This window comes from Carassius auratus, chromosome 6, assembly GCF_003368295.1.
Source record: "Carassius auratus strain Wakin chromosome 6, ASM336829v1, whole genome shotgun sequence".
Classification (NCBI taxonomy): domain Eukaryota; kingdom Metazoa; phylum Chordata; class Actinopteri; order Cypriniformes; family Cyprinidae; genus Carassius; species Carassius auratus.
In genome coordinates, this window is record NC_039248.1 from 4,565,828 (window position 1) to 4,710,006 (window position 144,179).

Genomic DNA, 144,179 nt, shown 5'->3' on the forward strand with positions numbered 1-144,179 from the left:
TTTAACATTCTCTAAATTACGTATGATAATACGTAAACTAAATAACGGCGATTAGCCAATCAGAGCTCGGTACTGTAACAAGCGGAAGCAAGTTTTCATCATTTTTCGCGCAAAATGGTTCAAGTTCAACTTTTGAAGTTCTTTAAAAAGAAGACAACAGAAAAAGGTATGATTTTTACATGATTATAATTTTAAGACATTCCCCGACATTATGCTATTGTGCTGCGTGTGTGACGGATTGAGTCGAGTCCAAAAGCATTCACTGCGAGATGAAGACTGTTAAAATAGACTTCCATTTTGATTCAAGCGTTAAAAGAAAAATATACCCATGTATGAGATTTTATGTTCCCTGAACAAGCAATGTACTTTTCTGGATATCTTCTATTATTTCTTCGCGAGCGCAAATGTGCTGATTTTATACAACACTGCAAAGTAACACAGCGCTTGGTTTCTCCAATGAATCACATTTTGAACGAATCGAGTCATTCAGCTGTTTCGTTTCTAATTAAATCAGCCATTTTGAACGAATCTTTTACTTTAATGATTCAATAAATCATTTATTAAAACATGGACTTGTTTCCACCTACTGGCGGTTTAATTGTGATCATTATAATTATCCATAACATTCCTAAACCAGACAAGGTCTCCAGCACAAAAACACATTTAGCAAAATATTGACCAAAAACCATCCATTTCAGCCGCCAGAAGGGAAAAAAGGGTTATAACAGTTCATTTAATAATTTTTTCATCAAATAAAAACCTTTAGGGAACACATATTGAAATCATTATGTAAAATTAGTTATAGTGATCACTATTGCTATAATATACCCCCCAGTATAGTTCCATTTGCATACCTGTGAAAACCTTTTCCCCTTTTCTCTTACCATTCATGATTGCTTACTATAATAAATAATGTACTATGTCAGCTACTTTAAGCTGTTAAGTTTTGGCAAGTTCAGTGTCTCAGTCATACTAAATCATACTTGGAGACAAAAAACAAAACAAAGACAATGGCAACAGATTAATTACACCTTTTATTGAAAAGGTTGAGCTAAAGGAACATTTTTATTTCATGGAATGTGGGTTTATAAAAGAACATTTTCAGATTTTTTAAGTCAGGCATGAGTTGTCTTGGTTGTACAAGGGTCAGCAAGCCCTCAGTTTAATACTCTTCTCCTTCTTCATCCTCTTCTCCGACGCTGTCTGTTCCCACTTCTTCATAATCCTTCTCCAGAGCAGCCATGTCTTCTCTGGCCTCTGAGAACTCACCCTCCTCCATTCCTTCACCCACATACCAATGAACGAAAGCTCTCTTGGCGTACATCAGATCGAACTTGTGATCCAGACGAGCCCAGGCTTCAGCGATGGCTGTGGTGTTGCTCAGCATACATACAGCTCGCTGCACCTTAGCCAGGTCTCCTCCAGGAACCACGGTTGGTGGCTGGTAGTTGATGCCAACCTTGAATCCAGTGGGACACCAGTCCACAAACTGGATGCTACGCTTGGTCTTGATGGTGGCGATGGCAGAGTTGACGTCTTTGGGAACCACATCTCCACGGTACAGCAGACAGCAGGCCATGTACTTGCCATGACGAGGGTCACATTTCACCATCTGATTGGCTGGCTCGAAGCAAGCGTTGGTGATGTCAGCAACGGAGAGCTGCTCATGATAGGCCTTCTCTGCGGAGATCACTGGGGCATAGGTGGCCAGAGGGAAGTGGATACGAGGATACGGCACCAAGTTGGTTTGGAACTCGGTCAGATCTACATTCAGGGCACCATCGAAGCGCAGGGATGCTGTGATGGAGGAAACGATCTGCCCAATCAACCTGTTGAGGTTTGTGTAGGTTGGGCGCTCGATGTCGAGGTTTCTACGGCAGATATCATAGATGGCCTCATTGTCCACCATGAAGGCACAGTCGGAGTGCTCGAGGGTGGTGTGGGTGGTAAGGATGGAGTTATAGGGCTCCACCACAGCAGTGGACACTTGAGGAGCTGGATATACAGCAAACTCAAGTTTTGACTTCTTTCCGTAGTCGACAGAGAGCCGTTCCATTAGGAGAGAGGTGAACCCAGAGCCGGTGCCACCACCAAAACTGTGGAAGATCAGGAAGCCCTGGAGTCCAGTGCACTGATCAGCCTGCAAACAAAATACTGAATGTTAAGATGGGAAATATATAAATTATAATAACTATCACAATTATAACTAAATTCACTGATATTTTATAACCTAGTGACTAGTATGTTTTGGGGTGAACTTATATGTTCTGTGAACTTCCTAACTAATATCTACAATTTATAGAGAAGACAGTGGCAATAAGAGCATCTTACCAGTTTGCGAGTCCTGTCCAGCACCAGGTCAATGATCTCCTTGCCAATGGTGTAGTGCCCACGGGCGTAGTTGTTGGCAGCATCTTCCTTACCAGTGATCAACTGCTCAGGGTGGAACAGCTGGCGGTAGGTACCTGTGCGCACCTCATCTGAAAAAAGTAGGAACTTCTTTTAACTGCAAGCTAACCAAAACACCTAGAGTTGCTCCAAAGCTCAAAATTTTACAGCTGGGAGGGAACAAAATTTATTTATAAGAAATAATTACCAATGACAGTGGGCTCCAGATCGACAAAGACTGCTCTTGGGACATGTTTTCCAGCACCAGTCTCACTGAAGAAGGTGTTGAAGGAGTCATCACCTCCTCCAATGGTTTTGTCACTGGGCATCTGACCATCTGGCTGGATCCCATGTTCCAGGCAATACAACTCCCAGCATGCATTGCCCATCTGGGCTCCGGCTTGGCCGACGTGCATTGAAATACATTCACGCTGTAGAAAGAGAGGGAGGGGGGATTATTTGCGATCATGTCAGTTATATGTCTTTAAATGTATCAAACAAGTGGCCTTGTTATAGAATAAAGTCACTGCACATATGTTAACCCCATGGTAAAAAGAGGCCACAGCAGATTTATAGATGCACACACTATGTCCATAAAGGAAATGGTGCAGAATGTTTATTACTTTCATTTGGAGAACTGTTGAATGGTGCCTTTGTTTGAATGCATTGATGTGACAGTATACATTGTTTTCACTGTAGCATTACAAATTCCTAACATGAACAACAAGGCATGTTATAAGTATGGACTTTTCATTAACTGACAATGTGTCTTATGTTAGAAACAAGCTCAGTGGCGAGTAACAGGGAGTACTGAACAAGATGGCCCGTTTCCGAAGATCAATTGGTCATCATGTGGATCAATATGTCCATTACCAGCTCCCTACTAGCCACACTGCAGCTGTTCCAGTCATTTTTATCTGCATGAACGCATGCAGGCTTAAATGCTGACCAGGCCCAAAGGATAGGGCGGGTGTAAAATACAGCCATTTTGTTCTCTTTTTTGTTCTCTTACTCTCACAGTACTGCTCTTTTAATGCCATGTACTCATTTTGTCATATGAAACACATAACGATAATTATTTAGTCAGCAGTGTTTCTACAGTTAAATTTAAGACTTTTTAATACCACCTCTCAAACACAAAATATCCCCACAAAAGTACTGCAATGCTGAGATTTTTGGTGGTGAATATAGTTTATACTGAAGCAATATTTTTAATCAGTGTTCTATCAGCTTTTACATCCTTAAATCTGCCAGATTTGATTTACCTTTACAAAGGGTTATTTTTAATATTTTTAAATTTATGCATCATCTTTCATGACAAATCATTACAATTGTTAAATAAATTCAATATAATCTATAGGGCTGTTTCTACTCAGATTAAATGTGCTAAATTACAACTGCAATAAATAATTTTATAAGACTGATGTTTTAAATACATACGTTTTAACATACTAAACCACGAGTAGGTCACGGTAAATCACTAAATGAGTGAGTCATTTGGTTCATTCATTTCAACCGATTCATTCAAAACGCTGAATCATTCAGTAACAAAACACGGCCTAGTGATCCCTTGAGAATGTGCGATACTTCTGCTGTGATCTTTTTTTTGTTAGTGAAACAGAATAAAATAGTGTAACAAAAACAATATTTATCCGGTCGGGCAAGTAAAATAAAATGTTTTAATTAATGTTAGCTAGAATGCTGGTCAGCTGTAGCTCGACCTATATTATTATTAAGAACATTTATAAACAAAGAAGGTAACGTTCCTGTATTCTGCTACTGCGATTCTGTCTGATGATGCAGTAACTACCGTTACCGCGGGGGAAGAAAAAAATCCTTGGCCTGTCCAATGATTATAAACGGTCATTATGTCCGTCAGACTGGAGATATTTTTATCGGTAATGTGGTCAGAAATATTTAATACTCGTCAAATCTGAGTTTAAAGACATTTTAAGGCTTTTTAAAAAAACAGCGATGTAGCCAAAGGGCAGGGCTGGGCCCCTCCCCCACCCATCGTGTGACGTTAACACCCAGTTTTCTGTATTATTCAGTCACAAGAAACGAGTGGAAGAAAAAGGCGCGATATCTGATCGCGCGCCTTAACTGGAGACTTTAATCCGAGTCTTTGAAATTCTGACGTGTCTGCCCCTCCACCCTCTCGCGCATCGAACAAAAAAACAAAGCTACTCCATGTATAACGCTTACACCGTTTCTGAAAATGTAATATATGTATCTTATGAGGACGTTTATAAATTTCTACATTAAATTGTTTGGGCTTTTGCTGCTTTCTCTTTGTTCTGCGTGTCTTTATAAAGTGCGCCAGACTGGCCACAGCCCTTGCCGTTGAGCGCGCGCGCATTGGTCTCGCGACCGCCCAATGCCCTAAATACTGTTAAACATCACTAAACACCAAGATTAAACGAATTAACATATCTTCCGTAGTGTATTTAAGACATAAGGTGCTTTACATGTTATAGAAAACTCACTTAAGTCATTTCGTACTAAACACGTACATCTCAGGATGAAAAATAACGGTTTCCTGACAGAAAATAATGGTCTGTGCTAATTACTGAAAATAGACGTGAAGTTAAGACTCACCATTTTGTAAGATTTTCCTTCAGACCGACGTTAAGGCTCGGAGAATGAAGGCAGAATTGCTGCGGAAGGGGCCAGGCTACTTTATATAACGGCTCGCGACCGGATGGAGGAGAGGCGGGGCTCTGGCTGCTCTCTGGCGGGAGCGGCAGTTAGCGGTCACGAGAAAGAGGAGGAGGGTACATCTGGGTGGAGCTTGATGTGTGAAGTGACCAATCAGAGAAGGATTGAGAGTGGATGCATGGAAAGTGCCCAGCAGAGCCGAGTAGGCCTACAAGGGACGTTTTTATTTTATTTTATTTAAACTGTAAAAAATATAAATGAACAACAGAAAACAAAAATACACATTTACACCATATGCGAATATTGGATACTAATAAGTGAGGCCGTTTTTAAGATACATATTTAATAATATCCACTATAAACCCTAATCACCACACCAGACAAAGAAAGATGTTAGGTTCCGTTTCAGTAAGACTTACAAGGGATTTAATGCAATTCTGTGAACAGTTTACCTAAAGAAATAGCTGATATATGAGAATCATATTGTCCCAAATTCATCTGAGGGACACAAAATGTTGATATTTTTTTTTGTTGTTGTTGTATATATGTTGTATACTATATTATGACATGTAATGTAGTATTTTTTTTACTATATTTGGCAAAATTCTTTTTAATATAATGTGAATGTAAACTAAATGTCAAACCTAAAAAAAAAATATACACCACAATGTAATTGTATCATAAATGAGTTTTTTTTTTAACTCAGAGGAGTGCTCATGGTTGGGCAATAGGCTAAGCTCAGATGAAAAACAGTGTTAAAACTGTAATGTTAAATAATAAGAATAATAGTGAGTTTGAAAGAACATAGAAACTATAAAGTTTCGAAATAATATTTTATTACTTTTAATGTGATTTTTTCGAGGTATAAATGGGGTTTTTACACACACACCCACACACAAATATAAACAACTGCATTTTAAATTTTAGGATAGGGTCCCTCACACGAGATCACTGAAGCTTGAAATCCCCTGGTCTCTATGGTTACATTCTTTTCTTTTCTTTTAGCTTAGTTTTTTGTTATATCAGCAAGCTCAAAGCTATTGTTAAAAACATTTAATGTTTCATTAACTTACACAAAACCTATTGCTTTCACATAATAGACTAATATAAAATGTATTTCCAGATGTTGCTTTCATAAAATAGCAGGCTTTATTTTTGAAAGACGCCTAAAGGACAAATCATTTCTGAAACTGAATTTCTTCATAGTTACTAAAATGTTATTGGCTATAGAAGACCAGAACATATTTAATCAAGTATGAAAACATGTTGCAACCTCACGTTTATCGGTAATAAACTTTGCACTTTGATAGATATATGTTTCTGCTCTGCAGAAAACCTCATCAGATGTTCTCTGGAAGACAGTATTGTATAGTTTATGCTCACATTAAACACAGTGACTGCAATAATGCTTTCTCACTCTTTCCCCACACAAGATTTTGTGGCTTAGATAAGTCTAAATGTTTAGAGAAGGATTCAGCAGAGAATGTCTGGAATGCCCGGTGTTGTTTTTAAGTGGAGGGCTGTACATTTGTGCCCCCATAGATTGAAGAAAGAAGCTATGAAAGGGTAAAGTTCCAGTTATACTATTAATGAATGTGAATGTCCTGAATGTGAGATACCATAAAAAGTCATTTGGTTTTAGAGGAAAAGTGTCCTTCTGCATCAGACAGAGTGGGGGAAGATTTGTTTTAAAAGGTTAAATAAAAAGAGCTGTATGTATAATGAGCTGTTAAGTGCTCGATTTGCATCCAAACAGACGATCTTCAATGTAAATTAGACCATTGTTTGTGGAATTTACCTGGTCTGGACTATTTGCAATCTCACCTCACACTGGAGAAAAAACCTTCTTAAAAAGGATAAAGTGCTACAAATATTTCAAATATATTAAAATAAAAAAAATAAACCCTAGCCAGAAAGTCCAAGTCCCTTTTTAACAATTTCCTTTTTTTTTATCCGACCAGAAAGTCATGGCAATTATGTTTTTACATAAACTCGTCAAAATAAGTTGAGCAATTTCAACTTTTTGGACATTATATGAAATCCAAATTTCAATTAGCTATAACATGATTTTAAACTTCAAGTCTCTCCAAGGGAATCTCTGGCATGATTGACTCATGATCTAAAGGCAAGCAAATTGTGAGTGCAAAACTTTTGTTGATTGCTTCCATGGCACCCTTTCATTGTGTTCTCCATTTGCATCCTCTTAGTCTTCAGGCAGTAGAATTACAAAGACATTACACAAGCTGTCTTCAGGTGGCACAGAACCGCCCAGTCTTTTATTCATACCCCAGAGCACTTAAACCAAGAAAACGAAAGCTGTTAGCACTGTTGTTAGCATGGTAACATTTAAACCTTTTAGTCACTATAGTAACTGTTGTTAGCAACCTGTTATCTTATTTGCTGATGAACTGTGTTTTATGACAGCCAACTCAGTGAAATAGACAAACAACTAAAAAGTCAATATGAAGTCTTTAAAAGATATCACATTAAACTTTATGGACTGTCATATGCACTTGGAGGTTGGCCTTATGAGTCATGTGGATGATTTGCTCATATTCATAAACTGAACACAGACAAACAAAAACAGAGTGACAACTTCCAATATCAACAATAACAAAATCTGTAAAATATGAAGGGGAAAAAAGCACATAAACTACATATCAAATACGGCTTTCAAATGACAATAGGAAACATAAACAATATTTTGTTACAGTGAAAATACTGCTTTGAAAGCTATCTGTGATGTTTCTTGACAAGATTGTGTAGGGATTGCTTTAATACTCCTCTCCTTCTTCCTCTCCCTCTTCTCCGACGCTGTCTGTTCCCACTTCTTCATAATCCTTCTCCAGAGCAGCCATGTCTTCTCTGGCCTCTGAGAACTCACCCTCCTCCATTCCTTCACCCACATACCAATGAACGAAAGCTCTCTTGGCGTACATCAGGTCGAACTTGTGATCCAGACGAGCCCAGGCTTCAGCGATGGCTGTGGTGTTGCTCAGCATACATACAGCTCGCTGCACCTTAGCCAGGTCTCCTCCAGGAACCACGGTTGGTGGCTGGTAGTTGATGCCAACCTTGAATCCAGTGGGACACCAGTCCACAAACTGGATGGTACGCTTGGTTTTGATGGTGGCGATGGCAGAGTTGACGTCTTTGGGAACAACATCTCCACGGTACAGCAGACAGCAAGCCATGTACTTGCCATGACGAGGGTCGCATTTCACCATCTGATTGGCTGGCTCGAAGCAAGCGTTAGTGATTTCTGCAACGGAGAGCTGCTCATGATAGGCCTTCTCTGCGGAGATCACTGGGGCATAGGTGGCCAGAGGGAAGTGGATACGAGGATACGGCACCAAGTTGGTTTGGAACTCGGTCAGATCTACATTCAGGGCTCCATCGAAGCGCAGGGATGCTGTGATGGAGGAAACGATCTGCCCAATCAACCTGTTGAGGTTTGTGTAGGTTGGGCGCTCGATGTCGAGGTTTCTACGGCAGATATCATAGATGGCCTCATTGTCCACCATGAAGGCACAGTCGGAGTGCTCGAGGGTGGTGTGGGTGGTAAGGATGGAGTTATAGGGCTCCACCACAGCAGTGGACACTTGAGGAGCTGGATAAATGGCAAATTCCAGTTTTGACTTCTTCCCGTAGTCAACAGAGAGCCGTTCCATTAGGAGAGAGGTGAACCCAGAGCCGGTGCCACCACCAAAACTGTGGAAGATCAGGAAGCCCTGGAGCCCAGTGCACTGATCAGCCTGCAGGATTACATGAGTTATTTCTGCAATCACTGGCCAGGATTGTCAAAATTTTGACCCCAAGATTTTCTTACCAGTTTGCGAGTCCTGTCCAGCACCAGGTCAATGATCTCTTTGCCAATGGTGTAGTGCCCACGGGCGTAGTTGTTGGCAGCATCTTCTTTACCAGTGATCAATTGTTCAGGGTGAAACAGCTGGCGGTAGGTACCTGTGCGCACCTCATCTAGAAAATCAAATTGCAGTCAGATTACTCTTGATTCGATGGGCGCTAAATTGAGGGAAAAAATAAAGACACTTCTTCACTGTAGAACTGAATTATACAAAGATGTTTAGTTTCTTTACCAATGACAGTGGGCTCCAGGTCAACAAAGACTGCTCTTGGGACATGTTTTCCAGCACCAGTCTCACTGAAGAAGGTGTTGAAGGAGTCATCACCCCCACCAATCGTTTTATCACTTGGCATCTGACCATCTGGCTGGATTCCATGCTCCAGGCAATACAATTCCCAGCATGCATTGCCCATTTGCACACCTGCCTGGCCGACATGGACTGAGATGCACTCACGCTAAATGACGTAAGTGAGAAGTATGTTTTAACCTACTAAAGCAAAAGTCTCTTGGAAAAAGGAGCTTTCTATTTAAAAAATTTTTATAACACAAACCCAAAACCAAAAACCAAGACAATCAAAACTGAGACAAATTAATTGTTGACAAAAGCAGACATAAAGACTAAGACCATTCATTAAAAGTCAAGTACATTTGTTCAGTATTTTAAATAATGCATCATACAAATAAATCATTTAAAACACCCTACCATTGTAGAACTTTCCTCTGGCCGACGTCAAGAGTCCGGTTGAGAAGTGTTGTGTATGTTCCCTGGGACAATATCATCACTATATAAAGAGCAAGCTGATGCCACGGTAACATGGTTTGTTGTTAGCAACTTAAAGGGTTAAGCCCAATTATGTGAATGTCAATCATTAATGACCATGGTGCACTGAACAAACAGGCCTAGTCACATCCCAGTGCTTCTTGTTTCCTGCAAAAGACACTCTAACAGGCCAACACTCGTCAACACACCCACAGCCATTAATATTTCAACCTGCACTGGTGGATTACATCTTTGGTGAGGTTTATATCACCGGTGTAAGGTGTTCTAACAGCATTAAACCTTTGACACTGTGATCAAACCCTTAACTCTAAAGGCCCTTTGAATGAAAACTGTAATGATAACTATATTAGCATCCACGCCAACAGGCAATAAGATTATGTTTATTCTAAATGCTTAAAAGTTAAATAGGTCTTTGTTGGCTTGCTGTCAATAAACAACAACAAAAAAAAATCACTCTGAGCGATAATTCCAGCAATACTGAATGTCTGTCTTGGAGCCATTTTAAAGAATTGTGGTTCATTTTTTAAACACGGCATGTAAATGGCCTTCACTGCTTTTGATATGGCATGTTTTTTTTTACTGTTATCTTCTTCATGTGTTTTAGCATTATGTGCATGTATCCAGTTACACTCAAAAGTCTAACAGCCAAATCTACTTCTCTAAAAGCTCTTTCTCTTTGTTTCTGTCTCTACATAAGTGGTGCAAACTGTCCCCAAGCACTTGTCATATCTGTACACTAATTAAGTCTAAGCTATTGTTAACCGTCTGGGTGACCATGGAGCCCAGGAACAAACATATCTGTTCCCAGACTGTTCCCATGACAATAAATGCACATGAAACATGCAATCAAGTCAGACTGTGGAGGCTGGAGCCTTTGTTTAATTGTTACTAGCAGTTATAACCTGTGTTATGTATTCTGAAGTTCATAGACTTGCATATCCCATAACAAAGGATTGATGATGTGAAATGAACAAAAGGACGCTTTATAAGTTCAGTATCATTTTAATTTTAATATGCTTTTTGAAGGCTTCTTGACAGGGTGTTTCTTACAGAGAACTGCATGTTAAGACAGAGTATCCTAAGCTACCAAAATGAACTTTCTGTTGAAATATAGATTTCATGTGCAACATCTGAGTTTTAAATTTCAGAACCTTGACCATTCAGATGGAGTCACTTTCAACATTCACACAGTTTTCATTCAGGTGAATAGAGACTAGACCTCTTGCAGCTGTTTGCTCAAAGGCCTGATAAATATTTCTTTATTCAAAACGATTCAAATATAGAGCTTACCAGGCAAGAATATTATAGCTCTGATGTAAACAGGTCAGAGAGAGAGATTTACATACACACCGACAATGCCAGAGTTGACAATACATAAGAGTTCACAAAATAGCAATTAAATTACTCTACTTGGGAGATTCTACACTGTTTTGGCAAAAGCAGATTCCCTGTATATTTGATAACAGATTAAGCATTGAAACGGCCCGATTTTGTAGCATTTCAACCAGGTGCTAAATGTGCTGAATACTGAATATTAGTCACTGTCATTTCTCAATGATGCAGTGCCATTATTTATCCTGATATAATTAACAAAGAAACAGAGATTAACATAGAAAACTGAATTTTAAAAATATTAAAAAGAGACGTTAGCGTACATATTACTACATATAACCAGATGCGGGTGCAGCTGAGCACAATTTTGCCTTTAAAATACAAAATTCACTGGTGGAGTGATACTGTTCTCTCTCAGTAAAGTATGTGAATAAATCTCGCTCAGTTCATTCAGTGTTTCCACCCTATCAGTGCATCACAAGCTATCAAATAATCTATATTTTTGACATGATTTCCTATTTTAAATATTAGTAAGATCATGAAAACGAGATATGTTCGATCTTCTCCAGTTATTTAAGAATTAAGCTTTTGTGCACCCGTCTAAAAGGAACTATAAAACATTCATGCAACCATGACAATTGTTTAAAGATTTGAAAATACATTGAAAAATGTGTTTCAAGCAAACTGTTGCTCATACAGTACAACTTAGTGGTTTGTCCCATTGCATAATTTTCAGAATCTTTGGTGGCAGATACCCGAAGACCTTTATAACAGAACAAAGAAAAACATAAATATTGTGTAGTTTATTGAGATGAACCCCTCACATGCGGTGCAGTGCTAGAAACCCTATCTAGGAAACAACATTGTGTCGAAGGGGCTCTACATGTACAGGAGACTCTAGAGATAATAAAACCAGTTAAAGATTCATTTGTCCCTGATTTTTAAGTCAACATTAAATGTAGTTTGCACTTAGCACTTTTTTTTCCTGAAATATGTTATATTTCTGAATAAAACAGTATATATTGTATACTGGACTTCAGGACTTGATTGGTTTGAGAGATACTGACAGTGATTTGTGACGTCAGCAGACTATGCAGGAAGACAAACTTTTTGCCCACCAGATATTTTACCTTTAGTACAAAAAGTGTATTCTATTTATACTTTGTGTGAAGAGCATCTGTCACTCTTTGCACTTGTATGCAATATGCTATTTGTTTCTATTCATACTTGTGGAAACAGCATCTAACACATTTATTTTACAAGCACTGAAGAATTGTGCATAATAATTCCATGTTGACAACAGAGTAAAAGACTTCACTCAAATACGTTGTTTTATGTGTGTCATATCAGATTAGGGCAAAAAAACTGATGCTTTATATCTTCCCAAAATGGCCCATTGACAAAAAACAATCAAATCGGCCCCAGTCTGAATTGTGTTCATGGCCATGTTCACACTGTAAAGCTTCAGGTGTGACAACCCAACAAAATACTGGACTGAATCCCCTAAATTGTAAATTGATGCGTGTACTTGACAAAGTGCAACGACTGACACCACGGTAATCTTAAAGTTTTAGAGTCTTGCGTGTTTGGTATCCACTATTTTTTATTAAAGTAATACTACAGCAACCAAATACTCATTGCATTCAACAATTGTAACAAAATCACTGTTGACAGAGGCGTTGTTTATTTTTCAAAGTCTGCTTCACAAAGAATGATCTTGCAGTGTTGCCATGTCCACTTATTAGCAGCATATTTGGGATATTGTGGCCTAGTGGTTAGAGTTTGACTCCTAACCCTAGGATTGTGGGTTTGAATCTCAGGCTGGCAACACCATGACTTAGGTGCCCTTGAGCAAGGCACTGAACCCCCAACTGCTCCTTGGGCACTGCAGTATTAAATATCTGCCCATTGCTCCGGGTGTGTGTTCACGGTGAGTGTGTGTTCACTGCTGTGTGTGTGCACTTTGGATGGGTTAACTGCAGAGCATGAATTCTGAGTATGGGTCACCATACTCGGCTGAATGTCACATCACTATTTGGGCTTCACAGAAAAACCCGCTCAATGCTACTCAAAACTAGCCCATTCGCTTTTCACGGGGGCACCACTGCTTATGGTTTCGCTCATAAAGCGATCCAGTTTATGCAGGTGCAGGTTGTAATATTTGGTTTTATTTTCAAAATAAATCATTTGGATTTTTTTTTCTTGTTTGCTGTTTTTTCTAGCAAGACCTGGCAACATATGCAAATCAAGGCTCTTGGCGTATCTCCTTCCCTGTGACTTTCTTGCACTGTGCATAAAGCAGACAACATATCTAGTTTAAATACATCATTAACATCTAGTTGTTCTCTTCAGTTGTATACAAACTGCGAAGAAGTTTTGTACATGTGGTTGTCACTCCTGAAAATAACTGAACTGTGTGGACAGATCAGGATTAGGCATTAAAGGATGAACTGACAAGTGAGTTTGACTGCAGTGTGTACATGGCCCATACTACTCCATGAAGTTGTGTAAAACATGCTGCTGCAAATATCATCTAATACCTTTTAATGTTTATTCTTACCCCAAATGACCACAGTATATTGAATAGAGCTTCTTCTTTTTACTTTTTGCTTGAGAAGCCCTTGTTTTTTGAAGATGTTTTATAAAAAATGTTATCACAGTAAAGTGGTGAGGACACAAAGTATAAGAGTAGTTGATTCTGAGAGGGCTGTTCCGCTCACAGTTTCTGGGTGAAGTTTTCAGGGAAGACTCCTTTAGCTAGGAGGTTTTTATTCTGAAGCCAGTGTGACTCTTTTACGCCCATTACCCAGCCTTCATCCTGCGCACACAAACAAAAAGACGATGAGTCATTGTCCCATTGTATGTGAGTGTGTATGCAAATCTAAACACGGGAGCCATGACTGACCTGTTCATCTGGGTTGGCAAAGGGAAGCACAAGCACAATGTCACCAGCCTTCAGATCAAGTTCATCGCTGTCTGTTGCTCCGTAGTCATGCATCACTTTCACCTACCAAAAATCATGTTAGTGAATTCTCTCTCTTTGTCTCTCTCTATGTATATATCTCTCTAAAAGCTCTGTGTTTGTTTGTTTGTGTGTGTGTGTGTGTGTGTGTGTGTGTATCTATATTTTCTAATCATCAAATAATGAAAAAAATATTACATTTATATTTGGTCATTTGGCAGACACTTTTATCCAAATATTGTTAATTGTATAATAAATGAAAAAAGAAAACAAATAGACAGAATAAAAAAGTATAGAGAAGCTAGTGTTAATTTTTCTTTTAAAGAAAACAAGCCGTTTGTATTATATTCATATATTATAATATCAATAAGATATATTATATTAAGCAGAACTTGCTTTTTATTTTTTACCAGTAATAAGAAACGTTTCTTGAGCACCAAATCAGCATATAAGAATGATTTCTGAAGATCATGTGACACTGAAGACTGGAATAATATGCTGAAAATTCAGCTTTGCCAAATTAGGAATAAAATTATTAACATTAAAATAGAGAAATCATTATTATAAATTGTATGTGTGTGTCTGTGTGTTAGTGCTGTCAAATCGATTAATCGCAATTAATCGCATCCAAAATAAAAGTTTGTGTTTAAATCATAAGTCATAAGTAATATAAGGGTATATTTGTAGCATTAGCCAACAATACATTGTTGTGGGTCAAAATTATAGATTTTTTTAATGCCAAAAATCATTAGGATATTAAGTAAAGATCATGTTCCATGAGGAAATGTTTTAAATTTCCTACCGTAAATATATTAAAACTTCAAAGTTCATTTGGACAATTTTATTTTAAAGGCGACTTTCTCAATATTCAGATTTTTTTTCACCCTCAGATTCCAGATTTTCAAATATTTGTATCTCGGCCAAATATTGTTCTATCCTAATAAACCATTAATGAATGGAAAGATTATTTACTCAGCTTTCAGATGTTCTATAAATCTAATTTTTAAAAACTTACACTTAAAACTGGTCCAAGGTCAAATATGTGTAGTCTGTGTATATTTGTTATATGAATATATAAATGCAATACAATATATGCAATATTTATATAAGATTTATATTATACATAAATAGTAATATATACTACATATATTTCTTAAATATACACGTGTGTATTTATATATATACACAGTACACACACAGATCTTCTGCAAACACAAACTTTTATTTTTGTATGTGATTAATTACAAATTAATCAATCTGACATATATAAAGGTTGCATTTATTTGGTCAAAATACAGTAAAATACAGTGATAATATAATATAATATAATATAATATAATATAATATAATATAATATAATATAATATAATATAATATAATATAATAAATACCACCATTGTAAAGATTTGGGATCTTGGGTTTTCAGTGCATCTCACCTTATAGAGAACAGATGGAGGAAGCTCTGCATCTGATGAGCCATTTGTCACTGTTGGCGCTTCATTCTAAACACAAAGAATAAAGAGAAACACCTTAATTACACCTGATCAACTCAACAGAATAAAACAAACCTTCTATATATAGAAATGAATACCAAAACGGACATTTAGCCTGACCACAGTGGAAACCTGACACACCCACAGAACAACAGGATCTACTTCTGAGCCATCCTAACGCCATCACATTACTCCACAATACAACCTAAATGATTCTTGTTCCTCTTACACTTTGAAGCTCCTCCCACTGAGGCAGCTCTGACTCCGCCTCCCAAGCCTGAGCCGCACCACTGCCCCAGTTAGAATCTGCACTACCTGGGACCCTTCCTCGCCCCAGTGCTCCACACCATGGTCCTCCCAGCCTGACTGCGCAGACACACTGTCCTGCTCATCCCAGCGGGCAGCTTCATACAGCTGTACAGCAGAAGCGACCTCATCACCCACTGAGGAGCCTCATACGGCTGCTGGCTGTACGTGTGTGTGGCAGCTTCTTCATTCGAGTCCCACTGCTGGGAGGGGTCTACAGCAGGGGTCTGATCAGGATGGGTCGCCAGGATTGTTTGTTGGATTTTGGGAGGTAAAATAGATGGCAAAAGGCGCAAATAATTCACAAAAAAAAATGAATAAATGAAGGAAAAGGTGAAGAAGAGATGTGAATTACAGTTCATTCTAAACCCCCAAAATGGTTATTTTAGTATTATTTGTAGTTTTTTTTTTATTAATATTTTGAATTAACCTTTATTGTAAGACTTTCAATTTTAGTTAAATTTAAAAAATATTTGTTGTCTTTATTCATTTTTATTTATTTAATTTATTACTAATTAGGTTTCATTTATTTTTATTTCAGTTTTAGTTTTAACTTAATTTTCAGTTTTACCTTGACCTTGACCAAAAAGCGAGTGAAATCTTTTATTATATAATTCACCAGCTAGCAAGATTGACAAACACAAACCTAAATAGAGGTGCACGTAAACCCCTGAGCTAAGCAAACTGTGCATAGTATTTTTTCTTGTCTACATTAAGATATAACTTTGTTCTTGTGTGTTTTCAGCTCACAAATCAACTGACCTGACTTAACATACTGTGACTATTAAAACTACTGGATGTGGGTTAACTTCTGCTGAATGTCTGTTTGTTTGTTTGTGTGTGCTTTTCTTTCTAATTTGTCATTTCAAAGACTGTAGAAGAATTTCATCCAAAAGCCCCATCAAGTGTATTTCGGGCTCTTTGAGTGCAACCCTCTGCCATGATCAATCAGACCACAAGAGGTCAAGAGAGACCTGATCCATCACAGCACAAGGTCTTCTTACCTCCCATGAAGCCTTCTTCCATGAGGCAGCACAAATATAATAATACAATAATAAGAATGCAAAGTACGTCTATCACCATGACATTAGGAAGAGAGCTCTCATAAACCCCAGTGACCGGAGCTTATAATATCAGTTTTATTACAGCAAGCATGAGAGGAAAGCATTCGTTAAAGGTGAAGTGGAAACTGGAACACCATGTACAGGAGTAAGGAGGAAATTAATATACAGTAATATTCACAATGAATAAGCGCAGAAGAGATGTAATGATGTAATTCAGTGGAGTGAATATAATCATGGTAAAATGTGTCATACAGAGCTGGGAGTATAATACAATTAGTAGCTGAGAGCAAAGTAAAATTTGCCTAAATATTTTTATACACTACCATTCAAATGTCTGGGGTTTGAACGTTTTTGTTCTTTTGTGCTCACCAAGTCTGCCTTTTTTATTTATATAAAGAAATACAGTATAACCTTAACATTTTGAATACTATTATTATTTTAAACAACTATTTTCTGTGAATATATTTTAAATGTAATTTATTCCTGTGATGCAAAGCTGAATTTTCAGCATCATTACTTCAGTGTCACGTGATCCTTCAGAAATCATTCTAATATGCTGATTTGCTGCTCAAGAAACATTTCTCATTTTTATCTATGTTGTCCTGCATAATATTTTTTTTGGAAACTGTGACATTTTTCAGGAATCTATGAACAAAGATTTCAAAAGCATCATTGCTCAATAAAATAATTGATTTTGTTTAAATAAATCATACTGACCCCAAACTTTTGAATAGTAGTGTATGTTTTATTCATTTATGTTTTGTATTATTTATTTTTGTCTGTCCCTGGAATTTTTGTTTTTTGGAACTAGTAGGAATCAAGTTCACATGCATAACATGCGAGCAGCTAATGTGTTGCATGCTGAACCAAAGTGGCATTTCATTTCCCCAAAACTTAAAGGGGAAACATGCAGAGATTTCAGTCCACTTCAAAATTCAAGAGGCCGAGCTGTTGCAAGCATCTTAGATGACAGCATGTGCTGAATTCAGAACTGCATACTAGCGTACTACTCTTACTACTTTTACTAAATATTTCCATAGCAGAAATAGTAAGAGCAATGGTTGCATGACTGTGAACCGTGACCTTTACCCTTTGCCATCCTGACCCTTCCTGTCCTCTGACCCACAGCCGGTGAGCTGGAGCAGTGCTGAATGCTTGCCAAGCATCTAGATCTAAATCCAGCACACTGCACACTGCTGGACCATTACACTGCTGTGCACAGCACAAAACACCAGCTTTACTTCAGCAGTGAAGGTATTCAGTGGAATCACTGGTTTACAGCAACAGAAGATGGTAATGCAGACAAACTCAAAAACCAGTGATACTTCAGTTAATGATAAGGTGACAAGTCACTTTTAGGGTGAAAATGGAGGTTGTATGTGCAAATTAAGGATGGAGAGGATTTATAAATGACACGAAGATGAAGCCAGGAAGAGAGTGCTTATATAAGCAGGGGAGGGAGTCATTTGACCTCTGACCTGTGGCTGGGTGGAACTGTTAATGTCAGGCACCACTGCATCTTCAAGCGGGTTAATGGTGTTGTCCTGATTCACCTCCTGAGATGAAGCCGGCCTGGGCGGCTGTGACACCGGCGGTCCTTCTCTGGACTGCCACACCAACACACACATGCAGATACACACAAGCAGAAGGAAAATACATAACACACTGAGGGTTAAAACACCCAATCAGAAGTACTTATTGTTAGCTTGTATGTGTGTAACATGCTTTGAGTTTGCTTAAACTCGATTGTAAGGCAGTTATTGTTGTTATTGTTAACTACAACTAAAATTTAAACCCCATTGCAATGTATGATGTATAAATGTATAAAAAAGGGCTTGGTTTTATTTCTGCTTCTTTAGTTTCATACAGTAGTAAGACATTATAAACAAACAAACAAACACATAAGTATAACATAGAGCACATAATATCATCAGCTCTCTCACAGTACCTTTGCTGGTGATTTAGGGGGGTCTGACGCTGACTCTGAGAGGTTGTGATTGGCTGCTTCTTCACTGCATGAAAAACATAAATAAATACTCCAATTGGCATTACACGTTCATGAGTGTCTTAACTGAAATAGATCACTAGGTGGAAGCAGAGATCAGTGTTACTACTGCAGGCAGATCGGTGCTCTGGTTGAAATCAATACCATGCACAATTAATGCATTTCACAGACATTCCAGACATGCAGTCCTGTTTTTTGTGTGAGCATGTACACACAGCCCCATGCAAGCAGTACTTTTCAATAACAAACAAGTGTTAGTGCTTTTTTAATAATTCAGCCGTGATTTGCACCAAAAATTCTATTTTTTGTTTTATTTTACAAATGGAGGAAAAACATACGCTTCAAGAAAAAAACTAATGTTTCTCTGACATTTCTTCAGAAGAAGGCCTGAGAGCCAAAACATTGGTTTTTCTTCCATGTAAAAAATAAATCAGCTGGATTTCTCAAATCATTAAAAAGATTTACACACCAAAACAAGACATTATATGAGACGAGAGAGCATGGTGTAAATAATCTTGTTGAAGCGGATCTTTAATGCAATTAATGTTGCATAAACACACATAAAAAAGAGGAGCTGTTACCTCTTCCCAGTGTTTGCTGTCGGGACACTTTTTCTGTGGATTATTTTGGGGAGCGTTGGTTTAATTTACAAGGAAAACAAGAAGTCGCACATCTGTGTGCTAAACTACAGGAAAGCAGAAGTGTCTATACAGACAGGAAATTTCCCAAGATAAAAGCACTCACTTGGCTAGACGCTGCTCTTCCAGTTTGGTCATAATATCACTCAGATTGTGGTTCAGCTGTGTGTGAAAGAACGCAACATACCCTGGTAACCAACAACAATAATCGCATTTATTCCTTGTTAATAAGTCTCTTATCATTGGCTCACTTTGCCCATGTCTCTGTGAAATTTTTCCTCCAGGCCGGCAACGCTCTGGAATGTGTTAACATAGATGCCAACACGACTGCAGAGAGAAAGAGAAAACGACAAATTAACATCTGTTATGTACTTGTCAAGATGTGAATGTATCATTATGCACGTCTCATGATTCAAATAAAGCAGCTGTTTTTTCTGTGGAACACAAAATAAGAATATTTGTACTACTTTTCATTATGATCTCTCAAGCTAAACAAAGGACAAATAAAAATGTAAAAGTATCATAAAAACAGGACTCATGTTATATTGCATGTCTTAAGCCAATAGAGGTCAACAGTTTGGGTCAATAAGACCCTATTTATTGAAAAAAAGTACACTTTTAATTAGCAAGAATGCATTAAATAAAAATGTGACAGTAAAGACATCATTAAAAAATAAATGACAAAACAGTTAATTCAAAATGTAAAAATATTTCACAATATAGTTTTTTTTTACTCTTTTTAATCAATTAAAGGTAGCTTAGTGTGAGGAACAGAAATTTAGGACAAAAAATTAAGTTTGTAGCTTGTCAGATGTGATCACTTCAAATTGTTATTACATAGAAAAGAGATGTGTGCAAATATTACAAAATTATCCCTTTGTGTTCCACAGAAAAAAATAAATCAGAACAGCAGCACACAAAGTTTAGAAAAATGTGATAGTTATTCATTTTTAGGTGAACTATTCCTATAAGATGAATAAGAAAGATAAACAGAGATCATGTCGGGGTGAATAGCTGGTTATTACCTGTCCCACAGGGTGGGAAGTTCCTCCTGGAGATCATAATTGATCTCCTCAAATACCTTCTGAGCTCTGCCTAACTCTTCCTCAGCCTAAACACACACACACACACCAACACACATGGTCATTAGACTAAACCCACTGTAATTTATGAAAATACATATACAAAGACTGTGCATGAATAGACTGTGGACAAATGATCTGATTCCTTTCTACTGGAACCTGCAGAAAGAATTTAAAACAAACATCAAACATTTACTCACCGCATGTCATTTCAAACTGTATTACTTTACTTTGTACTGTATAACAAAAACACTTGTGTACTACAATATAACCAAAGTCCTTTAATTAATGACACTGTTGTCTTCTGTAAAGTTGCTTATCGTAGGTCTAGGTGAATTGTAGGTGAGAAAAATACATTTTTTTAGAGAACTATACTACTGTTTAGGGTCATAATTGTATTCAGCTAAGATTCATTAAATCAATTTGAAGTGAAAAGTGAAGACTGCAAAATAAATGCTGTTTTTTTAAACTTTCTATTCATCAATGAAGGAACATGAGGAAGCCACGCTGTGAGTGGGTGTGGTCAGTGAGTGGGTGGGTGGGGTTATGCAGATTAAGGGAGGGTTTACAGGCTGAGTGACAGATGAGTCACCTGGCTTCTCGAGAGGTTAGTTTGAGCAATTTGGTGTGCTGTGATTATTCCCTGAGCCCAGCCGGGAGCAGCCTTCTCCACCAGAGCCAGAGGCTAGACGTGCAGCAAGAGACGGTGACAAACACACTCGAGTGCTGGAGTTAGCTCACACAAATCTCATCAAGCAAGATAACAACTCATGCAAATGCACTAATGTACATACACTAACTCAAGCATATAAACTGAATGCAATACATCAATTACGTATTGTTATAGGGATAAGTTGGTTAGTTAACAAGAAAAAAAAGCCAGACAGTACAGCATACATTAATAAGCTGGAACGAGCATCCGGTACCTTGGCAATTTTGGCCTCATCCTTTTTCTTGCTTTTCTGTATAGATGCAAAATGATGTCTGGCACTGTCAAAATCTACCAGCTTCCTCTCGCGCTTAGCGATGCGAGCCTGCAACGGGAGAAAGAGTCACAAGTCCATCTAACACAGCAGTAACTAACTATGGTAAATAGTCAATGGCTTTAAAATAGTTCCCAGTGTGTTGTTATAAGGTTGTGAGTGTTGCTAGAGGGTTCTTGCTATGTAATGCATCTTCATGCCGGTATCTACATACAGCCAGAACCATACTTCAGTGTAAAGCCCTATTTGAGCAATAATAAATACATTTGCATGGAACATCGTTGATACACCATGATGCTACAATTAGAGTTGGGTACCGAAAACCGGTGCCAATATGGCACCAGTACCTATGCAACCGGTATGTACTAGAACCGAATCAGAACGCAAATGTCGGTGCCTCAATTCGGTCCCGCTTAATGCCTGAGCGAATGACTGAAATATTTGTCCTGGTTCTCTGAAATGGACGTTAGAAGAATGGGCGTCCCTAGGCCATTTTTTGTTTATCGATAGATTAGGGTTAGGATTATAATATCGGTGTTATTTTTATGAATACATTTTACAATACTTCGGTAAACAAACCTGCCTGGTTTAAAACATCTAGAGCTAATATTTAACTAATGATGAAAGCGCAATTTGCAGAGAGGTATTTCAGTTGTGCACGGTAGACTGTCTGACTTAAAGGAACAGTTCACCCAAAAAATTAATTTGTGTCATCGTTTACACACCCACAAGTTGTCCCAAATCTGTAATAATTTCTTTCTTCTGTTGAACATAAAAGAAAATACTTTAAACAATGTGGGTAACCAAACAGTTTCTGGTCCCCAAAGACTCTGATAGTATTTTTTTTAACCTTACTACGGAAGTTACAACCATCAGCTGTTTAGTTGAGACACATTCAAAGTATCTTTCTTTGTGTTCAGCAGAAGAAAAAACTGTATGCAGGTTTAGAACAACCAAATTAGAATTTATTTTGTGTGAACCACACCTTTGAAGTGACAAACACATCCGTTCTTCTAAAGGTAAAGGAGATACAGAGATACAGTAGAATGTGTAACTCCGGAAATGAGAGCATCCGAGGAGCATGTGAATGCTATGTTTATTTGGGTTGGGGGGGGGCTCTTTTTTTTTTTTTTTTTGAGTATCGATTCAGGCACCATTTCGGCACTGGTACCATTTTAAATGTATGGATTTGGCACCGGTATCATAAAAAAGCCCAATCAATACCCAACCCTAGCTACAACTGAGCTGTTTATGTGGTCAGTCATATTATTGTCAACTATAAACATGTCTCTTATTGATTTGATTGCTTGTATTTAATTTAATGACAGGACAATAATTTATGATTTTGTTATTTAAATATTTTTGATGAAGTGTTTTAAAAATAGGATAATCGATGCATTATAGATTAAATGGCTTTCTGTCTTGCATTTTACCTTTCAAATTATAAATTATTTAAAAAAATGTGGAAATTAGCAAAAATAAGTTAACGCAAACTCTTATTTACCAATCAGCCAATAGCTGTTTTTAAACTCATTATCAACCAAAAAAAGAAAAATAATAATCTTATTGGTGCATCCCTAATAATGACCCATTTGAAAAAGTATACATGATTTTGTTATCTTTTTTTTAACAGCTCCTATTTTATTTAGTGGAACTGTGATGAAATAAAATCCTTGAAGACATTTTCCAGCATTTCAGTAATAAAAGTGTCCATATTTAAAATGCATGCACATTACCACAAAGCACAACCATTACTGTACGGTGCTTGGCAGCGATCAAAAGACATTTACAAAACCACTTTTCGTCTGATCCCTTCTTGCAAACACAGAGATGTGGATTCACACTGCAATTAAATTACCACACAACCTTGGTGTTTGTCAAAAAAACAGTAGGTAATTGAGCTGGGAATTTTTACATGGGGGAAAAAACAGACATACTGAAATTGGACAGCAATAAAATCACTGAATAGTTCCTGTAAATGTTAAAATGCTTGCATGCACCACTTATTAAAGAAGAAACAAACCCTTATGTCTGGAAACTGAGCCAAATATGTGTCCATGGAAAGGAGGGCACTGTCCACAAGCTTCTGTTGGAAATCTTGCCACAGGAGGTCAGTGTCCTATAAAACAAATATAATCAGACATGTACAGCAAGACACATACTCTCACGCTCTCTCACACACACACACACACACACTGACAAACCACTGAGAACAAAAGTCTAAATATACACATGTACAGAACGATTCTAAAACAGAGTTCACTGCAGTAGCACTACTCTAGCATCATCAGCAGCAGCTCTAGAGTACACCGTCATGTTTACCTCCAGTTATTATCCATTTCTTTCTCTATCATCTCCTTTACTCACAGAGGGATGGGTGAGTGGAAGAAACCAAAGAAATGTAGAAAACACAATCAATTTGCAGATTTTTTATTTTACTAACCTTCAGGTCATCCAAGAAGTAGATGAGTTTGTTTCTTTATTGATACAGATTTGGAGAAATTTAGTATTACATCATTTTTGCAACAATGGATGGTCTGCAGTGAATGGGTGCCATCAGAATGAGAGTCCATACAGCTGATAAAATAAAAATAAACATAATAATCCACACTTTTGTTTAGTTTTTATCAGCTGTTTGAACTACATCTTAGACAGCCTGACTGAGGGTGACTAAATTTTTTTATATTTTCATTTGTGGGATTCAGAATGAAACTATACACTTCAGTTTGGGGTTGGTTAGAGTTGTAAAAATGTTTTTGACATCTCTTATGTTCACCAAGGAAAACTATAATATTGTGAAATATTATTAGAATCTAAAATAACTGTGTGACGAGAGGGGCGGGGCCGAGGGCCGTGGGAATGGTGTCACCAGTGTAGAACGAGAGACGACCAGGCCTGATTTTATTTGGTGTTTTGTTTCTGTTTGTGCACGACATTCATTCTCATGGGGCTGTCACGCTCTTTTGTGTTCATTTTATTATTAAAGTTTTAGTTGAAATAGTTATTTATTTTTATAGTAATAGTAATAATTTTATATTTTAATATGTTTTAAAATGTAATTCAATCCTGTGATGGTAAAGCTGAATTTTCAGCATCATTCCTTCAGTCTTCGTTGGCACATGTTCCTTCAGAAATCATTCTAATATGCTGATTTGTTGCTCAATAATTCTTTTATTTGGATCAGTTTTACTGCATGATATATTTGTGGAAACTGTGATAATTATTTTCTCTCACATAAAAAAAAAAAAACTGCCCCTAAACTTTTGACCGGTAGAGTATAGGCCCATTCAAATGCTGGCAGATTTTGGTATGTTAGCACATCTGGGATAAGTATGAGACTTGATTAAATTGAATCTAGTCTCCTGTGATCATTAACATTTTCCTCAGGCTCTTCTGAAACTCTACAAGGGACACATTTAAGGTTACTGTGGCCCTTTTGAATAGTATGTGAGAAACAAGAGGCTTAAGAAGAAACAACTGGCATATTAAAGAGATTTTCCTTTCCGGTGAGATTTTTCACACTGAACACACTAATGTCACACAATCCAGACAGAGTGTTTTGCTCTGCCAGTGTCATCCTTACACACCTCTGCGATGGAGTCCACCTCCTCTTTGCCAAACCACTCGGGGTCGTACATTTCTGCCAGACAGTCCTGTAGACGCTTTGAACACTCGTGCATGGCTGTGGAAACCAAAAAAACAACAAAAAAAAACAGGTCAGCTAAGAGCCAGTCACATTGAAACAGACGACTGCTCAATCACTCAACCGAACACACATCTTTCAGAGAAGTGAGAACTGCTGTGGGCACTGGGGAGGAAGCTGAGGCCACGGGGTTGTGCATTAGGGCAGCACACAAGAGTCTGCTGTAAAAGGCTGTCTGCTTACTTTACATTTCTTTAATCTACTACCACTACCAATGGTTAAAGTGGTAGTTCATCCGTAAATGAAAATGCTTCCTTTAAGATTTGGAATATATTGTACAGACTGCTTTTTTTGGAGCTTGGTAGATCAAGTGTGCCAACATTATGACTTTCTTTCTTCTACGGAACATAAAAAATATATTTTGAATAATGTCTGCGTTTTTGTTCACACAGTGAAAGTCAATGGTTACCAAAATATATTCTTTTGGGTTCCACAGTAGACTGAAAGTCACACAGGTTTGGAACAACATGAGGGTGAGCAAATGTTAATTAAACCCTCTGTGATCTCTTTTATCGTAATATATACACAGACACACAATTAAGAGTCTTACTTTTCACTGCTGCCATATATGCCTTCAAGTCTTTCTGCAATTTGGTGCCATCAGCCTGCAGATATAGATCAGAGAAAAGAAACCACCACTAGATATTTAAGAACTACGATGAGGGTTTGAGGTCAAATGTCAAGGCATGGTGTATATTAAGGAGGGGGTCAGAGAGGGTGAAGGTTTAAGGCTCTTACCAGCTGCTTGTTGAATTTGGCCACTTCCTCCTCAAATGCTGTGTCTTTTGTTTCATCCGCCTTTCCCAACTTCTGCAACACCTTTCGGAGAGCAACACAACACAGGCGACATCATACAAACACATGGTACACAACTTCTGCTTTACTGGTTTGTAGGCCAGCCTTTGTGTTTGTGGGGACCAAGGCGGGAATTTATAAATATCATAATCTGACAACACCAAATGTAGCAAGTGATTTTTCTAAGTGAGTGAAAGTGCTAAAACAAATCACATTCTACGTCATTTGAATTCATGTAAAGAAACAACAAATGAAGAACTATGCATTAAGGTGAGTAGAAAGTTTAATGTATTTTGTGAAAAGACTGGTTTAGTTGCATCATGCCCCTCAAATCAGCACATTAATATTGAATTTATCACATAAAGATTACCCAAGACGTGTCACCTGTTTAGTTTTGAAAAATGCTGCAGGAAGCCCCGCCTTCTGAACGAAAGGCCTACAGTCAATGTGTCCTAAACAGATTATCTGTGCTATGTGTATATACATTTCTGTCAAACTAATGAAACTGTTTATTGTGATTAATTAACAGTAATAATAAACAATCAAATTATTATTTATTATTATTATTATTATTATACATTGGTGTCAGGTTTAACCTAACCTAATCATATAATTGTGATGAAATCATCGGCATGACATTAGTGTTTTAATAACTTCTTCAGCTGCTTTTTTTAGGACATAGACTTTTTGATTCACAATTTGTTAATGCATTTTCATCTTAAACAAATTAAAAGTGCAGTCTTAAGACCATAGATGTTTATGTGGGTCTTAAAAAGGTGGCAAGAAAAAGGGTCTTAGATCCCCGGCCTCCACAAACGGTGCTTTCAGTATCAGTTCCATGTTTTTCTTCCCCATGAAGAACGCTGACATGCTGTAACTGTTCATAAGAAATGAAACTTATTCATGGAGGCTTACAATGAGTTCCCCGAGAGTGTCATTGACTGCACTTCACTTTCTTGCCATGCACACATACAAACACTTGCCAAAAGTTCAAAGCACAATGTCCTTTCATTGCATAGGAATTTCCATTATACAAGACATAACTATTTCCTAGCATATTTAATTACGCACATTTCCTTTCGTTCAGATTGCCCTACTTCCTGTCCAACATGTCTGAGGTAGTGCTTGAATCCGGTTCTATTTATTCAGAGGTCATTTCCTTTTCCTTCTGCTCCCCCATATCAACTCCTGGCAGCACATAAAACATGCCATGCCATCTGTGATCCAAAGAGATTGGTCTCCGTCAGCCTGACATGAACAACAGAATAGCACATCCTATGACGTCTGCTTCATAATGTCAAAAGATCCAAGATGAAAGGATGCAATTTCTCACATTTTTCTTTTTTGAAATGCTTTCTAAAAAGTTTAATATGCAAAGACAATTATAAGTACGCCATCTGAATGCTAATATACTTAAGAGTTAAAGGCAGTGTCAGCTGTGCTCTTCTTGAAGAATGTGTATTACTGCACAGGGAGTGTTAGAAAGCTGATCCTGAATGCATTGCAGCAGGACCCCTCCCTCGAGCCCCCTGACATCTTAAAATACAGCGGCCTGGATCTGTGTCATGATGACCTGTGCTCCCTGTGCAGTAGAGCAGATCTGGGATGAAGGCATTCTCTCTGACTCAGAGGTCTTCCAGGAACACTGGATATGACTGTACTCACTGAGCTAGTGGTCGAACGGCATGGATCTTTCAATAGCTGACGAGATCTCTAGAGAGCAAGTGCTTGGTGAATGGTATGATAAAATAATACAGAATTTATAAGATAGAAGATGATATGTCACTCACTGCATACTTAAAATTATCTTGAAATTTTCTGAAATAGAGCAATATCCATTTATATGACTGTCAGTAAATTGTGTTAATACGGAGTCTTGTTTAGGAGTCAAGCAGACATGGTATAATAACTTAATCAGGCTGATTAGTGTATCAGTTTTTTGGTCTGTATCTTCTTGTCTTGTAAGCTAATGGCAATATGCTACAATTGGAAAACTATTGGAAAACTGCAACTTCATCCAAACACAGCATTGATAGGAAGATCGCATGATTAATTTCATGCATCTAAATTAACTAATTTATTCTTTTGAGAGAAGGAAACAATTTTTTTTCAAATATCCAAATTACTTGAGCACGTCCACATGCATTTTTCATCATACTGCACTTCAGGAAATTATTATAATGCAGCCAGAGATAAATTATGAGAAACATAAATGATTAGTTCACCTCCAGGGTCCGGAGTTTTTTTATTCATTTGTCACGTAATAGACGCACAATGAAAATCGTTGATTAATGACCCATCACAAGCACGAAGGGTTATAAAAGCACCACAAATTATATGTTCTTAAGGAAGTTCTTTTCCAAGAGCACTTAATAAATTTATAACCATAAACAAAGGCATTTCCTATGAAAATTACAAAAACATCCTGACTTTCTCACCTTTTGTTCAGTTATACTTCTGCTCTGGCTTCTGTACTGTTCTGATTTACAATAGAAACTAAGTATTGGAGAACAGCTAATTTATCATCCTGTATGTTTCCTCTATTGGAAGCTGGCTTGCATAATGTGTCCGTGTCCAAAAAATTCCTTAAATTACAGTCTGTTCGTATGGCTTTAGACTAATATAGTAAGTCATATGAACTGATTTTTTTGTCTGTATATGAGCAGCAGGAACATTTTCCAAGTTGTCTCCTTTTGTGTTTCACAGATAAAAAGTCATCCGGGTTTTGAATGACATGATTTTTCATTTACAGGAAAACTATTTATGAGTCAGCATGTTTAATTAATACAGCTCTGATCACACCAGTGCCAAACATTTGTCCGGCAGCTGAGAGATTCCTAAGTGTGTGTGAGCAAAACATTCAAGCAACCGAGAGAAAAGTTTATACTAACTGATGCAGTTATCCATATTAATACACCCTCAAGATCTGACACCATACAAATGCACATTCATTTTCTCTTTCCTCTACAACAGCATACACTTTTATTGATTTATATAAAGAATATTTAGCTTCAAAATGCCCCGAAAGGTTTTGTCAGCCTGAGCTATATTTCTGGGACAAATCTGTCTAAAGTAAACACACATCCACACTTCTGCTGTAAATGGAGCCTTAACTAATATCTTAAAGGAGCTTATAATGAGAGAAATTTAGCAGTAGCCTGTATGTGCTTGTGCAAATTTATGACCGCATTCTCTCAAGTATAAACCAAATGTCATTGCATCTGTATTTTATAAAGGCCCTTGGTCTTTAATTCTGGTCGATGGGTGCTGGTGTTCAGTTACAGCCCCCAAAATACCCCAGACCACAGCCGTTGGCATTCACACACACCACAAGGGGTTTCTGGGGATTAGCTCACAGCTACAGCCTGACTGCTATTCATAGCCCAATGCACACACTGCTCTGTTGCTCTATGAGGACAGACAGGTGTGTGGGTGGAGTGCGGAAGAGGGGTGTGGCTCATCCTTGAGCTTTTGATTGACAGGTCACCTGCCCAATCAGAGCAGAGGTCAGTGGAAGGCTGAGGAAACTTCCTTTGGGTTTCTAATCTAAAAAAAACGGGGTGGACGTAACTTTGCACCCATCTCTTGTCTTCCAGCGCTTGGACACTTCTGGAATGTTTCTACACAAAAAATACAAATAAAAAAGGATGGGTGACCTGCCATAAAACGACAGACAGGTGGATGTGGGAGAAGCGAAGAGTGAGAAAAGACAGAGGAGATGTTGGCCATTTGCCACTAGAGGATCATGGTTAAGTCTCCTCTACCTGGACGAATTTCAGGGGGGAAGAAGAGACTGCGATCTTACCTCAAAGCAATCATGCTGATGGCCAGCGTATCACTTAGAAGGAGTGTACACACACACACACACGATTACACACACACAGATTCTTTTAGAGTGAGTTTTTACGCTCTGAAGAGGCAGAGACAGCTGTTGTACACTAAATGCAACTAAAAAAAGATCTGACAAATAATATTTAGGCCCACTGAAAAGCCTACAGACAAAAGCAATCTGTCCAATAAAAGTATTAAATGGATAGTTCATGCAAAGATTCAAATTCTGTCATAATTAAAGCAACATAAACAGTAGTCAGTACTCAAACCTAAGTCTTCTGAAGATAGATACTAGCTAACTCTTCATGCTGAACAGAGCAGAATTTAAGTTGTAATTCCCTGTAAATGTAAATCTTACTCACACTATTACATTCCTGAAAAAAAAATCTATCAGGTTTTACACAAAAATATCAATGAGCATAATTTCATACTTTATTGATTGTTACAGATAGTGTTTTTTAAATGCAGCACTTGATGATGATGTTGAGAATGATGAGAAACCTCCGAATTACACACATGAGTCTAGCATGCAGGATAGAATAGCCCCTGGCCTACAGGAAGACGAACACAAAAGCAGACAATGGTCCTAAATAACCTCTTAACTCTCTTTGTTAACATTTAAATGATTACAAAGTTATGTGATTGGTTTATAGGGACAGGAAATGATAAAACTTATCTTTCCTAGAAATCTCCTATCCAAGATGTCTAAGCTTCTTATGAAATAATAAAAGTACAAAACTATATTTAGCATGAAACAAGCTAAAACAAAAATGATCAGTATTCTAAAAGACTAAAATGTACTGATTTCTGATGTTCCTGTACTGATTCTAGTGCTAGTTCAGATTGTTAACTCATTGAAATGGTGTGCAAGTGTCAGAACCCTAAAATAAACCTAGACATTGGGCTGAATTTATCAAGTATTTCTTATAGCCCTGTACTACTCAAATCAAAAGCATGTCACTTTTGCTCTGTGCAAGGCTCTGGTGTCCAGCTGTGCGGTCTGGGAGGTCGTGTAGCGTGGAAATGACACTTCCTGTGTACCTCCTGCTTTCAGCTGGGGGTTGTTTGTGTTGATGCACCAATCATACCCTGAGATCTAAACTGTGCCACAACATCGCCATTTCCAAACTGCTCCATATGTTCCTGAGAGCCAGTGATTCACTTTGTTGTTTGTGAATATCTCTGATTCCATTCTGTTTAAGTCCTAGTGTATCTTAAAGAGAACATTCTGAGCTTTTCTGTGTTACAAAATGTTACAGGAGAGAGCGAGACTAGTTGGGGCATGAGGATGGTGTTGTAAGGGTTGAGTAATTATGAAGCGACAGAAATGTATGTTTTCTCTAGCAGTGGGTTTTAAAAATCCAAACTCCTTAAACAAGTGAACACCGCAAAAAAAAAAAAACAAGAAAAACAAAACAAAACATCACATTCAGACAAGTGCCAACTATATAATGAGGGTAGATTATACATTTTTTTGTAATAAATCAGCGAGGGGCAAGTTGTCACAATTTTAATTTTGTCTGTTTCATTAGTTTTTTTCAGAATAATTTTACTGTTTACATATAGTGGAGCCTATGTGAAGAGAAAGCTTTATTTATTTATTACTTTAAATTTCATATTTTAAAAAGGTGTTGATCTCAGATCAGTGTTAATAGCAGCTCCCTAATGTGACAACTTACCCCATTTGACAACATGCCCATAAACTTTACATTTTTAACTTTAAATTGAACTTGAGTATTTTTGATTTATTTTTACTTGAGAAATGACAGTGGAAATTCTATTTATGTATTTTTTTTTTTATTTTTTTTTTGTACTCAAGTCTTTAAGGTATGTGCCTGACTTTCAAAATAAATTAAACTTTACCTGGCAAATATTTAGTGGAGTACAAAATTATGACAAATAGCCCCCAATCTCCACTACTATATAATATAATATAACATAAAATAACCAATGGTTGATTCATTTGAAAGAAAAACTCAAATGTCAAAAGAGCTTGGGTCACAAACAGCTGCTCTTTAAAGCACTTCATCTCAAATGACCCCATGAGTTTCAAACATAACTTTAACAGGAACTGCTCCTGGAATGAGAAACAAATCCATCTTTTCTACGCAAGAGAGGATGATGACATACACGTTTAATATGAAGTGTTAGTTTTACAGTCTCTTCCTACAGTAAACACAAGAGTCCGATTATTTGACACTTAGAAAAACAGCTATTTAGCAGGCCGCAGTTGAATGTACAAACTAAATAACAACAACAAACTATAAAACTGTTACAAATACACAGAGAGTAGAGGAAAGCACGCGTACCTTCTCTTGTGCTCGAGTTATCCTCTTCTGTACATTACTGGCCAGTTTCCCGGCGTTGACTCCTTTCCCTACCTCTGCCATGTTTGAGCTTCAAGTTTCCAAAGTGAATAAATAAATAAAGGAACCGTTATGAATGAAGTAAAGCGCTGTGAGACTGGCAGGAGACACCGAAGAGCAGTAACGTGTGGGGAAATACCGTCGGATCAACAGGAGGTCGGTGGGTGAACCCTCTTAAAGAGACAGTGCGCGACTTCAGAGTCCTAAATGTGGACACGGAGAGTTATTATTGGACTAAACTCCTTCCAAACTACGCCATCAAAAATTTTAACTTAAAACTCTCAAAGAATATATGGTCAAAAGGGTTCCGTTATTTGCCTCTGGTGACAAGCGATTGGAAAACGATAGAGAGAGAGAAAGAAAGACAGAGATGGATTACATTTTCACTCCTTGTTATAGACGCTCTCTTAAAGGCACAGGTAAACACGATCAAGTTATTATAAGCATTTTTTTTTTCTTTGAAAAAGTTGAGAGAAAAATAGTGGGGGGAAAAGTAACATAAGTAAATATATAAATAAAAATATGATTAAACAAAATAGATAATAATATACAGAATAAAAAAATACGTTTTTTTTTTCAAATAAAGACATGAATAAAAATGGATTTAAATAATATGTCTAACAGTGCAAAACTACATGCAGAAGTAAAAAAATGTTTTTTTTTTTTTCACTTTATAAATTAGCTCTTTATACATGAAAATATACAGTTACTTTTTTTTATTTTAGGATGGTGAGCCCCTGCAACAGCATTATTATTTTGGGGGGTCTGTGGCATCTGAATTCAAAACCCCTGCATTACAAAACAAATAAGCTAGTTACATTTACCATTGTTCTGCAAATTTCCTCAGGTGAAATTCAGTAATTTCAATAAGATCCAATGCAACCAGGATTTTTCCGTTCCAGAAGTTAGTCACTGCAGTGACATGCTAAATGGCATTTACATTTATTTATTTAGCAGATGCTTTTAACCCATTAAGTGGTCAATTATTATATAACATAAGAGGTCTATTGTGAAAAGTCAATAATATTAAAGCTGTCACAATATAATTCTATAAAGCTATGACTATAGTCATAATTCTTAACCTAATGCTTTAGTCTCTTGAGAATCTGAAAGATGAGTCTAGCCTAAATGCCATGTTCATTAGTAAGAGGAGAGTTTATCTATTCAGTGGGGTCATATATCACATGTTTGGTGGGATTCCTGTTACATTAAACCCATCTGACCCTCTTGCACACTGTACTGACCGTTTTCTGCCAGCAGGGAACAATTAAATGACCAGTGAGTGTTTTTAAACCAGTTTTTATTACAACAGATAAAGAGGAAAAAATCAGCTTAGACAGCAGCGTCTTCCAATATTGTCTTGGACAAATGGGGGATTTGGAGTCAAAAAGGCTGAGGACCATTGACACGGACAAAACATCAAACAGATGACAAAAATAATTAATAAAATTGTCATAGCCATCACAGAGCAAATATGAGACAAAATAAATAATTTGTATAAAGTTTAATTTCAAAAATAGATTTTAAATACTTTACCCGAATACCTTATATAACCTTAATGATATCACAAAGCAATTTTTTTGAAATAACATTTTTAAAATAGTTTAACAGACTATCTTAAGACTAATGACAATCTAATGAGGAAAGAGACTGGATTACTGGAACAGTGAACAAATATAAGGCACAGACAATGTTTGGTCTCTCACAATTTCTGTAAGAAGCAAGACAAGAGGTCAGTTTGTAATCTGTACTTTTTTTGCCGTTAAAGGTTATGTGTGGAATTTTTTTAATGTGAAATTTTTATTTGAGCTTATACAACTACAAGAAATGCAGTTATTATCATTGTAAGTGTGTAGAGCGCTGCAGTGATGACGTAGTTTTGAAGGACAACCTTAAAGTTCACGTCACGCTGGTTCCCTCAACAAAATCCAATAGGTTTTTTTCCACTGACTTTTGGATTAATTAAGAAAATAAGCTCAAAAACATGTCATCCTTGCAGCACTTCATAGAAGCTTATGGTTTCCGTTCCTGAGAACCCTGGAAATTTGGAAAAGGGTCCATGGCATGTGTTTGGGGTTTTACATATCAGGGCATTAAAAATAATTTTTGCAATTCTGCTTGGTGTCGCTTGTTGTTCAGAAATGACACTCTTCACCTTTAGTCATTAAAAAGTCTGCTTTTGGTACACATTTGCCTAACATAGCAGTTCACCCAAAAATGAAAATTCAGTCATTAATTATTCACCCTCACATCGTTCCAAACCCGTAAGACATTTGTTCATCCTCAAAACACAAATGAAGATATTTTTGATGAAATCCGAGAGCTTTCTGACCCTCCACATACAGCAATGGAGCTACCACATTTAAGGCCCAGAAAGGTAGTAAGAACGTCATTAAAATGTCCATGTGACATCAGTGGTTCAACCTTAATTTTATAAAGCTATGAGAATACTTTTTGTGTGCAAAGAAAACATAAATAATGCCTTTATTCAACAACTTCTTGTCTTTCGACGCATGTTCAGGAGACTACCATGATGCATGCGTGAGATGCTATTGACGTAGAAGAACCCGGATGAGCTGCACCTTGTTTGCAAGCTGAGGAAGATGCACGTTAAACATCAAACAGTCTTCATAAACATGTCTGAAGATTTTCACGGAGAGGGTGACATTGCATTTTTTGCTCAGCCTTACTTATTCTAACCAGAATATAAAAACAATGAACGTTCTACGTCAGAATAATGGCTCCTGTGTCTGACGGACTAAACATGGACTATTTTAACAATGTCCTAACTACCTTCCTAGGCATTAAATGTAGTAGTTGTGTTGCTATCTATGCAAGGTCAGAAACCTCTTGGATTTCATTAAAGATATCTTAATTTGTGTTACAAAGATGAATGAAGGTCTTACAGGTTTGGAACGACATGAGGGTGAGTAATTCATGTAATTAATGAGAATCATTTTTGGGTGAACTAACCCTTTAAGTCATAAACCCTGAGCATTCAATCATTTCCCGCCACTCACTCATCTCAAAGTTCATTTTCAATTCATCATCTTTGGTGATCTTCTAAGGCCGACGGGTGGAAGAGTTCTGAGTCTAGCAGTAGTGTTCCCACACGGAGTAGGACCTGAGAGTACCAGTGTAAGCCGTTCTTAAGGATCCGATCCGGTCCGGTCCAGCTGTACAACAGGCGTAGAGGTGCAAATGCCCAGTGCGCTAGCTGTGGTTCATTCACCGCAGCGTAGCATGAGGTCATCACTCCATTCACCACCAAAGTCCCATGGGCAGTGAGTGGGGCGTAAGCACCCCGGTCCTCCCGCACCTCCACTTGAGCGATCCGTGAAACACGCTTCCTGAGGTCTCCTTCACTGACGATCAGCAAACTCTGCCCTGGCTGGGCATCACTGGCAAATATCGTCCGGAGGGATCCAAGCTTTGGCTGGTCCCCGCTGGAGCAGTTTCCAACCCAGACAAACAGTAAATGAGCTGGCGTTAAGGAGACACTGACCCCATCCTCAGTGCTGATCACATAAAAGTGCTTCTGAGTTATTGGGCTACGGTCCAGGAAGGCAAGGACTTTGCTGTAGACGAGCTCCCCAGTCCCGTCACTTCCCATCGAGGCCAGAACAAGGTCTCCTGCTCTTAGGTCTCGGATTGGTCTATGAGTGCCATCCTCCATCGTCACCAGAGCCCCTCCAGGAAAACAGCCACCCGTCTTTGCTGCTACCGAGTGCTCTGAAGAAAAGTGTGAGGACGGAATGGAAGAGAAAGAAAGAAAGAAAGAAAGAAAGAAAGAAAGAAAGAAAGAAAGAAAGAAAGAAAGAAAGAAAGATGTTTCATTAAGAAAAATAAAGAATGGATTCAACACCCATGCCCGTTTCTAATCTTCACTTCTGACTAGTTGATATACCTTTGGCCTTCAAGCCCTTGTTCATTGGTTGGTCCTACTGTGCCTCCCTCAGTGATTGGTTGAGTTCAGTGTGGCTTCCTCAAACTGGGACTTTGACTACTTCTTCATCATTGGGACGTTGGTGTAGGAGCGCCTTCTAGTGGACTGATTCTGCTTGACTGGCACTGCCAGCAATCTTGCCTCTTTAGACTCCCAAGTTTTTTTTACAAATTGCAATATATACATAAGGATATACAATATATATATATATATATATATATATATATATATATATATATATATATATATATATATATATATATATATATATATATATATATATATATATATATATATATATATATAAGATTATAAAACTCTGTTCCTTCTGATCATGTCAGGGATAGCTGACTAGCATAACGATCTGGGCAGGAAGGACAGGAGAAAAAGAAATAAAGAGAAAGAAAATAGTGGGGAAAAACAGAGAAACAGATAATGAGTTTTTACTATGATTTTCAATGTATGTAAGAAACAAAATGGTAAATCACATCTCAATAAGAGATAAGCCAAAAAACAACTATGCAATCTGCACTTTGTTTCTCCATTTTTCAGTTGTTTTTGGAGGACAATCTGTTGAATACAATTTAAACATGATACAATGCTTTAAAAATACTTATAATTTAATCACTGGCCAAAATATGTAATAAACTAGCATGCAGAAGTGGAAGTGTCTGAACGAGTTCTGTGCATACAGATTACATTAACATTTATGCAGACAATTGTTAGTGGGCCTGCTAATGGCTAATGCATTTCACAATATTATGTTGCAATGAAGTCTTAAAGCATGAATGAGAATGACTTTCATCTTACCTTGTTGTTATATAGTTAAGCTTACAGCAAAAATTACAAAATATAAGAATTTCCCCCATTTGGTGAATTCTTATCAAAAGAAAAACATCAAATAGCATGTTGGATGTGGATGTTAAAGCTACATGAAGCCTATGTGGACTTACATGGAAATAAAGATCAAGGTAAAGCATAGCTGGAAAAATCAGAAAGGTAAAGTAAATGTTAGAAATGGTGCAGAAAAAGAAGTGTGCATTCATAAGACGTCCCAGTGCTGCAAGATTGTGCTTTTTTAATATAATCATGTGAAGCAAAGAAATGACATCTGAAACCAAAGATGACTCAAACATGGATCTCTACATTAGATAACTCATTAATCCACAGTGTGTGTAGATACAAGAATCTAATGCGATTCCTTCTGTATCCTTAGACATGCTGTAACAGTCCATCTCTTGCCCTTGTCTTCTCACATTACATGTCTGTGAGAAGCTTTGTTAGTTATGGTTAGATTTAAAAATAAATTAATAAATAAAATAGAATAAAATAAAATTGCATTTATTGACAAGTAAAACAGTTATATGTATATATATATATATATATATATATATATATATATATATATATATATATATATATATATATATATATATATATATATATATATATATATATATATATATATATATATAACAGTTTTACTTGTCAATAAATGCAATTTTATTTTATTCTATTTTATTTAATATTGTGATAATATTGTGAAATCTTAAGTTTAAAAAAATGTAAATATTTTATTTTTTATGTAATTTATTACTCTAGTCTTAATATTTTTGTTGAATTTAAGTATTCTTACAGAATATTTTTTAACATAATAAATATATTTACTGTAACTTTTGATCAATTTAATGCATTCTTGCCAAAAAAGTTAATAAAAAAAAGTTACAAATTATTATTATTATTTTTTTAAATCTTACTGACCCCAAATTTTGGAACAGTAGTCCATGCCCACTTTTCTCAGTTCAGTTAATCTAATTGCGATGGAATGAGTGTTATCAAAGTGAGTCAAAATGAACTTGCTAATATCCCACCATCTTTGTTTTCCTTGCCTTTCACACCTTTTATTTACAAGGAGAAGTCTGATTTTCACTTGACCTCTCTCCCCCTGCACAACCTCAGCACAAACACACACAGCTGCTCTCACCTGATTTGACACTGCAGTGTATATGGCCTTTGGATTCGTAGTAGACCCAGTCGAAGCCGGCTTCCACTGCCAGACGAGCCAGCATGGCGTACTTGTTCCGGTCGCGGTCTGAGGTAGTGATGTCAACCGCCCTGCCCTCATAATGCAGAGACTCTTCAGAGTGATGGCCGTCTTCATCCCAGCCCTCCGTCACACGCAGACGCACACCAGGCCACAGGTTCATCACGGAGATGGCCAGGGAGTTCAGCTTATCCTTACAGCGCTGCAAAAAATAACACATGAGAAACACTTAAACACTTACTAGAATTCATAAATGTGACACTGGCCAATAAAACCAGTGATAAGTGTCAGTTTTTTGGTAAAATATACATCACATATATTTACATTTAGTCATTTAGCAGACGCTTATATCAAAAGCAACTTACAAATGAGGACGATGGAAGCAATCAAAATCAACAAAAGAGCAATGATATGCAATATATGATATGTGTGATTTGTTAGGAAAGAACTATATTTAATGAGAAAATGCTTAATGTAAAATCAAAATTGTAAATAAAACTAATATTATTGGAGTACGTTTTACAAGACAATACTATTTCAGTCTTTCTACTTCAAATGTAATGTTTAATTCAGTGCGTTAGTTGCTGCTTCTTTTTAATTACTTATGACATTTAATAGCAATTTCTGCGTGAAAATCATTTCTACTCCTGTGTATCTCAGTCTTTCTTTTTAAAAATGTAATGTTTAATTCAGTTACTATCCATTACTTTGTAAATATTTATGAAAGTTACTAGAAATTTCTGAGTGAAAACAGTACTTGAAATAAAAAATTCACTGAAATATTGTAAATATTATTATTAGAAAAATTATTTACTTAACTTTTTTATTTTTATTTTAGCTAGTTGCCAAAGCAATATTTCTCATTTTCATTTAGTTAACTTGAAATACAAAATTAACAAACTTAAATGAAATCTAATCAAAAACTGTTTAAAAATGTCCAAAAACAGTCGTACTAAAAACTTTATAAATGTATTATGATCATCTTATGTTGTTCTTTCAGGCTAATAATTAACATGCATTCAATGTGAACTAATAAGGAAATCAGTCATGTAAAATATTACAGTAACCATGATTATAGTGAAATATTTTGATATTGTCTGGCGAAAAAAAGCTACTTAATAACATGAGTACAAAGCGAGTTAATAGATCAGTCACAATGTCTCACAATGAAATATATAAATATGTTTTTCTGGTGGTTTATGTAGCATAAATGACCAGTGTGACAGCATTTAAACCCAACTGAATGCTGACCTCTGATACATAAGTTACCAATTAAACAAACAGAAGGAGGCTTTGCGTGCCTGAGCGAGAAAGAACACAAGGCCATTGTCTGGACTTTGCGAATTTCCTGCAAGAAATATGGATTTTAGTAGGCTCATGTCAAAAAAAAAACAGTGGCAAGCAGTTGCTAGGTGAGAAAGCGGTGAGCAATGGCAAATATAAACCTGACAGCCATTTGTAGAACTGACGCATTCGTGGTTAGCACAAACACACTCAGCCCATGGACTGATAAATCCCTGTCTCAACCAAAGGCCACGAGACATGCAAGGTCACTGGATAACCACCAACTAAGTGGTCACAAATTGGTTACTGAGTGACGGCAGAGATTCTTTGATGTCGCCATCCTAAGTCCTCACTACATAGTTGTGCCATCAAACCATCTATTTCTGGAGACCCACCTTTACACTCAATAGCTACTCTACAAAGCTCTACGGATTATCTGTTTAAATCTCAGTTCAGTGATTCGATGTCTCTGTGCTATTAGGATCTGTCTCTGTATGGATACTATCAGACTAGTCCAGAGGCTGGAGATTTGAAAATACAGGGCCAGTGTATTTGGTTTTCTCTGTTCTCCAAGGTTCATTGAAACCAAAACATGTACAGCAAATGCTTAGACTACAGTCATAGTGTCAACAATGATAATGCACTCTCTCCCACACTCGAATATGCGTACTTATATGCAAACCTGTATACATGCAAACCCTTGGCTTGCTTTTCTCCATGGTACCCAAATGGAGATGTTTTGAAGAATGTTCACACTGCTAATTCTCAAATAATAAATGAAAATGTAATGGTAGCAGATACCAGGGGCTGTCAAGCTCAAAAGAAATGATCAAAAATGTATCATAAATGTGGTTCAAGCACTTTTTTTTTCAAGTCCTCTAAAATTAAACCATAACTTTGTGTGAAGATCAAAATTTGCTCCAGGAATCCTAAAACCTGGAAAAGACTTTCTGGTTCCATTGCACCAATCAGTCAATGGCAGTTTTTGGTTAAATGCATGGTCTGTGTTAAAATATTTTCAACTTTTAATCCACAACATAAAATTCAGAAATACCCCCTGTGATTTTTAAGTTTTTCATGTTTTGAAATAGGTGGTTGCTAATATAAGTGGCTAAGTGGGACTACGTACAAAGGTTGTTGGGGATATTAAATGTTATTTTATAAAGGTTATCTTGATGAATACATTTTAGGTCATAGATCCTATTGGTTTTTGTCAAGGAAACCAGGGTGAAGCTACTATAACTTCCAGCTTGGCCTACAAAAGTATGTCATGACGAAACAACTCTATTGATTTCATTTGCGTTTGTGCATATTTAAACTTGCAGGAGAAGACAAAGCACACCAGGTATGAAATCAGATGCCAAATGCTTGATTGGATATGAATACGCAGACAAGCAAATGAGATTTGAGTTCTACAGCAAAGGCCAGAATTTCTAGAGAATGATTCCGTTATATGGAATAGAGCAGTGTGAACATTTTCAAATAGATCTCCTTTGAAAATCATTCGGGCTTAGAACACCAGAATGACTTAAGTTTCATTTCTTAGTAAATTTTCTTCAAAGAACAAAACCCTCACTGTTCCTTGTGAGATTTGGGGGACTGAATACCATTTTAGATGGATCTCGCCCACTCCACATGTAAAGTGACATTTTAAAAATGTCAAGTCTTCCCCATTCCAAAAGTTAAAACAACCTGAACCTAGAAGTGCTGCAGTGAATCTTAAAAAGACCAAGATCGATAAACTGTAGGACCGGTTTATGATGACCTGCAGAAGGAAACGGTAGTTTATGGTTAACTAGAAATATGTGCATTTGGCATGCTTTCAGAAATACCAATCTGAATGGAAAAGGATGTGTTTTTAGTTTTAAGAATGCAAATATAGATATTTATGAAGACGTTTTTCCAAGCACGTCTCCTATAAGAATAGCGACTCTGCGAGCTGTAATAGATGCCTATTCACATAGCAGTGTGGATTTCAGCTTTTTTCGTTGTGGTTGCAAAAGTGAACTGGACTTCATAAATCAGTCTGTGAACTCTGTTAGTTTTGCTTTCAAAGCGGAGATCGACGGGTTTTCAGGAGGTGAGCCTTCACACTAACCGCGGGCTACACAAACACGCGCACCGACGGCGCGGGGCCCTGAACACTTGCGTCTGTATGAGAGCACCGGGGACACTAGCCACTGAATCAAAAATAAGGTGGAGAAAAATATGTGTAATTAAGGCTTAAATGCATGTGAAGCCGACTATTTTTACACATGTATGCCACAAAAACAAACAAAAAAATAACACAGAATAAAAAGGAAAAACAGACCAGAGGTTGTCTCCAGCAGTCGCCGCAGTTTGGCCCTCATAAATCGCGCGAAGGTCAGGTAAACGAGCGCGGCGCTCGCCGGAGAGGTGACAGGTAAAGACGGGGAAAGATCTACGAGCCCCTCCTCATTCCCACGTGGCTCTCCTGGATATTAACATGTGGGCATTCAGGGGAAAAGAGCTGATATAAATACTTTTAGGTGAGGGGGAGATTGGAGTCAAATAAATTCCACTCGGTACCACATCAACGTTGTAAAAAATATCTTACAGTTTGAAAAGGGGGTGTACGCCGTGAATCACAAGCAGTCATGTTTAAGGATACGGGTAAACATTAAAACAGTCACAGGTCATGCTCAATCTACAAGAGCTGTTTCAATGTTTTCTTTTCCAATCGTGCTTAAAACAGTGACAGCACTGTTTTAATTAACCGTTTCAGGTTTCCTTTCCCTTCCACTTTATTGAAAGTCACCCCTTTTGCATTCATTCATTCACATAAATTGAGCAAGAGCCCCATGGGAGAAAGTTCAAATATGTGGTTATAAAATAACCTGACGACTACTGTGTCCTATCTGCCCCCATATACTCTGTTATGAAGACTGAAAGACCTGAAACCTTGAATGAACTCAAGGATTTTCACTTTTCAGTGAGTGAGAGAGAGAGAGAGAGAGAGAGAGAGAGAGAGAGAGAGAGAGAGAGAGAGAGAGAGAAAAAGAAGTGGTCTCTGTACCCACATGCATCAGCGGTCACAACCATTTTTCATTTATGAGACAGATTAAAAAAAGTGACTTGAACAAAGGGTCCACATTGAAAATGGTCTGGGAAGGTGACTTGGGGTGTAGATTTGAACCCCACAGTGATGGAGCCATAAACTCCACATACTACTGACTCTAAATCACTTGCTATTCCAGGTGGTCTATCTCTAAGTTCACTTTGGATGAAAGTCTCAACTATACAATAATTTGCATATTTTCAGAACTATCTCAAGATAATTCGAAAACAAATGCCTGACAATTATTGATCTCCACTACACTTTTTACAGTATGGCAACTGGTTTATTGTGCAAATACAAAGCACACTGTATGATAAATCAAATAACAGCAATGAAAATATTGTAGTACCGTCTATGTTGAAGATCGGGAATGGAAACTTAGGGTTGTTGGTTCAAGCCTCACTCATGCCACTGATAAAGACCCTTCATCACAGAAGTCAGTTTGGATTCAATTTTAAACAGACCTTCTTTATTAAATTTTCTGAATTATCTCAAGGATGGCTACATTTACTGATGTCCACTACATTTTTAGTGACAGTACTACCCTGAACTAATGCACTTGATCTTGAAAAGGTAGCTTTACTATAAAATTAAACAGTAGGAGTTTAACAGTACTGCATGAAGCATGGTGTAGTATCTTCAAGATCTGGGTTTGTAAGTGTTGCAGGTTCAAACCTGATTGGCCAAACTTGCAAGACTTTCTTTCCTTGGCAGAACACAAATGAAGACACAAAAACAAACGTTTGGTTACAGTTGAATTCTTCTGAATGGACATTTCTTCTATGTTCACCAGAAGAAGGAAAGCTACACCGGTCAAGAATGTTATACCCCTTTTTTTCTGAGAGTATAATGCTAATCCTTTTGGATAGAAATCTCAAGTAATAAGTAATAAATTAACACTTGGCCGACCGACTTGCTCTGATGAAACATTTCCGCGAGTGTCTGCCTCACCTGCGTCATCATGCGGTCCGCACCTGTGTTCTCCTCATCCTTGAAGATGATGTCTGGGTTGTAGTTGGGCGTGAGCTCTTTAAAGCGCTCGGAGTTGCGGGTTATCTTCCCCTCATATCTCCCACTGGCTCCCAGCGTTTTTTCGGCAACGTTTGGACTGAACTGCTTATAGGCGAGAGGCGTGAGTTTCCTCGGAGTCCGTCTCTTGCCGTAACCTCTGCCCGGTCCACAGCTGTCGTACGCCGGCGAGAAAGCCAAGATGAAGCCGGTGAGGAGCGCCGCCGCTGTGGAGAGTCTCATGCCAACCGGTGCCAGCGGGCACTCCAAAAGATGGAGTGTCAAAGATGTTGAAGATGATGGTAAAGCGACCCTCCTCCCCCCAATCTCAGCTTCAGTCCCCGCGCAAGATCACCGGAGGGGGAGGAGGACCAGTCTATTAGGACACCTGGCGCTCACCATCCTTTTACGCACGGAAAGACACCCCGGCAAACCTAGGGTTCCTCAGGCGGCGAGGCTGGTGCCAGCTCCTCGGTCCTCCTCTCAGGTCTGTAAAACTCGCTTTCTCTCAGTCCAAGCGGAGACAGGGGGAATAAATAGAGAAGTTCCGTTTATCTTGGCATGCGCGTTTAGAATCGTCTGCAGGCGGGTCCTGGTTGCGCAGAGCCGCGGTCAGAGCGCGCGTCCCGCAGCGGTTTCTGGCTCCCGGCTCGGCTGTTTGACTACTGCGCTGTGGCGCGCGGCTCTCAGTCGAGATGGAAATGGAAGTGACCCGAGCTCAGATGCTACTGAAGCAGCCGCACCCTGCCAGTCCTGCCCTCTGCCTGTCTCTGCCCTCCTCTCCACCCCTCCGGGCAGACGCGCTTTTTATCAGTCCTGTCGCTCTCCCCCTGTACCGCAACCGGCGGCTGCCAAGACGCGAGACAAACAGGCGCATTACAAGTCTGGACTCTCGGACCATGATGTGTCCAGCAGTCCTTTGAACCTCTGCAGCAATGCTCTATTGCCTGTCAATGGTGCGTCAGCACACGTAAGCACACACAAAGCTTTCACATGCAGACAATGATACCACTGACACCTTAATTTTTTATTTTTCAAAAGATAGTTAAGTTTTATTTTAAATATTTAAATTTAAATAAATTTTCATTTTAATGCTCATTATTAATTCATTAAATTTGTATTAATTTAATGAATAATGCAATTATTATTTTAGTTTTTCTGTTTATTTTCAGTTTAATTTTTATTCCAGTTTTATTTGTTTACTGATTTGGTTAAGGTGGACTATGCAATAGTAGTTTGTGACATAACTTGTGACACTTTATTAGTGTGACAGTGCAGCATATTTTAATAAATTCTATAAACATAATGGATATATTTTTTAATCTTTTAATTATTTATTTGCTATTTAAAAAATTATTATCATTGATGTTCATTATTAAACCACTAAACGTTTTTATTAATATTTGTTACACTTTTGTATTAAAGGTATTAACTTTTTTTTATAATGACATTATTATATTAGTTATTCAGCTAATTGAAAACTTTTATTTATCCAATTTTACTTTTTAAAGTCAATTGACAGTTTTTTATGCATTTACTTTTTATTTACTGCATGTAAACTGATTTTAAGGTGGACTGTGAGAGCAGGACAGTTTGTGGAACACTTGACTAAGGTGGGCCGGATGGTTTAGTTTTTAGATAATGAATTTGCTGCAACTGAAACTACAGTCTGCTATTTATAAATTAACATTTTTTCAAATTAGATCCCCACTGAAAAAAAAAAATCAGCTTGAGGTGGGCAAGGTGTTTGGAACATAGTAGATTGTTTGTTCCTGGTGCACAGTGGTCTTGAGGAAGGTCTACCAGGTCATCTATGGCAAAACAAGCTTGAAGTCTTGCTGATCCATCATCTAAATCAGCTTTGACCAGCTGCTGACCATAAATGACCAGCTTGGTGTAGCTAGAAGTCACGTAAAAACAATCACTACAATGTGGCTGTCAGGAAATAGCAAGGCTCTAGTACTGGATGACATGTTTCATTATATGTTAGCTTATAAAAGAGCTGTGATTTATGATCAAAATCCATCAGAACATTTTTAAAAGTCCCACTTTTCTGAATGACAGATCATTGTGGATTATAAACTGAGTGTTAACTGCTTATTTACTTCAAGGACAATCAACATTTAAACTTATATATCCCACTATTTCTGTATCCTTTTTTTTCTTTAGTAAAAACTGGATTCAGTAATAGTGTTCAACAATGTGTTCCAGACTGAGAAGTGCAGAGATTGGTGGTCAGCTTTAGTTTCGCTGACGGACACTGGAGACAAGACACGAAGTGCTGTCCCTCCCAGGAACACTAATGTCTTTAAAATAACACTAATGGCTTCTCCACTGAAGACGAATCACCAGTTAAATGCCAGAACTATTACCAAATGATACTTGTAGGAAAATGAAGACAGTTCTGTGTCTCCTTCAGTGGCACAGCCATTTTTTTCTGTGACCGCACTGTTGACAGCTGAAGATGTTACTGGTATTGCTGAATACATTTTAATTAGAGAGTGTTTTGGCCAGGCATCAGAAAATAATCTGTGGAGAGCAAAAATACTACAGTAAAAAGGGATTAACCAGATGCTTCTATCAGTCTACAACTAGATTTAAAGCATCGTGCACTTCATAATTCACTAGGTTTTTGAGTAGTTTCACAGAGTCAGACTGTTGACTATTGGCATGCCGTCTGGTCCACTTTAAAGCTTACTCTAGCCTGAATTAAATGAGGAGGCATCTGGCTAACAGGTCAAACAATCAACCACAATTCACTTTTTATGTTATGTTTAGAGATGGATAAATCAACAATACTAGGACAATAGAATGATGTGAAACAAAGCGGTAGCTTATTCTAACAAAGGCAAAGCCAAAACCAAAGAAATTAGTGGATTATCTGTGTTGGGTTTGTGGTCAGAATTTCCGTCCATTCAAAAGTCTTGATGATTTTTCAGGAACATGCATTTGAGCTCAAGCATATCACATTTACTTGCTAGTAATGTCCTCATACTAAACTTTATATATCTACAAACCATACAAACTTTTAAAATCAGTAACCTTCTTGTCATGCCTTCTTTCTTAGAAGCACTGGTCGTAGCAGTCCGTACACTGTAAAACACTGTTATCCTCCCAACAGACTAATAAAACCTGTGCATCTTAACTTGATGTAAAAGACATCTGTAATTTTTTCACATGCTGCCAGTTGAGGTGCATCAACCCTACTATTGAGAACATGTATTTAAAAAATGCAACATTTTATTAATGGCTTTTAAAACATTAAGATGGGCATACAGACTAAAATACAATAATGAAATGTCCATAATCACTTTAAAATCAAACCTAAAAAGAATAAAATGTTTATAAAGCATTCAGAAAATAAAAGGGTCCATATGTGCACTATTCTGATTCAGAAGCATGAACAGTCACCGAAAAAGCCCCACTGCTTTCTTCTTCTTCGGCCGTGAGGTGGAACGTTCCTCAGAACCAACAGCTGATGGTAACGGGACATCCTGAAAGAATCATTCAGAATTGGATCAAATTCCCTCAAAGGAATAATCTGGGTCCAAAACCATTGATAACTTAAACCTTTATCTTTATAATAGCAGAAAATGATTTTGACTCATAGATCGATTTATATCTGCAATGTTCATTTCAGGTGCATTTTTTGTACATGTGTTGTTTGAGCTTCATTTATATTCCAACCAGGATATTACTTTAATCACATCAAGGTAAGTAACATTTTGTAGCCTGTTCAGATGCATGTTTAAATTATTCTTTTGTTGAACTTCCAAAAACAAACAGAGGTCAAACTCTATCATCTTAAGGCTCAGCAATGATGGAGTCATGGTAGACTGAGGATTTGAAAAGACTAGAGGGCAGCACAGTCCTCTGGAAGAATCAATCAAATATTTCATTTATTAAATGAAAAGAAAAACTAAAAAGCCAACCTGTTTACTGTCTGCCACCTGAGGTCTCCGTGATGGTGCTTTGACATCATTCTGTTCTTGAGAAGCCAGAGAAGAACTCACATCTGCACAGCACAGCAGACAAGACAAACAATGCTCAAAAATGACAAATGTCATCATTAATTGTTGTTCCAAACTTTAAATGTATCAGTGGAATACAAGAGGCTCCAAATTGACAAAAAGGCACCATAAAAGTGTTCCACACAAATTCCGTGGCTATTCAATAGCTTTGAATGCAAAGCCATAATTTAACCACCAATCACATGTGGTGCCTTAATATACATTTGATGACCATATTGTTTGGTTATGACACACAGAAACAACCAATGATGTTTGATACGACCAATGTCACACATATACAGGTGCAATACAGTGTAACAACACCTGTTCCCTCGCTCATTCTATGAAAATAACATTCTGCAAAACATTTCCTATTGTGTTCCCCAGACATACAAGTTTGGAATGATTCCTTTAACTCGTGCACTAAGCTCAGTGTCAGTGAGGCAGTAACCTGTGGGGACATCAGTGATGTGTTGGTGATGTTCAGAGACGTGCTGGTCTTCTGCCGGAGGACTGCTGTCAGGAGAGCCTTTGCGTTTCTGACCCGTTTTCCCCGAGCTCAAGGCCATGTACAGAGCCTGCAACTCGGAGTCAAAACCCACACTGTCCAGCGTCACACCCATCTGTGGAACGATCTAACAGAAAAGAGAAAATGACCACACCATAAAGAAAGAGACGACATTTAATGACTTATTAGTCTCCATAGAGGAACCGTCTTGAACCATTAGTTTTCCGAGTGCATTTCTTCAGAAGAAAATTGGTTTTGTAATATTGTTGAAAATTATAATAATTATATCACAATTTTGGGTATGTGTGTATGGGTTTGTGATGGAAAGATATGAATTTTCAGCATCATTACTCAGAACAGGCTGTTTTTACAGTTTCACTGGTAATCAGAAACATTGCATTTTGCCTGTAAAGCCATTTTAAAACAAAACCATGTGTATGCATTATGACAATTTAGAAATTGGGAGTGAAATGTTCTTAATGGTAAAAAAAAAAAAAAGAAAAAAAAAAGATCGAGCTAAAAATAAGTGTTAATGGTCAAGGTTGGGTGACAGCAAGTTCAACAGGGTAATGGTAAAGATGACTGCATTCACACATTTCCCAAACACATTCTCTTTCACAACAGAGAGGACACATTCTCAAAATTAGCTTGCCAAATATTGACCTGGTGAGATTGGTGACCACTGGATGAATGAAGGGCCCCTAAATATGCGTGTAGACATTTGGGGTTTACATTGATTTATTTTTATTATTTGTTTGTTGAAATATCATAAAAAATAAATGAATGCTTTGAGTTCCTCTTTGGGGACAGAGAGGGCAATGTGAGGAGAGAAGCCACAGTTCATGAGTGTGCACTTCCTGTCTCCCCTCAAATTTCTCCGCTCCCGAACCCTTCATTTTTTTTTTTTTTTTCATCGTCTTGTCATATAATTTGAGCAATTCAGTTGTTCTGCTGAAAACATATGTGACTTCTAACTGAAATTGATTATATGTGTGCTGGACAATCACACCAGGAGCAGGTCAGATGATCATCCATCATCATCTGTGTGCGTCAGAGAGGGAAGTGTCAGGAAAAGCGGTTCATGTGTTAGTGCATCATGTTGATACACCTATTCATAGCAGGTAAACAGCATTGGCTGGTTTTCAGTGGTTTGTGGGAGAACCCTGAACTAATGGACTCTAATGGAAGATTCCACAGAGCGTCTTGATTCTTGTTCTGGGCTCTACACTTTGTTGGTGAAGGGCAAGCATGTACTTCTGAGTGTGCAGTAAGATATTGAGACATACTAGCAAAAATGTGACTAATTCATTCACTTTCAAACACAAAATTACTTATCCTGTAGATTCATACATTTCATGCATTTTGTGGCAGTATCTATTACTATTACTGCAATGTCAAATATGAGTTTATACATTTTATAATAAATATACAAATATACACATTTGGTTGGGACACTCTAAAAAACTAGTGCCCAAAGACAAATCAGTGACTTTTGCTTTTTTTATTTGACAAAAATAGCAGCATAATTATTTGTAATTCATTACAATTATTAATGTTGTGAAATATTATTACAATTTCAAAATAACTTTTTCTATGTGAATTTATTTTAGATTACATTGAAAACATTTTTCTTTAATAATAATAATTTATTCATATGATGGTAAAAAAAAAAAAAGTTTCAGTGTTTTTTGTATGTTATAAATATCTCTGGTGCTTTGGATCAATTTAATGCATCCTTGCTGAATAAAAATATTATGAAGACGAAAAAAAAAAAAACTTATTATCCCTAAAAATGTGGCAATAAAAACAGACTTAATTTTCTGTAAAGCTGCTATCTATACTGATCCATTTGAATGATTATTATTATTATTATTTATTTAGTAGCGAAATATGACCCAGACCTATCTTTAACAGAGTTTATATGATACAGATTTAGATTGTTATTGAAAATAAAAGTTAGCATCAAAAAATAATAAAATAAATCCACATTGCCAGCCTCAAGACCATTAACAATAAATATGAATAAACTGCATGTTTTCTTTCATTTCCTAAATTGAAACCAAGTACACACACACACACACACACAAACATAGAGTCTGGTCAGCTATCCTTGTATAACGGTTTTTATACTGTAAATACCGTATTTTCTATCACCCCAAACCTACCCTACAACTAAACCTGAACTTTCAGCATTTTTACTTTCTCAAAAAATACATTCTGTATGATTTACAAGCTTGTGTACCCACGGGGACCTCAATTTAGGTCCCAACAGTGACACGAGTCCCCATGAGTTTGTGTGTATTAAGGTTTAAGTCCCCACCAGAATATATAAACCTGTACACACACACACACACACACACACACACACACACACACAATCTATAGGGAAACAAATAAAAGCAGGTGAAGTCTTAAATGGGCGTCATGGATTAAACCACGAGAAGAGCTTCATTTTACAGTCCTCTATAAATCTGTCCTCACTCTCATTCAGGCAAACCCCCTCCTAAAAATATCTATTACCTCTTCCTCTCAGTCCATCTCTGTCTCACACTCCCTAGATTTCTTATTAGTGGTGCGAACTAAGACAAACATCACATTATTATCATACTTAGGGTTAGGGATTTAAACAAACCTTAGAACAAATTATGTGGTCTGTTGAGGAGAGCTGTGTTTACTTTTCTACTTGACTGGACAATTTTTGCAGCAATAAAACAGGTAAAAACCTCCCATAGATGTACAATGAAGGAGGGACCGAACCATGTTTTTGTCTTGGGCAAAAACTTCTGCACAAGCAAACACCACTATTGCTTTAGAAAGCATAAAAATGTAGTTATCTCATTTTGCTATCTATTTTTACATTTTCTACAATGTTTCCATTCCATCCATGACATTTATGAGAGGGACTGGTGTTTGACGGGATGTTACTCTTGTTCTGGCTGGCAGGGCTGCTCTTCTCAGGGGTTCAAAGTAGGCAGAGTAAACCACAGCCCAGCTACAGCTAACTAATTACAGATCAGAGCTCACCCGGTGGAAAACTGGACCATAGCTACGGAGAGAGAGAGAAAGAGAGAAGGAATAACAGAAAGAGAAATCTGACCTCGAGAAGCTGTCCTGAATAGGTTTCATGGTTATCAGATTGGGGTGATTATAAAGGCCAGGAGCCAAGAGCTTCAGTTACAGGAAGACGTCTTGAGCTTTAGCTGGAATTAAAGCATGGACACCTGACAGATTCTGGTGTCTAACAATAAAACACACACACACACAGTAGCAGTTAAAGGGGATGTGTTTCCCCTACTTCACCCCCAGAATTTTACTTTAGAAAGATGAATTTTTAGCATCATTCCTCTAGTCTTCAGTGTCACATGATCTTTCACTAATCATTCTGATACGCTTATTTGCTGCTTAAGAAATAGTAATGCATAGTAGTTTTGGTTTGGAATTAATTAGAAATCTTTGGTAACATTATAAGTCTTTAATGTCACTTTTGATTAATTTAATGCATCCTTGCTGAATAAAGTTTTTTTTTTTTAATCTTTAAATGGAAGTGTAAACAAGGTAAAAAGATACTAAACCCATCTCATATTTGTATACTATTTATGATTTTTTCTTTCTAAGATCGCCAAAGGTATCTAAGAAAGCATACATACTGCGATATTAAGAAGTGTCTTGAGCAGACAATGAAAAAGTTATTTCTGTTTTGGACCACAGCACACATCTTTGTCACGAAAAGCCTAAATTCCTCATTCTGGTGTTGTTTATCCTGCAGTTTCTCTCGGGATGGGTGATGTTGCTCGTGTGGCAAGAAGGAAAATCCAGGAGAAGAGAGTATGAAGATACACAAATCGACCCCCTAATAAGTACTGGCGGATCGTAAAAAACGTTCTTATTTAAAATGTACTGATCAAATAAATCCAGAACATAAGAATCTCTAAACTCTTGGACTAAATTAACCCGTTCTTTAGTAATAACTTGGACTGAAAGCATGTTAAGAAGGTCATCTAAATGTACACACGTCTCGTATAGAGGATGGTTTGGGGTGTTTTTGCTGGTCTTTCGGTGTGGTGGTGGGAAGGGTCACGCTGTCAGTGCCAAACCCAAACTGGTTTCTCAACTCACCCGGTCAAATTTTCTCTTTTTATGCCTCAAACCTAAAAAAAACTACAGTTTTGCGTCACTTAAACACATTCACACATAAATACATCCAGCCCCAAAAGAACTGCAAAGAGGACGGCATGCACACTAATATGAACCCTAAAGCAAGTCTTTGTGTTAATCAAGCGAAGTACACACTCCCACTCAAAACACAAAGTAAACGTTCACACTCTCCTCTCCCTTCAAAAAACCTGAGCATGCGTCACCGTCTTTCAAACTTGACTTTACGAACATGTCTTCTCTTAAGTTTTGACCGGTTAAAGACAACACTTCAAGCGGGACTATCCATCTATCCATCAAACCCAATCTCATCCAGGCTTCTGCCGATCAGGAATCTTAAGAACGGCCTCTATTTTTCCAGAGACTTGCTATGTTTGTTTGGCATTTCGGTGAGACATTTTTCCAAACACACCTTCATTTTAATTCTGACTTGGGTCTTAAATGATTCTTCAGAGTGGAGTGGAATTTCCCATTGTACTGTGAGACAGCGGCAGTCAAATGACTTTGATATGTCCAAAAAAATCAAATTATGTGAACGTTCACATTTTAATAGACACAACAAGTACTGTTAAAAATCTGGAGGCATTTCCAAACCATGGACTAGGAGGTAGCAAATATGCTCCTTTTTTTTAAAAGGTTTATCCATTTCTGCTAAATTATGATAATAAATAATTTACATAATTTCTCTGAGACAGAGAAAGCAAATATGACACTGAATATCCAATTATTTTCACTTAAATATAATCTAGGTCTAATTCACTGAAGTGTTTTAATTCATTAGGACAATTCTGCAGTTTAATCCCCATTTTCAGCTTCTACACAGAGTAAATAAAGTATATTTGCTATTATACATTATATAATACACTGGTCTTATATAGGAGTTGGTCATTTTTAGTCCCTAATGTTCACCAAGGCTGCATTTATTTGACCAACAATACAGTAAAAGTTCATATAATTACAATTTAACATAACATTACAATGGCAAAACTGAATTTACAGAAGCAATTACTCCAGTCTTGAGTGTCACATTATCTTTCAATAATTAAGAAACATTTCTTATTATTATCCATGTTGAAAATAGTTGTGCTGCTTAATATTTAAAATTTTATATATATATATATATATATATATATATATATATATATATATATATATATATATATATATATATATATATATATATATATAAAATGTTTAATTAAATGTGGAGACATTGAAAATAATTTTTGAGAAGTTCATTATACTTATTTTATGGAATTAATTAAATTTTGTGGACTAAAAGTGAAAACCAGGTTCGGAAATCCACCAGTTTAGGGGCGACTAGTAAGTCAGTGTTTGGTACAGTGGGCGTGTGGGTGAGTAGACTCATATCCTTTTCTCACACCAACAAGTCAAGCCACGCATATCTGACTGCACATTCATCAAGCCAGTGAGAAATACCGGTGGATTCACACATACACACTGACAGAGATCAAACATAGGCCTATCAAAGGACTCGCCTTACGCAGAAAACACGGCCGCCAGCACTGAAATTAAAGCTCATGACTGAATCCAATAAAAAAAAAACATTACTTATCAAGGGAACAAAAAGTGGCCCATAAACACACAGTTCTGGTCTAAATTATGCCTGCGGCTTTGGCTCCTCCCACTGTGGTCAGTGTGTTTGTAATGACCGTAAGGCAGAGCGGTCAGACGCGTGATTGACTGGCATTCTTGCTTAGGGATGGTGGCTTGACCAAATCCCTGGTATGAGAAGTTATATATGAAAATATGTCATGATGGTACAGCTACAGTTTTGCTGAATATTCAATGAAAAAAGGCTTAAACAAATCAAAATATGGCGATCATCAGCTAATAAATTAAATACCTCACAGACGTAAACCAACAGATCAGATTATTCAAAAGAAGTGAATACGTCTGACATTAGTGTCAAATATGAATTCAATATTATTATACCAAATATTAATCAATACAATCAAATGTATAATTCAGGATGAACTACATTAAAAAACAGTCATTTCATCCATGAATTAAGTCCAACACAATATGAGATAAAAAATCTGTATGTAAACATCTACATTTATTAATAAAGCTGTGGAATGTTGACATTTAAAAAAAAAAAAAAAAAATTATATTTATTATATATATCTTAAGACAAAATGTACAGAAATATTTAAGATTCTAATCATCACTAATCAAATAAGTACAATCCCAACTCCAAAAAAGTTGGGATGTTTTGTAAACTGTAATCAAAGTGAGAATCTGTGAATGTTCATTCTTGTTCATTTTTATTTTTATTGACAAAAGTACAAAGAAAAGACTGCCCAAAGTAGTCACTGACCAACTTAAATTAATTTTGGACAGAGGCAAAATAAAAGTGAAAAGGTTATAGAATATCCCAATTAAACTGTTTTGAGACCGTTCACATTAAGCAGGTGAATGGGTATTAGGTGAGGGTATCATGTTTGGGTATTAAAGGAGCAGCTTGATCTTTGCAAACAAAGCTGGATCATGGCTCAACACTTTGCACCAAATTTCATGAAAGGAGGGTCAAACAAGTCAAAAATCTAATAATTGAAGTCTTTCGTCAACTACCATACATTACATTGTGAAAAGATTCAGGGAATACAGAGAAATCTCAGTCTGTGTAGGGCAAGGCAGAAAACCTCAGTTAAATGTGCTTGACCTTTGAGCCTTTAAGATGGCATTGCATAAGAAACCATCATGCTGCTGTGTTAAATAAAACCACATGGGCTCAGGATTACTTCGGAAAACCGCTGTCACTTAACACAGTCTGCTGCTGCATCAATAAATGCAACTTGAATCTCTGTTACTCTATGAGAAAGTAATACATCAATTCTATGCAGTGATGCCGTGGGGTTCTCTGGGCCAGAGATCACCTCTAATTGTCAAAAAGACTATTAAAGTGAAAATGTGTGCTGTGGTCAAATGAGTCCACTTTTCAACCTGTTTCTGGGTAAAAATGACGTTGAGCTCTCAGTCCCAAAGTCCAAAGGGACCTTCCAGACTTTCATCAGCAATGGTTATTGGTTCAAGACAATACCAGGTCTCATTCTGCATGTGCTACAACAGCATGGTTCTGCTGACACATGTGGATGTCAGCAGATATGTCTCCTATTGAAAATATATGGCCCATCATGAAAAGGAGAATCAGACAACAATGACTACGAACTGTTGAGCAGCATCTATTTTCAAAATTAGCATACGTAATTCCCAGATGATTCAAATGTGTAATTAAAAGGAATGGTGAATTCACACAGTGTTAAACATGCCTCTGTCCAAACTATTTTTTTGGAAATGGGGTTGTACATTAGTGACATTGATCATCAAGTGAAAATCTTCACAGTTGTGCTATTTAAGTACTTTCTTATTTTGTACTAATTTAGTATAATACTCTATTGTCACAATCATTAAACAAAATAGATAAATAAAATGGAAATATGAAGTGCTCCTTAAACTGCAACTAGCTTAATTATTATTACTTTCATGAAAATCTCAAATCTCATTTGACATTTATTTCAGATTTTCACTCAAACTGTTAAACTGATAATATGTTTTTTAATAAATATAAAAAAAACTACAATTTCTTCTAGTTTTTAAAAGTGGACTCCACTGCATAAACACTTTAGTTTTACCATCATATTGCCCAGACCTAATCCCACTCATCGCTAAAAAAGCAGGAAATTCTAAAACACACACGCCTATGGCGGGAAAAGAAATAAAACATGCAGTCAATAGACAGTTCAGTGTGAGGCAGAGCTACAACTGAGCTGTCACTGCAAAAACCACAGCCTAATTATACACTGTGCATGTGTGTGTGTGTGTGTGTGTGTGTGTGTGGTGACCCTCAGCTCTGACTCAAACAGCTATCCAGTCTCTCTTCATGTCTAGCTTTCACAGTTCTCTCCCCCGTAACAAACCCTAAAAGCAGCACTGGGGCCTGGCTTCAGTATATACATGTGACTGAGTCACGGTGTCACATGCATGCTAGTTTTGACGGAGCTTGTTTACACTGGGTACATTTAGCAGGACACTGAATGTAAAAATGTTTCGCACCTGTGTGAAGAAGTTCTCCCTGTACCTGTGCACCTCAAACGGCTCCGTCTGAAGTCTGGCTGTGAGGGCAGAGTTTTAGAAGAGTGTCAGCAAGCAAAAAAAAAAAAAGACATAAGAGAGAATGCAAAATGGGACTGTTACCTCTACTTAGGACAGCTCCGTTCTCCTGATAGTCCTGTATCTCTGCATCCTTCTGAACCAAAAGTGCAGCTAGATCCTCCACTTGCCGCTGCAGGACTCTACTCACTGCCAGCAGGGGGCGCACCAGATGCATGCACACCTGATTCAAGCAGAAACATACTGTATATTTAATACATAGATTTTTAAGGCATCGAGATCATCAGCGTGATACAAATCTACTTAAAGGCTTCTGCTTTTTTGTTGTTAGTTTGTACCTTAAAAAAAAAGGGGGGGGGGGGTATTTTTATTATAATTCAAAAAATTTTAATAAAGCATAAAGTAAGTACAGAATAACGTTTATATTGCTAGTAATATTTTAAGATGAACACTTGCTGGACTGAAGCTACTTGGGTGATTAATTATGTACACAATTTTTATTTATTTATTTTTGAAAATCTTGTTAAAATTTGAGTATGAAAAATTATCCATCAGGCTTTAATAACTGTAACTATAACTGTATTGCACTAAATGTTTTGACCTCACAATAAAACCTAAAGAGTGCTGATAAAACTAAGCATTTAAAAATCACATTCTTAAAACATCTTTTAAATAGATATAGAGCGACAACTGATTTTCAATCTTTTTATGCATGTATTCTATTGGACTTTTATAAAAGGTCTCACTGCTTTACATTACAAGGTAGCAGAATTTTTTGGCCATACAAATATCAGCAACTGCACCAAATTGAATATTTTTTCTATTTATTTCTTCTGTACAATACTATACGAGCCATCATCCCTTATGTATCAACTATAACACTCAATGAAAACACATCAGCAAACTTTATATCCATCTATCCATTTGTTTCAATAAACTGCTTCATTTCATATGAGCATTATTTCATATGTCAGGCTTCACAGGGTTAAAAGAATAGGTTAAATGTTTCAAACACATTCAAAACTATGTTAAATCACAGCTGGAGATATTATTTGACCAGATAAGGTTCCTACCACGCCAACAGGTGTTGTGGTGCAGCGGAACTCCCAGTAGAACGGCAACCCAGCCAGCTCACTTTTGAGTTTGACTGTTAGATTGTCACCACGCTGTTCAAGAGTAATGTGTGCAGTAGAAATCTGATCATCATCTTCACTGGACAAACAAGGCCGTGCCACAGAACACAGATGAGAGAAAAAAGCTTGTGTAGGAGCCCTCAGACGCTTATTCAGATCCTTTCTTACAGAGGAAGAGAGGAAAAGGAGAAGGGATCAGTATGAAGTATTGACAGGGCAAAGGTTCCATTAGAACTGAATATTGTGGGGATACAATCCTCTATACTAGTCAAGTCAAGTTAAGCTTTATAGTCAATTCTTCCACATGTACAGTACATACAGAGAATTGAAATTGTGTTACTCTTAGACCCTTGGTGCATATAGATTACACTAACAGTAGAACAATAAATAGAGATAATAAAATATAAAGTACACGTATACAAATAGGTCATGTAAAAAGAAAGATAAGTAAAGCAGCACAAGGCAGACAGAGTGCAAACCAGTGAAGTAAACAGTGCAGATATAATGATTGTAGTGCAAGAGAGCTTATTCAGTCCGATTCTGATTAAATTTTAGTATTATAGAAACATTTCAGAGTATTATTATTTGAACAGAAATACATTGATGCCACAGTATGTTTCATCTCCTCACAGTGTTTCATATTTGAATTAAGCTAATAATAATTAAAATCACTAGAAGCAGTGTTCTTGCCTGTGCTCGACTCTGGATGTCATCTGCGGTCATGTCTTCTTCCCACACAGTGTTCAGGTCACTCAGCAGAAGCCGGTACTGTGTGTCACCGAACCAGGCTTTGGCCAGAAGATCAGAACCATCGATATTCACTGGCACCCATGGGACAGCACACAGGCCTGTTTCCATCTCCCCACAATCTACTTCATATCAACAATAACATGTTTACGCACAGCAACCGTAGTTTAGATCAGCACAGCCACAAGTTACTACATGAGTGCTTTCTCGTTACTATTCTTATATCAATCCATGTTTACTAAATACTAATTATGAAAATATTAAATATGTCACTTTAAACATTTAGAAAAACAGATTTCTCAGCTGTAAAACACTTAACGTAAGTAAACTTTATCACAGTTATTAATCATGGTACATTTAATGATAAGTTAATTTAATTTTTAATTTTAAGTTCGATATAATATATGTCAGAACGTCTAGACCGAGACAAACCATGATGAACTATGAGGTTAAAATTTCGTTTCTATTTTCTAACGCGTAACAGGAGCGGTATGCATAAAAGAAATGACAGCGGGTAAAATAAATATTTCGGATAGACATGTAATTACATAACAACTTTTAGATAACGAATTAACTGTTTTATGGGTAAAGACTTTACCAGTATCTACTTACCAACAAGGGGCCGTTTCGACTGACGCACATTCCCCATAAAAACAAACGGAGATTAAAACGTTCCGTGAGGAATAGTTCCGTTACTACACGCCTTCGGTATTAAGGGGGTTATAAGTAAAACAAAACCAAATATTTATTATCCAGCATCTTTATTGAGACATTCATAAGCAAAACATTCACACACATTGTGTAAGAGATCAAAAACTGCTCTAAACACCACATCATCTTATAATCAACTGTCTTCTGATTCTTTCTGTTGGAGAATGTGGCAGGTTTCATTTTAAGGTGAAGTTTTATCCTGTGAAAGTGGAGTCATAGGTTAAAAGGGTAGTGATTACATATGGAAAAGCTTACATTTGTGTGTTTACATGGTTACAGGACTGGACTTGCTGATGTGTTTGGTTGCTTTTCTGATTCCAGGTTATTTGTTGTCCAGGGGGATTCGGGCTCCTGTCTCAGAACCAGTTTCTCCAGAAACTGAACAACATCTTGCTTCGTCTCACATTGTTCTAGAGTTTTATAAAGCTTGGGTAACCTGGGGGCACCACAAAAGGGGGATCTGAAGAGTCATTGCACAGCTATTTTTTAATACATTGTAAATAGTGTAAAACGACTGTCAAGTAAAAATAAAACCTATATGGTCATATGACTATGCACTGTATTCTGATGCATATATACATAATTAATTTTGTTGGCAAAACAGCAAAAACACATGACATTGACAATGCTGTGTCTAACATTTATCTTATTTAACTTTTGTATAAAATAAGGGACATTTTTACCCTCACATCTTAAAATACAAACTAAACGTGTGAAGATTTTTCTGAACTTAGTGTCAGAAATGAATGGGTTAAAAAGACTCATGCTAATAAGGAAGAAATATTATAAATTGTTACACACACACATACACAAAAATCTTTTTTATTTTATTTTATCATTTATTTATAGCAGCTCTGGAGAAAACAGTGATGTCATCATCAGAACACTCCAGTTTTTATCCAATAATGACCGTGCAGTTATATTGCCTTATTAAGTGTCGCCAACTAAGCAAGCCAAAGGTGACAGTGGAAAGGAACCGAAACTCCATGAGAAAGAGAAAGAGAGAAAAAAAAAACTTGGGAGAAATTAATTGATTGATATCATTAAGAATAGGATAAGCATTTTTAATAGGCTAAAGATTTTTTGTCTCTGTTTTTTGTTCTTTGCTAGGGTTCTCTTTCCTTTTTTCTGCACCATGGGAGAAAGCAACCTTCAGTGGCCAGTTGCCAACAATGCAGCCATTCATTAATGATACAGCTATAATGGCATCATTAATCGAGGAATATAAAACAAATCCATAACCCATGCTCTGACTGTTGTTCATAATAACCTTTGCATTGGTCACATATCCAAACACAGAAAACAGAGAGCACAGCTCCTCACTGTCCAAGCTGTATGGCAGGTTTGATATGTAAAGACTTGTCTTTCTTTTTGCAGCATTTGGAATTCTCATTTTGGCTCGCCTGGCGTTCCTCGTAGGACTTGTAATGACTTATAGAAACTAGATGGTCATTTAGGAGCATACCGTCTAGCTTCTTAATTGCCAAATCAGCAGCCTCTGGTGTGGCATAATGGACAAAACCTTTTGGTTGACCATTACTGTAGCAGACCACTCGACTGGAGAGAACTTCCCCAAAGTATGAGAAAGTGTCATATAGAGCAAGGTCATTGGTGTCTCTTGCTATGCCCTTAATAATTATATTTCCAATCCCACTTTTTCTCAAAGTAGAATTGCGTTTAGCCCACTTGATTTGCATGGGTGTGCTCAAGAGCTCAGAAAAAATCATAGCATTTAGGGCATTTTGTGCATCGTGACGGTGTGCAAAAGTAACAAAGCCAAATCCACGAGGGAGGTGGGTTGCTCTGTCTCTGCACACTTTCACAAAACAGACTGGTCCAAATGGGAGGAAGATTGAAAGCAGCACCTGTTCGGTTACACGTGGGTGCAAATTACCCACAAACAAAGGGCCCGACTGGTCTCTTTCACCTTTAACATCACCTAAACCATAGCAGGAGGACATTTTGACTGACTCTGAAAGAAGACTTTTTTCAAAAAGCTCTTTGTCCAAAGCAAACCGCTGTGTGGAACTCACAATGTTCAAATCGCAAATTCTATATAGGTATAGGTATAGTTCAAATTCTAAATTCGCTGTTGCAACTGTTGTATCTGCAAGGAAATGCCTAAGTCAGAAGCATCAGTCAGAAATGATTAAGAATCTGACAGCTTTGCTGCTTTTATAGGCGGAACATTCTAAAATGCCAAATTATGACATCATCAAGTGACATCCTCCTAGCTACATTCCTCAACAGTAAAACACAATTAAAGCTATTTTGGTCTGATTTTAGACATTGAAATTAAGTCCTAAACATTAATTACAGCAAAATAAATCAAACTAATGCCCTACATGTATGAGATAAAACAAGTACATTAAAGCTGCAGTAGGGAACTTTTGACGCTCTAGCGGTTAATAAACAGAACTGCTTGCGTCTTGCGGAAGAACATTGTAGCCGGAACTACTTCTCTCTGTTTATGTCTATGAAGAATCACAAAGGTACTGGGTTAAGGCTGGTTCACACGGCAGGATAATTGGGCCGATTTTAGCCCCGATTCAGCCCTTCCGACAATCTTAGGATGCTCCGATTATCGTAAAATAATCTGATCAAATATTCCTGCCGTGTGTGGTGTGTTAAGACTAATCTCCTCTGCTCGGAAGAATGTCGGGACCGCTCCGATCTCAAATCGGGGATATCCAACATGTTGGATTTATTTTGCCCGATTTCTTCTCGTGTGTGGTGTCCCCCGAGGACAAACAATCACGCAGCCTGTGGACTGTGGCGTGTAGCCAATCAGAAAGCGAGGTGACGAGGCAGTGATAGTACCGGGAAACAAAATCAAAACAGCCGGCGTATATAATATAACAAATACAAATAAAGTCGATGGGCATAACTACATCCACAACTGCAGTCCACGTTTATTTCAACGGTTATTAATCTGTGTAGTACGTAACAACATTTCTATGAGATAAAACAACAACTTATCTCCATATCATGATGAAGCATGTACAGTCCATGCTCGCGTCGTCTCCACCTCTTTGACCATCGCCTTTTCTTATTTTTCTTATGTTTTTTTTTTCCGTTAAAAACAAAGCACAAACTATGGCCACTGCATCCTCTTTGTCCGCCATGATTGTTTACTCTAAAGTCACGTTTGATCTCGAGGGATTTTGCGAGATTTCCCGTCTGACCTGGGAATGCTCGGGAGTCAAATCGGTTCGTGTGTGATGTGTTGATATTGCCGTGTGGCTGCACACCACACACGGAGCGACCAAAACTGTTAGACCCGTGATTTTTTATCGCCGTGTGTGGGGTCTCTCAGGTTTGGAAAATCTGCCGACAATTTTAAAATCGTCCCGTGTGAACCAGGCCTTACTCTGCCGCGGTATTCCCGAAGCAATCTAAATTAGTCCGAATATAAACACTTATTATATGTGCACCCTAGTGATTCAGGACAAGCCAAAAACACGGTTTGGAAAATGGATTCATGGTGTACTCGCTTATTATATACATTTTTCTACATTTTGAACACAAACAAAGTTATGGACCGCAGCTCTGATTGGTTATTTTTTACCGGGAGCGGTAAGTAACTGCAAATGGCAATAGGACCACTGGGAGGAGCCAGAGGAGCTTGATGTTTTTCACAGATTATCTGTCTCATATTCTACTGTCAGGATATAATGACAGGTTTAATACATTTGTAAAAAATATTTTTTTACAAAAGTTCCCTACAGCACCTTTAAAGCGATGGAATTTAAATGCCGCAACAGAATTTTATAAAAGTTTGGATAGTTTATATTTACATTTAGGTTTTCATTTTACTTTCAGGTTTTAATTTCTAGTGATTTTGTTAGGTGCTTCTGTCATTGGTATTATTTTTCAAATATTTTTATTTAGCTTTCATTATTTTTATTTCAGTCATTTTAATTATATAACTCATTATTGTTTCTCATTTGTGTTTACATTTTTACGTTTTTATGACATATTTATATTTTATTTATTCATTGTTTCAGCTTAATTTCAATTATCAAAAAACGTTTTATATATATATATATATATATATATATATATATATATATATATATATATATATTTTTTTTTCTGTTTTAATTTTAGGTAACAGTACAGGTTTGATAATCTGTAGTTCCAGTTTATTATGTAATTCAAGTTTAAATGATTTTTTATGAGCTTTTGCCATTTTTATTATACTTCTTTTTAGCTTTAATTGTTATTCTATTAATAATGTTGTGTTTTTTAAGAGTTCTTCATCAGATATATATATATATATATTTTGTATTTGTATTTCAGCTTTATTTCATCTACAGAATAAGTATTTCTGGGTGAACTATTTCTTTACAGAGGTTACTATTACCGGTAACACAGTGTAGCCTATGACATTACAAAAATGTACATTGAATTAAACATTCAAATATAGTTCTCACCTGCCTCTCTTCTCTATTTGGTCCATAAGATCGCTGGGATCTCTGCCTCCTTGGCTGTCTCTTTGAATCAAATGAGAAATAATGTTTGACTGAATAGTTTTTACATTACTGAAAGAGAAGAAAAAGAAGCAAGTTTAGTGGCTCACGTGAAAAACCAGTAATTTGACTGTTTATTTTAGGAGGAAATCTCACTGGTCAGGATCATGGAGGTTGTCGGGTGAAGGACAGCGGGGAAAAAGGGATTTTTCCACTTGTTCCTCCACAGTCCTTTGAGGATGCTTCACCTAAAGAAACACCAGAACATTATTATGAACAGTTTATCATTCTAAAATGCTTATGTCTAACTGACCATAAAGAGCTTATATATAAAACATTACAGCATTCCTAAGTAATATTACTGACCTGATGAGAGTGTCCATAACCAAATGACCCATATGTTATGGCCATCTCAACATCTAACTTGCAAACAACCTACAATCAAACAGAAAATCATATTTTTTTCTCTTACACATGAACCCAACAATGCACTTTCCTAGAATAGAGCACAATTTGGTCGTTTTGTAGTGAGAACTCGTAGATAAACAATTATGTAACATAAAATTGACATAGCATAAAAGATGGGCAGTTAGTTAAACATTATCTTAGGATAAATCTGCAAACCTGATATGTACCAATTGTATAGATCTGATTTATACTTCTTATACATTTACTTTTTTTTATTATTATTGTTTGAAAATACACTTTATATTGCTAAGACTAAAAAATAAATTAAAAAAGGATATACTGTTTAGTCAATACTTAATTTGATATTCTCAGATAGATAGAAGATTTAGCACTTCCTATCAAAGACTACAAATGTTGAAATTAAAAAGAAATTTAAAAAAAGAAACAAATCAATGAGGTGCATTTACATATAAAAACATTTCTGCTTCCGGCTTTGCTACCGTTCGGACGTTCTAACTTACTGCTCTGCACTTTGCTTCTTATTTCTGTACTTTTCTCAGATTTTTCTCTGATTTTTACTTCAGCAGATCAGCACAGTGCTCAAACAACAGATTTTTGGCACAAACACTAAAACTAAAAACATTGGGACTGGAATACTACAAAAAGAAGACTTTGTCTCCCACTGCTAACAGCTTACATTCCTGTGACGGGATAACAGCTGCCTACATTCAAACAGAAGAGAGAGAAAATGCCTCCTGTTGGATCTACTTGTTGCATGAACTGCTGCAAACTTCTACAAAGGATTGTGATTCTTGAAACAAAGTTACTTTCTGGACTTCCAAAACAGATGGAACACTTAGCAGACTGTCGTCATGGACCCCCTCAGCACACAGCCGGTGAGTCCCATGAATCTTCTGAATCTCAACAGTATATACCAAGTGTAGAGGAACAAGCCGAAACTGATCGCCACACTAATCGATGGCACAAACAGGGAGCGAGACCCAAAGGAACACGAGATATCAGATTGTCACGAGTTTCTCGTATTGCTGCCATTGCTTCCTCTACCCCAGATTCGACTATGACTAGGCTTGTAAATACTGGTATTCTACCACCCCCTATACATCTGGAGAACAGATTTGAAGCATTAATAAATGTGGGTGAGGAATCCCCAAATGTATTTAAACATGGATCTGATCAGCCAGCAGCTAACACTGCTACTAACAGGCGCTCAAGGTCGAGCAAGGTCAGCTCAGAGTGCAGCCGAGCCAAGGACTCTGATAGTGGGTGACTCTGTTATCAGAAACATCCGTAGCAGGACTACAACAACATGCTGCCTTCCTCAAGCAACGGTCTCTGATGTGAACAAGGAACTTCAGAACATTCTGATGAAGCACAAGACTGCAAATCAAATCATCATCCATGTGGGAAAGAATGATATTCGGAAAGAGCAGTCAGAACTCCTTAAGAAGGACTTCATTGAACTCTTTGAAACTGTAGCTCCCCCCAGTAATTTCACGAGCACAAGGATTCTCTGATGACAGGCGATTTATTGACTGGTTTACCATGAGGATAACCATCCAACTCAAGATGCCGTGAGAACTAAATAAACAAAAATAAAATTACAATAAAGAATATAAATACATAAATCAAATAAATAAATATTATCTTTGTAAACTTTCCAAACAGATTTAAATTAACTCTAACAGCAAACTGCGGTCTTTGTATATCACTTTTCACATATAGCAACACAATTCACAATAATCACATACAATATAAATGACAAACTTACTTCATTGGCTGCTTATTACCAAAGGAGAACTTAATCTTACATCTGGTAATATCTTCTGTAACCTCCGTTGAATAAATGAACTTAAATGCACTTTAGAAATGTGGATTACAGCTTTAGGTTCAGCTTGCCATGCGGTGTAGACAACAACTTCCTGACTTACACGGTGCCTTTCATAATAAAAGTCTCAACTCAAGCAGCTCTCTACAAAGCAGTTTCAAATTAAAGGTCTTTAACAAAATAAAATAAACATGAAATATAAAACTGACTTCTCTGTCAGTTACACTCCCACCAAAACACTTTCTTGTGATTTTTTTTTGTAACTTAGTGACAACTTTTATTCAAAAATCTTATGGACTAACCCAAAGAATGGTAGACACAAGGTACGCTTTTAATCTGCTTCAATCAGGGTAACTATTTTCTGAATGGGCCTTTCAAGGTAAGTCGGTTTAGTAACACGTTTGCCCTTTTTATCCAATGTCGAATCACTGATCAACAACTTCACTGTTCTTACACAGCCATCTGTACCACTGTGCACTTCTGTTACCTTCGCTAGCTTCCACCGACTGCGTGGAGCAGTGTCATCTTTTAGAATGACAATGTCATTGACCTTTACATTTCTACGATGCTTGTGCCATTTCTGCCTGTGTTGCAGGTTTAGAAGATATTCTTTTTTCCAACGTGACCAGAACTCATTCGCTAAATACTGCACCTTACGCCATCTCTTATGAAGGTAAAGGTCTTCCTTGACAAATTCTCCAGGTGGTGGTAAAATTATTGAAGTCTTCATAGTCAAGATATGGTTAGGTGTAAGAGGCTGCGGACCTGATGGATCATTCAGATGCTCCGTGGTTAAGGGTCTGCTATTCACGATAGCCATGACTTCATAGAGAAATGTTCTTAGTGAGGCACTATCAAGTCTTTGAGCCGATTGATCCAGAATGGATGTCAAAACACTCCTTATTGTCCGAATTTGCCTCTCCCAAATGCCACCCATGTGACTGGCTGATGGGGTGTTCATGATGAATTCACAGCCAAACTCCTTTAGGCGTTCTTGGTTAATTTCCTTTAGTGCTTCAGCAAATTCTCGTCTTGCACCCACGAAATTAGTGCCCTGGTCGGATCTAAGTTGACGTACAGGTCCACGTATGGCAATGAAAGCACGCAATGCATTAATGAATGCGTCAGTAGATAAATCATCCAGCATTTCCACATGGATCGCCCTGGAACACATACATGTAAGTAGAAGCCCATAACGCTTCAACTCCTTTCTTCCTTCTTTGACGTAGAAAGGACCGAAACAGTCCATCCCGCAGTATGTGAAAGGAGGGGTTGTCTCCATACGTTCCTGAGGAAGATTCGCCATCCTTTGCTCTTCAGTGCATCTTCTCAGTTTCCTGCACCTAGTGCATTTGTAGATATATGAAGACACTGCTTTGCTACATCCCAAGATCCAGAAACCGTTTGATCGCAGTTCATTTATAGTCATTCCTCTCCCTTGGTGATACACTTGCTCATGATAATGTCTGATGAGTAATGTTGATATATGACTATGTCGTGGGAGAATTGCTGGGTGTTTCACATGTGGGTGTAATGCAGCATGTACTAAGCGACCTCCCACCCTGAGGATACCATGCTCATCTAAGAAGGGATTCAGGCGATGCAGTTTGTTTGTGCTGGACTCAATCTCCTTCTGTTGCCGGAGTCTCTGGATCTCATCACAAAAGGCTGATTGTTGAACCATTCTGATAACGGTAAGCTCTGCATCCTGTCTTTCTTCAATACTGGTGGCTTCATTAACCCTTGAACTTAGACCTTTCACTTCCCTGGAACATCTCTTAAGTCTTGCAATAGCTTTTACCACTCTTGTCCAATCTGAAAACTTCTGAAGTCGATCAAGCAATGATCTTTCTTCTTTTGCTTGAGTTTTATGAACTTGAGCTTTCCGTAGCTCTGGGTCATTGTCTATGATCTCTCCCACCTTAACATCACTGGGCAGTTCATCCTTCCACAGAAACCTTGGTCCTGTGAACCAGTTGGAGGATATGAGCTCTTCTGATGTAAGGCCCCTGGACGCATGATCGGCAGGGTTCTCTTTAGACGTCACATATCTCCATTGTTTAGTATCTGTGCTTTGTTTAATCCGTTGAATGCGGTTTGCTACAAAGATATGAAATCTTTTGGCGTCATTATTAATGTATCCAAGGACAACTTTTGAGTCAGTCCAGAAGTACTCTTCTAGGTTGGCTATATCCAGCTCCTTTCTGAGCAAGTCACTTGTTTGTACAGCAACTACTGCAGCTGATAACTCCAGCCTTGGTATGGTGGTAACTTTAGAAGAAGCAACTCTAGCCTTGGCCATAACCAAGGAGCAATGAACATCTCCTGATATGCTAATAGCTCTGAGATATGTGCATTCTCCATATCCCGATGTACTAGCGTCAGAGAAATGATGAAGCTCATAACGCTGAACTTCCTTAAAAGTTGACGGGAGATAACATCTCTGAATCTTCACATCAGCCAAGTTTCGCAGATCTGTAAGCCAAGCTTTCCACTTTGTCAACAACTCCTCTTTAAGTGGTTCATCCCAGCCCACCTTATCTTGACACATCTGTTGCAGTATTTGCTTACCAACAAGAATTAAGGGTGCTGCAAAGCCAAGTGGGTCATATATAGAAGCCACTGTTGACAGGATTCCTCTTCTAGTGAGTGGTTGTTCCTTAACGAATACTCTAAACTGGAAGCTGTCAGATTTGATGCACCATTTCACACCAAGTGCCCTTTCCATGTGAAGCTCACCCAAAGCCAAGTCATGTTCCATAACACTTTTAGCACATTCTTCCAGAGGAATTGATGCTTTTACTTCTTCACTGCTTGACACAAATTTATGTAAACGAAGCTTTCCTGTGCTACAAAGTTCTCTTGCTTCCTTCATCAGTTTGATAGCTTCATCTACAGTTGAGACACTTGTCAACCCATCATCGACATAGAAATTCCTTTCTATGAATCGAATGGAGGATTCACTGAAGCAACCACGACCTTGAGCAGCAATATGCTTGAGGCCATAATTGGCACACCCGGGCGATGAGGCTGCACCGAAAAGGTGTACTTTCATCCTATAAACCTGTGGCTTGGATTCTAGATCTCCTTTCTCCAGGAAAGGACTACACGGATCTTTTCAGGTTTTTGAGGATGATAAACCCCATGATGGGGAATGTACCAAGCAGGGATTTTATCTGTTTCTTCAGCTGGAACCTTCTCAGCATCTCCTCGAGCAATTGTCTCATTCATAAAGTCTACATAGTCTCTATAGTATTTCTCATCTCTTTTAAGCCTTTTTTCTAAGCTTTTGAGGCGATGAATAGCACATCCTTTATTGTTGGGCAAATTTGGTCTGTCTTCCTTGAAAGGCAAAGGCATTTCATAATGACCATCTTCCTTGTGTCTGATGCCGGTTTCCATTTTTGACAGAAAACGTAAATCTTCTTGAGAAATACAACTATCCACTGCTGCTTTCTCATTGAAGTCCGACTCAAGAGCTTTGATGACATTTGGTGGAGTGATCACTTCCTTGATCTGTGTTCTACATATGTACTGAACTTTACTTGTAAGATTGAGAGAAGACTGTAGACTTGGCAGCACTTGTTTCACTATAATGCGATGGCTCACTCCAATGGCATCCCCGTAGTCTACAGAGGAATTGCCACAGCCAACAATGCTCCAGCCCAGATCTGTTCTTTGAGCAAATGGCTGATTTTCTTTACCAGACACAATTTCTCTAGGAAGAAGAGCTTGAGGGCAGTTGTATCCAATCAGAAGGCCAATATCACAAACTTGTTTAGGAGCAATCTTCTCAGCTATATGCATTAGATGAGGCCACACTCTTGCAGTTTTGGGTGTAGGAATGTGAGTTCTGTTTGCAGGAATAAACTCTCTAGAATAGGTTACTGGCAAAGAGATCTTCTTTTCTGAATAAAATCCTCTCACCTTTAAACCAATTATCTTCTGGCATGGAACAACTGTACTCTTGGATACCATTGTTGAGAGCTTCAGCTGCACAGATTCCTTCTTTGTGTCAAGAGCTTGAGCTATCTCTTCCAGGATGAAGGTAGTATCGCTCTGGGTGTCAAGAAGTGCATATACCAGAACTTCATGAGTTGGTTCATCGGTAGCTGATACCCATACTGGAACAATTGTAGAGGTGTGAGTATTATTTACATCCTGTATTACTCTGTTAGATGTTACTTCACTTACGGTATCTTTATTCTGTACCAACTCTGGGTTTCTTTCCTTCAACTTCTCCTTTGACTGACCTGACTGTGGAGTCCTCTTTGCTTCCTTGATACGATCCTCATGTAAGCATGATGGGTGTTTCTTCTGACATTTCTCACAGACACTCCTGTCTTCACAGTTCTTTGAATGATGACCAGGATTCAAACATCCAAAGCATAACTTATTCATTTGGACAAACTTCACTCGCTCTGCAACATTCTTCTCCATAAACTTACGACATTTGTGAATACTATGTCCTAGTCTCTCACAGAAGGTACATTTTACAGGATCTACCTTTTCTCTGGACTGTACCGTTAACACTTTTGCTCTAGTGTCCTAATTTCTTGATATCTTTCCCTTTCCGATCTCATTAGGCTTCAGTGCATGAAGCGATGTCACTGGATTACAAGCTATCTTAGCTTCTCGCGTAAGAAACTTTACAAACCGACTGAAGGTAGGAAATGTCTTAGTTTCTTCTTCAATTTCTATGACCTGACGATTCCATGCTGAGGCTAACCAATCAGGAAGCTTGGAAAGAATTTTCTGGTTCTCATTACAATCATTGAGGATTTCAAGACCCTTAATCTGAGACATAGCTGCTTCACAGCCTCTGAGGAAGTCAGTAAATTCTCTCAGCTCAAGACTGTCCTTGGAACCAATCTTTGGCCATGAATTAAGCTTGTCTCGAAAGGCTTTAGCAATGACGAATGGGTTTCCATACCTTTCTTCTAGTACACCCCATGCTGCTTGATATGCGGACTCCGTGCCTAGGAGGAAGTAACTTTCAATGGCCTTATTAGCTGGTCCTTCCACATACTTGCGTAAGTAGTAAAGCTTCTCATTTACTGGTATGTTTTTTCTGTCTATCAGAGTTTGAAATGAGATTTTCCAATCACTAAATCTGAGAGAGTCTCCATAGAATGTTGCAGGTTCAGGTATAGGAAGACGACTTGAGCTGATAGATTCTGCTAACACCTTAACAAGGTCTGCAGTGCTAGCTTCTTGATATGATTTTGTTGCACCTTCCTGTAGAGGTATGCTCTGTAACACTGAGCTGCTTAACTTTGGTACATGTTTCTTTCTTACCGATGCACAGTCACGAAGTAGCTCTCTTGTTTCTTCCTTTGAGTCTTCATTCTGCTCGTAGACTTGCATTCGTGCCCTTGCAGCATTTAACCTTTTTAGTGTCTCCAAGCGCTCAAGCTCTCTGCGCTTGTCTTCTAATGCTTTCCGTCTAGCAGCATTTTCAGCTTCAATCTTAACACGTAACCTAGCTTCTTCTTCTTCTCTTTCTAGTCGTCGCTTCAATTCTTCAGCTTCTTGTTCTGCTATTCTCCTTTTGTCTTCAGCCTCAAGTCTTTGTAGTTCTTCCAGTTCATGCTCTTGTTGCTGTAATATTTCTAATGTTGCTTCAGTTGCAGCAATTTCTGCAGCAGCCTCTTGTTTCTTAGCTGAGGAAAAACTTGAACCTCTGGAGCTCAAAATTGAATTTTTCATAGACTGAGAAGACCTGGAATGTCCATGACTTGATTTGGAGGCTATGGATGAGAACACTGAACCTGTATCAATACAGCATGCTTCTGGTCTAAGAGGATCTTGACCCTTAACTCCCTCACCTAGACGACTCCATGCAGACTCAACTATCATTTTTGTGACTGCTCCACAAGTGTCTACTCTACGGCGAGTATCACTGTCTGGATTCACATTTTGTCGCAATTCTTCATAAACAACATTAACATCCTTTGAAGAACCACTGATTGCATCTATGAGGCTGTTCAACATGTCACTGGAGAGATGCCCCATTAGTCTTTGTCTACTATCTCTAGCAAGAGTCTTCCATTTCTCATAAGAGCGTTGAAAGCTATTTTTAAGTTTAGTCAGCCTTTCATCGTGCAACTCTTTACCTTTCTCTGTAAATTTCCGTGCTCTTTGACTTCTTCGTGGTTCTTGCTCTGTTGTGTCATCAACAGCTACTAATGCTTGTGTGTCTACACATTCTTGGGATTCTAGCTGCTGTGATGATTGCACAGTATCTTTTATATTTTCTTTGCCACACTTAGCAGACTGACCATCTTCTGACATTTTTGTATCTCTTAGTTACACTGACTACTCTAATTGAATAATTATACATGTAACGTGAACTGTACTGAACTTAGGCAAACAGATGTTTCTTTCTTAGATTGTTAACTCTGGTTAAAGTAGTATTTTAACAGTTCAATCACCTGTAAAATTAAAATTGTAAATGAAATTCAACTATTTTTAGGCATTGCACTTTGCTATTCTTCACAACTATTATCTTACTTGCAGCTTTAAACCTGATCAAAAATGACTTAAACTTGAAAAGGTAAATACATAACACCAACACTTCTTCAAACAATGTACTGAACACTTAAAGAGTCATTTTTAACAAATGGCAAGAATAAGTCCACTTCAAGCACCTTAACTTGAACTTGGTTGTGCTAATCTTCTTGTCGGCCTTAACTTGACAATGTCTTTAAACTCTGTGCATATGCGTGTCACTTAGTTCTTGGTTACCAGTGTATACAATGCTTGTAGAATCCAGAATGATGGAACTTGGAGTTAACTTGATGCTCACTTAACTGCTGTTCAGAAACGTTCCTTCTCCTACCCGTGAAGAGCAGATGAATTCTCACTGTAGCTCCCCCCAGTAATTTCACGAGCACAAGGATTCTCTGATGACAGGCGATTTATTGACTGGTTTACCATGAGGATAACCATCCAACTCAAGATGCCGTGAGAACTAAATAAACAAAAATAAAATTACAATAAAGAATATAAATACATAAATCAAATAAATAAATATTATCTTTGTAAACTTTCCAAACAGATTTAAATTAACTCTAACAGCAAACTGCGGTCTTTGTATATCACTTTTCACATATAGCAACACAATTCACAATAATCACATACAATATAAATGACAAACTTACTTCATTGGCTGCTTATTACCAAAGGAGAACTTAATCTTACATCTGGTAATATCTTCTGTAACCTCCGTTGAATAAATGAACTTAAATGCACTTTAGAAATGTGGATTACAGCTTTAGGTTCAGCTTGCCATGCGGTGTAGACAACAACTTCCTGACTTACACGGTGCCTTTCATAATAAAAGTCTCAACTCAAGCAGCTCTCTACAAAGCAGTTTCAAATTAAAGGTCTTTAACAAAATAAAATAAACATGAAATATAAAACTGACTTCTCTGTCAGTTACAGAAACACTTCAAAGACTCAAAGTTCAGTCGTTCATCAGTGGACCACTCCCAGCAAGGGGAACAAATATGTTTTCACGGTTGCTTGGGCTCAACACATGGCTACAAAGATCTTTTAATACAAAAGGAGTCAATTTCATCTACAACTTCAATCTTTTCTGGGGCCATAGACAATTGTTTAAACCAGATGGCCTCCACCCAAACAAACTTGGTGCAAGAGTGTTTAAGGACAATATCTTCTTCTCCCATTGTCATCCTTCAGCAGAGTATGTCAATCCATTCAGCACACACACACCGGGTCCGAATCATCATGTGGTTGACATATCCCACAAGGACACTGATAACACCACGCAGTCAAAACAAGCACTGCTGATAGACACTATCCCGGCTGAGCCCTGCCCACAGAGCTCCTCACTGACAGACTGTGATGTATCAAAACAGCTACAAGATTCACCACCCAAGTACGACTTTCTGGAAAACAGCCAGGGAAGCCAGGACAACACATCACAGCCACCGGAAACAACAGAGACACAGCCCATTTCACCAGACACATTATCCCTCTCTCCAGCATCTCCACTTCTGTGCTTCTCACAGAAAAATATATTGTATGTTGGGACTAAACTCTCCCACTCATTCGCTGCTAGCCCGCAGATATCAACAAAAAAATGGCGGGCCCCCCAACCACCAAAGCTTGTGGGCCCTGTTCCTATGAGAGCTCTCCGACCGCTGCCACAACGCCAGGGCCCAAACCCTCTATCTGCTGAAGTTGAACCAAACACAACTGATAGCAGCTCTCAGTGATATGTGACGGGTCCCCGCTATAATAGCAGCAACATTCACAATTGCTTACAGACCAAGCGGGAACCCAGTGTGCCTGTAGCTTTTTCTATTTCAGTTTTATCACGTGATAGAAAGTCTAAGGCCTTCTCAAGCCGAAGGGCACTCATCTAATCTGCGGCCTATTATGCATCAAACTAAGATTGATATAAAGACACCAAGCACTGCCATCAAGTTAGCACTTTTAAACATTCGCTCACTAAAAAATAAATCATTTCTAATCAATGACTTTATAACCACAAACAATCTGGATTTTATGTTTCTAAATGAAACATGGCTAGAAGACAGCTGCAGTGCAACAATCCTAAATGAAGCAGCCCCTCCTAACTTCACTTACATGAGTGTTTGCAGGACTGTTAGGAGAGGTGGGGGTGTAGCTGCTCTATTTAAAGATGTCTATCAATGCAAGCAAGTGTCATTTGGTCAGTACTTGTCTTTCGAATATCTAGGGATTGTGCTGAAAGGTGCCCCACGCTTTCTGTTTATTATTATTTACAGGCCTCCAAAATACTCTCCAGCCTTTGTTGAAGAGGTCACAGAAATGTTATCAATAATTTCCTCAGAGTTTGACTGTTTTGCAATTGCAGGGGATTTTAATATTCACATAGATAATGCAGAAAACAAAACTACAAAAGAAATGATAACGGTTCTAAACACTTTGGACCTGATTCAGCATGTGCATGGACCCACACACAAAGGTGGACACACTCTGGATCTAATCATCAGTAGGGGTCTAAACATTTCATCCATTGTTACTAAGGACATAGCACTATCTGATCACTTCTGTATTTTCTTTGATATATTGATCTCTGCTACCACTGAATCTAGATCTGTCTCTGTCGGAAGGAGATGCATAAACGAGAACACAAATGTACTATTTATGGAGGCTATATCTTTAACACCAAGCATTTCTGCAGACTCTGTTGATATTCTCCTTGATTCCTTCAACTCAAAAGTTAAGAATGTTATTGATGATATTGCTCCAATAATAGTCAGTAAGAAAACAAACAGACAGAAATCAGTTTGGAGAAGATCAACAGCAGTTCAGGCTATGAAAAGGCAATGCAGAAAAGCTGAGCGGATGTGGAGGAAGACGAAACTTGAAATTCACTATAGCATCTATAAAGAGAGCCTTCATGCTTTTAATGTGAAATTAGCCACTGCTAGACATAATTTCTTCTCAAACCTTATAAACAGTAACTTAAATAAAACTCGTACTCTTTTTGCCACTGTTGAGAGACTGACAAACCCACCAAGTCAGATTCTAAGTGAATGCTCTCAGCCAGCAAATGCAATGAGTTTGCTTCTTTCTTTTCTGAGAAGATCATAAATATCAGGAAGGCGATTAGCACATCCTCAAGTAATGCAGAGGTCAGACAGATTCGGCCAAAATATCAAAATGATACTATGTCTATTTTTGAAACAATTGATAGCAAAATTCCGGAAGACATAGTGCAGCAACTAAAATCATCAACCTGTTGTCTTGACACACTTCCCACATATTTTTTCAAAAGTGTGCTTGACTGCTCATACTTAGAAGGGAGAGGCTATTATGTGAGTATAGGAGAGCATAAGTCTAAGTGGACGTCCATGACATGCGGAGTCCCACAAGGCTCAATTCTTGCACCGCTCTTGTTTAGCCTGAATATGCTTCCACTAAGTCAAATAATGAGAAAGAACCAAATTGCCTACCACAGCTATGCTGATGATACCCAGATTTACCTAGCCTTATCTCCAAATGACTACAGCCCCATTGACTCCCTCTGCCAATGCATTGATGAAATTAATAGTTGGATGTGCCAGAACTATTTTCAGTTAAATAAGGAAAAAACTGAAGTCATTGCATTTGGAAACAAAGATGAAGCGTTCAAGGTGAATGCATACCTTGACTCTAGGGGTCAAACAACTAAAAATCAAGTCAGGAATCTTGGTGTGATTCTGGACACAGACCTTAGTTTCAGTAGTCATGTCAAAGCAGTAACTAAATCAGCATACTATCATTTAAAAAACATTGCAAGAATTAGATGTTTTGTTTCCAGTCAAGACTTGGAGAAACTTGTTCATGCCTTTATCACCAGCAGGGTGGACTATTGTAATGGGCTCCTCACTGGCCTTCCCAAAAAGACCATTAGACAGCTGCAGCTCATCCAGAACGCTGCTGCCAGGATTCTGACTAGAACCAGAAAATCTGAGCATATCACACCAGTCCTCAGGTACTTACACTGGCTTCCAGTTACATTTAGGATTGATTTTAAAGTACTTTTACTCGTATATAAGTCACTAAATGACCTAGGACCGAAATATATTGCAGATATACTCACTGAATATAAACCTAACAGAGCACTCAGATCACTAGGATCAAGTCAGTTAGAAATACCAAGGGTTCACACAAAACAAGGGGAGTCCGCCTTTAGTTACTATGCTGCCCGCAGTTGGAATCAGCTTCCAGAAGAGATCAGATGTGCTAAAACACTAGTCACATTTAAATCTAGACTCAAAACCCATCTGTTTAGCTCTGCATTTATTGAATGAGCACTGTGCAATGTCCGAACAGATTGCACTATATTTTCACTGTTTTATTTATTTATTATTATTATTTTATCATTTTCTAACTGTTTTTAAATGTTTTAATCATTTTAAAAGTTTTAAAATTGCTTGTTTTATTTTTGTTATTTTTTTCTTCATGATTATTTTACTTTCTTTTATGTAAAGCACTTTGAATTACCATTGTGTATGAAATGTGCTATATAAATAAACTTGCCTTGCCTTGCCTATAAACAGAGTTAATTTAATTTACATGCCAAATTTAAGTGTTGTTTTTCTTTACACACACAAACACAAACAACAGTAAACCTGGTGGTTACCTGCTTATTGAGCATCACATTAAACTGTTGACTGACAATGGATTCCTGGATAACGATAATCTCATCATTATTTTTCAGTCATCAGGAGGTTTGAGAATTTGTAAAAAAAAATAAATAAAAAAAAAGCCATACATTGAGAACTTTCAACACATTGAAGAAAGCGCTGCCCATTGGTTTAGGATCTCTTGCTGCTGGCTCAAAGAAAAGAAGCTCCACCATGATTTGATTGGGATTCACAGCACTGGAATTCTGCTCAGGTATCTGAATTAAAAAAATAAAAATAAAACAGGCATAAAGCTGAATGAAAATACATAAGCACATTACACAAACAACATTTTTGAGAACTGAAAAATGGCTGAATATAATTTTTTTTTATCAGTGTTTTGGATTAAACTGTTGTTCCCAAATCAGTATATAATACGAACATAACTGTGTGATACAGATCTTCTAACATCAGATCAGAACACATAAATTCAGCCAACACATCAAAAACACTCCATGGAAATGTGGAAGAATTCAGGGTAGTGACAAACCTGGATGGAGAAGTATTTCCACTCATCAAAGCAAAGTGAGAAATCTGCTTTGCCTCCTCTGGCATCTTTGCTGCTTTGAAGCTTGGTGCACTTTTCCTTTCCCCCAACAGATATCCTGAGAAAAAACTGAAAGTCTTTTGTGTAGAATGGATAAGTGATCAAAGAAAACGATGACAAAAAAAAGTTCAGTGCTAAAATTATTTAAATTGCAAAATATTTAAATTTTTTATTTTGAGATGCTGGGAAATATAAGGATACATATGTTTGGAAACACTTTGCAATCCTTTATATGCACAGTCAGAACTCCTGTCTGAAAGCAAAAGCATTGCAGGCACATATGATGATGTCTGTATATACTATAGAAAAATGAATGTACTATAGGTGCACTTCAGTTCATTTATACCAAATACATCTGATTGCATGTAGTATGTATGCATGTACACTGCTAAACATTAGGACAATCCTTGTTATTACCATTTACATATTTTATAATAGCATAATTGTACTTAAAAACTACAGAAATGACTTATGGGGGGATCAATCAGCCAATGTATCTGTCTGTCTGTCTGTCTATAAATACTGACTGGCACTTCATGAGGCACCAGATTGTTCTCAGTCTCCTCAGTCGTCTCTTCATTCTCATTCTTTGAGTCCATGCTGTAAGTCTATGAAAACAAGTGTGTTAAAGAAAAAAAATCAATAAATTATAACAAATCTGACACACAGGTAGAATTAATCTATTAAAAGTAACTCTAATATAATCATTGGTATAACCTGAATAGAAATATCAGATGCAAACAGGAAACAACAATAGGTCCTGAAACTATTCAAAAAAAAAAAAAAAAAAAAAAAAAAATTATACAGAACTAATTATTTCAAAATTCTGGGATAGGTACAGTTCAGAATGTCAGTGACAGGTTATATATATATATAGGTGTGTGTGTGTGTGTGTGTTTAATAATAACTAACGTTATTTTGTCTAGGATTAATTTGGTTAGTTACAGTTTTATGTAACTAGCTACTTCTAGTGTTTCTAGTGTTTAATATAGCTTTGCATAGCATTGCATAGCTTTATTGCATGATAAAGAATAGTGAAAAAAGATATAATAGAGAAAGCAAAACAATAATTCAAAGGGGAAATCTAGAAACTATTTTAATTAAAGAGCGATCTCAGACAAAGTCAGTCAGTATGACGTAATCAATGTCAGTTAGGTTTTAAAATGCTGGCGTCATGTCAATCGGATATTTTTCAAGCTAAAATTTATAAAAAGCATATAGCATATAACCAAAGTCTCTTTAATTTGTATTCTATAGTCTTTGATATAACACAGTTAAGATTACAGACTACCAATACATCTTAAAACCTTTACACTGCAATAAACTGACGCAGATACTTAACAAATACTTTTATCTTTACAAACATCACCTTTTGCTTGTTTTCTCCGTTTATTGGGTTGCCTCCATGTTCATCCATTGGATGTTTTTTAAATGAAATGTGGCAGTTAAATCTTCTCACTGCTTTCTGGTTGCAGAATTATGACTGTGCCCTGTTACTGTAGTGTCAAAATTACATTAATTTATTCTAAATCTCCCTTAAGAATGTGACCGAGCCAATGAGAGCAGTTATGGGCGGAGCGACACCGTACTAGCCCCGCCCACTTAATATGGCGCAGCCACCAGCCAGAATAGTTTAATTTTCTTTCATGCCACAGTAACCGCAAACTGCAGTTATCGTAATAAATCCTTTCGGGCTAGACAGAACTGTAACAACAATATATATAAAAAATGAATAGAAAATGAAAAACGATTTTGGAGAAAACATTACCATTAGCAAATCAAAATAAGCCCATCATCATACAGGGCCCGATGAGATAGAAGATTTGAGCAGAGTATCCTCAATCCCGCATACAATATATTTACACACACACACACAAAAAAAAAAAAAAAAAAAAAATAGTTTATATATATATTTATAGTTTTTAACTTATTTTTGAACCGCGAAACGTTTCTCACTGGATGAGTTTCGGCGGACCGATTATACTGGAGCACCAACTAGCGCTCGCATATCACCGCAGCACATGATCGAACCTCAAGTATCACCTCAACACAAAACATAAAGCAGCTAGCGTGGACTTTACACTTTATGTTGAACTATATATTAAATTTTTTTGGTGCAACTGGCTTTCTGCAAATGGCAATAGGACCACTGGGAGGAGCCAGAGGAGCTTGATTTTTTTCACAGATTATCTGTCTCATATTCTACTGTCAGGACATAATGACAGGTTTAACAAATATGTAAAAAATATATATTTACAAAAGTTCCCTACTGCAGCTTTTATGTTAAATTCTTTATTGTTTTGGCCAAGGTTATTGAGAGTTGGACTGGAATGTTCTGAATGTAATTGACAGAATTGTGTATTACTTAAAAAAAAACTTTACAGAAGGTTCCAGCACCTATAAGCTTCCTGAATTTCTGAAATGTACTATTTCTAAATTGTTTCTAAATATGCTATTGCTACACTTCATGGCAAAAATTGCACTGGTCTGCTAGACTTGGTTGAACAAAAATAAACAATATTTTGTTGCTTAAGCTTATGTATTCAGTCATTATTCAATGGTATACAATAAATCCATGTGAAAAAAAATTACTTCTCACTGTTCTCAGATCAAATATTTATATGCGATTAAAATGCGATTAATTTCGATTAATTAATTACAAAGCCTCTAATTAATTAGATAAATTTTTTTAATCGAGTCTCGGCCCTAATACATACATATATATATATATATATATATATATATATATATATATATATATATATATATATATAAATAAAACTTTAAGGCAATGCTGCCCTTGATATTTAAAGAGTAATATGTAATATGTTATATGAATTTCTCCAGCCTTAGTAGCGAATACAAATAGTAAATCTGCTTAAAAAGTGAGTTTTATTAACTGAGGGTCAAACAATTAAGAGCATAATGATTTTTCAGTTTTGCATTAAAACGTAGAATGCATTCAACCACCTTAAAAGACTAAACAGACTTATATTTATGATGTAAAATTTGAATGTTTATCTATGGACCATCATGACATCCTTTCCAGCTTATCTTTCTCTTTTGTACTGTCAACAATATGTTAAAATCCACACATACAATAATTGTGGTATATATCCCTTATACAGATGCCTAATTTTGGATTGTGAATATGTTTTACCACAAAAATGGTCTCGATTCAAGACAGTGATTCTAACATTCAAAGAACAATGTGTTAATGGAAGTAGACACGTCCAACACCAGCAAAAGCTCAGCTCACACAAAATGATTCTGATCATACAAATAACACCCACATATTCTGACAGCCATTTATTATTTGCCATTAAAACAAGAGAATGTCTTGTTATGTGTCACATAGGTTTTTTTGAAAAGTAAATATAAAATGAAACACTTTTAGTTTCAGGACAGCATTAAGAGCAAGTGGCTAATACAGAGATGAAGCTGAAGAATAGCAGAGAAAACTGGATTTTAATGTGTGTGGATAACCATCAGACTCAGCAGAACCTCTCCGAAGCATTTCCCAGAACAATCCCAGCATCTTTCCAGGACAGTGTCTCTATTGAGTTTTATATTGTCGCTGCTTCCTCAATGCAGTTACAATACTTGTCATATTTGAGGCCGTATCAGTGAGTTACATGGTGAAATGCCTTGTGTAATCATATTCTATTGTAGGAATGACGGCTTGCACAAACTTCAGGAAAATCAGAAGATACCTGGAGTTATTAAGGTTAAGGGAAACTGTGTTTAAAAAAAAAAAAAAAAAAAAAAAAAAGGTTACTCATGAGCCAACATAAACATTTGTTCAATATGGCATAAACATCAGGAAGAAGTCTACAAGATGTGTGTAGTTTAGGCACACTAAAGTTTAGTGTCAGTATCGATCTACACAGTATATGCACACAAACACGCACACACACACACACACACACACACACTGTATACGTTTTTAAAATGGCACAGCTTTTAAAATACCTGAAAGTACACTCTTAACATCAGTCAGTCAGTCATTATAATATGATATCCGGATAATCAAGTACTATTTAATGATAGAACTTTAGTAATTATAATGAACTTGGTAACCATTTATAAATGCACAGACATTTTAACTGAATTTAGGACTGGTGGTAGTGCTTTGTTTGTCATTTAGTGTTTCTGTTAAAAAAGAAAAATAAATAAATAAATAATAATAATAATAATAATAATAATAATAATAGGGGGAAAAAATAAACATTCATACTGATAAGATGATGATAATAATAATAATTTGAATTCTACTAATAACAACAGTAAATAAATGCTCGAGCTGCTGGATTTATGAATATTAATCAGGTTGTCCGTTCGTGGGAACTGATTTGCTGAAATCAAAACGGATGATAGTAAGAGATTGCCATTTGCTCATTAGTTCTGCCCACTTCTCACATGTCAGAGAAAGTGACGCGAGTCATGATGAACTAAAAAAAATAACAGATCGCTTGACGGAGAGTGAAACTCCATCAGAGAGTGTTTGGCTAGTGAAAATATATCTGTGCTAAACTTATACTTAGCCTCCTACTCAAACACTGGCGAGTAAAATCAGAGAATATATTAGCCATTGGCTAATATTAGACATCATTTAGTCACCAGAGTGAAGACTTAGACGCATATGAACTTTTCCGCAGCAGAACGGTTTTCAACATTGTTTTCATGAGCAGCAAATCAGCATATTAGAATGATTTCTTAAGGATCATGTGACACCGAAAATCTGGAGTACTGATGCTGAGAATTCTGCTTTGCATCACAGGAATTAACATTACAGACACACACACACACACACACACACACACACACACAGACACACACAAGACTTGAACAACAGTGTATGTGCTTAAGCATTTAATATAGTATTCTATTTTTTTTTTATAGAAAGGATACATATGGACCCCAAGTTCTCCTCCTCCTTCTGCCACGGTCTCGATAATCTTTTTCATCACCTCTGCATGTCTGACGAATAACATCAAGAGAGCAGCTTTTTAGTTTGCTGACTGTAAATGAGAGGTAAATGTAAATAAGAGGTAGATGCATGTCAAGTTTGTATATACCTGCATGGATGCACAGAGCACATAGCAGGTGGCGGCAGGTTGGGATGATTCTCAATGGTGACTGTTTTTTTAACATGATCCTGGCTGATGTCTTCATACATCTGATCCACCGTTAGAGGTTGTCTGTCCTGAAAAATAAGGACAACATGCAGGGTTTTAACAAAATGTGCTTCACTTTAGTGAACAGACTAAATCAGGCTTACATCAAATCACATTACTATCACATAAAATCAAAATATAGCAAAGTTACCTCATCATATCCAAACAGCCATAGTCTTGGTGTCTGGTAATATTTATCATATGTGATGTAAAGATCATAGGTTCTTGTCTGTAGAATGGCATCTTCCCCTCCAGCTTCTGTCTTGGTTTTACTTAAATCAGTCATTTTACTTGTGTCAAGAGTTGCCTAAACAAAGAATATGAAATATTATATATGTATGTATATGTATAATATGTATAATTCTGCAAAAGCAAATCTTGACGTTGAAAACTCATGTCCAGGATAATTTCTTACTTCATCTGTCTCCAAAAGTCCACTTTCTTCATATTCTGAAACATAAAATATAAAGTATACAATTACCAGTTATGGCTGTTACTACTAACTGATGATGTGTCATGAAAATAAAAAAAGAATTGAAAACATTCAGAGCTACCTTCCATGTCTGCTGGCTCTCCATCGTCATCATCATCTTCATCACCATTTCCACATGCACCCGGCTGCACGTTCATATTCATATTGTCCTTCACATCCAAAACAATATACAGTATATTTTACATAAACACAATATGACTCATTTACTCATCCTCAGGGCATTCAAGAAATTTAGCATTACATCACTTCCTCACCTCTGCAGTGAATGGGTGCCGTCAGAATGAGAGTCCAAACAGCTGATAAATACAAAACAGTAATCCACACCACTCCAGTCCATCATCAATTAATGTCTTGTTTAATGAAAACCTGTGTTTGTAGTTCATAACTACAGTTCCTCCACTGAAAAGTCCATCCCTGTTGTCCTCTCACATTAAAATCCACCGACATATTTGTTTAGAGCTGTTTTCACTTGTAAAGCATGCTTGATCTGTGTATATTTTTCTCTTCAGATTTCTTAATTGAAGAAAGCAAAGTTACGGATAGACGATATGTATTTTAGCCAGAAGCAAGAGTTAAAAACATCTTAATGATAGAACTGTTCCTTTCCTACACAGTTTTTTTGCTTTACAAGATGTTAATCGATGGACTAGAGTTGCGTGGTTTACTTGTGGATTACTGTGAGGCTGCCTACCCTATTATCCAGTGAGATTTCCCGAACTGCTTCTGTCACCCCTGTAACACCTAGGAACACAAAAAGAGTCCATAAGTATGTCTGTCAGAAACTTAAGCATGACAAAAACGTGCTTTTAACGTGTTTTAAGATTCGGTTTCATACCAGAGTTATGATAGGTATCCACCCATCCTCCATCTCCATCATCTTCTTCTATAATGGCCTCCAGCTCGTCAGAGTACTCCATCTGTTTACAGCGCTTGTAACACGGGACTGAGCCATATTGTGACATTTACAAAACAGCTGTAGCACATTCATCACAGCTTCACACAACAATTACAACTGATTTATACTTTGGGAATGTACGTTTGAGAAACTGAATCATATTTTCACTTCCTTTACCATTTCGGGTTAACAGAAACTGCTTGTCTTTGGGCAGATAAGGCTTCACTTTTGCTTCTTCTCCAGATGCCCTAAAAGTAAAGAAAATCTATTCTCAACACTGTAAAAAGCCACAAAAGAGAATAGGCATTAAAAAAAGGAAGCTACATAATATTAGTCATGTGAAGTTTTATTAAAAAATAACAGTTTTTATGAAAATTCCCTCATATATCAAGGTTTTCCAAGTGACACAACTTGAGGGAACATAATATTAATGATTTTAAATTAATTAATAAATATGTTTGTTTACCTTAAGTCTGTTTTAGCTTAAATTTAATTACTTTAAATAATTTAATACATCTTAATTTAACAATCTTAATCTAAATCTGATAAAACCTCCCTTTGGCAACATTATTATTATTATTAATTTTTTTTTATTGCACAGATGTAAAGATTAGTGTGTACTAGGGTGACCACCCGTCCCGCGTAGCGCGTGCGCGCACAGCGTTTAAAGCCCCATTCATGCGTCCCGCAAATTGAGACTGTGTCACGCATAATCAATGCTTGCTCAAAAAACATTGGTCGCTCTATATCCTCGCGCCCCAGGCAGCCAAACGAACATTAGGCTACTTGACAGTTCAGCACGAGCGAGTTTGAATGAGAGATGAAGTTTACATCTTTATTATTTCTGTTTTAACGTTTTTCCTACATTATTTATATTAAAATATGTTATGTAGACAATAACTCCGTTTACTATTTGACTAATTTACTGAGGTGGCATCGTTGTTAACTTACAAAAATGATAATTTGGTGGATAATTAATATTTTTCCGTTAATAACAGGTAGTGTATTCCGATGTAAAATTAACAGTCGCCTGAGGACCATCAACAACCATCTTATCTGAGCTCAAAACGCTGCTTGAGCCAGTGTCAAGATACTAAAAGTAATAAATACATAATTATGAACGTTTATGTGTGTTTATTTTTGTTCTCGGTACGTTATTTTAATAGCAATTAATGATTATGAACATAAAAGCATTACAAAAATATATATATATATATATATATATATATATATATATATATATATATTATTACTATATACCATCGATGAAACCACAAAGCTGACGCGGGAGGTATGTATAAGTGCAATATAAAGTAATTTTGAGTATTATTGCTATTAGTATTATTTTCTAAAATTAGGTACATGTAATATATAAGTACACATGGCAATGTTTTTGCAACAGCTCCAAGTCTCACGCGCAGGGTAGGCTATACGTCACTGTCCGAATCCGTTCACTTATTTATTTGTTCACTCCTTCCTGATATAGTGAACTCAACTGCCACACACTATATAGGGATTAGTGAATGAGTGAATTCCCTTCCCTTGAGTTGTGATGTTAGACTTTTTTTTTTAACTGTTCCTGTGGTGTTGAGCAACTAAAATTCATTTTAATCCTATAATTTTATATTATAATTTATTTAAAGTGAATAAATTGTAATGAAAAACAAATAAAATAGCTAAATCAAATCGTAAGTGTAAGTGCATCTGTCAATGTTTAGGGGAAAAGGGCATTATTAATATACCATGTAAGGTGGTATGTGCTAGAAATGGGTAAACCACTATCAGTGACTCTGCCCACGGGGTGTCCCGCATTGTCCCTCAGAAACATACCCCTTGTCCCCCCTTGGGCTTATTAGCAGGTGGTCACCCTAGTGTGTGTGTGTGTGTGTGTGTGTGTGTGTGTATGATTTCTTGCCATTTCCATGTGGGACAGTGATGAACCAGATGATCTCCGGCTGCAACAAACTGTACAGAACACAAAAACACTGTTGTTCTTGAAACACTGTGTGTAAAAAGTATTTCAGACCGTAGCAAAATCAGAATGCACACTCACCTCCTCTGGAGTTATAACCCCAGTTTCTTTAAACTTAGATTCCTGGAAAAGGGAGATACATCAAAATGATTTACATTTTCTAACTAGTCTTTATAACAGGATTGAACAATGTAGATGGCCTGGGTGTGTGACACAGCTTTGCCATCTCAAATGCCAGTTGACAAACTATCCCTTCCTTATTTGCTCATTTAAATGTCGGTTAACATAGATATGGCCCAAAAATTTATGTTTTGCACTGCACAAAATGTCATCGTTTAGAGTATATGTAAATTAATTTATAGTGGTAAATTGTAGCAATACATTCACATCTAAATTTACATGTATGCATTTTGTAGATGCTTTAATTCATAGCTACTTACACTGCATTCACACAATACATTTGATCAGTTCATGCATTCATGTATATATTGTCTATGCAATTAAGTTTAACATAATTCATAACAATGCACATCCATTATAACAAGTTAAAAGAAAAAAAAAATCAAATACATTTTAGTTCTAACATTAAACAATTTTTACAGTAAATGAGAGTCTATAGATTAGCATGCACTGCTGTTCACAGTGTTGTTTCACAATTGACATAACTTTGAGTGATGTGGCATCCTATGCATCATTCCACGAAGAAAACATTACATATTTATGGTCTTAACTAAATCTCATTTCAAATTCCGTGCAATTCCAAACTTTTATTTCCTAAATTATATGTCACAGTCAAATATATATGGCGTCTATTGAACTTTGGGCCATCTGACAGGTTGCTAGTTTTCTAATGTTGTGACATGCACACCTGCTCGTACTGATCTCTGCTGACATTAATACAGCATAGGTTCAGTCATATCTGCTTACAGTTAAATGCTCGCATTTTACACTCATTAAACCCCTTGTTTAATGCTGCAGCTACAGGATCATGCTAACACTCATCGCCTTACCTTCAAAACTGGCGTTAAAAACTCCGCCACTCCCAAAGCAGTGCCTTTCACCGAGTTTATGACGTTCTGCATGCTGAAAGAAGCGTCTCCACGATAGATGTATTCGCGCAGAGATTCAAATGAATTGTTATTGACTAACACTACACACAGAGTCTGTTTAAAGAACGTCTAATCGAGATACTACACCACATGACCTGAATCATCTGACATGAACTTCCGCATCCCAAATATCGCGATATTACGTGACGCCCATCATCGACAAGCAAAGTCTAAAAACTTCAATTTATATTACATTATAGACGTTTTATTTTATGAATATAGATAGCTTTGAGAATAGCTTTAGAATAACCAATTTTGAGTAGAACACTTTACACTTTAGAGATTATGAGGGACACGAAATGACATTTTCGTATAATTACCGATGATAAAATACGCATCCAGTAACCTACAAGCGTGTTTATTTATTTATTAATTAATTGTTAATGGCTTTATTATTTGCTTCGAATACGTGTCACTGAGATATGCGACGTGGAAATCTTTCAATTTCGATATTGCCCTGATTACAGACTAAAACAGAATTGAACACAGTTTGGAAGTCGGTAATTGGCCAAAGCGTAGTCATGTGACTTGTGTGACGTCACCTGCGGGAATCTTTGATCGTCTTAGGTGGTCCAAAAGTGAAGAAGGGAAATAAATACAGAATTGTAAATCAGAGTTTAAACGCGCACTAATGTTACTCCTTTTATGTCTGCAATATCTAAACCCACTTTACAGTCTTCTAGTTATGGCGACCTGTATTTTATGAACACAGTTTGTTAAAAGTAAACTACAACGTGCAACTTTACGTGCATCACAAAACCGTTTGAAAGTATGCTTTCGGTGATACATATGTTTTTAAACTTTCTGAAATGCAATTAAGTTTTTTGCAATAAAGTCTTGTGTAGTGTCCAGACAGATACTCCGGCGTGAGACAGACCACACAGAGGCTCACACAGACCGAGAGAGAGCCGCCATTGCGCTGCTAGACTCTCAACAGCGCTAAACTGTGAATAAAATCACGATACAGACTTCTTTAAGCTTTAAACTAGCATCTAGAGCAGCGAGGTGAGTTGGACAGGATTTGTCATTACGTTACCTATTATCTGTTCGGAGAAACGTTATTATTTTTAAGTTTAAGTTACTAACTTTGAACGTCTTGTTTTGTTCTTTGTTAAATCTGAATTGTTAGAGATCCTTTAATAAGCTATTTGATCATTCTCTATACTAAAACACTAAACTATACTTAAGATTTTGATATTGTTTTTACAGTTTGGGGATTAATACATACATCTGAGGATCGTCATATCAAATTAAACAACATTTCAAGTTCTGAAGGAGTTGCATGCAGTTCACTTTAATTTAATCGTAAGCTCTTTAGTTTTAATAACTTGTTGCTCGGGACAACTTGTTTGTATGTAAATCTTAGTAATAATATGTTTTTATGTTGGTAAACGCTTTATTACACATTTGTTATCTGATACGTGTTCAGAAAGAATGCTGTAAGTTGTTATTTTGTACCTTAGCACTTACATTTGTACCTTAGCACTTACAATTGTAAAACTAAAGACGATTCTAAACAATGAATATATAGTCACCCTCATGTGTTTTTTACAAACCTGGAAGAATTTTATTCCTGCAATATTTTGCAGAATGTCCAAGTTGCTTTTCCACACAACAAAAGAAAATGGGAATTAGAGTGACTGGAGAAAAAACTAAAACAAAGTTATGATGAAAGTTATCCATAATTAAAAATAATCATGTAAGTTTAATGAACAAATTCATCATATGGTGCCAGAAGATTTTTGGTTAAAGCTGAAATTATTTTTGTAATAACTGATTAATCTGCCAAATTATGTATTCAATTAATATAATAAAAAGTAAAGACTAAGTAAAACTTATTTTCAGTGCTTTTCCCAAAGTTATTCTACATCCTGCCCAATGTTGTCCTCCAAACAATGTATAGCCTGTGTAAATATATTGAATGTATCTATATAAACTAAGCTATTATGAGCAAAAAAAAAGTGTTAAAATGTAAACATTACATTATAGTGTCATTCAATATAAACAACCATTACTATAAATGGTAACAGTGAAATACCTGCATTTGGGAAATGAGATTTTGAGATTGACTGCTTCAGTCCCCATTCAGCTTTACTGAATGCACAGGAGTTTCTGAATGAACATATACTTCAAAAATCATAACCAACTGCATTTTTAACTTTCTCAGACATCTTTGTGAGCAATGGATCTCCAGCCTCTGCAAACATATCCTTGGTCTGTATTTGGATGACATAGTGTGTTTACCATGAACACCAGCAGCAATGAAAGCTTACTGGGGAACGCCACAGACTTGAGACACAGCAGCGCCTGGGTCGTGGAGTCTGTCGTCATATTAGCCATTGCCTTGTTTGTCTGTCTGGGCAATCTGCTCGTTGTGCTGACCCTTTATCGGAAGCCCTACCTCTTAACGCCAAGCAATAAGTTTGTCTTCAGCCTGACGCTTTCAAACCTCTTGTTGTCGGTCCTGGTGCTGCCGTTTGTCATTGCCAGCTCTCTTAATGGAGAATGGCTGTTTGGTGTTGTATGGTGCAACTTCACAGCACTGTTGTATCTGCTCATCAGCTCTGCCAGCATGCTCACGCTGGGAGCCATTGCCATCGACAGGTAAGAAGTATTATTTGCATGACTAAAATTAATTAATAAATAATACAAAAAATAAAATGGTGCTGTAGACACAACTGCTGTCAAGTTTGATATCATTGACATGTTTCACAACACATGCAAAAGCAGTTTGACTTTACTGGCATAACTGTTCCTTTTTGAACATATTGATATCTAAAACTACACCATCCCTGTTTTGTGTTCTGTCAGGTATTATGCAGTGCTGTTCCCGATGGTCTACCCTATCAAGATCACGGGGAATCGTGCAGCGGTGGCCATAGTCTACCTGTGGTTGCACTCTCTGCTGGGCTGCCTGCCTCCTCTGTTTGGCTGGTCAACATTTGAGTTTGACCATCTCAAGAAGACCTGTACTGTGGCCTGGTATCGTGACGTCAGCTACACTGCATTCTGGGTTGCATGGTGCTGCCTGATTCCACTGTTTGCCATGCTGGTGTGCTACAGCCTCATCTTCCGCGTGGCACGACACAAAGCTCGCAAGGTGCACTGTGGCTCAGTTGTGGTAGTCCAGGAGGCCCAGTCCTCCAATAGGAACAGTCGAAAGAACTCCACCGCCTCGGTTTCTTCTGTCGGGAGCCGGAAAGGTTTTATCTACGCCGGAAGCCAGTGTAAAGCCCTGGTCACCATTTTGGCGGTGGTCGGCACCTTCTTGATGACGTGGGGGCCGTATGTGGTAGTGATCTGCACCGAGGCAGTTTGGGGGCGAGGAAGTGTGTCACCGGGACTGGAGACGATGGTGACCTGGCTGTCGTTCATCAGTGCTGCCTGCCATCCTCTCATATACGGGCTGTGGAATAAAACTGTAAGAAAGGAGCTGCTTGGCATGTGCTGTGCTGACCGCCACTACCGGGAAACATTCATTAGTCGCCACAGAAAGTCCCGCCTCTTTAGCATCTCTAACCGAATCACAGGTGAAGTGCTTTACAACAGTTGTTTGAATGGGAAGCTTGCATATCATTTCATGTTTATATGTGGTTATGTGTGTGTGAATATATACAGTGGGTAAAATTTTTATTTGATCCCCTTCTGATTTTGTTTGATTTCTGAAGTTTACCCGCTTACAAAGAAATTAAGGGTCTGTAATATTTATGGTAGGTTTATTCCAATGTATAGAGATAGAATACCAACCCAAAAATCCAGAAAAAAACACATTACATAAAGGTTAGAAATTGAAATGCTGCCCGCACACACAGAAACATTCAGGGGCAAAGAAACGTTTTGCCATTGCTGCTTTTAAGCACACTTAATTAATAAAACATCTTAGATACTGGATCGCTACATTATATTCCTCAGAAACAAGAAGGTAAAATAACTGTTTTTGAAGTAACTATACTTACAGCTTCATTGTTTGAAGAGAGAGACGCACAGACGCAGGGCAGGAAATTCACACGCAATCATCTCTCTCTCTTGATCAATCCATCCATCACTAATTAATTCAAATAAATGTTCTAATTTATTCGTTTAATTTTGGCTGAAGAATACAGATTTTTGCATGAACAATTTTTTTGGATTAATTTACACTGATGAATTGTTCACCTCAAGACTAGTAATGTGCACTGGAAGTAAATGGTTTTGATTTCATGCAGACTTTAAATCAGTGTTTTTGTGTTGCAGATCTTGGGATGTCTCCGCATCTGACGGCCATGTTGGCTGGTGGAGGCCAGGTTTTAGGTGCTTGCAGCAGCACAGGAGACACTGGCTTCAGTTTTTCCCAGGACTCAGGTGCGTGAAGATAAAACTGTATATTTACATAACTGTAAAAAAAGTTGGGGATTTTTTTATGTTTTTAAAATACGTCACTTATGCTCACCAGAGCTGCATATATTTGATTCAGATATGATTTGTTTATTTTTAATTGTATATTATTCTTGTGATTCAAGACTGTATTTTCAGCAGGCATTACTCCAGTTTCCAGTGTCATAAATCAGTCAAATATGCTAATCTGCTGCTCAACATTACTTAATTTAAATATCTGTATTGTGCTTCTTAATGACCCCAAATCTTGAATGGTTGGTGTATATGTAAATATATTTGAATGTATCTTAAAAAACAACTCGTCTATTACCTAAAGTGTTTTGTTTTGTAACGGTCACTCACAGGTACAGATATCATGTTGCTGGATAACTGTTCTGAAGGAGCAGAAAGCTCACACTACAGTGCTTTAGTCGTCAAGCGCAGGAGTTCAGTGATGTTTGAGGACCAGGTGGAACAGCAGTCTAAAGGTATAGTCAACTACCTCTGTTAATGACAAAAAGTTTGTGCTTATTTCCAATTCTGTACATTATTTTCCAGCAGATGAGGATCAGTCTCAATGCCTGGTGAAGGCGGAGATACACCAGGTGATTGACAGCTTTGCATCCAGTATGGCCAAAGCCATCGAGAGCGATGCCAGACTTGTGCTGTTCGGTGCAGAGTCTCTGACTGACAGCGTTTCATCGTGTCGACCCGCACAGAGGAGCTCACACTACCCAGATGGACAGAGGCTCCGTCTGGAGAGCATTGATGAGGGAATTTTTAACGATGACAAGGTTGAAGAAGACGAGGATGAAATCGAGGAAATATGTGCATAAATAAATCGACACATGGCCTGATATTTGTTTAATACATTCTCAATGAAGCATATATTCTGACTGTGTATATATCACTACATATATAACACACATACAGCGAAGATGCAATAATATGCATCCAAAACTTCAAGAAAAAGTTCAAAACTAGTAATTTTTAGCTGTTTGAGGAAAAGAACTCTCTTGCAAAGTAACTAATTTAAACAATTTATGTATACACCAAACTTGGTCCTGTAAAGCTTAGCTCCAACTTTCCTCAACACATCTGGCTGGATGTTTCTAGTATGCCTAGTAAAACCTTTATTAGCCAGTTCAGGTATGTTTAATTAGGGTTGGAGCTGAACTCTGCAGGACACTGGCTCTCCAGAAGCGGAATTGGACACCCCTGATATATACCGTATAAAACAGACTGGGGCTAGTTGTCACGCTTATTAGTCCAGTGAATATTTCTCAGAATAGGTTTGTTGAAAGAAAATTTCTGTTTAGGAATATACCATGGTCGATGCCTATAGCCTAGTGGTTAGGGCACTGATATATATATATTGTGCAACTGTACCTCCAGCCAACTTGGGTTTGAATCTTGACACTGGGTCCTTTGCCAATCTTATTCCACCAAACACTTTCCTATCAATCTTCACTATCCCGTTAAAATTGAAAAATTCTATATTTTTTTTAATGAACAAAGTCTTCAAAACCACCATGTAAACAAGCATTTATGCAACTAGAAGTCTGACACAAAACTTTATAATTACTGTAATACAGTACCTGTGACAACTAGCCCCGGTCTCTTTAACTGTAGTGACTTCACATTAATCAATATAAATGAGCTGTGTAAAGGTGTTTAGTGTGTAATGTGTTTGTACAGATGGAGGGGACCCAAAGGAAAAAGAATCTTTTGAATTGTTGTGTTTAGCACTGTTTACATATGTATGCGTATTACTTTGTCTAATTTTCATGTCATAATTACTGTCACAATGTGGCCTTCATGTTTGCATACAACCATGAATAATGTTTAGACCTGCCAAAAATGATGAACCACAGTCCATTATGAATGGAAAGCTTTTTGTCATGTGGTGCTGTTTTCAAGTGCTGAGCTTGTAACATCGTAAAACACAGTCTTCTACTTAAGAATATGCACACAATCATGATACTCACGTTTGATATTTCTACAGTGGAAAAAAATGTTGTAAAATTATTATTTTTCTTTGTATTGCATTTCAAGGTGTAAACATTTTGTAATTTAATTTTCTTTAAAAAAAATCATTTAAATTATTATTTTACAAAACATTCACTATTCTGTCTTTTTTTGTCATAATTGTCTTTCTGAAAAATAAACAGCACTTGTATTTCTAAGTCTGTTTCTCCCAGTGGTCAGTATGTGAAGGTGTTTAATGATTAGAGTCTGCTGAACATCTGTAAGGATCTCAGCCAACACTGATGCAGCAGGAGAAGAAGAGTGCAAACAGAGAAGTTTTACTTTTACAGTATAAGCCTTTTAGCTAATTGTTTTTTGATTTATGCATAAAAACAACATTTATTGGAATTTATTACAGCAAAAAGCAATTTGTCAGGTTTTTCTTATACATTATTTATTTTATATAACTTTATCCTTATTTGTAAGTCACTTTGGATAAAAGTGTTTGCTAAATGACTAAATGTAAATATAAATGTAACTTTGTTTATATGCTTGCTATGCACCTAATAACCCAATAAAAATCTCACAATTCTGACCTTTTTCTTGCAATGTTAGATATATATCTCACAATTTTGTTTCTTTTTCTTTTTCTTTTTTTTTCACCACCGAATAAAGAATAAAAAGATAATTGCAACTTTTTATCAGAAAATTCAATTTTGTTCTCGCAACTGCGAGTTTATATCTTACTTTTCAGATTTTTGTTTTCTTTTTAAAATCTGAATTAGGAGATATAAACGTGCAATTCTGTTTTAAAAAGTATCAATTGAGAGATATAGACGTGCAATTCGGAGAAAATTAAAATTGAATTCTGCAAGTTTGTCATTTCTGTTTTTTAAAAGAAACAAATCTGAAAAGTGAGAAATCTGCAGCTGCAAGAAAAAAAAAACAATTTTAAAATGAGCAATTACTATTTTTTTATGCTGTGGAGAAAACAACCTTACATACTATTCATATGCACCTTCATAACTTTCATTCTTCATTCTCCTGTCCAGTGCCTTCTGATCGATCTCCTTCAAAATGATCTGCAAACAAAACACACACACACACACACACACACACACACACAACAGATCTACGCATTACGCTGTAATCAGCATAAGCAGAGGACGATAAAGTGTTCAATCAGATCTGTTCTGATGTGGCTGAGACTGAGACTGGGGCTGCGAATATGCGATGGTATTTCTGGTCTCTTCAAGCATCTCATCTGCTCATTTCGCAGAGTTACCTGCAGAGGGAGACAGACAACTTACTCCGAGCAAATCACAGCCCACTAACACCAGGACGTTTTCCATGACTGCATTTAGATCATTTATGATCTTCGACTGCATGTATAAACATACTGTACTTAGAAAGAATAAAAAAATAAATGAACAAAATAGAGTTCACCAATCTCTTCTGTCAACATTCTGTTAAATGATGAAGACCCCTCCATCGGTGACCAGATTTTAAAGGTCCCGTTCTTCGTGATTCCATGTTTTAAACTTTAGTTAGTGTGTAATGTTGTTGTTAGAGTATAAATAATATCTGTAAAATTCTAAAGCTCAAAGTTCAATGCCAAGAAAGATATTTTATTTAACAAAATTCGCCTATGACGATCCGTCACGTTTTGTGATACAGAAAACACGGGAGAGATCCAAATGCAGGTGTGAGATTTTATTAAGGGCAAATCCAAAAGGGTAAACAGTCCAGGCAGGGTCAAAACCAGAAAATCCAATAAACATAAAAACAAAACAAGAACACACGGGAAGAGCAGACTCTGGGAGGTATCACACATAAGACAAGGACTCTGTGACAAAGACTCGGGACAGACCGGGTATTTATACACAGAAGGATAATGGGGAAACAGGAGACAGGTGGGGGAACAATCAATTAACTAAAACAAGGAGGAAAGTGACCAAATAAGGGAACAGGAAGTGATAAGATGACAGACACCATGAGGACACCTAGTGGACACCCAGGGAACACAACCCAGACACTGTGACACGAACGACCCGTTTGGACTACATACCTCTACTTCCTGCAATAATGACGTCACTAAAACAGTTTATTGACTAACCTCCGCCCACATGAATACACAAAAAGGGGGCGTGGTCTTGTTGCGCTCCGACGGAGAAGAGTAAGATCACCTTTGTTTGGCCTTCCCAGATCAATGGTTACAATTTATGTTTAACTCGGTTCCCGAAAATTCTAATCCACATGTAAAACTATGTGCAGCACATTTTGCTGAGGACAACTCCCTCAACGCTGCTTATCTTTGTTAACTAGATGTTAGGGCTGTGCAAAAAATTCGAATGCGATTTTCATGCGCATCTCGTCAGTAAAAACGCTCCTTTGATTATAAGTACATATCCAGCACATGCTCCTGCCCACTTGCTTCTCAAAACTAGCCCAATCGCATTACCAGGAGGTCAGCCTGCTCTAAGCTGGTGTCGAATCACAACACAGTAAACGCTGGCCCAATCAGATCTCGTTACGTATTTCTGAAGGAGGGACTTTATAGAACAAGGAAGTCATCTGCCTGTTTTTATGACAGTGAAAACAGCGGTATACAGATAAGTGAATTGTGTGAAAAATACTGTTTTTTTACACGCGAAACATGAACACATGTTATATTTCAAACTGTAAACACAATCAAAGCTTCAAAAAAGCACGAAAAACGGGACCTTTAATATCAAAGTCAATTCCAGAGGCAGCAAGTACTATGACAGATCTATGATTATGAACTGTTTTTGCAATCAGACAAGTAAGATACATTGTAAAATAAAATTTCACTGAAAAATGGAGAGGATTACTTCTTTAAACAGGATCTTATAACCTGTTTAAAACCTACTTCAATTGATTACAACATTGCCTGCTTGGCGAGTTGTAATGGATTCCCAATTTCAACTTCATGTTAGGACAAAAACACTGAATGAACTCACCAAAAATATTTGATATTTGAAATATTTGAATATTATGTGATAAAATATGAGAATACTTACATGAAAAATATGAAAATAAAATTATTGGCTTCACTATTGTCCTTGAATTACGGTGGCCTTCGTATGTAATTTCTGCAACAGGTCTCCTGATATTGAGTGCCCTCTGCCCTCTCTTTCCCCTCTTTCCTTCGGCGGAAAATCTCCTGGATCCAAACAGCTGCTGTTCGCCTACCAGTATGATGAAAACTATATTAAAACCAATCTATTATATACTGTGTGTGTGTGTGTATATATTGCAAAAGATTTCTTGCCATCTATAGACAATCTGAGCTTTACAATCACAGGAAAAAAGAATGACATTTTAAAATATATTCAGACAGTTAATTTAAATTGTAAATATATTTCATATTTTTAAAGTTTTTATGTATTTTCTAAATATGATATATTTGTGTGTGTATGTGTGTCTGCATGGTATAGTGTGTTCCCTGTGTTCCTTACACAGATCCTATGTCATCATGTGTGTTGATTAATATGGTGCTTAAGATGTTAAATGGCTAAATTAAACCACAGAATTTACACAACACCAGCAAATTATGCCGGAAAGAGTAGCAAATAACCCCCCTGTTTTTGTCAATTCCTTTAATTTAGACGCCTTGTCATCCTTATGGTCAAACAGATAAATGTAATCTGAAGAGAAGCTGGTGATAATTTCTCAGCTATCATAGCTGTAACACAGTGAGGTCACATGTATGTGCCACGATCTCTAGCTGGAGAGCCCATGGTTTCCTGATTATCGTGTTTTGATCCTGGACTATATCCTTGTTTTTGATTGTTTGCTGCCTTCCCTGACCATTGCTTGTTTATCTGGATTACTCTTTTGCCTTGTCTCTGCTGTTACTGTTTGCTGTTTCTGGACCCTGCCTGTTTTGAACACGCTCTATTTTTATAAAGCCTGCAAATGTATCCCCACTCTGTTGTCAGCTTCCTATATTACAATTTGATTTATAAAATACTATGAATAAATCCAAAATCAAGCATTTAAGCAAATAAAAAATAAAGGACATGCCTTTCTGCTATTCCTAGGGTCAGATGTGCTTTTCATGCAAAAAAAAATATTCTTATGCTGCTATTAAAAACATAGAGAAGAGTCTGTAAAGTCTGAAGATATGGCTGTAACGCATTAAACTTCCTAATTGCGGGAAGAAGGAGGCGGGAACCGGCTGACAGTCAAATAAGACTTTAATAATCAAAATAAACACAAAAGAGCGTGGCAGCTCCTCACGGATGACTGCAGCGCAAAAACAAAACCAAAACACAAACTAAAATCCAGGTCTGGTCCTCTCTCGTCCGTCACTGTCATCGTTCCTTTTTTATATCCTTCCATCTCCTCCGTGGGACTCGAAACCGGTGGGTGTAGCAGGTGTCACTCATTTCTCAATCACTCCACCGGCCTCGCCCCATTCCCACGGCTCTCTGCCCCGCCCCACTCGTCCCATACCCCCATCGCCTCTCGCAGGCCGGGGGGGTACTCTCCAGACTGCGCTCTACCCCCCACCCCCTCCCTCCGAGGGACCGCTCATGGTGACCTGCGGGAACCTGGGGGTAGGACAGACGAGGCGAGAGAAAAGGAGATGGAAGGATGAGGAGTGACAGGGACGAGAGAGGGGAGAGAAGAGCAAAAAATTAAATAAATTTCCCGTTCCCAGACGCACTGCCTCTTGGCCCTCCACCAGCTGGGTGATCTCCTCTGTGGTGCCTGGCTGTGGCACTGGACGGCATGACACTCCTCCCCCGCCCGGTGGACGGCGACGGCTCCTACGATTTTGGGCAGCCAGCAGGAGTCCCCCGTTCCCTGCTCCTCCGGAATCCTTCATGGAGGCAGCAGGCTTCGGCCCCCTGGCGAACGGCGCTGACTCCTCTGCTGGAAATGTAATATCTTGAATAATGGTTTACTTTAACAGGTAAATATACATTTTGTATTAGGGCTATTTAATGATGCTTGCCACACTGGTTTCTTAAAAGGCACTATAACTCAATTATCATCAAACTATCCATAATCATTACTTTTTATTTATTTATACTATATATTTCATTATTTATTATATTAGCATTTATTTTCAGTGTATATTACAGGTCATGCCCTCAGTTTTAAACAGTCTTATGCAGTGATTGTTGTGGATTATGCTTTTAATATGACTAATTATCATAGGCAGAATTTCAGAAGTGATGCTGTTGGACCTGCTCCAGCCAACTAAAGTGTTCCCATTAAAACCAAACAGACATCAACAGCCAACATCACTGTTTAAAGGGCTCTTCCCATTTCCCCTTCCTGGAATACTAAATTATCTGGCTCTTATTTAATCAAATACAACAGTAAAATGATCAATCTGAATGTGAAGCTGCTAACATTCCTCCCCAGCACTCCGAACCCCTTTATACTGACATTTATGCAAAATTTACTCACAGCACATGCTGCTCCTCTGCCACATTTAGGGCCGTTTCCTCTTTAAAGGCTTGGAAAACCATCTTTCTGACATTTTCCATTGTGTTCATTGTGATGGCAGGATGGAGAATCAAACTCAATAAGGCAATCAGGATTGTGGAGTCAGTGAAGAAGCATAATTAGCCACAGATAAAGTCTGATCTTTTATTCTTTCATGGCTCATCTCAGCGATCAAGACAAACATCATTCTTATTCTATTATGAGGCTTCTGAGACCCTTTACTGAAATTCAAAGTTCCTTAAAGCTGGTTAAGATGACAAGAAGTCATGCAGAAACACATACAACCTTTCTTTGCAAAGGTGCTGTTTGTAGTGAAGCAGCTATCTTTGGAGGAAAGAAACGCTTCAGTAACCACATCACAGTTCACCTGTGTGCTCTGACAGCCACACACACACACACACACACACACAACATGTGTCTTATTAAGGGTGACTTTGGTCTCTTCCAGCAAGTAAAGAAGAAACACAAACAAAACTAACCTCTAGTTTAACAGAAACCTTTTTATTTCCTCAGCACTTAATCTGTTCTTAAACGTGTCACTGTATAAATCTGAAACTTTCATCCTTCACGTCTCAGAGTGAGTCATGATGAATATGAGGTTTTTAATATCCATGTGACAACAGCAGTCGATATTTCATTAAGATGAATGTAAGCAATGGTCCAGAAATGTCCCACAACACGTCGGCGTATATGAAATAAAACGAGATGTGCAGACGGACACTGAATGACCTGCTGTGCCTCACAGCACTGATGAGAGAAATATTATATTATCAGTCCAGATCATATTGATGCTGACACTCGCTTACACGTCCTCACACACAGGACACAAATGATGACTTTGAGACTTCTGTGACTTTGAGGCTCTTTTTGAACAGCTTTTCTCTGTCTGTGTGTGAGGCGAGTGACCTGAGGACGATGAGAAGAAAAGTTGTGGAGCTTCTGCTGCTGTCAGAAATGAGAAATAGTCTGTCTGTCCTTCTCAGTTTTTATTTCATGTCCATTCTGCATGTGAGTCTTACCTTCAAGTAAATAACATTTTATAAGACAGTTTTATTGCACTGATCTTCTCTTAAAAACAGTGTTTTTACTTGTGTTTTTAACTCTCTGAAGAATTAGTATTGTTATTAACATTTTCTCCTGGAGGCATCATAACACATCAGTTTGACATGAAGAGCAAAAAATTAAATATAAATAAAGAAAATTGCATCTGGATTCCTGAGACTCTAAAGCCATTAACATCATGTCTAAAATGTTATTGGTCCTGAGTGGTGTCTGTAGATGGAGTTTGATTTGCATAATAAATTATTTCAATCAAATAAGACTGGAGTAATCTTGAATGAATCGTTTCTGAGTATCTCATCCCATAAACTCAAAAGGATAGAATCTTGTACAATATATTGGAGTATTACAGTGCCACTTTCTTATTGTATATTATTAAAAACGGAACTAGAAATGATCAAGGTTCACATAGAGAAAACACCTTAGGTTGGAATATCTGAACATTTTTGGAACTCCCAGTGTTTCCTCGGTAATTGAGCATTTGCAGTCTTTGATGTGCGGTTGTCTGCTGAAGTTAGTGAGACAAGGCCAACATAACAAGCTTTTTCATTCTCAAAGATACACTCCAGAACGCTCTGCCTCATGAATGTGTGCCTGTACTCAGTGAAGAGGTTTCTCTTTGAAGAATTCCCTCAGGAAAGGAAAACCCCAATGTGTTTCTCACCGATAATGATTTATAGGGATTCATTCTCACCTTCTGGCAGCTCACCTTGTCTGCTGTGGCATTTGTAATCTTCTAAACCTCCTGTAAACTCAAAACTGTTGAGGTTGTTTAGTGCTAGTTTAGTCTTCAGAGACAGCTACTTTTTGTCCTAACAACACAGGTCTTTTGTTTTGAGCTGTCCACGGTGCTGAAATGCTGCTAGGTTGATAGCTAGAATATGTATAAATTATTTTAAGTTGATATTGCCAATATTTAAAAAAAAGAGAAGTATCCTAGATTAATGGATGATTGCACAAGTATGTAATTCAAGACTGAAATGTTGCCTTGTTACACTGTGACAAAATGCCTCATTGAGCAGGTGTCTGAAAAAATGTGCGTTTTTTAATTTCACAGAACAGGGAACAAACACAAGATTTGCAAAGAAAAAAAATTATTGATCTCATTTTGTGTAGAAAGCCATGTGAATAAATAATAGGAAAATAGTATCTTAAAATGAATATGTAATCAATGCACATGAGACAGAATTTGATTCTGAACCAATTTCCAGCTAAACCCTTCTGATTCCACCCCAATATAGAAAAACCTCACTCAGACAGAAATAGCTAAATATGTCAAAACATAATATCCACAAAAGTAATGACCATATTACATCCAAATAATAAATAACTGAGCATATCTCTGACTATACAAGAATTCTATGTAAGTCTGTCTTGCCAGTCATTTAGTGGTTTTCTGCTCAACATATTCCCAACATAGCATTTATGTTTGCACACTGTGAGACTGGCAGGTATTGGTTACATGCAGTCATTTTGAGGTAGTAAGTGAGGCCGGCATGGTGATGAATTGAGATTTTAATTCGGACAGGCAGGCAGGCCAGTGCAGTCTGTTCCTGTTTCCTCAGACTGTTCCTGGATCAGCAGAGCAGTCAAACCAGCGACACCGCAGCCCTGTGGGAGTCATTAAGATGTCGCAAAAGAGGAGAGCACGAGTTGTTTATTTAAAAACCACAGATCCACAAGCATTGTGCCAGTCAATATTTTGAAGGCCTGTCTCATTAGATTTGTCTTCATGACTTTCTAATGAACTCAGCAGGGATTTAGTAGAAGGAACTTGCATTGGCTTATTTAGGAAATGATTGATTAAATAATTTCCCAAATAAGCCACGGCAAGGTCCTTACACCATTACACATTTTGGGTGTAATGTAAATGCAAAACTGTTCTATGCCTTGTCTATTAATGTTAGGAAAAGTTTCCCACTTTTTTTGCCATGCTCATCCAACTTTCCTGACGTTTCACCATCTTCTGGCTCAGAAAATCGCCCGAGCTTCCCACATGGTGCCGCGGAAAAGCAGAGAGGGAGTAAATTAGGTGGCTATTTCAGTCTTCTGTAGCTGGAAATGTGATATCTTCTGCATCCATCTTTCTGAGCAGGTGAAAAATTAATTAGGGATCCGTGTCTGGTGTTCCTGGAAGCAAACGGAACAATGCATAAGTCATCGGGATAGATTGCTGCCTGTCACAGCACAAAAAGTCAGTGTGAGGCTCATTAATGGCATTTATAGATTTGCCAGGGGAAAATGCCAAAGTGTGTAAGGATGACAGTCTGGACATGCTGTTCCCACACACTGTCTGAAACTGACTGGTGTTTTTCTGTTCCTCACACATGGTGGAGTGTATTTATCGCTGCCCCTTATGCGCCTCCTTTGCCGAAAACGACAGGAAAACAGGGTCGTTATCGCATATAAATAAATTTCAGCACAAATAAATATGGTATATGCACATTTTTGCCGTATTACTTAAGTCAAATTACTCTGTATATGTTTTACATAGTCTATTATGTATTTCTATATAAAATTATATAATATAATAATAATAATGCATTTTATTTCATGGCGACTTTCAGAACACCCAAGGTCACCTTACAAGCAATATACAGGTCACTGCAAAGGACAAAACACACAACAAAAAAAACAGCATATACATATTAAGTGCATTTAAGTCTCAATAAAACATGTTATAAAAAAGCCTGTATAAAAAGATATGTATTAAGACGCGTTTTAAAAGTCAACAAGCACTCGATATTGCGAACATCGAGGGGAAGAGAGTTCCATAGGTGGGGGGCAACATAACTAAAAGATCTGTCACCCATAGTAGTAAGTTGAATCCGAGGTACCACAAGAGAAATTTAATATGAAGATCTAAGTGCATGTGAAGGAGTGTAAACCTGGAGAAGTTGAGTAAGGTATTGTGGTGCAAGATTATAAAGTGCCTTATAAGTGAATAGCAAGATTTTGAATTCAACTCTATATTTTACTGGAAGCCAGTGCAATTGCTGGAGAACCATCCATGATGACACCCAAACTTTTAACCTGAGAGGAAGTACAGATTGCAGTATTGTCAATGTGTAAAGAGAAACGATTAGATTTAGACACAACAGATCTAGTGCCAACAAGCAGGGCTTTCGTTTTATTGCCATTTACCTTCAAGAAGTTTGTTGAAAGCCAGTCTTTAATTTCAGCTAAACAGCTTGACAAAGATGGTGGAGGAAAAGAACTGGTGGGTTTGGCAGACAGGTAAAGTTGGGTGTCATCCGCATAACAGTCAAATTAATACCATATTTCCTTAAAATATCACCCAAAGGGAGCATAAATATAATGAAAAGAAGTGGGCCCAAAACAGAACCCTGGGGAACACCAGTGGTGACTTTACATGTATTTGAACTGAAACCTTTTAATTGAATACACTGACTGCGTCCAGATAGATATGACCTAAACCAAGACTGCTCTGCAGTGCCAGTAATACCTATGGAAACTAATCTGTCAGTAAGTATGTTATGTGAGACAGTATCAAAGGCAGCGCTTAAGTCAAGAAGGACAAGTATAGTTAAAAGCCCAGAATCAGCTGCAAACAGTAGATAATTGGTTATCCTGACAAGAGCGGTCTCAATGCTGTGGTGGGGACAAAAACTAGATTAGAATGTTTCATACAAATTATTATTGGACAGACGTTCATGAATTTGAATTGCTATACACTTTTCAACTACCTTAGAGATAAATGGTAAATTTGAAATTGTATGAAAATTTTCAAAATGAAAAGGATCACCTCCTGGTTTCTTAAGTATGGGTGTAATAATAGCAGATTTAAGAGATAGAGATACAAAACCAGAATCAAGTGAAACATGAACAATTTTAGTAATCAGCAGCAAAGGGCTGGTAAACAAGCTTTTACTAAAGGAGTTGGTAGAGGGTGTCGAAGATTTAGATTCACCTATCAGACCCACTATCTCTGAAATAGTTAGAGAAAAGTTAGAGAAAACAGAGTGGGGAGGTGTGTGAGTAATAGACTGACAGGAGTCATTGAGAAGAATACCAGTAAGTAATTGCTGATGTACATTTTCAAGCTTAGATGCAAAAAAAGTCAAAAAGCGATCACATAGGTCATTGGAATACATATCAGATGGCAAAGAATCAGGTGGTTTCAGAATATTGTTAACCACCAAGAAAAGAGGCTTTGCTCATTGCTAACCCCAATTACGTTGGAGTAGTAATCAGATTTAGCTTTAGTCAGTGCTTTTTTATAATTTTGAATATGTTCAGCAAACATTTCTTTATGAACAGTAAGACCAGACTTGACGTAAAGCTGCTCTAACCTACGGCCTTTAGTTTTAAGTTCACGCACTTCAGGTGTAAACCAAGGAGCTGAATGTACAAATGAAACAATTTGAGGTTGCAAATTCGTCTAGAATCATGTTCAGTCCATCATCGTAATATTTCACTAGTTCATCAACAGTAGAGAAATCAGATTTACTTGAGAAGATGGCAAGTTCACCAGCAAAAGTAGGCAAATCAATGTTCTTAATATTCAACACAGGTTTACCGTACAAATAGCCAGTTTGGCACAGAATGACACCAGAAAGTGATCTGATATAGATAGATCAGAAACGGTACAATTAAAAGGTGTTATACCAGAGCAGCAAACAAGATCAAGAGTGTGCCCCTTAGCATGAGTGGGCAGTGTGTTAAATTGTTGTATACCAAAGCAATCCAAACATGATACAAATTTTCACTTTTTATATTGCATGTATTTATTAAAAATTTTGTATAATATTTTTATGAATTAAATACAATTACTAGAAACAATTTTACCCAGAAATTGCTAATTGCACACTAATTACAAAGAAATTGCAAGTACCCAGTGTTATTTTAATGTAATTAAGATACTATTATAGATTTTATTAATATTTTGAATCAGTTTTTTATTTGTATATATTTTAACTAATTTAATTTTGTGTTTACGTGTGTCTGTATAGTTTTAGTTAACCGATTACCTTTTAAAGTAGCGTATTGAATTAAAAATGAAAAAGTGGAAAATGCTGAAAATAGACTAAAGAAAGCCTGAAATAGTATTTTCTTGAATTTTCTTTTATTTTGTTTACAGTTTTTTTAACAATAAAAAAGCAGACATATAGTCACTAATCAGGTTTTTTAACTGGTAATTTTTTTTATAAAAGACAGTATAGAAAAGTTTGGGGAGTTTGAAAAATTTACAAGTTGAGCAATGTGTGCTTTTTTTATTGGAGTCTTATATAAATCCCCTAACACAAAACAAATGTTTCTGAGTAAGAATGGGTCACTGCAGCATTACTGAAAAATCCCAGGGCAGCTGGACCTATCGCTCTCTCCACAGAGAACAGGGTTTTGAGTAATGGCAGTGGAGGGCTGCAGTCACCTCAGGAGAGGGGCCACATCCTGCTGTCCATATTCATGAGCACATCCTCTTCTTTACTGCAAGTTCCCTCTAAAATGGCATTTCTAAGCTATTTAATGTTCTAGCATGTCTTTAAAGTGGATGAAGCGGTTAAGTGACACTCAAATCCTGATTCTCCAGTGTCATGAAAATATAGCACAAGTCATATGGACTATTTTTATGATACTGTTACAGTTATATCTAGGTCTTTTTGGTCTTTAACAGGTTCTGGTAATTTTTTGTTTTCAAAATGAAATGAAATTACATTTTAAAATATATTCAAACAGAAAACAGTTATTTTAAATGTTACATTATATTTCTATTTACCACAACATTTTTATTATTACTTTTTTTTTTACTGTATGTTCAATCAAATAAAAGCAGCCTTGCTGAGCATAGAAGAGCAGAGAATGAATAAAATGATAATAATAATAATAATAATCTCACCTACCCAACTTTTGAACAACATATGGATTATTACGGCAGAAAGTATAGACTCCCTTTTAAGTATAGAAACCCTTTTAATCTAGCTTTGCATTTTCCAGTATTTCCAGCAGAAACAAATCTTAAAGGGATACTCCACCCCAAAGTTTTAATTTTGTCATTAATCACTTACCCCCATGTCGTTCCAAACACGTAAAAGATTTGTTCATCTTCAGAACACAATTTAAGATATTTTGGATGAAAACAGGGAGGCTTGAATTGAATAACAGTGTGAAGGTCAAAGAAAGTATGAAAAGCATCGTCAGAACACTCCATCTGTCATCAGTGGTTCAACTGTAACATTATGAAGTGACGAGAATACTTTTTGTAAGTGAAGAAAACAAAAATAGCAATTTTATTCAGCAATTCCTTTGTCAACAGTCTCCTCTGTGTCTCTCTATATCACTGTATGCTGCGTGTGCTCTTCTGTATCAGCCGCACCACAAGGATGTGCTGTTATCTTTCAAATTAAAGCTAAATATACGTAGAAACAGCGCATCCTTTCATCCTTTTCTGGACCTTGACAGTGTAATTTACTTGGCAGTCTATGGGACAGTCTCAAGCCTCCAGGTTTTCTTCCAAAATATATTAAATTGTGTTCTGAAGATGAACAAAGCTTTTACGGGTTTGGAACGACATGGGGGTAAGTGAATAATGACCACCTTTAATTTTGGGGTGGAGTATCCCTTTAAAGCTATAGATATATTTACATACAGTAAAGATATCACACGCTGCTGTTGAATTGACAGAGCTGTTGGATTTCCTCATTCACAATTAAATTTTCCTTTCATCAGCCTTAATTTTGTTTCAGAGCTTGTTTCTGCGGTCTATTTTGGGAGCCCATTTCTCAAGGTTTCAGGAGATTAGAGCTGTGAGAATGGAAGCTCACAACAGCTCAACAGCTCGTCTGAGCATGACCACATACAGCTCACCAGAGACCACACATTCTGCATGCTCAGACCCTTTGCCAGTCCACACACACACAGACACAGACACACACACACACACACAGAGAGAGAGAGAGTTTCTGTCATCTGGAATGTTTAAAGAGAAACCGCATGAAAATCAGACAAGATAGCTGCTTAAAACACCACTGTATTGACAATGTTCAGACAATTCTATCGAGAACCTAACCTGGGTTGACATGGCTGCTAGATTCAATATCTAATTTAAATGGGCCTGTGGTGTGACAAATGAGGATTTGAAAGTACAAATATTCCATGCATTCTCTAAATAAAAACAAAAACATGAAAACTGCATGCATTTGACATTTTGATAAAATAATCATGTTTGGAACAAAATATACAGGTGCTAATTATTTTCAGATATAATACTTCTTTATTTGACTCAATAAGTACACTTGGAAAACAAATCGATTTACACCTGTAGTTGTGACCATGCGAACGTCATTCTCATACTATTCATTTCATTTTTAATATCTCACACACTTTACAAACTGAGAAAAACAAGCAAACGTAAAAAGATTCAAGTAGACAAATTGGTCTAGTCAGACCTTCTGGTCTAGTGGACCGTGTGTCCAGTGTATGTACACATCCCTTATTTTAATATTTTCCAAAACAGAAGAACAGACAGAGAACTGTTGAGATAAACCAACAGTTGAGATAGAAATGAGATAAACCAGTTTTCATTAGAATAACATTCAGCTGTTGCTCCTCTTAGATTAGTTTATTGGCTATTATAGTGGTATTTAATCTAATCATTAACCCATTTAATCTCACAGGTCACATTAGACTATGTGCAGTTTCACATGGTTAGTGCAAATTGTCACATGACCAGAGCAGTTAATGTCCTGTGTGCACCAGGAGAAGCTAGTAAAGAAATAAAGATCTTTAGTCCACGTTATCTTTAAGGTGTCTAGTATTAATATATAAATTCATAATGACTAAAGTTTGTTCGGTGTTGCCATAGAATCAGTAAAAATGTTGATGGTCACAATTGTAATTTATGTATACATATAAATCCTGTTGCAGTTGTTAGTGAAAAATGCACTTAAATTTTGCAATTGCAAAATATTGCACTAAATTAAAAGTTGAAATTTTACAAATAAGTTACAATTCCGTTTTTTTAATAATACTGGTAGCACTAATATAATAATTATTAAAAAGTATTATTATTTCAAAGGGTTTCTAATGACAAATCATATGGATAATTTAATCTAAAATTAAAATTTAAAAGGCTATGTTCAGAATAGAATAATAGCTTACTACCTGAATCCTGTGCAGTACAAGTCAGTGACACAGTACACACATGATAAATGTTTCTGTAGTATGCTACATGGCTGTCACATAACAGTTATTAAGCTGGAAACCTACATTTATATTTTGTCGTTTGTGTGCAAAAATGTTGAAACTTTTGGCAAACCAACAACAAAATGAGTGAATAAGTAGATGTTAAAATTTAATATTTGACTGATATTGAAATTCTGTAACTTATTATACTGATAAGCCAATAAGCCAAATAGTATATTAATGTTATGGCTGATATTAAAACACTATAGTATTTTACCTAAATTATATAAATATTACACCAAAGACTTTCTTTTTTTTAATGCAACAAGTGAATTTGAAAGTTCAGTATGTAATTCTGACAGCTAATTCCAAATATTGGAGAGCCTCCTCCTCAGATTTGACTGACATTCAATGCAGGTTGCCAGATTGAGGACACACAGCAGGAGCGCAATTGACCATTGAAGGAGACAGGCCTTGCACTGTAAGCTGATGAGCGTGGAATCACACAGACCAAAACAAAAACAGACATTCCGACATGGAACACACATTTCTAAGTAGAATGACTTGCTGTAGCATTGCTTTTCATGTTTCTTATATATCTGTAAACATGGTCGTTTTTGGTTTTAGTACAGTTTTAGTACAAAAAATCATATACAGCACCTTTAAGCATCACAACATCATAACACAGTACGGAAATGTAGATTAATTTTGAGATTTGTTAATTACTGCATTGAACAGTGCTAAGTAGCCTTTTTCACATTTCTGTGGTTCTGGTAATCATTAGTTGGGTAAACTTCTATAGTGGTGAATGGAAACTAGGGATGAAACGGTTACTGGTTTGACCATAAATTAGGGTGACCATACGTCCTCTTTCTCCTGGACATGTCCATTATTTCCCACAGAATCAACTGTTGTGGTGGGTCGATTTTCTCCCATGGGTAAAAGGTTTGAAATATTGCATAAATTACATTTGACTGAAATGCTTGTATTGAAACAGTTTGCAGTGGTAAAACAGTTGTAGATATTAAGTTTTGTGAAGGATGGCAACTGTGGAAGGAAGCCTTTTAGCAAAAATCCTTAATATCAGCTAACTGTTATGGTACCGATATATTGTGCATACCAACTGAAAATCACAGTTAATCTTACTTCTGTTTCATTGATGACTCTGAGAAAGGAATGTCAACTTAAGCACATTGCACTGTTTGATAACCTCATTCCTTGCAGTGGTTCTCAAATAATAAGTTGCAATTCAAGGGTGTTCGAGTAGTGGAAACAAAGCTAAATACAAATACTAACCCTATAAAGCCTACTGTTTCATATTTGATATGCAAAAAGACATTACTTGAAAGACGTACTTAGTCATCCATACATACTTTTTTAGGAAAACCATGTTAAACCTGTTCCATAAATAAACTCTCTCATTTCAAAAATGAATTTGTCTGACTATTTAATCTTTACATGGTTAAACTGCAACTACATAATGATGCATGGTTAGGACAGCAAAATAAATAGTCTAAGAAAGTTTTAGAGTGACAAACAAGCACATATCAGTGCCAAAAATGTGTAGATGATGCTCACTTAAGTGAAGGTGAAGCACATACTGCTTTGGGCCCATTCACATTGTGTGTTTTTTTGTGCTCCATCTGTGCTATTTTTAAACGACTGAGCTATGTAAACATGCATCAGATGGACATATTTGGCCATTGCACCACATTTGTCAAGTAAAAAAACATCCACATTTGTTTTGCTCCATCTAATTGGTTCTTCCATTTCAGCGTGCTCTTAAAAATAAAGGTTCCAAAGGGAGGCTTTCATAGCGATGCAATAGAAGAACCATTTTTGCTTCCTCAAAGAACCTTTCACTTAACCTTTTCTTAAAATATTTTTATATTTCATTTTTTTGTAGTGTGAAGAATATTTTCAAAATCCAATAACCACTATACAGAAACTTCTTTAGAATGCACATTTAGGTTCTTTACTGACATGCAAAGTTCCATGAAAAACCTTTAACATCCATAGAACCTTTCCATTCTATAAAAGGTTCTTTATAGTAGAAATGATTCAATAGATTATTGAATATTCTTAAAAGTAAGGAAAAATTTTTATTTTAAGAACTGTTCACTAAAAAGGTTCAATGGGGAACCCAAAACGGTTCAATGGAAAAAACTGTTTAAAGTGGATAGTAGGTATACTGCATATTCTGCACAGTATGCATACTATATACTATCAAGTTAGTAAGAGTCGTATGTTATTCTGAACGGAACCAGAGAGCACAGAATCACCACCGCACCACCTGACTGCTGTAGTCCTCCGTCACCCCAGTTAACTCCGTATTTTCCTGCTCCAAGTCTTTTTGTTCGTCATCCTCCTGTTGTTGAATCTGTGAAGCTTTCTGTTCCTTCATTCTCCTGCGTTGCTGTCGTTTCCTCTCTCTCTCCTCCTGCCGCTCCTGATGGTGGCAGTACTGCACGCGCTGTGAGAAAAGCTCCCGCGCATATTCATACAACTGCATGTCTAAAGCGTTCAACTCCTCTATGCGCCTCCGGGTAGATGTCCCAACCGTGACCCCGGCCGCCCGCGTCCCGTTAATCTGAGTGAAGGCGGTGATGAAGTGCAAGCCGAACGTCCTCTCAAAAAGGAACTGTGTTTTGCGCTGGAACTCAGTTAGGCCGAAGAACGCCATGCGAAGCAGGTTGCGCTTGGCACTGCTGAGGAGCAGCTCGGCGCGCCGCTCTTCACTCATGGAGGACAGGTTGTAGCAGCCCACCAGGCTGAGATCAGCCAGCATGCGAGTCTGTCGGTTGTTGGCCAGGTTCGAGGGACAGGTCATGAACTCCTCCAGAGACACGCCGGTCCAGTCTTCACTGCTGTAGCAGGCCGGCAGCTCGTCTGGAGTGGGAGGACGCCCGTCACACATGTGCAGTGCTGTCTTCCACGTGGCGCCGCGCTGCACGTGCTTCCACTCGCTCAGGTAACGCGACACAGGGTCTCGCAACAGCGTGATGTAGTAAAAGTTCCTGTGAAGAGAACACAGAAGGTGAGGGATCTAGAACAGATCTAGAAATATCCATTTCTTTTTTCTCACAGAAAAACAAAAAAGTTCCATTCACATTTCTGTCATTAAATGGAAAAGAGAGGATATTCTAAAATTCTGCAAATCTATAACATTTTTATATACTGCTGTTCAAGTTTTGAGGTCGGATGATGATTATTTTTTATTTTCAAAAAAAATTAAATAATGCTTTTATCCAGCAAGGATGCATGAAACTTTTTAAATCATCCATGTTCTACTCACCTGAGGTGTTTATTATGTTTGAAATCTGGGTATTTATCTTACAAAAACAGATGGATTCAATACAGGGCGCATTTACTCACCTCCCAGAGCCATGTGAGGGATGTTTTATTACAGATGCACACATGCACTTTTATTTTATTTATTTATTTACCCCCCTTGAGCAAGGCACCAAACCCCCAACAAAAGTCACATATACCTAGGATGCTTCGAGGGTGAGTAGAAGATCGACAAATTTTAATTCTCAGGTGAACTAACCCTTTAAATTTATCAAATGAAGACTTCTATTTGAAATAAATGCCATTCATTTGAACCTTCTATTCATAAAAATAAGTTCAATAAAATAAGTTGATCAAAGTTTCCACAAAAATATAAAGCAGCACATCTGTTTTCAACACTGATAATAATAAATCAGCATATTTGACTGATTTCTGAAGCATCATGTGATCCTAAAGACTGGAGTACTGATGCTGAAAATAATAAACAGAACACAGTTATTTTATAATATCATACTATTTTATAATATTATTTACTATTTCACAATACAACAGAATTTTCTTTGAAAAAATACTACTGAACTCATTCTCACAAAAATATGAAAAAATATAAATTCTAATGATTATTAAATGTGTATAAAATATTATATGGAAAATATTTAGCTTCTATAGTTTCTAATATTTAGATTTAAACTATCAGAGAAAAGAGGAAAATTCACTCATAGTTCATTACAAAGCCTGATTTAACCACATTACAATCACACAGTCTGAATGCGGCAGAGAAATAATACAGGTGATAGAAACTTCTGCCATTAATAGTTCAGAGCCTTAAAGAGAAAACAAGTTTCCAAATTATATTTATCAGAAAATGAGAAAAACAACCCCAATAAAAGATCCAATTTTCTCGCTCTGCAATGAAATCGCTCAGCACCCAGAATAGCGTGCTCATGCTGGAGCGAACGCGTGGTGAGATGTGGTCTGCTCATTGTCAACAAGTTCCTCATCATTTGTCTCATTTCCTCTTGCTGGGATTGTTACCTCCTGCATTATTTCCAATCAGTTCAATAAGGGCTGAGCGTATCTCTACTGACACAAGTCATCCATAAGATTATAAACTCAGAAAAACAACATTAATTTACATCTTATAAGCAAATATTTTCTTATGTGTGCCAGAGACATGACGTGCAAAAACAAATGCTGAAAATACAGTGTCTTAGGTATGAATTTCATATTTTAGTTTGCAGGGAGCTGTTAAATTTCGGTGTAAAGAGATACGTTGGGATATGATTTCATGCCAATCTGTCTTAGATCTATCGAGTGATCCGCCACATCACGTTCAAATTACGGCCCAGAATGTCATACTGGCTATGGCATTATAATGCAGTGAAATCAATAATGCTCCACTATGGTAATCCATCTGCTCTTCAGCACTGACCTATTGGAGAAGCACTGTCAAATGCTAACCCGCTCAATACAGTCAAGCCGAGCAGGATATGATATGATAATGAAGGTCAGATCGCTGATCACAGGCTGCACAGAGGTCAGTCTGTTACTGTGTAACATATCCATGAAGCATTCAAAGTGTTTTAGAGGTATTCAAAAAAAGAACTTAATTAAACTGAAGAGAAGTATTCTTTGCAGTTAGGCCTTTTCAACCAAAATAACCTTTATAAATGGATTTGGGTTAGTCTTTCAGAAGCTTAAATTTGTTTAGTTATGCCTACTAGATGCAATTAAAATCTGAAAGACTGAGCGAGATTCAAACTCAGGTCAATGGCAAACATGAACCAGTCATTACCATGTTCACTCCTCTGAAAAAGACACACTTTAATCCTGTACTAAAAATTTGGAAAAAAGATTTCAGAAAAATATTACAATTCAGATAATTGTTAACTATAAAAGTGTTAATTATTATTTATTATGGATTATACTGTGTGTGTGTGTGTGTGTGTGTGTGTATACAAATAGTATTCTGCCTGCTTCAAATCAAATCGGACACAGAGATAAAATAGTGCAGTAAGATCACATTTACTTGAATTAATTATACAATTTATTTGTAAATTAATTAGCAATTGATCAATCGAGAGAGAAAGAAGTGACAGTTGTGTGTGCTTTACCTGCATGCTGCGTCCGCGCATCTCTCTCTACAAACAATTAATTACTTAAAAAACAGCGCCACCTCAACGCTGAAAAATATAATGTAGCAATCTAGTATCTAGGCTTTTTTATTTACAAAGATCGCAGGGAAGTATTGACAACAAGTTTATGTGTGTGCATTGCAATCTGCAGTCTCCGACTCTGTGTATGTGTAAGTGATGAATGTGGGTTTGTGTGCATCAATTAAAGCAGCGCATAAATATTGAACGGTAACTAAACTCAAGTATTCAGACAGACAATGGAATAATTTACTTTTAAAGGGGGGGTGAAATGCTATTTCATGCATACTGAGTTTTTTACACTGTTAAAGAGTTGGATTCCCATGCTAAACATGGACAAAGTTTCAAAAATTAAGTTGTACATTTGAAGGAGTATTTTTGTTCCAAAAATACCTCTTCAGGTTTGTCACAAGTTTCGGAAAGTTTTTTTCGAGTATGGGTCTGTGTGATGTTAGATGGAGTGGAATTTCCTTATATGGGTCCTGAGGGCACGTCTGCTGGAAGAGCGCGTGCTCCCGTATAGCAGAGGCGAGACATTCACTGATCAGAGCGAGAGCGTCACGAATTGTCACAAAAGAAGTGTGTTTTTGGTTGCCAGGGCAAGACAACCCTGCACAGATTACCATAAAAAAAACAGCATTAAGGGACCAGTGGATGGAGTTTATTTTTACAGAGCGTCAACGGAATTGTGCAAGTGTTTTTGTTTGTTCCCTGCATTTCGAAGATGCTTGTTTTACAAACAAGGCCCAGTTTGACGCCGGATTTGCACATCGTTTATTTCTCAAGGATGATGCAGTCCCAACGAAAAAGGGTCACGATCGTGTGTTGGAACCGCAGGCGGTGAGTAAAACTGCTTCAAATATCTCTGTGTTGTTAACTTAGCTATCAGCGCGTAAGCACATCAAGTAAACAACATGCGATGTTGGCATCAAACTGCACTTCACATGTGCAGCTTAAAAAAAAAAAAAGACGACATAAAGTGGAACTTAGTCATTTTCCAAAACCGCTAAGCAAATATATACAGTTTCAGTACATACCACATAGAGACGTTGTTGCTGATGCTGCTCTTGTTCAATTTCAGCCTCTGGATCTGATTCTGGATCATAAATATACGCTGAATCTGACTGTTAGCCATGGTTTGTTTTGGATGTTATTTTCCTCACGGTAATGTCAGCTTCCAAATGCTCTCAACGCAAAAGCCTACTTCGCACTCATGATTCTTTAGCTCCGCCCACACGTCACGCCTCCAGCCGCTCATGTTTTTCCAGGAAAAAACGGTACAGACTATCTTTCTCTTATAAATATAATAAAACTAATGACTTTTTGGAGATATGAAGGATGCAGTACTACTCTATAGGTCTCAAGATTAACAGGATATTGAGTGAAAACGAGCATTTCACCCCCCCCCCCCCCCTTTAATGACTGGTTTGTATTCACTTGTATTCACATTTGCAGCACGCTTCAGAATTATCTGAAGCCCACCTTCCCCAGCTCCACCTGTATAGATCTGCTACAGGGGTTTTATATGCTATCTGAACAGCAGCATTATGTCTTCAATACTCACAGCACTGTATTGCTGTATACATTGATAGTAGCATGTTGTACTTGCTTACAGCAGCAGGAATAATCTACAACTACAGCGATAACCAGCAGCAGCAGCAATTCAGCAGCAGCAGATGGAATAGTTCACAAAAAAAAAAAAAGTCAATCCAAGATGGGGTCACTTTCATTACCAGCAGTGGATCCTCTGTAGTGAATGGGTGCCATCAGAATGTCTTTCCAGACTGACTGGATGATTATGAGATCGGGTCTCTGTGTGGAGCACTGGCTGCTGTCAGACTCATTGTGCAAACAAAAATCTCACTGAATTATTACATTTAATGGCAAAAATAATGTTTGGAAACTGTCACGCTACAGAAAAAGATAGAAATAACTGTTGGTGAAAATACTAGTGGCCTAAGACTTTTGCATAGTACTATGTATATATATATATATATATATATATATATATATATATATATATACATCAAGACGTTTTTAACATCTGGCCTCTCGTTTCTAGCTAAAATACGAATCCTCTATCCATAATATTGCTTTCTTTTCTGAATATGGAGAGATATATGCACATATCAAGCACCATTTACAGTACATGTGAAAACAGGGTACACACTTCTACACTGGTAGGACTGTAATAATTTGTTATGAACTTTGATTTATGATTTGTTTCTTACAAACATGCAGCTTTCACTTCCCAAGATATTAATTGATGGACTGGAGAGGTGTGGATTACTTGTGGATTATTGTGATGTTTTTTTACTTTCATTCTGACGGCACCCATTCACTGTAGAGGATCCATTGGTGAGCAAGACATATAATGCTAAATTATTATAATCTGTTGAGATGAAAAAACAAAATCTTCTACATCTGGATAGCCTGAATCCTGAAATTTTCATCATTTTTGGGTGAACTATTCTTTAATATCTCTACATTCTATCCCTCCAAAATAATAGAAAAAACTGAAATATAAAAATTATTTTAATTAAGTAGAGTAAAAACCGTTAAACTGCATTGGCAAGAATATGTGTTGGTTTGAATCTGGATCTGTAATATTTACCACCCAGTGACTGACAAAGACGGTTACCTTCAATGAAAAAACTGCAGTCCCACTCACTGGTTTATACTCTATACAATCACTAACAAACAGCAATATCTAGCTATCAAAAGCTTTTTATGAAATATATAAATATATATATGAAATTTCCATCTATGACTTTTAAATTTAATTTCCATTTATTTTCCAGGCCATGAAGTTTTCCATGACCGCGGGAACCCTGTAAAAGCATGACTGAGCGAGAAAGACAGATTTCCAATCTATTAAGACAGAGTCAAAGCTTCCTCTATAACTTCACGGAGGTGTGCTAATTAATCTCCTGAAATTGTTTTTTAAGCACACCATTTAAGTAGTCCGCTCAAAGACTATTAGTGTTCCTCAGAAGAAGGCAGTCTCTTCTCATTACTGATATACAATCAATGACAGTAATACTTTCTACCCGGCTGGCAGTAACAGATTACGGGAATTAATCACTATAATGAACTTCATCAATTCATTGAACATTCACTGATAAATATACACTTTATTCATTTATTTTTTTAAGTAAACGCATAAATAAGAGACTGATGCTAGCTGTCATATTTAGCTGTGTATATATTCTCAGGGTAGCTTTATTTTTAAAGTCAGTTTCTGTGTACAATTCATGTTGTCACGCTATATATGGTGGTTTGCTATAATGGGAAGTTTCCATTAAACTGCCTTTTATAGGGTATTCAGTCAGTAAAATTATTATGAAACAAACAATTCATGCAAAAAATTTGCAAGGTACAAAAATATTTACATTCAACAAGGACATTTAAATTTATCAAAGAGACTAATCATAAAGCAAATCATATTTAGCCCAAATACTGTATATAGCCTACTGAAAATAGAGTGATCCCACATTCGCCATTGATTGACTGTGCATAATTCAGAGAAATTGCAAACTGACAGGCAGAGAAAATTTCAGAAGTCCATAAGTTTCTGTGGGCCTAAGTGAGTGGTCTAGCACAGATGCTAATTTAGTTAGTGAGAAAAAAAGGTCTGTATGTGGTGGCTGACAGAGCGGATAGCACATTAGACCACTTACTTAAATGACCAGAGTGAGGGATAATGTGTTCTGTGCCTCCTGGACAGCTGAAATACCTACTGATATCAACCGAATTTAATTACTAAGGCGGTGTGCTAGAACGCCAGTTTATGCTAATGCTAACTGAAAATGCTAACGGAAATTCCTTTCAACATCAAGGGCCAGATTCACTAAACAGGGCAATAGTGTGAGAGCGCAATCCCACAAAAGCACTGATGAGAGTGGAAAGTTCTGTGGCTGATGCGACTGAAAATGCGCAATTTAACAAACACTGTAAAGATCAAAGCAGTCTACCAAAAAAAGTGCATTGAGTCGCAGAAGCAGAGCTGGATAATCAGGTGAGTACAATCTACTAACAACACAGGTGCAAATGGGTTAGGACACGCATTTTTGGGGCGTTAAATAATAGTTCAAATATCAGTATACTGCCTACCCTTGCATTAGTAAATCACTTTGCATGATTCATGTAAATATTCTCCTCCCATAAATTTTGCATCTGAAGGGGAAACTACTACAAATGCAGATGCAGATTAACTTTTTTTATGCAAAAAGAGAGTTTGCACATCTAATAGCATTGGATAAACATTTCAAATTTTAACATAGTTTTTTTTTTTGTGCCATATTTCAATTACTGTTAAAAATAACAACACTACACTGATTTAAACCGAAAACTCATAAGTTCAGGACTGTTTGAGTCTTTTTAAACAATTAATGTAAAAGAACTGGAATTTGTATGAAAAAACTATATAAAGGACAAAAAAAAGCTAAAATACTAAAACTGTATAAAGGAGAGAAAAAAAAAAGCTAAAATACTATTTCATCTATAATGCGGTTGTAGAATAATCAGGTCTGAAAACCTGCAGGAAACAAAACAGAATATAATTGTGTTTTTCTTATATCGCATCAATGGACTGTTAATTGAAACAAAGACATTAAAGAAACAGGTGACACTTTTTTAGAAAAAAAGAATTGTCCTGAATAAGGACTGGTTCTTGGGTCCAAAGGCTACAGATATGTAAACTGAAATCTTTAATAAATATTTAATCCATACAGTTCTAATCTTCACCGTCCCCTGCTGATGTCATCGCACAGGGACAGCTGTCATTCTGTAGATAAATTTATCTTGAGAACACAGTTATCTAACGCAGAACACAAGACGTCCCTGCTATCTCTGGCATTTGAAAAGTATGTGATATCTGTGTTTCAAAATGATTCATTGGACAGATGATATATCAGAAGAACCACAGGTCATATGAATATTTCTATTATAGTATATGTTACAGGTCACAAAATGTCATTTACAGTTCTTCTGTGTGGTTTATTGATCAATCAGTGATACTTCATAAGTGTTCTGACTGAACCCCAGTAAGATAAACCAGAACATAGAATTACTTGTATACATCTTCATTAAAGGTTACAGTTTTTTTTCTATATATATTCGAATGACATATTATGCTCAATAAGACAAAGACTGTAGCTAAATAATACATTTATATTTCAAGTAGATTTAACATAAACATTTGACATTTACAGAAAAATACCAGCAGCTGTGGTTGCCAGACCTTCATCATTAAAAATATGGTAGCAACATTTTAGGTTTTACAGACTTAACTTATTTTCACAATAAAATAAAATTTTATTAACTGATGTAATATTAATAAACAAACATATTGAGGTACTAATATCTGTTTTGAACCACTGTAATGCAATGATAACCACCAAAAATACGGGTGGCGATGAGAAAGTCACATGATGAACCAAAGCTCATCACAAACAGTTTTTTTTACGAGCTGAGGAGGGCAATACTTATAGAAGTTTCACAGTCTGATTCACAGACACACACACACACACACACACACACACACACTAAACACCATCATGGTAACACACATGATACTGTTATAATGTAATAACATTAATTTTACAACATTAGATGTAAGATTAAACCCTAATGTACATAACTGATAAGAAAAGAACTTCCAAAAGCAGTATTTTTAACAGTATTTTACTGTAAAATTATGTTAAACATAATTATATATATTCACTGTATATAGTATGGAGACTTACTGTTAACAACTTAACAGGTTTTACTGTAGCATTTTTACAGACTTTTACTGTGAAATCACAATCATTTTTTACAGTGTAGGAAAGGAAGCAAAATATAAAACAAAGTGAAATTCAAAGATGTTTATGTCATTGAAGTTTAGCCACAAAAGCAAGGTTAGTCAAGATATAGATAGTGGATGGATGGACAGACATACAGACGGATGGATGAATCGATAGATAGATAGATAGATAGATAGATAGATAGATAGATAGATAGATAGATAGATAGATAGATAGATAGATAGATAGATAGATAGATAGATAGATAGATAGATAGTGGACTGATGGATGGATGGATGGATGGATGAATGGATAGATAGATGATAGATTTAATACATTTAAGACTGCGACCGTGGTTCATTTGAGGATAGCTTTCAGAAGCAACATCTGCTCTGGTGCTTCATGCTCTACTGGGTTAACATTAACTGATGATTTTAAAATCTTCTGTTTCACTAAGCAGGGTGTTTGCTTGAATGGAAAGCAGTTTCACAGCACATTTAAACTCCACTGATAAAAGACAGCCAAGATGAGGGTCCACTTCAGCAGAGAATATTGCAAGAAAGACCTTAAAGGGATAGTAGACCTGAAAAAGAAACATCTGTCATTATTTATTCAAGTTATTCCAAAACAGTACGACTCTCTGTCCTTCATGGAACTTGTATTTTATTTTTTTTTTTCAATTACAATGAGCAAGGATAAAAAACTAAAAACAATTACTGTAAAAAAATATCTAATGTATAAGTTGTAAATAAAACAGAGATTCAGATTAGTGGTCGACCGATATATTGCCAACGACGATATATCGGCCGATATTTGGCATTTTTCAAATATCGGCAATGGCCGTTAAGTTTTTCCGCTTAGCCGGTGTGTTTGAGGTGGGACTTTTATTTTGACGGCTCTAACATGCTCACATTCTCCCTTGTTTACTGTCATCGTTAACACTTCTGTTTAATACGGTTAGAAGTCTGTCCAATAATCAAATAGAATGGTTAAACAAAGGAATGAATGTTTACTGAAAGTATTTTAACGATTGCTTTTATGTTATTAGTAATACAAAGGCAAACATTATAATACTTTATTGTTTGCCATCAGCATTAAGCAAATACGCATTATATAATTTAAACAAATCTTTGAATGACTAATGAACATTTAATTTCTCAGACCTTGGAAATTCAGTTGAATCCTGCTGTGAGATCTTGTGAAGTGTGTATGTGTATCCAGCATGAACACGTGTTCTCTGTGTGACGGTAGGTCTGTGTGAATTGAGTGCTTTAAACTTTAAACTCATAATTTCACATTATACTGTGCCTTATGCATTTGCCCACTGTCATATTCATATAATTTTCTATGTGTGCTGTATATAAAATGAGTGTTACCATGGCTTTATTTGAAAAATATGATTCCAAATGCACACAAACTTCCCAGAATACTGAGTGCCCTGTTGGTTACAGCGTTTACTTCCTTTTAAATTATATTTGTCCATTTGACTTCTTCTTGGGCCCTATGAATTTTTTTTTTTTTTTTTAAATTCTGTGTTTTAAAATCAGAAAGAAAGTCCAACAGGTTTGGAACAACATGAAGGCGAGTAATCTTTGAGTGAACTAGTGCTTTAAGGTTATCCACTGGTTGGCTCTCTATGGCAGGCTCAGGAATACTTCTAACTGTGCTGTTTACAGATTTTTCTCAACCGCAGCATATTCGGAAAGTGCACATTCCTTTCAATAGAATTTTCACTTAAGAAAAGCAGATGGCAGATTTTGCAGTCATCAGGCATGCGGCGGCTCTAGTCATATCATCAATTGCAGAGGCTGTGGCAGGAACAGCTTGCCATTTCCATACAGACAGCAAAGCATGAACGCCCCATAGGCCGTTTCTGTCTGGATGTGCTGAGTCATCGGCCGCTCGCCGCAGTTATCGCCACTGCTGCAGGCTCTTACACAAATGAGATTGGGAATAGATGGGGAAAAATATAAAAGGATAAAAATCAAAGCTATAGGAAACTCTGTCATCCCGGATTCACTTAATGCTCTGTGAAATCAGTGAGGAAAGTTTAATGACCTCTTGTGGTGATTATGCATTACAACATTTCACAGCTAAAGCAGATTGGTTTGAATTAAAAGGAGTTTTTCAAAATCTAGTTGATGGTGATGTTACCACCTGACCGCCATATGTCAGAACTGTGTATTATAAGTATTATTTGGGTGTGCAAAAGGAAATTGAAGACTGTTGAATTAGCCTGCCAACAGGAGTGGGCAAATTTCTCTCTTTTTAATTCAGGAGCTGGAAATGGAATTGGCCGAATCCCACCAGATGCTGGGATGTATAATAACATGCTTACGATTAACAATTAAAAATAAAATACATTAGTAAAAATTACACTTCCAGCAAACAGCTTTGTAAATATCATTACATTTTAATTCTACTTTTAATTGAATATATATTAAAACTAAATGAATTTAAATTACAATTATGCATCCTGTTTGTCAGCTCAATTTAGATTCAGGAATTCCAAAGCCACTCTCTGTTCAGAAAAATGCACAACTTTGTCAGCTACAAGAAGTTCTCTTTCCAAAGTCTAAGAATGTATGTTTTTGTTGCCATTAATTAATATGAATATAAACTGGTGTTCCTTTCTAGATCCATTCTGTGTCATCATCCTGTTAATAACTGGTTCTTTTGTATTTACAGTTGTCTGCGGCATCCTTTGACAAAACCATCATACTTCAAATACATTTCCATTATAAAAACTCAAGATCACTTTCAACTGCACAGCTAATCATTTTCATTTTCCACCAAACTGCATGGAGGACAAGACAGTGATTGTTAATTGCGGCATTGTAAATCAAACTTGATGCCAGCCTGTCGTCTGTTCACACGAGTTGTCAAGCAGCCAATTATAAAGTCATGCTGACTTAATAGCAGACAGCATTATATACTTTAAAAGCACACTCTAAACATGACATTTTACCATATCAGTTTACAGCATCTAATACAATTTTGGACATTTTCAGTTTTTATTTTGTAGGCTGAAAAATCTCTATGTATCTAAATTTTATCATCTAACTGCCTGTGATATTCTAAACAAGCCACAGAAAACACTCCTCCAAACTATTGATTTTTAAATTTCTAATAAATAATTATTATTTAGTTTAGATTTCAGAGTACAAAAAGCCTGCAAACAGGAGTGACACAGACAGACACTATCATACAGCATAGCAGCCCATTTTCCTCTGACTTTCTTACTAGTTTCTTCTTCAGTAGCAGTTTAAAAGTAATCTGAAACAGGCCAAAAGTCAATAAAACTGCCAGGGATCAGGGCTAAACAAAATTGAGCCTGTAGCCCCAACAACACAATGAAGGAAGGCAGAGAAATCCACCACCAAAGAAACAACCACAGATTTGTAATTTGCTGTGAATTCACCAGCTACATGAACTGCTCCTGAAAACTGAATATTTTCACATTCGCACAGATCTCATAGTCCTGAAAAGCTGAAGGAGGGATGGGATGAGAATTCACGATATGGAAATTCTCAGGAAACTCATTTGTTTGCCTGCGACATATTACTCAGATAAGATGTTAACTGATGGACTGGGGTTGTGTGGATTACTGTGATGTTTTTATCAGCTGTTTGGACTCTCATTCTGACGGCACCCATTCACCTGCAGAGGATCTATTGGTGAGCGAGTAATGCTTAGTTTCTCCAAATCTGTTCTGAACAAGAAACAAACTCATCTACATCTTTTGGTGAACTACTCCTTTAACAATCAGCTCAGTCACACAACGTGGCCCCTGAGTTAATATGGTACAATTGTGTTCTCTACAGAAGCATGTTAAAGCAGGGATAATTGCTGCCATTCCTCCTACTATATGTATCAAACATGTTTTGATAATTAGCATTTGATGAGGGAACATATAAAACTGCAGAAGAAAAGTGTGCCTACACACATACTAAAATAAGAGGACAACAGAGAAGATAAGGGCAGAGCTCGTTCACTCATTTAGCTCATTTGTGCAACAAAAGGCTTTGATGGAAGGAGGTTTGCTTTGATCTGTTATCATGTGAGCCGCAGACAAGACACACCGCTGTGATCCCCCGTGCACATATGAGAAAAACCATCTATTCATTGCTCCTGTGTGTGTTTGAGCAATATCTGCACGTGTCAGCATTTTAACCACAGAGGTACTCATTTTCTCTCATGGGTTCTTAACAGGTTTCCTACAAGAGGATAAGTAATGAATAAACATTGTTTTTCAAAGAAATTTGAGAATAGTAGGAAGCCTGTTTCCACCATGAATAAAAGATAAATAAGGTAATTGCGACTTTTTATCTCACACTTCTGACTTTTTCCTCGCACGTATGAGTTTACATCTCACATCTCATAACTGTGAGTATTAAGTCCAATTCTGAGGGAAAAAAATACTATTTTCTTTCAATTGCGAGTTTACTGTATATCTCAAATTTATCTTTTGTCTCGCAATTGCAGGGTTTACATCTCGCAATACTGACTTTTTTTGCAATAGCACTTTTTTTTTTTACTTTTTAGATATAATCTCATAATTGGAGGTTATAAAGTCAAATTCTGAGAAAAAAGTATTATTTTCTTAAATATCACAATTCTGTCTTCATAACTTGCAATTATGAGTTTATATCTTGCAATTCTGAGAAAAAAAAAATCTGAATTGCGAGATCACACCAAAAAAGTCAGAATTGTGAGATGAAAAAGTCTCAATTACCTCTTTTATTTTCATTCAGTGGTGGAAACAAGCTTCCAATGTGCAAAGCCCAAGCAAAATGAAAAAAATGTCTGATTTTTCCATTGAATGCTAGCGTTAGATCAGTCTTATATATTGTGCAAATCACTGCTGAAGTTTGCACTTGTCTTTAGTGAAGTAAATAACTGTCTGGATGAACTATTCTGGCTCAGGTATTGTCGTGAGACTCTGAGCTGTACTGAAGTGCTTGTCACGCTGAGACAGATGAAATGCTTGTGCTCATGCCACCAGGGCCCCAAAGTAAACAGTCTGTGCTCGAATTTAAATTTCCACTCAGACGTTTGACACTTCACGCTTTCATGACCTTGTTTGGTTTAATAATGTCTTGCTTATTTATTACTTGTGTTTTGAAACAGTTATCACTGCAGGAATTCGCCATTCGAGCTGTCACAATCAAAACACAAGTGCCCACACAAGAGCACTCAGATGTGAAATTATTCAGGTACAAATATATGAAAGCAAGATACAGCGATCAAAAGCTTCGATCAGTTGAATGTCTGGTTAATTTGAACAACAAAACTACGACTTTTAAATGTTCATATCAAAATTTCTTTAAATGAATTCATTACCATTTATTACTCCCCAAAGTATTCATTAATTTATTTACAGTATATCCAGCCTTCAAAAGTGTGGGTAACATTAGATCAATTGTGAAATATTATTACAATTTAAAACAACTTAAAATGTGATTTATTGCTGTGATGCAAAGCTACATTTTCAGCATCATTACTCCAGTAATCAGCGTTACATGATCCTTCAGAAATCATTCTAATATGCAAATGTGCTGAATTATGATGATTTACAATAAATAATGATTTCATCATGTAATTCTTCATATAATCTTTTCAAATTTAGAGTGTGGCAGACATAAGTTTCAAAGTACATAGACAAAGGAAATTCTATGATCTCTTTAACAATCCGATGAGTAAAGTTTGCATCAACTTAACCATCCTTAATGTTTTTTTTATATACAGAAACACTACGCTGATCCGCAGTACAACATACAACTGCGGCAAACTAAAAATCATGTATTTTCAGACAATCAGGTTCTCTCTGTCTTCTCCCTCACACTCTCCGTCCGTCTCCTGTCCACCTACACACATAGAAAACCATGTCTTTCTGTCTCTCTGATAAAGAGGTCTGCAAAGGAAGTGATTTCTCACAGCTGATGCCAACTGGTTGGCACTGGATTCCTGACTGACACTCAACTATAAAAGCTGCACAAAGATGCTGACACTCTCACTGCTGCCCAATTTGATCTGTGATACTATTAGAAGAATAAGCCTGAGCCAAAGCCTCACTCAGAGTTTCCTGCTCCATCTGGCACTGACGCGAGGAACTAGTGTTAGAGACGGCAAATCACAACCTTCATATGAGCAGTACCTGTGCATTGTGTGCTTTATTTGATAAACTATCATAGAGATCCACTGATATTAAAATAATTTTTGCCTAAACCATGACTCAATAATGTTTTTATGTAATGGCCAATAACCAATATATAAGTCAATATAAAAAAAAATGCTATAAATGCTCAAATTCATTTTGAAATTTGTTAGAAACTGCATTTAACAGTGTTATTAAATAATAAGCATTTTTAAAGAGGACTATCAAGTGAGTGTTTAGCTAATCCAAATATAAAAACATGAGCATGCACAATTATATATCCACTATTACAGAACATATAGCAATAATCCAGTTATAGCAATTAAATATCTAATATCGTCCAATAAACAGTATGATACAGATATATTGTTCATATGATAAGGAAGTGATCTTAAAATATTGAAATAAATTAAAAATAAAAACCTATCTTTGTCAAGTGAGAAGACTATTTAAAAAGCAGATTCAAACAGATTCAGAGTAAAAAAAAAAACTTAATCATTATTGTTTGTTGTTTAAAAAAATCATAAATGTACTTTTGGAGCAACATTACATATGATTAGTCATTGTAGTAAATTATCATTTTATTTTACCACATTCACAAACTTTTTCATGTTTTAAGCATAAATCAGAATTTGCTGTCATATTAATATTAAAAACAAAAAACACTATTTGTCAATTCACTCTTGGAGCAAAAAAACATAATATAAGGATATTTTAAAATGCATTTTTAGTCAATTAAAGTATTATTTTTCTTACCACAGTTTTTTTCTTCTCCCTGTTTTAAAGAGAAATCAGAATTTTAAATACCGAATCACTATTTGTTAATTTACTAATTTCATTAATAAATTCACTAAAATTCATTTCATTAAGATTTTTTTTTTTTTAATGATTATGTAATAAATTAATGTTTTATTTTTCTTACCTCATTTGCAAATAGCAGTTTGTTGTTTTAAGAATAAATCTTCCTGTAATTTAAATAAAAAAAACTAGAAAACACTACTTGCTGATGGGAGGATACATAAATTGAATTCAAGATAACTTTTCGTGAAAACTAGCATCACTTTGCTTCTCAGGTAAATGTATCTTGTTTTAAAGACATTTTAATATTTTGACTGTAAAATGAGACAAATACTGATTAATAAAGTGATTTTTTTTTGTACTGTTGCAGATGTGTAAATCATTCTTTTAGTCAAAAACAGGCCACTACTATAAGCAAATCTAGCCAGCTGTGTGTGTAAAAGAATGACCTATAGGCTCAGAGACTAGTACACACATATCAGTTTCACTGCAGCCTGTACAGTGCCTCACTGCTGATCCCAGACCAGAGTGTAGTCTATTCTTGGAAGACGCTGAAACCCCAGGGGATGCAAGACTGGAAATGGAGTAAAAGGAGAATTTAACAAAGGCAGCGACAGTGTATGTGTGTGTGTGAGAGAGACAGAGAGAGAGTGAACGTGTGCAGTGTGTTCATCCATAAATCGGCTCCTGACTTTGCATAAGGACTCTGAAACTAGATAGCATTTAAGAGCTCAAAGGCTCTTGGACCAGATTCAACACACCTCTGGCATCAAGCGCTATGTGCTGCACTCTCTTCATATCTCTCTGCATTGGCTCTTAAGTTGATTGGTGGTCAAATCACAGTGTGTCTCAAAGTTTATAATATATGATCCGTCCTGAAGTGTTTAAAGGTACGCTGTGTCACCGGGCCAACGTTATTTTATTGCCACATGTGATAGAGGCACAATCTTTCAGACTGGTCTGATGATATGTGTGTCCGGTCATTGAAATAAAATAGATCATAAATTCACAGCTCTGTATTCACATAATGAAAAGGCTCTTTTTCCCTTGACATTTTGTGAATGATTATGAGTATAGCTGAATCAATGTGAGATCTCTGTATATGTGAATTATTCTTGCTTGACAGCAATGTTTTTGCAATATGGTTTATACTGTATAGCTCTATATTTTTATTGTAGATAAACAACATTTTTTTTCCTGTTTATATACCACTGTTCAAAAGTTGGGGTAACATTTTTGTTCATTTTAAAGAAATTAATCCTTTTATTCAGTAAGTAATTTATTTAAACTATCAAAGAATTCTGAAAAAAAAATGTCACTATTTCCATATAAATATAAAGCAGTTTTCAACATTGATAATAATAAGAAATGCGTCTTGAGCAGCAAATCAGCACATTAGAATGATTTCTGATGGATCATGTGACACTGAAGACTGTAATGATGCTGTCAATACAGTTTAGCATCATAGGAATAAATTACATTTCAATACATTTGAAAAATGTTACATTTTTATAACATATCATATTTGCTAATTGCTCAGAATTTCTAATTCAGAATTATATACAGTATAAACTCAGATGTAATGAGATATAATTTTAGGATTGTAATAAAGAATTCAGTATTATAATGATTCAATTAGCAATTCTGAGAAAAAAAAATTGTGAAGTATAAAATATTGCGAGAGAAAAAAACTCTGAACTCTTGAGTTTGTATCTTAAATTTTATTTTTTTGCTCCTAAATAAAATATTAAATATAAAAATAAATACAAATAAATAATTTTATTTTTTTGCTCATAAATAAAATAAATGTAAAAAATAATAATAATAATTATCGCAATTTTTATGCCAATAATGACCTTTTTTCTCTGAAATGTGAGCTAAAAAATCATAATAACCTTAATTTTATTTTTTTATTTTTTTTATCCCATTTCTCATAAGAAATGCTGAGAAAAGCATCTGAGAAAAAGTTTGATACTTAAAGGTAACACAACCGAGAACTGATTGAAATGAAAGTGCTTTTCACACTTGCACAATAACATTTTCTGCTAGATAAAGCTGGAAGAAAATGTAAAGTATTACACAGTGGTTGCATACTGAAAAGGAAACCCATTCTCGAGTTCTGGTGCCAGTGATGGGTATCATCAGCCTGATTTTCATTAAAAAAACCTCCATGCTCTGAATTCTTAAAGACAGAGGGCACGACAAAAAACACATGAAGAATAAACCCATGGGAGCTGATGACAGCGATCCCCAGAGCAGCGGGAGGACACACAACTGGTATTAAGACACAGACTTTTGCATAAATCTGGATGGTAATCTCTCACTCAGATGATGAGATTGCCGCTCTCGCTTGCACTAATCTTCCTGAAAGAATCCGAAGATTACAAGCATCTCAAGAATACCTTGCTGGAAGCAAGGATTTATCACAAATGAAAGCAAGGGGGTGGAGAGAGAGAGAGAGAGAGAGAGAGAGAGAGAGAGAGAGAGAGAGAGAGAGAGAGAGAGAGAGAGAGAGAGAGAGAGAGATGGTGGCATACATTCACTTGAAATAAACAGGCCAACCCTGTATTTGTGCTTCTTGTAACTTAAAGGGATAGCTCACCCAAAAATCACAATTCTGTCATAATTAACTCACAGTCATGTTGTTCCAAATCTGACCTTCTTTGTAATACAAAAGAAGATATTTCAAGAAGTCAATGGGGTCCAAAACAGCACTTCAATGTGTTAATTTATACACGATCCTGCAATCCTTTTTACAAATATATATATATTGGAACTCAATGGGAATCTGTTTAGTTACAAACATTCTTGAATGAAAATGCATAACAGTTTGGAACAACATAAGTGCAAGTAATCAATGACAAAGTTTTTTTTTTTTTTTTTTTGAGGTGGACTAACATTTTAAATTCCATTTCTTTGTTGCGTTCTGGTCAAAGCTCTCATTGTGGTTTTCCCACTGCTTCCTTATGGATATTCAGGGAGTCATAAATAAATAACATAAATTGACAATACAGCAAGCCTTTTAAATACCCTAGAAGCAGTTAGATTAATGAGAGACACCAACAGAACACGCTTCTATTGTGAGAATGCCAAGCAGTCTATATAAAGGATTGTTATTCTATCGCTGCACATAGGACATGCTGCACTCCTTCATGCATTGCTAATGTAATGCCTGTAGTGCTCCATTTCCAAACATGCCTGATGCCTTATGCTGCTTTTTGCATACACACACAAGTGCTCATCTCACACACACACACACACACACACACTCATCATAGGTTATCGTTTCTCCAATGCACACATGAACTCGTTTCCCACAGTCCTGCATCTTTACTTACAACATAATATCTCAAATGCCAAAGCAATAATGCATGATTACAGGGGACGGGCACTGCAGAAGCACTTGTCTTCACAAAGTACCCAATAAAAGCTATTAATGTGTCTTAAGTTGGATCTCAGAGCTATTTCTCTTGGTCTATCACATCTCATTTTGCCTTTATCTGCTTGAATGCTGGAGTGCCTGCTTGACGAGGCATCACGGACGAACAGAGGATTTAGAAGATGAGAGATTCAGGCGTGTGTGTATGCGGGGAGGGGATTAATATCCTGAATCGTGGAAGCAGATGGGTTTTTTTTTTTACTATTGTCTGCCATAGACCTCTCAATGTAACACGATCATGTAAATGAAACCACATCTATTGTTGCATGCGGAAAAGTGAGAAGCTGCGGTGCAATACATAAAGTGTTCAACTGAAGATTTACCGTGAGTTGCAACATTTATGTATGCACCTTTCTTTACACTCTTAAAATAAAGTTTCTAAAGGGTCTAAAATGCCACAGAAGAATCTTAGCAAAGGACAGTTTCCATGGATGTTGAAATTACTTAATGGAACCACACACTCTTAAAAATAAATGTTTCAAAAGGCTTTTTTGCAGTGATGCCATAGAAGAACCATTTTGTCCACTATACAGAACCTTTTGTGCAATGGAAAAAGTTCCATGAATTTTAAAGACTCTTCAGATGGCAATAAAAAACTTTATTTTTGGAGTGTGTAGAACCAACATTATTATTCAAAAAGTGTAGCAGCAGTTTTTGCATCACACTTGGACTATTTTGTCAAACTAATGAACAATGAGACGTCCAGTCACCTTAAACCTAGCAAAAAGCTGTTTTTGTGATCTCAGCAATTTCAACACATCATAACAGGGTGCATACAGCCAATAATGCAGTAGTTTGGCTATTCTTGTCTATAATAACATTATAATGATAGTGTGTACAAGCCCTGTGCATCTCTGACTCAGTCAGCTGAGAGTATCGATTTATATTCTGTGGTAAAGAGGAGGATCATAAACATGCTTGAAGAAGCTCTGCAAGGCCGACTGAGACAAGGAAGGTATTGACAAGGAATATTCATGTGGCTGCAAACATGTTACAAGAGGTGTGTGTTTTATTGCATGAATAGGCCTGGTAAGATAAACGTTTACTGGCCCTTGCCATCAAACTGAATCTGTCTCACTGTAATCAATGAACAAGTGTTAAACAGACAGTTCACCCAAATTCATCAAACCTGACTTTCTTGCTTCTGTGGAACACAAAAGAAGATATTTCGAAGAATGTTGGGGTTTAAACGATTCTATCAAAAAATCTTCTTTAAGTAAATGGTGACAGAATTGTAATTTTTGGGTGGAATGTCCCTATAAATCTTACTTGAGTAAAGTCATACAGTAGACATTCAACTAGTTAGTTTAACATAAGGAGTTGTGCAACATATTTACAGTCACACACATATTCAAAACTGCATGACTCAGAATGGCCATCAGCAGGGAGCTGATGTTCACAGATGTCGATCATTTTTAGACACACAGTGAAGGATCCAAACTCATTAAACTAGCAAAAATACTGTGATGCACTGACAAAAAAATAAAGATATATCATTTGCTGCCATTGTCAACGCATGCTATGCTGATGCATTCATAATAAATGGTAACAACTTTAAAAAAAAAATAATATACATAGGTTTTACAGATCAACTTCTACAGGCCGTTCTATGCAATGTGTTTTAACACAGGGAGAGTTGCAACACTATTAGTTTAACCAAGAAGAAATGAGCAGCAAACAGTTCTTAAAAGAAGCATTATTTTTCTTAACGTGAAGAACACTTTATCACTCTAAAGAATCTTTTTCCACTACAAAGAACATTTTGTCCAGTGAGAATGTTCCATGGATGTTAAAGGTTCTTTGTGGAGCCGGATGACAATAAAGAACCTTTATTTGTAAGACTGTGTGAGGTGAACCACCATCATGTTTGACCACCACTCTTCTGAAATGAAGAAAGATCTCGGTACATCATGACGATTTAAAATACCACAGTACAGTAAATCCATGAACAAAATTAGAAACATCTTTGTTTTTTTTATTGGTGTAATACCACAAAGTTGTAACGCCTACTTCACACTACTTAACACCGTTTAGGAATAAGTAAGCTAGGTTTTAAAACAAACATGCGAATGTTTTATCAAAGTTTAAACCATGAAGCAAAAAGGAGTTGCAGATGATGAAACCAGCACCTCACACGTTCTCCCCCACAGCTCAGCTTTTGATTTACATTATTTAATGGTAGCCTACTTAAAGTATTAATTAGTATTTAAAGTCTCACCAAATGAAATTGAAATCACTTTCTTTAGAAGCCACCCACACACTTACCGTCTGTTGAGTGGCGCGTCTTTCTTTTGCTTTTTATTCATCACAGCAGGGACGCAGTTCGTGAGCTCGGTCCAGTCCGCGTGCAACCCGCAACTCCATCCCGTGGAGAAGCGCGAGAAGAGCCACGACTCCGCTTTACCGGGCCGGTGACACGTGCATTTCTTCTGTCCGGAGCGGCAGTCGCACGGGCGCTCCAGGTGGATGTTGCGCACCAGGTGCCTCCCGAACGTCGTTCCTCCGGTCTTCTGGATGTGGAGGAACACGATCACGTCGTTCCCCTTGATGTCGAAATCCACGTGGCGATAGAGGTCCTCGCGCGTGAAGTTGAATTTAGACGGGAATCTGAACGGAGCGTCCTCGTCCCGATCCGGAGAGTCTCTCTTGACGTCTGCTGGATATTTGGAGAACGGAGAACTCTCTCCATTACCGAACCGACAGGACATGCTCCCTGCTGGACAGATGTACTGATAACCGATCATGACAAATAAAACGGTCAAAACAGGAACTAAAAGGAGTTTGTTGGATCTATCATCCATTTCAAAGACAATGAACCGGATGATCAAGCCATTGGTGATGCTGATTCCAAGTGCTTTCCACGGATGATGCTCGCAGGCAAGATCGCAGACGAACGCGCTTTCAGTTAGTTACATAAAGGTCAGTTGGACCGTAAAATCGTGGACCGAATTGAAAAACAAGCCTTGCGTTTCCGCATTGTACTAAACTTCGAAATTACGCTTTACAAGCAGCTTCATACAGTGTCAGATAAAACGTAGCACGTCTCTCTGAACATCCATTTGCAAGTGCAGCTCGTCTCAGTGTTTAATGTAAATGTTAGTTTTCCTCGTGCGACAGTTTGTAAGGTGAGATCCGGTCCCATTGTAAACCACATCCAGAGATCCGCTCCGACGCGCAGGGCTTCAGCGCAGAGCGCAGATGCAGGTTCTCGAGATGAGCTTTAAGAAGTTGAGTTCCTGTTGCAACTTGCACAGGAGAGAGAGAGAGAGAGAGAGAGAGAGAGCAGTCATTGGGTGGGTTTGTCTATAATCTTATAATCTATCATAAAAAAAATTGACATAATCTTCACATACTTGTCTGTTATAGTGGCAAATAATTAGGCTATCCAATACAAAATGATTAGACCTAAACTGTAGAAATATCCAATACAGAATTGGTAGGACAGTAGAAAACATGGACAGTAAAATGTTGTGCATTAATGTATTCTGACAATGAATGGACAAATGCAAACTCTTATCACTTTTAAACATGTTTAAGGAGCACAAACGAAATAGTGAGGCAAATATATCTTGATGGGCATCTAAAATTAGACAAATGTAAATATATATATATATATATATATATATATATATATATATATATATATATATATATTATTATATATATATCATTTAATGAGAAATGGAAGACTTAGAAAATGAGTAAGATATTTTAAATAACAGAAGTGGAAAGCTACAATAGAATACATGGAACATTTTCATTTAAATGATATGTAGCATTTGGACCAATCAGACACACAACTATTTGTTATATTTAAAAAATACTATCTAACACCCCTTTAGTTAACCAAAGGGTCTATGGACCCTCCCCCCAAAATGCAACTATCACCTCAAAAAAAAAAAAAAAAAAAAAACAGAACAGTCCTCTGGTTCCATAGCAACCAAATGCACACTATCTGATAACACTAGGCTCCCAGGAACCTTTTCAGACCTTAAAGGCCTCACATCAGTGACCCACCTGCAGTCTGCGGTTCTTTTAGATTCAGGAATTCAATGAGAAGATGCTGAGCTAAGAGCCTTAAAAACCACCCCAAGCTTGTGCCAGGCCTTCAGCCTTGACTTTCCATTCATCAAGATCCTCTGATTCAACTGGTCTTTCTCATCAACTCACTTCAGCGGAGACCGACTGGAGCGCCGAAGTGCATCAGGACTCTTTATTGAACAGTCGAGACATCCAAGTATTAAACTTAGTCTTATTAATTGATACATTACGAGTTATGATTGATTATTCATATTTCACCTTTGAGCTGATTCGTTACAGATATTTTAAGTTGGCTTAATAAGTATATATTTTAACCTTTATGTGAGCATATTTTTGCCAAAAATACTCAAACTATAGTAGCTACAAGCCCTGTCTTGCTTGTTAAACCATTTTATGTCCTACTTTACCAGCATCACCTGAAAAAAAATCCAGAGTATGGTCAGAAGAGGGGTTTTAATGTTTTTCTTTCAAGCATTTAGGAATTCTTAAATTTGACTTTCCATGCAATATCAGGTTATGTGGAATTTCGATTTTACTTCGAAGTGCAATCGTAGTATGTAATATATATATAAAAAATCAAATTTTTTCTATTAAACCCATTAAAGTACTCTCTTACCCCAAATAACCTCTCAGTCAGAGCTGTGGTTCAGAGGTGCACTGCTCCTGACACATGAAGCATGTTGAGGCTTGTGGGAATCTGATGTGGAGCCGGCCTGGGTCACGTCCCGGTTCTGTTCACCCTCTCTTTCTCTCTGTACTCTTCTTTTGCTTCTCAACTGACCTACTAAATAAAGGCAAAAGGCTGATGAACAAAGAAAAAAAAAGAAAAAAACACTCAAATCAGTATTACAAACAACATTTAAGCATAACAGTGACTATTCCACAGGAGTTGGAGATCTAAAAGTGAAGTGACCAAAATAAGTGCAAATGGCAACTCATAATACTTGATATCAATAATGCAAGATGCAGCCTGTTTTAATACACTGTTTTCATAACAAAATATGACCATAATTTGAATACAATACATAATTATTCTGAAGAGAATGATGGTTTTTCTACTTCAAAAATTTATGTTTTATTAATGTGTTATTTGCTGTTTCTCTGTAATTGTATGGGGAAATTAATTAGTTTATAAATTAAAATAGTTTCTAGTTTCTACACTAAAAGACAATAGGCATTTTTTTGTCATTTTATGACATGAGAGCAGTGAAGCAAATGTTGCACTTTTGGCCTTGATTTGCCTATTGATGCAATCATCCACAACATATTTCATTTTGAAAATGATTTCCAATGAAGAGATCTTTATAAAATGTAGATTTTTTTTCTAGCCATCAACCTGGCAGTATTTCAGCACCACGGACAGCTCTAAACAATAGACCTGTATTTGCGGATATCTTACCATGGCATTAAGTCTGTATCATTACATTGTGCTTTTCAAAGCAATCTATAATTGAATCAAGTATTAGATAATCATTGGAAAGTTTTACCTGTCAGATAGAGAACAACAAAACAATAATATAACCATTTGGCTTTTGTTGAACTTGCTGTAATTGACTGTCTGTATTTATCTTCAGGGCTCTTGTTGTGTAGAGACTGTGGCTGAAAAAAAAACATCTTGCTTCTTTTAACTATTTAAATTGAGGTATATAGGATTTTCCCCAAAGCAAATCACTAATAACTTAATAACTTCATAATCGCTCAACCTTAAGATCATCTGAACATTTAGAGAGAATGACAGTCGGAAAGATTCTAGCTGTGATTCCTTTGATTCTTTCAGTTGGTGAAGAATTGGAGGGTATGCAAATAATTATATCACATTATACTTGTATTCATCTTGTGTAATAGGCAAACACAGATAATTAGAGACACATCCAGCTTTGATAAGTTTAAGATTATTAGAGAGTGCATGGCTATGTCTGTGTAGATTCAAGGAAGTGGCTATCTTTGGAAGAGTAAACATCTCATGAACACAGAGCTGGTAATTTATCTTTCTGTTGAGTGCATTTACATACATTAGTCATCAAGCACCATGGGAGCCTTGACAACAACAATGGGACAATTCATCTTTATTTTTCCTTCTTTTTGAAGACATGACACAGTCTGGTGGCTATTAGTGTCACTATATAATATACTAATATAAGTGTCACTGTTGTCATCTTATGTTACAAAATACAACATTTTCTAATGGTGAACGCAGACCTGATTCAGCGTAGATGATTGAACAGGGTTTATTCGGCTTTTATGAAAGTTATTTTGGTAACAATTTCTATGAAGCCTGTATTTATAATATATTATAAAGGTAATCTTAAGACATTATAATGAATGCATAATGCATTCTAAAAAACCTTATAATATGTTGTATCATCTCATGAATATTCTTTTTAAAAAAAATTGTGGTTATAGCTTTTAAAAGGAAGTATGATGATTTATGACACAATGATCACATTGCATCCACTTCTACAATGGATTATATTTCTTATAGTTATAATGTATTATAAGTCTCATATCTTGCCATTTTTCTGATGCTACTTTACTTAAAGCAGTCAAAAACCACTTATAAGTAGTAGTAGTAATAATAATAAAAATAATAATAATAAAATTCTCTCAAACAGCCATAAAATCATAAATCATATATATATATATATATATATATATATATATATATATATATATATATATATATATATATCATATATAAGATCAGATATTTTAGTGGTACTCTTTAGACAGCTGTTGATAAGTAACTCTGCAACTACATATCAACTAGCAGTCAGTAGAGTATTAGTATGTCTGCTACTGTAAATATATGCTAACACTTTATTTTGAGGGTCAACCAACAGATAAACTGACTATAGGTGTCTTTGCAAGTACGTCAGCTTATTCTACCAAACTAGATTCTACCATTCTTGAGCATACTAATACTCTAATGAGAGTTAGTTGGCATGTAGTTGCAAAGTTGCTTGATTGATTAAGTGGACCATCAAAATTAAATGTAACCATATAAAACATAGCATTTTTTTCAGTTGGAGTATTAAACTCACATCAATTAATTAACATTAGCTCCACAGGAAACACTCAAATAACACTTAACATCTAACCATTCACAAGCTGTAGTAAGATACTGTGCAGATCTTAAACAATCTCAGGATATGACACAGTCCATTATACTGTAAATGAAGTAGATTTAATATGGTGTTGTAAATAATCATACTCTTAAACTTATATAAGTATTATAATGCATCATAATTGTTGTTATGATTATTCTTGAGTTGATATAACATATTATATGTTTTTTCATAATGCATTATGCATTCATTATAATGCCTTAAGAATACTCTTATAATGTTTTAGAAACACGGGCCTCATAGAAAGTGTTACCGTTATTTTTTAACCGTAAATAAATTCTAAGGAATAAATTAAAGGATACACAACACGTTCATATGTTTTCTAAATGTAAATGTTTAGGGAGCACACAATGAATTGTATTAGCAACACTATAATGTTTGAAAATATAACTATCAACAGATTTCCATTACTTTTTATTTTACTTTCCAAAACAAAAAAAAACTTAAAACTGGAATGTCTCTTTTAACCCCAACAATGTTATTTACATATATTTTTTTACTATTATAGATTTTTTTAGTTTACACTTTAGCTAAAGTTTTAGTCATGTTAAATGTCTATGTAATTTTTCAAATTAATTTTCGTTTATCAGTTTTAGTTATTTTAGCACTAAACTTTCAACTAAATCAAAATGAGAAATGTTTCCATGGCAGCTAGCTGAAATTACTTTTTTATATTTTTATATTTAAAATTTTAGCAGTTAGCATTTACTTTATCTTGCATAACCATTGTTTTTTGGGTTTAGTTTTAGGTAAATAAATATAATATCCTTGCCACTAGAATATGGAAATAACTTGTACCTTCTGATGTTCCTATTTTTTGTATTGTTTTCCAGTGTAAATATTTTAAATCAAGATGCATTTACTTAAATCAAAATAATATAAAAAGTTTTGTTTTCAGAGAAACTGATTAAAACTGAGTCGGTGAGTTCAGAGTTAAAACAAGAACAAATATCTGCTAATGAGCCCCCCAAAAATCAACTTAATTCAAAGGACAAACCAGTTTTCATAATTTACTGAAAAATATTTGAAAGACATTATCTCTCAGAAAAAAAACTTAATTTTAATTTTGCATCTCAAGTAAATTTATCTTACTGGAAAACAAGACAAAAATATTTAGCAAGATATATTTTTTTTTACAGTGCATGCTATAAATGCTATGATTTTATTGATGTAAGATTTTTTGCTACTTTTTGCCTTAATTTGCGAATCCTTTTAAGACCTGCAGAAACCCAGTAAAAAAAAAAAATGAGCCAACTGAACTTATTGGAACAGAAATTTAAATTATAAATTGTACAAGCAAAACTGAAATAAGTGCAAGCAAAACGGAATACATTTGTGAGACAAGAATAGATGATTTTTCCTTGGAATATGGTGGAAATTAAACATTTGCATACAGTGTGTTGCTGGCAAATAATACAGCTGCGAGAAGGATATACATGACTCAGAGTATGATTTTATATCATAATAAAGTAAGAAGCATCAACACTGACAACATAAAAGCTCCTGTGCTCACAGCAGGCTCTCCACCGAAGCAGCACCCTGCAAATGTGTATGCCTGCGGTTTTGAGAGAAATCCATACAGGACTTTGATTAATGCAGCAGCTATGAGCTTTAGTCCTGCATTCCCCCAGCTGAGAGAAGTAATCAGTGCTCTTGTTCTGCCTGCACAGAGACACAATGAAAGAGAGACTACAGAGGGAAGGGGGTGTTAGCAGAGGCCCATTATACATAATCGTGATGTTTCCCTTGTTTGTTTGATTATGTGGTTTTATAATGCTGACTATTAAGCTTCCCAGGGGGCCTCAGAGAAAGTGATTGAAAACAGGAGGTTGCTCAGAGGGGGTTTACTGACTTACTGCAACAGAGGAGCACTTAACACTTCACTGCCTCTGCTGCTACTGAGGTTCATAACCTTTCTGTTTTTGGGGAGCACTCCTCTAGATTACTTCTGTGGTGTTACAATAGTCGAGAGGGGTGTTGTGTATTCTCAGAAAGCTCAAATTAAATCATTTGTCATAGGTTTAGTCAGACCTCTTTATGGTTTAAAACATTTAAACCTCACAGTTTAGCCCCCCAACATTTTTTTAATATTTAATCACCCGCATTTAATTCCAAACTAGTTTGCAAAAGTGGATTTCCAAAAAACAAAACATAAAAATGTAGATAAAAAGGGTCAGTTTGTAGAAAGTTAGTCAACTAGTCAACTATCACAATCACTATTGCAAATGAGTGTTAGTATTATTAACTAAAACTAAAATGAAAACTGTTTGTTAATAAAATTAAATAATACAATTAAATCAAATAATGCAAAAAAAATAACACTACAAAATAACTAAAATTTAGATGAAAAATCTAAATGGAAAATATAAAAATAAAAAACAAATTCAAAATATTAATAAATATGATAATATTATATTATATAAATTATACTAAAATAACACTGCTGTTAAACTTTAAAAGTACAGTAAACACCCAAAATCATATTAAATCTATATGACTCTATCGAACATTATTTCATGTCTTCTCTAGCTAAATTATGTTATGGAGACGTTATTTCAGTTCATTTTTATTTATTTTTTCAGAACATTAAAAAGTGTTTTTTTTTTTTTTTTTACATTTTTAAAATGTATTAAGAATGTATCGTCTTGGTTATGTAAACATTATAGAAATTCAGTTCTATCCCTTTTTAAATATTATGAAATTTGTTACATTTAAATGATCTCTTAACATTTTAAATACCCATTTTTAATATTTAAAGAAAATATTATTATCTGAACATTAGAGGAACATACCATTTATATACCATATATATATATATATATATATATATATATATATATATATATATATATATATATATATATATATATATATATATATATATATATATATATATATATATATATATATACATACTAAGGATGTATCTTCTTGGTGTATGTTAAGAGTAACGTTTAATTTTATACTTTTTAAATTCTATCATTATTACTAATGTTATTGAACCATTTTTGAGAACATACAAATAACATCAGAAGGACATTCCAAGAAAATAAAAACTTTTTTTTTTCACATTACAAAAATGTATGGTATATCAAAAATTAGTTATAAGAACATTCCATAGACATTGATTCCTGACATTTATGTAACCTTTAAAAAAACTTGTGGGAACATTCCCTGTTTGCTGGGACGATGAAACAATTTTCCATTTTTCGGTGAACTCTTCCTTTAAGAGGAGATTTTGAGAGAATCCAAAAACGCTACAGATATTGCACTGAATGTGGGTCATTTTTGGATCTCTGGGCTTCTCTCCATCTGTGACAGCTTGAGAAGGACCGTACACTGTTGCTGAGGAGGAGTGATGGAGCGCTGCCGCCGGTTCTACTGTCACAGGCTGTTCGCCCGCTCTGGTAATGCGCCGTGATGCTCTTCGCTCTGCTGTCATTTTTATGGTGCTGTCAGCCAAGTGCAATGAGGAATGGTTCAGCAAAGATCACTGAGTCAGCGTCTCTCGCCATTGCAGATATACAGCACTGAGAGGGCGGAATTGAGATCCTGCAAAATATTCAATGGATCTACAGTGCTGTCTTACAGGGCTTGGAGGAGGACAGCATGAATACCTGCTAATTCCTTCTGGAAACAATCCTGCACAGCAATCATAAATTAATGTATCATTCATGTCCATAACACAAACAGTGCAGCGCTTTCAAAGCTAAGTATAAGCAATAGTAATAGTCATGTCTTATTGAGCACCACTATAAGTTACAGTATTTCTTTCACATGGATCACTGGAAAACTTTTGATGCAATACCATTCAAACTTTTTTGATAGATGTTCACCTTTTAATCATACTTACAGTAAAAACTGTAATATTGTGAAATATCATCACAATTTAAAATAAATGTTTTCAATTTTAGTATATTTTAATATATTCATTGGGATGCAAGGTCTTCAGAAACCAGTCTTTAGTGTCACGTGATCCTTCAGAAATCATTATAAGATGCTGTTGTTTTACTTCAGAAACATTTCTTATTATAAGTGTTGAAAACAGATGTGCTGCTTAATAATTATTTGAAATAGAAATTTTCTTTAACAGTAAACTGTCAGCTTTAATCAATCTGATGCATCCTTAATACGACCCCAAACTTTTTACCGTACAATATTTCCTCAAGTTAACCCTTTCCATGCTGTAGTGGACCATTTTGTTGTTATTCAGAGCTTTAAAATGACAGGTAAAATGATAAAAATCTATATTTCATGTCTCCATCATCTTAAAATGTCTCAACTTTTTAAACTCACTTCAAATATATTTCAGCAGTTGTTTCAGGGAACAAATAGCTGTAATAACCTTCTGCACCACCTGATGAAACCATTTCACAAGATTTCTATAGAAAAGCAAGATTTCTATACAAGACCATTTCACAAGTTTTCTATAGAAAACTTACAACGTTATTAAAAACCTTGGCATTAGAACCTTTTTGTTTAAATAAAAATTCTCTTCATTTTTACTTTATTCACATGCTTGGATGGTTATTTGGCACAATGGTGTATTCAAGGTTAAGTGAAAAAATACAATAAATACATGCTGCACACAATTTGAACAATTTGGTTGATTGAAACTGGACCAAGGTCTCCTGCAGAAGATTTTAGCTGTGACAGAGACAGCTCTAATATGAAGACTGATAGCTGTGTGTGAGCTTGACAGAGCACTGCTGACTTCGTCTGCGCTGCTGATCCAAAAAACTAACCTGCGTGGTATAAGGCTGCTTTTATATTTATTTATTTTTCAAATGTAATAGAACTCTAAAGTGATGACTTGTCTTTTAGGTTCTTCTAAAATAGTTTTCAGAGAAAATAACCACAGATCCAAAAACTAACTAAGAATTTAAAATTGTGACTTTGTATCCCACAATTCAGACTTTTTCTCTCAATTCTAAGAAAAAAAAAAGTCAGAATTGCATGATATAAACAGAATTATGATATACTTGCAATTCTGACAAAGAATTTCCTTTGTTTTCATCAGTTTTCATCAGAGTATACATCTCGCAAAAGTTTTTTGTTTGTTTGTTTGTTTGTTTGTTTTTTGCCACAGAATGAAAATGTTTTTTTTTCATCTCACAATTATGTCTTTATTCTCAGAGTTGGGAGTTTATATCTTATAATTCATACTTTTTCACAGAAAACATATAGTTACACAAATAGTTTAACTACTTCAAAATTAAATAAAACTATAGAAAAAAAGGTGCTTTTGACATTTTATGTCACATTTTGGTCTTCTTTCCTCACAGTTTCTTTACAATTCACACTTTTCTTATCCTAATTGCAAGTTATTAAAAAAAAATCATGAACATTTTTTTCTATATAAAAAAGAAAAAGGTTTAAACTGTGAAATAAAAAGTAAAAAATAAAAAGTTACCTTTTTTCATGGTGGAAACAGGCTTCCATTAAAAACGAACTCACATTCTACATATACATCTGAATATTTGGTTGAATTAAATCCTGAACACTACAGACTAATTCTGAGTAGGAACTTGGCACGATGTCCCTGTGGCATGGGTTTGTCCCTGGCTTTGCTCTGTTCTCTCTCAGCCTTCTGTGCCACCCTCCAGCCTCGCAGAACTTAGCTTTCCGCCACCGCTGGCCTGGTTGTGGTCCAGCTCCATCCCCTCTACAGGGCTTGGCATGGCATTAAAGCTCCCTCACCCAGCATGCTGAACTTGGTGGCACTGAGCCGGATCTCAGTCGGGCAAGAGTTCAGTGTCCGCCCTACTGGACGGCCTGGCCTGAACATAATCAACAGTGGCGTTACTAGGATGCTATCCTGCAGTGGGCATTTGGATATGAGACAACCAAAGACAACATGACAACAAAAACATTTCGAATACACATTTGTGCTACAGCACAATAAGAGTCCACACAAATGAATTTTTTATTTTATTTTAAAGTATATTAAAACAGACAAACATTATTTTAAATTGTACAAATATTTTACAATATTAGTTTTTTTTCTGTATTCTTGATCAAATAAATGCAGCCTAGTGACTTAAAAAAAAAAACCTACTCACCCAAAAATTCAATTTTACTGAATTTTGCTCCAATCCAGCAATGTGCAGCAGTTCTGTATCTAGTCTATCCATCATCATTATGGTCTTCAGTATGACACATGTTTTTGTAAGGTATCTGCAGTTTTGCAACCACAACTTGTGTTAAGCTTGGCTGCACACTGCATCATTATCATGGCTTTGGCGTTTGGACTGAACAGGAAGGCACACACCATGAGCTCCAAGCCAGAGAGGATCAAGTTTTTAACAAATGGCATGCCTTACACTTGTGCTATATTTGATGCAGTAAGATTGTTGGAGTGCAGAGCATAAGTGTCGTAAGTGCACTCTCTATCCTCTTGAGTCTATCTTAATAACACTGATGGCATTTCTACCCTCCCCTTTGGATCTAAAGCAGACAGGTTGTTATGGGATTGCCTGCAAAAGATTTTTAGGCTTGTGGGAAGCTTATTAGCATGAAGAAAGTTTCTGAAGAAATAATAAATTATTGTGTGACATAATGGGAATCTCATAGTGCTTGAGAGATTATGCATGACTATGTGTTTATCAGTGCAAAAAATATATTTGAAAAGATTTTTCTATGTATACAAAATGCCTATTTCTCTCAAATATTCTTCACAAATTTGTCTAAATCTGTGTTAGTGAGCACTTCTCCTTTGCCGAGAAAATCCATCCACCTCACAGTTGTGGGATATCAAGATGCTGATTAGACAGCTTGATTACTGCACAGGTGAGCCTTAGGTTGGCCACAAAAAAGGGCCACTCTAAAATGTGCAGTTTTAATGTATTGGGGGGTCCACAGGGTTCCGAAAACCAGTCAGTATCTGGTTTGACCACCATTTGCCTCATGCAGTGAAACACATAGAGTTGATCAGGTTGTTTAAAGTGGTCTGTGGAATGTTGACCACTCCTCTTCAATGGCTGTGCAAAGTTACTGGATTTTGGCAGGAACTGGAACACGCTGTCGTATATGCCGATCCAGAGCATCCCAAACATGCTCAATGGGTGACGTGTCTGGTGAGTATGCTGGCCATGCAAGAACTGGGATGTTTTTAGCTTCCAGGAATTGTGTACAGATCCTTGCAACATGAGGCCGTGCAACATGAGGTGATGGTCGTGGATGAATGGCACAACAATGGGCCTCAGGATCTTATCACACTGCATTGTAAAAAAAAATCCAATCAATAAAATGCACCTGTGTTCATTGTCCA

The 144,179-nt window shown here is 36.6% G+C and overlaps 9 protein-coding genes across 31 annotated transcripts; 1 reads left to right on the forward strand and 8 right to left on the reverse strand.

Annotated features, from left to right (window-relative positions):
• Positions 1-1,015: 1,015 nt before the first annotated feature.
• LOC113091408 (tubulin alpha chain) lies at positions 1,016-5,017 on the reverse strand. The gene is made up of 4 exons (XM_026256925.1): positions 4,987-5,017; positions 2,597-2,819; positions 2,332-2,480; positions 1,016-2,140 (listed from the first exon to the last, which is right to left on the reverse strand). Exons 1-4 carry the CDS (start codon positions 4,987-4,989, stop codon positions 1,163-1,165), a joined length of 1,353 nt encoding a protein of 450 aa, XP_026112710.1. The 5' UTR covers positions 4,990-5,017; the 3' UTR covers positions 1,016-1,162.
• A 2,504-nt stretch (positions 5,018-7,521) lies between these two features.
• LOC113091416 (tubulin alpha-1A chain) lies at positions 7,522-9,712 on the reverse strand. Its single transcript, XM_026256935.1, has 4 exons — positions 9,615-9,712; positions 9,144-9,366; positions 8,876-9,024; positions 7,522-8,801 (listed from the first exon to the last, which is right to left on the reverse strand). The coding sequence occupies exons 1-4, from the start codon at positions 9,615-9,617 to the stop codon at positions 7,821-7,823; spliced, it is 1,356 nt and encodes a 451-aa protein (XP_026112720.1). The 5' UTR covers positions 9,618-9,712; the 3' UTR covers positions 7,522-7,820.
• A 966-nt stretch (positions 9,713-10,678) lies between these two features.
• On the reverse strand, positions 10,679-32,601 carry LOC113091425 (myc box-dependent-interacting protein 1-like). Of its 3 annotated transcripts, XM_026256948.1 has the most exons (15): positions 32,196-32,600; positions 25,999-26,079; positions 25,811-25,865; positions 25,145-25,239; positions 23,581-23,676; positions 21,501-21,608; positions 20,518-20,603; positions 19,744-19,819; positions 19,599-19,654; positions 19,436-19,468; positions 18,798-18,861; positions 18,328-18,456; positions 15,423-15,488; positions 13,930-14,031; positions 10,679-13,842 (listed from the first exon to the last, which is right to left on the reverse strand). In XM_026256948.1, exons 1-15 carry the CDS (start codon positions 32,274-32,276, stop codon positions 13,741-13,743), a joined length of 1,230 nt encoding a protein of 409 aa, XP_026112733.1. In that variant the 5' UTR covers positions 32,277-32,600; the 3' UTR covers positions 10,679-13,740. The 3 variants fall into 3 exon arrangements, with proteins under 3 accessions (XP_026112733.1, XP_026112741.1, XP_026112749.1); XM_026256956.1 differs by lacking the exon at positions 19,436-19,468 and having other exon boundaries at positions 32,196-32,601; XM_026256964.1 differs by lacking the exon at positions 18,328-18,456.
• A 1,339-nt stretch (positions 32,602-33,940) lies between these two features.
• LOC113091441 (indian hedgehog B protein) lies at positions 33,941-43,890 on the reverse strand. The gene is made up of 3 exons (XM_026256976.1): positions 43,557-43,890; positions 38,183-38,444; positions 33,941-35,984 (listed from the first exon to the last, which is right to left on the reverse strand). The coding sequence occupies exons 1-3, from the start codon at positions 43,854-43,856 to the stop codon at positions 35,299-35,301; spliced, it is 1,248 nt and encodes a 415-aa protein (XP_026112761.1). The 5' UTR covers positions 43,857-43,890; the 3' UTR covers positions 33,941-35,298.
• A 2,941-nt stretch (positions 43,891-46,831) lies between these two features.
• LOC113091504 (non-homologous end-joining factor 1) lies at positions 46,832-59,402 on the reverse strand. 5 transcript variants are annotated; one of them, XM_026257101.1, is made up of 8 exons: positions 59,264-59,402; positions 58,241-58,419; positions 57,491-57,709; positions 56,502-56,640; positions 56,361-56,419; positions 48,075-48,258; positions 47,546-47,628; positions 46,832-47,107 (listed from the first exon to the last, which is right to left on the reverse strand). In XM_026257101.1, exons 2-8 carry the CDS (start codon positions 58,406-58,408, stop codon positions 47,021-47,023), a joined length of 939 nt encoding a protein of 312 aa, XP_026112886.1. In that variant the 5' UTR covers positions 58,409-58,419; positions 59,264-59,402; the 3' UTR covers positions 46,832-47,020. The 5 variants fall into 5 exon arrangements, with proteins under 5 accessions (XP_026112886.1, XP_026112877.1, XP_026112863.1 ...); XM_026257092.1 differs by having other exon boundaries at positions 58,241-58,422; XM_026257078.1 differs by lacking the exon at positions 59,264-59,402 and adding an exon at positions 58,910-58,972 and having other exon boundaries at positions 58,241-58,422.
• Positions 59,042-79,044, reverse strand: LOC113091449 (C2 calcium-dependent domain-containing protein 6). 15 transcript variants are annotated; one of them, XR_003287360.1, is made up of 11 exons: positions 78,837-79,044; positions 77,995-78,075; positions 77,669-77,720; positions 77,411-77,556; positions 77,010-77,138; positions 76,878-76,922; positions 63,847-63,915; positions 63,637-63,728; positions 63,449-63,504; positions 59,300-59,444; positions 59,042-59,207 (listed from the first exon to the last, which is right to left on the reverse strand). XR_003287360.1 is itself a non-coding variant. In XM_026257010.1 (11 exons), exons 1-11 carry the CDS (start codon positions 78,882-78,884, stop codon positions 59,190-59,192), a joined length of 933 nt encoding a protein of 310 aa, XP_026112795.1. In that variant the 5' UTR covers positions 78,885-79,027; the 3' UTR covers positions 59,042-59,189. The 15 variants fall into 15 exon arrangements, 8 of the variants coding, with proteins under 8 accessions (XP_026112795.1, XP_026112787.1, XP_026112820.1 ...); XR_003287357.1 differs by having other exon boundaries at positions 63,449-63,552; positions 78,837-79,034; XM_026257010.1 differs by having other exon boundaries at positions 63,445-63,552; positions 78,837-79,027.
• Positions 79,045-80,345: 1,301 nt separating this feature from the next.
• Positions 80,346-87,086, reverse strand: atg3 (autophagy related 3). The gene is made up of 12 exons (XM_026257114.1): positions 87,015-87,086; positions 86,086-86,127; positions 85,948-85,997; positions 84,210-84,280; positions 83,973-84,080; positions 83,829-83,878; positions 83,199-83,286; positions 83,060-83,094; positions 82,796-82,951; positions 82,546-82,673; positions 82,379-82,447; positions 80,346-81,180 (listed from the first exon to the last, which is right to left on the reverse strand). Exons 1-12 carry the CDS (start codon positions 87,084-87,086, stop codon positions 81,099-81,101), a joined length of 951 nt encoding a protein of 316 aa, XP_026112899.1. The 3' UTR covers positions 80,346-81,098.
• A 588-nt stretch (positions 87,087-87,674) lies between these two features.
• On the forward strand, positions 87,675-93,652 carry gpr161a (G protein-coupled receptor 161a). 3 transcript variants are annotated; one of them, XM_026257134.1, is made up of 7 exons: positions 87,675-88,118; positions 88,323-88,418; positions 89,281-89,717; positions 89,925-90,643; positions 91,347-91,454; positions 91,832-91,954; positions 92,025-93,652. In XM_026257134.1, the coding sequence occupies exons 3-7, from the start codon at positions 89,359-89,361 to the stop codon at positions 92,300-92,302; spliced, it is 1,587 nt and encodes a 528-aa protein (XP_026112919.1). In that variant the 5' UTR covers positions 87,675-88,118; positions 88,323-88,418; positions 89,281-89,358; the 3' UTR covers positions 92,303-93,652. The 3 variants fall into 3 exon arrangements, with proteins under 3 accessions (XP_026112919.1, XP_026112912.1, XP_026112922.1); XM_026257127.1 differs by lacking the exon at positions 88,323-88,418; XM_026257137.1 differs by lacking the exon at positions 88,323-88,418 and having other exon boundaries at positions 87,677-88,118; positions 92,028-93,652.
• Positions 93,653-107,212: 13,560 nt separating this feature from the next.
• Positions 107,213-133,316, reverse strand: LOC113091573 (heparan-sulfate 6-O-sulfotransferase 3-B-like). Its single transcript, XM_026257140.1, has 2 exons — positions 132,009-133,316; positions 107,213-111,136 (listed from the first exon to the last, which is right to left on the reverse strand). Exons 1-2 carry the CDS (start codon positions 132,542-132,544, stop codon positions 110,398-110,400), a joined length of 1,275 nt encoding a protein of 424 aa, XP_026112925.1. The 5' UTR covers positions 132,545-133,316; the 3' UTR covers positions 107,213-110,397.
• Between the last annotated feature and the right edge of the window lie 10,863 nt (positions 133,317-144,179).

Excerpts from the sequence above, each read along its gene's own strand:
- LOC113091504 (XM_026257078.1), bottom strand. The coding sequence starts at position 58,946 with ATGGGGAATGTGCGTCAGTCGAAACGGCCCCTTGTTG. Across the intron at positions 56,420-56,501 it reads CGGAGCTGTCCTAAGTAGAG|CCAGACTTCAGACGGAGCCG; the intron begins GTAACAGTCCCA and ends CTGCCCTCACAG. Across the intron at positions 48,259-56,360 it reads GGGAGAACTTCTTCACACAG|ATCGTTCCACAGATGGGTGT; the intron begins GTGCGAAACATT and ends CTTTTCTGTTAG.
- LOC113091573 (XM_026257140.1), bottom strand. The coding sequence starts at position 132,544 with ATGGATGATAGATCCAACAAACTCCTTTTAGTTCCTGTTTTGACCGTT. Across the intron at positions 111,137-132,008 it reads GACGCGCCACTCAACAGACG|GAACTTTTACTACATCACGC; the intron begins GTAAGTGTGTGG and ends TTCTCTTCACAG.
- LOC113091441 (XM_026256976.1), bottom strand. The coding sequence starts at position 43,856 with ATGAGACTCTCCACAGCGGCGGCGCTCCTCACCGGCTTCATCTTGGCT. Across the intron at positions 38,445-43,556 it reads CGGACCGCATGATGACGCAG|CGCTGTAAGGATAAGCTGAA; the intron begins GTGAGGCAGACA and ends TATTTTTTGCAG. Across the intron at positions 35,985-38,182 it reads ACACTGCAGTGTCAAATCAG|AGCACTCGGTAGCAGCAAAG; the intron begins GTGAGAGCAGCT and ends ACTTTTCTTCAG.
- LOC113091408 (XM_026256925.1), bottom strand. Across the intron at positions 2,481-2,596 it reads TCTGGAGCCCACTGTCATTG|ATGAGGTGCGCACAGGTACC; the intron begins GTAATTATTTCT and ends TACTTTTTTCAG. Across the intron at positions 2,141-2,331 it reads TGGACAGGACTCGCAAACTG|GCTGATCAGTGCACTGGACT; the intron begins GTAAGATGCTCT and ends TTTTGTTTGCAG.
- LOC113091425 (XM_026256948.1), bottom strand. The coding sequence starts at position 32,276 with ATGGCAGAGGTAGGGAAAGGAGTCAACGCCGGGAAACTGGCCAGTAAT. Across the intron at positions 25,866-25,998 it reads CCAAATTCAACAAGCAGCTG|GCTGATGGCACCAAATTGCA; the intron begins GTAAGAGCCTTA and ends CTATATCTGCAG. Across the intron at positions 18,457-18,797 it reads CCCCTAAATCACCAGCAAAG|TCCAGAGAAGGACCGCCGGT; the intron begins GTACTGTGAGAG and ends TTGGTGTGGCAG.
- gpr161a (XM_026257134.1), top strand. The coding sequence starts at position 89,359 with ATGAACACCAGCAGCAATGAAAGCTTACTGGGGAACGCCACAGACTTG. Across the intron at positions 89,718-89,924 it reads GGAGCCATTGCCATCGACAG|GTATTATGCAGTGCTGTTCC; the intron begins GTAAGAAGTATT and ends GTGTTCTGTCAG. Across the intron at positions 91,955-92,024 it reads GGTGGAACAGCAGTCTAAAG|CAGATGAGGATCAGTCTCAA; the intron begins GTATAGTCAACT and ends ATTATTTTCCAG.
- LOC113091416 (XM_026256935.1), bottom strand. Across the intron at positions 9,025-9,143 it reads CCTGGAGCCCACTGTCATTG|ATGAGGTGCGCACAGGTACC; the intron begins GTAAAGAAACTA and ends TTGATTTTCTAG. Across the intron at positions 8,802-8,875 it reads TGGACAGGACTCGCAAACTG|GCTGATCAGTGCACTGGGCT; the intron begins GTAAGAAAATCT and ends GTAATCCTGCAG.
- atg3 (XM_026257114.1), bottom strand. The coding sequence starts at position 87,086 with ATGCAGAACGTCATAAACTCGGTGAAAGGCACTGCTTTGGGAGTGGCG. Across the intron at positions 86,128-87,014 it reads TTTTAACGCCAGTTTTGAAG|GAATCTAAGTTTAAAGAAAC; the intron begins GTAAGGCGATGA and ends TCCCTTTTCCAG. Across the intron at positions 83,095-83,198 it reads AGAGCCAGCAGACATGGAAG|AATATGAAGAAAGTGGACTT; the intron begins GTAGCTCTGAAT and ends TTTATGTTTCAG.
- LOC113091449 (XM_026257010.1), bottom strand. The coding sequence starts at position 78,884 with ATGGATGAACATGGAGGCAACCCAATAAACGGAGAAAACAAGCAAAAG. Across the intron at positions 63,553-63,636 it reads AACCTCCATGATCCTGACCA|TAATGTAAAAACTATTCAGT; the intron begins GTGAGATTTCCT and ends CTTCTCTTTCAG. Across the intron at positions 59,445-63,444 it reads CAAATAGAGAAGAGAGGCAG|GTTACCCAAGCTTTATAAAA; the intron begins GTGAGAACTATA and ends TGGTGCCCCCAG.